Genomic DNA, 144,179 nt, shown 5'->3' on the forward strand with positions numbered 1-144,179 from the left:
AGATCGAGGCTCGTGTAAGAGCTTAAATGTGCGTGTAAGAAGTGCTAAATTTGAAACTTCTTTGGGATGACAAACAACTCTTCGAATGAAACAACTGGATGTATAGCTATTAAAATGTATGGACGACACACCGCTTGCCCCTAATGGACTATGTATGGAATCCGATTGGCGATTGCTATGTATTGACTCTGTATTGACTCCACTTGCTATGTGTAGACTATGTATGAACTCCACTTGCCATGTGTGGACTCCGCTTGCTATGTATGGACTATACATGGACTCCGCTTGCTATGTATTGACTCCACTTGTTATGTATTGACTATGTATGGACTCCGCTTGCTGTGTATTGACTCCACTTGCTATGTGTGGACTATGTGTGGACTCCACTTGCTATGTATGGACTCCGCTTGCTGTGTATGGACTCCGCTTGTTATGTATGGACAATGTATTGACTCCACTTGCTATGTATGGACTCTGTGTGGACTCTGTATGGACTTTGCTTGCTATGTAGCTATTGACTCCACTTGCTATGTATGGACTATGTGTGGTCTCCGCTTGCTATGTATGGTCTCCGCTTGCTATGTATGGACTCCGCTTGCTATGTATGGACTCCGCTTGCTATGTATGGACTCCGCTTGCTATGTATGGACTCCGCTTGCTATGTATGGACTCCACATGCTATGTATGGACTCCGCTTGCTATGTATGGACTCCACTTGTTATGTATTGACTATGTATGGACTCCGCTTGCTGTGTATTGACTCCACTTGCTATGTGTGGACTATGTGTGGACTCCACTTGCTATGTATGGACTCCGCTTGCTGTGTATGGACTCAGCTTGTTATGTATGGACAATGTATTGACTCCACTTGCTATGTATGGACTCTGTGTGGACTCTGTATGGACTTTGCTTGCTATGTAGCTATTGACTCCACTTGCTATGTATGGACTATGTGTGGTCTCCGCTTGCTATGTATGGTCTCCGCTTGCTATGTATGGACTCCGCTTGCTATGTATGGACTCCGCTTGCTATGTATGGACTCCGCTTGCTATGTATGGACTCCACATGCTATGTATGGACTCTACTTGCTATGTATGGACTATATATGGATTCCGCTTGCTATGTATGGACTCCGCTTGCTATGTATGGACTACGCTTGCTATGTATGGACTCCGCTTGCTATGTATGGACTCCGCTTGCTATGTATGGACTCCGCTTGCTATGTATGGACTCCGCTTGCTATGTATGGACTCCGCTTGCTATGTATGGACTCCGCTTGCTATGTATGGACTATGTGTGGACCCCGCTTGCTATGTATGGACTCCGCTTGCTATGTATGGACTATGTGTGGACTCCACTTGCTATTTTTGGACTCCGCTTGCTATGTATGGACTATGTGTGGACTCCGCTTGCTATGTGTGGACTCCGCTTGCTATGTATGGACTCCGCTTGCTATGTATGGACTATGTGTGGACTCCGCTTGCTATGTATGGACTCCGCTTGCTATGTATGGACTTCGCTTGCTATGTATTGACTCCACTTGCTATGTATGGACTATGTATGGACTCCGCTTGCTCTGTATGGACTCCGCTTGCTATGTATGGACTCTGCTTGCTATGTATGGACTCTGCTTGCTATGTATGGACTCTGCTTGCTATGTATGGACTATGTGTGGACTCCGCTTGCTATGTATGGACTCCGCTTGCTATGTATGGACTTCGCTTGCTATGTATTGACTCCACTTGCTATGTATGGACTATATATGGACTCTGCTTGCTATGTATGGACTATATATGGACTCCGCTTGCTATATATGGCCTATATATGGACTCCGCTTGCTATGTATGGACTATATATGGACTCCGCTTGCTATGTATTGACTACACTTGCTATGTATGGACTATATATGGACTCAGCTTGCAATGTATTGACTCCACTTGCTATGTATGGACTATGTATGGACTCCACTTGCTATGTATTGACTATGTGTGGACTCCGGGTGCTATGTATGGACTATGTGTGGGCTCCGCTTGCTATGTATGGACTATGTGTGGGCTCCGCTTGCTATGTATGGACTATGTGGACTATATGGACTATGGACCTTTCCCTCGCGGTCCCCATGTGCTGTCTTTGTCTTTCCCTCGTGGTCCCCCTGTACTGTCTTTGTCTTTCCCTCGCGGTCCCCATGTGCTGTCTTTGTCTTTCCCTCGCGGTCCCCATGTGCTGTCTTTGTCTTTCCCTCGCGGTCCCCATGTGCTGTCTTTGTCTTTCCCTCGCGGTCCCCATGTGCTGTCTTTGTCTTTCCCTCGCGGTCCCCATGTGCTGTTTTTGTCTTTCTCTCGCGGTCCCCATGTGCTGTCTTTGTCTTTCCCTCGTGGTCCCCATGTGCTGTCTTTGTCTTTCCCTCGTGGTCCCCCTGTACTGTCTTTCCCTCGCGGTCCCCATGTGCTGTCTTTGTCTTTCCCTCGCGGTCCCCATGTGCTGTCTTTGTCTTTACCTCGCGGTCCCCATGTGCTGTCTTTGTCTTTCCCTCGCGGTCCCCATGTGCTGTCTTTGTCTTTACCTCGCGGTCCCCATGTGCTGTCTTTGTCTTTCCCTCGCGGTCCCCATGTGCTGTCTTTGTCTTTCCCTCGCGCTCCCCATGTGCTGTCTTTGTCTTTCCCTCATGGTCCCCCTGTGCTGTCTTTGTCTTTCCCTCGCGGTCCCCATGTGCTGTCTTTGGTCTTTCCCTCGTGGTCCCCATGTGCTGTCTTTGTCTTTCCCTCGTGGTCCCCCTGTACTGTCTTTGTCTTTCCCTCGCGGTCCCCATGTGCTGTCTTTGTCTTTCCCTCGCAGTCCCCATGTGCTGTCTTTGTCTTTCCCTCGTGGTCCCCCTGTGCTGTCTTTGTCTTTCCCTCGCAGTCCCCATGTGCTGTCTTTGTCTTCCCCTCGCGGTCCCCATGTGCTGTCTTTGTCTTTCCCTCGCAGTCCCCATGTGCTGTCTTTGTCTTCCCCTCGCGGTCCCCATGTGCTGTCTTTGTCTTTCCCTCGCGGCCCCCATGTGCTGTCTTTGTCTTTCCCTCGTGGTCCCCATGTGCTGTCTTTGTCTTTCCCTCGCGGTCCCCATGTGCGGTCCCCATGTGCTGTCTTTGTCTTTCCCTCGCGGTCCCCATGTGCTGTCTTTGTCTTTCCCTCGCAGTCCCCATGTGCTGTCTTTGTCTTTCCCTCGTGGTCCCCATGTGCTGTCTTTGTCTTTCCGTCGCGGTCCCCATGTGCTGTCTTTGTCTTTCCCTCGCGGTCCCCATTTGCTGTCTTTGTCTTTCCCTCGTGGTCCCCCTGTGCTGTCTTTGTCTTTCCCTCGTGGTCCCCATGTGCTGTCTTTGTCTTTCCCTCGTGGTCCCCATGTGCTGTCTTTGTCTTTCCCTCGTGGTCCCCATGTGCTGTTTTTGTCTTTCCCTCGCGGTCCCCATGTGCTGTCTTTGTCTTTCCCTCGTGGTCCCCCTGTGCTGTCTTTCCCCTCGCGGTTGTCAGCTCTTTCACGAGCCTCGATTCAGTATATTAAAAAAGAAAAAAAAAAATGTGTGGGCTCCGCTTGCTATGTATGGACTATGTGTGGACTCCGCTTGCTATGTATGGACTCCGCTTGCTATGTATGGACTCCGCTTGCTATGTATGGACTCCGCTTGCTATGTATGGACTCCGCTTGCTATGTATGGACTCCGCTTGCTATGTATGGACTCCGCTTGCTATGTATGGACTCCGCTTGCTATGTATGGACTCCGCTTGCTATGTATTGATTATATATGGAATCTGCTTGCTATGTATGGACTATGTATGGACTCCGCTAGGTATGTGTGGACTATGTATGGACTCCACTTGCTTATCACAAGTATTTGGTAATTTTAGCTCATTTGTAAAAAGTTTGTGACATTGCATTTATTTTTCCACGACGTGTAATGTTTTACTCATTGCCCCGCACACGCAAAGTGAAGAGCGGGGTTAAACAATTGGTTTACATTTGTCTGTCTATCTGTCCACAAATGTCAGTTTATTCGAGGAACAACTTCATTTCAATTGAATGATATATTTTGAACACAAATCAAAACATGAATCAGAAAATGAACCTGCAGTTTAACAATCCTTTGGCTCAGAATTCGACCCAATCACGCATGCCCAAAGAGGAGTGAAATAATATTTTTTACTGTCCGTCAGTCAATCAAAATTTAAAATCATTCCAAACAGGAAAGTGTTTTTAAGGACGTTATAAAGGACACAAACAACAGGCACGAATAACTAATTCAACGTGTTAAAAGGTGGTGAAAAAGACGTGGCATCAACGGCGGTAAACTTCTGGATGTATTTTTTATACAACCTTTAAAATCTTTCTTTTATTTCAATTGAATTATATAATTGAACACGAGAACACGAATCGCCTGATTGGCATTTCAAAACTCTGCTGTTTGGCAGTACTTGGACAAAGTATTACAGTATTTTACATCATCTCAACCTGCCAAATTTGCTGCTCGCAGACATGTGATATTTTCTTTGTTCACAAGGTAATACCAAAAGCATCAGCTTTCAACCGTTTCTTGACACACAAACGAATAGCTCACGAATAGGGTTTAAATACAAGATAAACAAGTACTGTTTTTCCTGTATTCTCTTTCTATTTGACCGATTCATCTTGCATTACTTTATCTGCGTGCATGGTATAAGTGTCATCTGCTGCTGTCTGAATGAATCAACAAATGAATGAACATCGTCATGGACATGGTATTCAACGAGGAAATGGAGAATAAAATGGAGTGGCTCCACATTGAGATTCACAAATTTCGTCTTCAAGGAAAAGCACAACATTTTAGTGAGCAACCTGAACTCCCATCAAAACAAACAGGACTTGCATACTCAAGGACACACATTTACATGATGAACATTTTATGTACAAATCGAGGAGGTTGTGGCACTTTTGGACGATACAATCGATTGTTGCTGAATACATTGCGTTATTGAGAAATAAAGTGCAATAGTGATAGAAAAACAGAAATAAAACGATTCATACGTCACTGTAAACAACAGCTCATTGGAAATAAGAAAAAATACATTTCCCTTCAAACATCTCCACAATATACTTCAACTATTATTCTTGATATTTGACCAATTTCCACTTGTGGAGAGACCACTCACATTTCAAATACCAATTGCACTACTATGTCCGATCAAAAGAGAATATTTTGCTTTACATCTGATTGGGTGTGACGCATTCCATAAACGAGAACAGCACTCGTTAGAGAGCACACCTCCACCAGGTTAAACAGTTTATGTTTTCTATCCACCAATAGGTCGGATTTGGATTCAGACCTGAATCAATATCTAATCTGCTTGTTCTTGTCATTTACCCAACTCATTACTCCCGCCAGGGAGTAATGCATTCACTCGTTACTCCCGCCAGGGAGTAATGCATTCACTTGTGTCCGTGTGTGTGTGTTCGTGTGTGTGTGAACAAGATATCTGGAAAAGTTCTGAACGGATTTGGATGAAAGTTGGTGGGATGATTGCCCTTGGGATAAGGAAGAATTGATTAGTTTTTGGTGAAGCTCAGGATATTATTCCCGATCCAGGAATGTTTTGAAGGATTTTTTTACCATTGGAAGATAGGGCTCATTTTTTTTAAACATTATCTTCTATATATTCTATATTTAACATTGTGATATGAAAATAGTTTTCATATTTGTTGTAAATGTAGTTTAAACTCGTGGTTATGTGTTAGAGTGGTGTATTTTTTTTAGCAGCGTCGTCTTCAATGTTCATTTTTTTTTTCTAATAAAGACATATTCTGTCATTTTAAAACCACCACAGTGTGTATTAGGTTTCCCCGTTTCATAAAATGTATCGTTTGATACGTATAATGCTTTAAAACTGTTTTTTTTTTTTTTTTTTTTTACCTCAGAAGAGATATATTGAGGGAGCTGCGCTCCAACGCGAGTCGAAAGAAGTGACGCGACCAAAGACGGAATTCGTCCGAGTTGCTTTATTAAAACAAAACAGCTCAGGTATTCTGACAAAAGCCCGTTTATCGGGCAGCAATATATATACACATTTATGTCGGGAAGTTTGCCCGGCAAAAGCTATACCGGGCATGCCCGGGTGGCAAGGGCGAGCCTTGGAAAGGCGAGTCTGGACCTGCCCGGGCGTGTTTGGCTGCGGCCTGGCAAGTCGAGGCTGGGCGTGCCCGGGCGCTCTGGGCGAGCACTGGAAAGGCGAGAGCGGGCATGCCCGGACGCTCTGGGCGAGCCCTGGAAAGGCGATAGCGGGCTTGCCCGGACGCTCTGGGCGAGCCCTGGAAAGGCGAGAGCGGGCATGCCCGGGAAAGACGAGACCGGGCGTGCCCGGGAGGTTCGGGCGTGCCCGGGAACAGTGAGTCCGGGCATGCCCGGGAGAGGCGCGTCTGGCCGTGTTCTGGCCGGTGCAAGGCGATTGTGTGCATCCCGCGGTAACCGCTACAATATCAACATTTAGCTCAGCGAATGTCATTCGCGGTGTCAGTATTTGATGAACTTATAAAGACTTAGTTCCAGATTTGTCAATGGCTGAGGTATATTAACAAACGAATGAAACGGATTTGGCAAAATTCGAACTTTTTTTTCAAAGACCGCATATTCATCCAGGGTTGTGACAGGCTGAAGAAGAAGAAACCTTGCATGGGCTTCCCAGACCAAATAAATAATTCTGGTTCTGGCTCTGCGATTTTCAGGTTTATTACTCCCACCAGGGAGTAATGCATTCGATCGTGTCTGTCCGTATGTTCGTGTGTTTGTGAACAAGATATCTGGAAAAGTTCTGAACGGATTTGGATGAAAGTTGGTGGGATGATTGCCCTTGGGATAAGGAAGAATTGATTAGTTTTTGGTGAAGCTCAGGATATTATTCTGGATCCAGGAATTTTTTTAGGAAATTTTTTTGGGAAAGATTTTTCTGTTTTACTGCATTAAAGCTTTTATTCTTATTCTTAAATGATGTTTTTCTCCTCCAATTCCGAGATATATCAAAATAAATTCTCGGACAGTTATGGCCTACTTTCTTTTTCATTTATTGTTTTGGGGAGAGGGGATGTTTAACAAAACGTATTATTCCAACTAAACCCACGGCGGGAGTATGCGCTCTACTGAGTGGCGTTCTAGGTCAGCTAGTTTCCCCCCCCCCCCCATCCCATGCCTCCTCCCCCCAAACCCTCTCCCTCCCACAGATCTCCCGATGTCCCTGCTCTCCATCTTGTTCTCCACTCCCTTTATCACATGTTTTATGTTTTATCTGTCAGTTTGTGTTTTTGTGATCAATGTTAGCTCCTACACGAGCCTGTCTTGTGTACAAAAAAAAAAGAAAGTCATCCAGAACATTGAGATATCATGCTATACGTCGTGTTTGGCCCCATCACTCAATGTGGAAGAATCAGTTTTTAAAATGTTAAAATCTCGTATCCGGATCCATATTTGGATCTTCACCAAAATCGAATCCATTCGACATTGTCACATAAACTCTCCACAAGGTTTCATCTGAATCCATCCAGAATTTTGAGATATCATGCTATACTGTATATCAGTTTTAGCCCAATCTCTCCATGGTGAAGAATCACTTTAAAATTCTCAAATCCAGATCCAGAACTGGATCTTCACCAATAACCAATTATTTCATCCTTGTCACATACCCAACCTCTCCACCAAATTTCGTCCGAATCCATCCGCAACTTTTTTAGATATTTTGTTCACAAACAAACAGACAGGGGTGTTGAGAGGAATGTGGGGGTAAAGAGGATGAATGGGGTGGACAAGATGGATACAGAAGCAAACATCCAGGAAGGAAAAACTGGAAATTTGGAAGGTGGTCGGGTTGGAGGTTGTGTGAGGCTTTGGATGAGAAAAAAAAAATCATGGTTTTGGATGGGGGACGATCTGAGATGGTGGTGAACAGTTTCAGGAATAAGAGATTGAAGAAAATGTTGATACAACATGCACTACATTTTGTAGAGAGGATATTTCATGAGGTTGAAACGTTTCTTTCATACGACGCGGCCTATGCTCATCGACCTACTTTAGAAACACATCACCATCTGAATTCTCCAGCAGCTGAACCCACTCACTGTACATTAACTCAACGGCGAACAGCGCCCACATATTAGCCAAAGGCACAAAAACGTCATGGTAAATTAGAATCTGTCCGATTATTTCAAGACAACTTATGTTACATGACAATAATCCACAGCATGTGGGACAAAGTCGGTCAGTGTAGCATGGAATACACTGACAGACTTTGTCCCACACGACACCAACACAAGTTTCATAAACTTGCATTATACGTAGCACAGAAATTTCTAGAATGAAAAATAAAGAGTGAAAAACATCTCATTTTTCACAAAACTCCAGACAGACACACAAAGTCAAACGACAAATCACCTACACATCAATAAAGAGCAATCAGAGATTTCAGACCCTCACCAGGACGTGTTTGTGAGGTGTATTTTGAGGGGTGTTTTTGTACATTATTTCATTATTTTGTACAACCCCACTTTCCTCAGACACGCATGACACATTGCATCCTCTTTTTAAAACTGAATTCAGTATTGTATCTCAAATATATATGTATCGGCCTTTTGGGTTATTGGGGTCATTGGGGTCTTTTGGGTTTTACGTGTCCTCGGGGTCTTTTAGGTCCTTGCAGTCCTCTGCTTCTTCATGGTATTTAAGGATCTTCAGTGTATGTTGGCGTCTTGGAGGTCATAATTGTATTGAGGGGTCTTAAAGGTTCTTCAAAGGTCCATTGGGTCTCAGCAGTCCAAAGTGTCGAAAGGTACATTCCGATAGTACATAATTAATAGACGCTCGTAATTAATGGACAGGATGCCACTGACTTAAAACAGTACATAATTAATAGATGTATTGAAAACTCACATGCCTGGAGAAGATAATATAGTGGAGCTTCTTCTTGTTCAAATAATAACTTTTGGCTGCCAGACTGCAAGACCAATCATATTGAAATTTTAAACACGTGCTCTGCTTTACGGCTGCTATATTCATTTGAAGTTTCACATCGATCAATTAAGCGGTTCAAGAGATATAATTTTTAAAAGATTTTCATTCAATCCAATATGACCACCAAACCATGTGATGTATTAATTGTTCAATGACAGCATGGTATACGTAAGGCATGGGGAACATATGTGTGAAGTTTCCGTTCAATCTGTTCAGTCGTTCTGGAGGGGTGGCTTTTTAAAGATTTATTCAAAAAAAAAAAAATCATAGCTGCCAAACCATGTGACCTATGACGTCATGGTTGTGGAACTTTTTGTTCGTCATGGGTATGCGATCATGCATGTAATGTCTTGCTTCGATCTGTTTAGCCGTTTCGGAGAAAAGGGGTTTTTCGTGTTTTTTAAGGCTTTCGTGTTAAAACAAATATGGCGGCCTAACCACGCGACCGAAGATGCCATTTTTTGTTCTCTCCACCAATTTATCCCTAGATGTCGCTCAAGATATTTTCACCTTGATAGAATAAAGTTTTGTACTTGTCGAATTATGACGTCATAATTGAGGCACCTATAATATCATCATCAACATATTTTATTCCCCATGGAGAGTTCTTTACAATGAACCACGTCAATTTTTTCTATGCATCGCTTTCAGAGATAGAGGTGCAAGGTTTTTTGTTTTTTCCCCCAAGATGGTGCCCGTATCTGCAGTGTTAAGACTGCAATAATAATAGTGTGTAATAATAATAATAGTGTGTTAAGACTGGAATGGTAGTGCCTGCAGTGAACCTTGCAGGGGCTACGGTTCCAGGGGGGCGGGGGGGCTGTGTTATGTCGGTGGGTAGGGCATATATATATAGATTTAGGTAGATCTGAATCGGTATCATGCTCCGATTGTCGTGGGTAGCTAGAACCATCTCGATGTAAATAAGTAGAGGACCTGTCTAGCCCGTATGTCCGATTAAGTGTGTCTTCGTCCCCATTACGAGGAGTGGGGCATGATAAATAGTTCTAGGGAATAAGGATAAGACTCCATTGTGTGTGAAACCTCTGTGATCATACCTGTGTCCCATATGGCAATGCACTCTTATACAGATAGGCCTATTAGTGCACCACATTAATTAATTCCCCTCCACCACAATAAGACTGACCGGAAGAATAAACCCCAAGTGGCCGCGCAGTATGCCAACATGGCGATGGAACATCGTAAGAAGGCAGGCTGAGGCCACGCCCACCGCGTGATGGATGGACACCGAGGGTTTGGTGGGCAGGTCGCACGACTGGTAGGAGGGGACTCGTGAATTGGGGAGAGACCCGGGTGACGTCAGAGCACGCCGGACAAGAGGCTTGGAGCGGCAGACATTTTGTCAAATTTTAGGTCCGGACTTTGGTGGTGAACGTTTGTGTGGCAACATTTTCCATTCTCGTTCCTGGATCCATCCTGCCCGGACCTCCGTCTTGGCCCTTCTTCTCGCTGTGGCTTCTGCCATTCCCAGACCTTCCTTCTGCCCTTGCCTTTCGCTCTGTTTGGACTTTTCTTCCTTTGCCATCCACGAATTTGCCTGCTTGACGACGGACGTTGGAGCAACGTGGGAGCGCCATCGCCTCTCCTCCCTGGCGTCCACGTACGAGCGAGGCTTGGTGCTACAAGCAAATGGGACCTCGCGTGCAACTGACGAGCGGGCGAGCGAGGCGTGCCGCTGAGCAGACGAGACTGGGGCGAGCGGGTGGCTTGGGGCCTAGCAGCGCGCAAACGGGGGGGGGGGGGGGGGGCATCAAGGCCTTTCTTCCCGCTGACCGGAGCCGCGGTCGGACGACTGCGCTCGGAGCCGGACCATCCTTGACGACCGCAGACTACCGAGACAGATAAGACGCACCACATTCCACTCCACGACGAAACGTCATTTTATTATCCTTCCCCTCGTGTATTCGAAGTCTGTGTGTAAAAGCGCTCAATAGGGGGTTTAGTCTTTATCGTCGCGTTCCATTGTTCTTGGGTTCCGTAATAAATATTTCTTTCTTGTACATTTTACCTCCGTCTCGGGTTGAGTTATTAATTTGCAGGTGAAGACATCGTCGGACCGACAGGTAAGCGCGGCATTCTCCCCCAACCCCCTTCTCGTGTACGATCCGCCATCAATTGGGAAACACCTCGTTAAGCTCGATTTCATCCATGGCGTACTCGCGGTGTTAACTGAGTCAGCCACAGGACAATATTTTATTCCCCATGGAGAGTTCTTTACAATGAGCCATGTCAATTTTTTATATGCATCGCTTTCAGAGATAGACGTGCAAGGTTTTTTTTGTTTTTTCCCCCAAGATGGCGCCCATACCACGTGAACCATGGCGTCATAATCATCATTTAAAAATTCTACAGGAGGAGGTTCACCTGTGGTGAAAATTTCTTGTCAATTGGACCAACAGTAGCAGAGAAAAGCATAAGCCTACTTATTCTGTGCGTACAAACAAACAAACTCAAATGCAATACCCTCTCCTCTGGTGAGGACAAAGAACCCCACCAACGACAGGGGGCCCTCCCATAACAATCCTCACTAGCGACCAGGGGCCACTCACCGACAACAACTTCCATCGGTGCGTGACCAGGGGCCAATCTGCATGCAACAACCCTCACCAGTAACCGAGGTCAACCCATGCAACAACCCCCACCAGTGACCGAGGTCAACCCCTGCAACAACCCCCCCCTCCCCAACCCCCGCCACCCTTCCCGGTAATTGGGCCTCTCCATTCTCCCTATCCCCCCCCCACGCGAACTTCTGGTTAGTATGTGAAGTGTGAGTGTGATGGTATTGAGCAGTGTACTGGATTGTACTTGATGTGTACGACATGGTGGTTTTAAAGTGAACCTTTTTCTTATTCTGGAGGTGTTTTACTTTTTATGGAAACTGTCTGATGTCCTTCACTCTAATGCATAGAGATTGAGGAAGGAAGACAAAAACATTCTTCCAATTGGAATTTTCACCAATGCACAGGATCACTGGAACACATTCATTTAAATTGGAGAGTCGACTGTACAATGCAATGTAACATTTACATAAAGTGATAAATAACCAACTTAAACATTATTAGAATACAAAACAATCCTGGAGTAATGGGAGCAATGGACCAATCAGGAGTCAGGAGGTTACAAATCAATTAAATACCCACTCGATGCTTTTAATATATATTGTTTAAAATGTAAAACATGCACTTGCCGTACCGATGCCTCCCACATTATGGATCAGCTTCTGATCACCTCCTGATCACCCACTGATCACCTACTGATCACCTACTGATCACATGACCACTGTGGCTGACAGAGTAACCAATATGATTTGCCTCTTTCAATAAACCTGTGGTTCCACTGACGTCTGTTGTCAAGTTTAAATGGCTGCCCTGTTCAATTCCGGAATTCGGAATCGCTGGAGAATCACCAACCCTGACTTTGCCATAACCAAGAAAACTTGGTTCAGGAATCGTGAAACCTTCCTCGCCCACACCTCCCACAAGAAGCAGAGACGCAACTGTTTCTTCATTTGTCGTTCGCTCATTCACTTCGTCAGTACTGAATCTTCCCTCTACATCCTCTTCCTCGACATCATCGGCTAATTCGCCATGACCTTCCTCACCCATATCTTGCCCAAGCAAAAGTTCAGCAGCCACCGAGGTTCTATCATCCAATGTTGTTCCTCTTCCTGATGACATCGAGGAAGTCGCACTTGTTTTCTTGACTGGTGGATCTTGAACTTCACCGGTTAAGGATAACTTGCTGATTTTGCAGGTGTTGGAGATGACTGATAGTGGGAGAATAACTTCTTCATTCCAGCGAGTCTGGGGGGATGGGGGCGAGGGGGGAAGGGAATTTAGCAGTACAGTAAAAGTGATGATAATAATTAATAAATATCTTCAAAAAGACATCAGCAAAATAGCTGTGAACCATCATGATTAATCCTCGAACTTCGAGTTGCTAATATTCTAAAACCAATTCGAAATCAAAATTGAAGTGAAAAACATCTGAAAATGCAAAGTCCGTCCGCGTCCATTTGAATTCAGACGTCTTCTTCTTCCATATGCTCAAAATAACGAAAACAGTGAAAAAATTATTAAATGAAAATTGATGATTTTATGCAGCCTTGACCTTTGAACTTAAAAAAAAAAAATCAGCTATCTTTTCATTGGTGAACCAATTCAGACTCAATATGCAAAATTTTTGCATATCAGGTAAATGGGGTGAAAATTGGCGATTTTACGCAACCTTGACATTTGACCTTTTGGCCAAATTATTAATTTGCCTTCTCCATATTATCAAAATAAAGCTTTGGTAAAATTTGATGGCTAAACTCAAATGGTAAAAAAGTTACGACATGCACACACACACACACCACACACCACACACCACACACCACACACACACACACACACACACACACACACACACACACACACACACCTCCAGTTTAACGTCCAGTTTCATCTCCAATGTCAAGGTTTTGCATTTACTCGTTGCAGGAATATCACTGCAATGTTTACCTGCCATGATTATGGTTCCTTGTCTCTAAAATACGTGGCACTACGAATTCAAAAATGTGCGTAAAGAAAATAGCCGAGTACAGTACTGTAGAGTACCCAGGGTACTGTAGAGTACACAGGGTACTGTAGACGACGTGACAGACTTCTTATATGTCGCAGAAGAAAGATTCAGGCTCCGCCTAATCGAGTCACGAGTTGCTCCGCCCACAATTCGTTCACAGGTCCGGGTATATATTGCTACGGTTTTGAGATTTCCACTTATTGATCATTAAAGGCTAAAGGGTTGCCCCCCATAGTTAGTTCCACGAGCAACACGTAGGCCCACTTGTAGTATTAGTTATGTCATAGTATGTGTAAGTATAGGCCATTTCCCCTATTGATACCTGCGTTGTGTAAAGACATGAGTTTAGATCCCATTCATTTTGCGTTCACCCTCCAATTCCACCTCAATGGGCATAATTGATCCCGCGCCCCATTTGGCTGACCCACTCAGTTTATTACGCTTTGGCTGCCCACAGCATTTGCTGCCCTTTGCTCGCTCACTAGTCGAGTAACACGAGGTAGGCCTGAGAAGGAGGAGCGCGAGGTCGGGGTGGGGGCGGCGTCAAGATCGGAGCGTCAGAGGCGATGACGGTAAGAGCCACCAGCCAATCAGGGCTCTAACGGCATGGCATGAGAGGGCGTGGAGAGGCGCGTCTGGTAAGTTCGAGAAGGTTCGCAGGACATGCCTATATAAGTTGGTGCACAAAGCCCTTGAACAGGACTCGCGTGCACATGGCAGTGGCGATAGGACTTGTTGGGAGAGGACTTGGTCAAGACTTGAAGGACTGGTAGAAAAGGACTTAAGGGGGCGAGCGCATTGTGAGGACTTGGTCAAGACTTGAACGACTGGTGGAAGAGGACTCGTTGGGAGAGGGCTTAGTGAGAGGACTGATTGAGGAGAACTTGACTTGCATCACTCGCTTTGAGGCATTGAACTGTACTTCGCCATAGTATAACGTACGCGCCAGAGGGGAGGAAGAAGAGGCATTGGCGGTACGAGTACACGACTGCAGCCAGACGCACCGGTGGCGAATAGCGCCTACTTCGGCCACGTGAGAAAACATGGTCATAGCCGCCAGTGATTAACCGCCAGAGCCCACACCCTACCAAATCGCCCCGTAATAACCCTGTGCGTACAAGACGACACACGGAGAGCTCCTGCCTTCTCTTCTTACCATCTGCACGGGACGAGCCGGAGACCAGAGGGAGCTGCACGGGAGCCATTCCTGGACGTGGTGAACATCATCCTGCAGCTGCAAGCCCCGTGTGAGTGTGTGTGTGTGAGTGAGACGGGCCCGTTTGTCCTGGGTAGTAAGTAAGACTGTTTAAGGCTGCACTGTGTCCCCTTTTGCTGGAATCATTGTATAGTGTAAATAAACCTGTTATTCCTTTTTCCAATTCGACTGCTTTTGTGATTTATCCATTGACTAAGCGTGGCACGAATAAGATCGCTAGAACCGGGTTCAACATCTAAACGGCACGGATCGCGTGTACGCACCACTCGGCGTCTCAACACGCGTGGTTCGTGCGGAGCTTATTTCCTCATTTCGGGGCAGCGCGAGTAATTAGGTAATAGCAAACTTTAGTCCTAATACCCTATTTCGCGCTGTCCAGAAGGGACGTCATAGGTCCCGGGTCCCGCCAGACCAGTCAAAGAGAAGGGGACTAATCCCCCCCTTGGTAAGGGGAGAAGGCCGGCGGTATATCCGCAACAATATAATATATTTGTGAAAATGGCTTCTAGGGGTTTAGATGGCATTGCTTAGAAATATTTATTTCCACAGTTCATGTATTTGCACAATTGCTCCGCCCTTTATACGTGATTTGTACATTTTTTAGCGGAGCCCTCTGCTGGAATATTCTGCCTCTTCGATGCATACTTTCTGCACCTTTGTGTGTTGGCGCGCCCAGCTGGCCATTTGGGTTAATGTCGCAAGAAGTGATGCAACAGGATGTGACCTAAGAGGAAGTGATGGCTCTGAGCCTTCCATAACTTGTATGAGTAAATACCTCACAATCCTCATTGTGGCACCTTCAAAAGCATTACCTGTGAGTACAAGGGGGTCATTTGGCAGTTCATCTTGTTGTGTCAGTAAGAATTTTGCAAGTATAGTGATTGAAACATGTCATTGTGTTCTGAATTTACATTTAATGACCTGGTTAGCCTGGCCTGGTACCCAGTGTCACCAAGCAACAGTTGACACTATCATTAGGTTATGTGGCTTTTTCTTTCACATTGGCAAAGTTCCGAATTAGCATTTTGTTGTAATTGCTGTAATGGCATTGCTTGGGGCCTTGTTAGTAATTGTTCTGTATTTCATATCCTCTTCATTTTACTCCTTGTTCGTCAACTACATGCTTCTGTGGCTTCATTATAAACACTTGGAGCTTGGACACGATTCCCTGACTCCGATGTCGTTCATGAATGGAGTTTGGCTGGCTGTCAAATTACGTACAGTTACGTTCGGGCAGGACATCTCACGGAAGAAAGAATTCCTGCTCCACCTAACCAAGTCACGAGTTGCTCTGGCCATGATTGGTTCGTAGGTACGAGTGAACGTTCATATCTCGGACATTAAAAATAATTATGGGGGTTGGTTCGTAAGTCCGGTTATTATGTTATACAGTAATACCCCGGCCTACGTCATTAATGGCTTCCATAAGCCGTGACGTAACTCGGTTTTTGACGTAAACCGAGCGTAATGCCTTTTAGCTCTTTCACAAGCCTCGATCTTGCATACAAAAAAAAAAAAAAAAGCCTTAAAAATGCCTTAAAATGAAGACAAACACCGTAAAACTAGAGTAAATAACTCGCGAAAGTATATAACTATCGCTTAACCTTAAAGAACACTAAAAACACATTTTAGTCATATTTTTTAATGAGTAATGAACACAATTATAACCACCTTTAGAGGCCATTTTTCCCCGCAAAGCGGGGGTTGGCCTTTTTCGGGAACCGTGGTTGTTGTTGTTTTTTGGTCCCCTTTTTGAAGCGATGTTTTACGGCCGGATGCCCTTCCTGACGCCAACCCTTTTTGCTGCCTTTAACGACAAACAGGGAATTACCAGTGAACTGGTACTCAATTAGCCGACCTCGGAAGGATGACAGGCTGAGTCAACCCCCCTGGCGTTAATTCAGCGATCGACCGGGATTCGAACCCAGGATCCTAGGATCCTAAGCCGGCACCCTAGCCGCTAGCCCAACACCAGGGTTGTTACAAATTTAAGTAATGAACACAATTAATAAATGAATTTGTAAAGAATAATAAATCAAATTAATAAGATTATGTAATTCACCTTAAACATGGCGTCTCTTCTGAACACAAACACACATTTTAGCAGTCTTAGCCGGCGGCGCTTTTTCAGTGACGTATGCGAGAATACGTTCCCTATCATGAATGATGGTCGATACCGTCGACCGTGGCAGCCCTAAGGCATAGACCTTATCGCGAATCGGTAAATATCAACAGAGGGCGCTCCACCGCAAAGCATGATGGGATCGAAAAGGGGGCAAAGGTAAACATGAACCCAGAAGAGGAAGCGTCTGTCTACGATCGACGCTGTGTTTACGGAAAGGAAGATGGCTAATGTGAAAGAAATTCAGCGTTTTTTTGGCATTAAAATCCAGCGATTTAAAGAAATATTTGAGGGAAAGGGGGGTTCCCATTGGAGAAGAGAAACAACCTGCTTATGCAAGAACAGTTCCTGAATGTTGAAACCTCGATCGGCCATACAAATATCGCCGGGCTGGAACTTGTCTACAATGTTCGTCATCTTTACAATTTTTTTGTCCGACGTGTTTCCTCCTGTAGGATTGGAAATGTATGAAATTGTTCCGCTAGGTGTAATACCAACAAGGCACTTGAGAGTAGGTCTTGACTTATATTGGCTGTACACTTGCGAACAAAACTTGGGAGATGGTGCTTTGTCCTAATCCAAAGCGAAATACGAGGTCCTCCTCGCGAAGATTAAGCCGAAGCTTCATGAGTGTCATGAGTAGGTCATCCTCTAAAGATTGAGATCGCTTAACTCCGAGCTTTGTAGTATTGTTTATTTGCCAGGTCTTGTCTTCCATTGATAATTTCCCCTTATAATAATGAAGGTTCTGTGCATGAGGGGATACTTCTGCTAATAACCACTTAAACAGGTCATAACTAGGTAAACCTGTATAAAGTTTCACAAGTTCATCACAGTTTTCTATTTCCGAAACAGTAAGCTTCTTGTTACATACTGCAATGGCGGCTTTCAGGTTTGCGACGGTGTCCTTGGCTTGCAAATACTAGCTCATGAGCTGATCACAGTTCACAGTTCACAGTTAATTTGTCACAGTAAAAAAGTCCTAAAAGTAGTTTAAAGTGGTAAGGATCACATAGTGTGTCAATGTAAACAAGCAGTCTGTCAAAGTGACAGCGACCGCCGGCGGCGCTATTGCCCCTTTCCAATCCCATGACGCATTGCGGTTCCGATTCGCGATAAGGTCTATGCGCTATCACCGACACTTTTTCACCTTTTTCATACCTTTTAATCAGATTTAACTTATCCTCCATCGTAACCACATTACGCTTGGAATCACTAGCATTATCCTTCTGAGGACCCATGGCTAACACAGACACAGTAAAGGAATACTGTACGTCGCCTCTGTTTTGAATGAGAACCAGCAGCTGCGCGTACGTACAGTATACTGTACGTACATTTTAATATATTTTTAATGTGCTTTTTATTGTATTTTAAATTGTTTTTTTAGCTTCTTTTATTGTTAATTAATGTGCCGGTGCAGGGTAATTGTGTCATGCTACCGGTAACCGCTACACTATTTTTATTTATTTAAAATATATTTTTAAGGAATTTTTTTTTTCACATCCGTAGGAGTGACGTAAAGTCGCACATAATGACGTTCGCTGAACTGAAATTTACTCTAGAAGAGTGGCGTAAAGTCGAATTTGACGTAGGTCGAAATGGCGTAAAACGAGGTATGACTGTATACTGTTTTTGTGGAAATGGCTTCTCGGGGTTGAGATGGTATTGCTCAGAAATATTTATTTCTTTTGTTCATGTATATGAATGAATGAATGATCGTTGTAAGGACATTTTTCCCAGCTAGGGCAGGGATTAGCCTTGCAGGCCCCATGAAAATCATGGCTCCCTGTTTGAGGCAATGTTTTTATGGCCGTTTGCCCTTCCTGACGCCAACCCTTAGTCGCCTCTTACGATGTGCAGGCGCCAATTTGATTCATACACCTGCATGAAGAAGTAAATGTATTTTATTTGCCAGATGCAGGGCGCCCCTTTATATGAACTTTTCTAAAGCATTACTTGGTTCCTCCTCAGAACACAAGGGTAGTCCAGCATGCACACGAGATTTTTGGAATGCCCCTTATTTTGTATTGTTTGGCATTTTCTACAAGCTATGGAATGTCCCTTCTTTTCTATACTTTGCCACCTGGCAAATGCCCTCATACAATCCCCTTTGCACATCCCCTTTGCCACCTGGCACATCCCCTCATACAAAGGGGCCTTTTCTATGCCCTTGACATTTTTCACAAGATACATTTTAAATATGAACAAAATGCATTTGTTCAATGTACAAGACTTCATTCAAGATGATATAAAAGACTTGAGAAAAATAAGGGGAAAAAAATATTCAACCCAGACAGGATTTGAACCCACAATCCCCAGCTTGAGAGTCTGATGCTTTATCCATTAGGCCATTGAGCCAGCATCTTAGAATGTAAAAAATATATTTTAAAATGGTATAAAGTGTGTATATATGTATATTTATATATACAATATACCAGTAGAAGCCGAGAAACGAATTTTCAGTCCCCATGTTAAATTTGCATTCAGAGAAACCATCCCCAAAAAAGGAAGGGGTGCTTTGCGCCTCCTCCCATGATTTCCACACAATAAGCAATTTGATGTGGTGCAATATTCATAATGACGCTGAAATTCAGGTTTGAGAATAATTACGTTTGAAATACGAACAAAATGCATTTGCTCATTGTACAACATGTTTATTTTCTCATTATTCAAGACGATATAAAAGACTTGAAAAAGTAAGGGTCCTAAAACGGGTCCTAAAATCCTGCTCTGCGGCTCTATCTCGCCCTCGCTCTGTTCTTTTCGCCCTCTCTTTTGCTCAAGGTCATCTGCCAGCATCTTGGAAATCAGCAAACATTACCGCTTCACACAAAAAGGTGCAAAACAGATCCTTGCAACGACAGACCAATCAGCCTGCTCCAAATTATCAGCAAAGTCATGGAATCCATCATTGCTTCGGATATGAAATCCTTCCTCTTCTCCAATGGCTTGATCTCCGATCATCAATTTGGATTCAGACCAGGTCATTCTACTCTGGACATGTTGCTTGTGCTGTCTCAACAATGGATGGAGGTCCTCAATCCCAAACAGGAAATCAGAGCTGTCTCCCTTGACATATCACATGCCTTCGATACGGTCTGGCAACCAGCTCTGCTCACCAAACTCTCCTCCTATGGTAGCCATGGAAATCTCCACGCATGGCTTGCGGACTTCCTCTCTGGTCGTAGTCAACGTGTGGCCCTGAATGAATTTCTCTCATCTCCCCTTCCTGTTCTGGATGGAGTTCCCCAAGGCAGTGTTCTGGGCCCTGTGCTATTTCTGGTCTTCATCAATGATCTCTCCGACTCTCTTGAAAATCCTCTCTATCTCTTTGCTGATGACTCCACTCTCTGCCGCTCCATTCCTCATCCCTCAGATCGGCAGTCTGCAGCCTCCTCACTCTCTGCAGACCTGGACAAAATCACAGACTGGTCAAACAAGTGGAACATGTCTTTCAATCCTGACAAATCTCACACTCTTACTATGTCTCTCCGAAAGGACCGACGGGAAAACTCTCCCATCCACTTTCTCAACAATCCTCTCCAAGAAGTTCTGTCGCTGAAGCTTTTGGGTCTCACTATCTGCCATGATCTTTCCTGGGAAAACCACATTTCCAAGCTGGCCGCCAAAGCCAGTCGCCAACTGGGCATCCTCCATTGTGCGAAGTCCTTCCTTGGCACACCTGAGCTCCTCAACACATACAAGGCTTTCATCCGCAGCTCAATGGAATACTGTTCCCCCTCTGGGCCGGTGCTCCTGCCTCACACCTACCTCGGCTTCACGCTGTTGAAACCAAAGCTTTCAGAATCATTGGAATCTCCTGCGATGAAGCTAACTCAGAGGGCCTTTCACTCATTCACCGCAGGCAGGTTGGTGGTCTTTCTGTCTTCTACCGACTCCTCTCCCACCTTGCTCCCCCAGCTCTCTCTGTGCTCTGTCCCCCAAATATTCCTACAGGTCGCACAAGATCTGCCAGCAACCCTCATATGGTTAAACTGCCAAAATCTAGGCTCTCTGCTCACCTTCACTCTTTCATTCCCCTTTTCTCCCGCCTCTGGAACAAACTCCATCACTCCCTTCAATCCCACTCCTCCCTCCAGGTCTTTAAAACAGCTGTTCACCACCATCTCTTGTCTTCCCCCATCCAAAACCTTGATCTTTTCTACCCCCGCTAATTCACCCCAGATACACTTTTTTGAAATTTCAACTTCTTTCCTGGAAGTCCTTGCAGTGTCCATATGTTTTATACCTCTCCCACTTCCCCCAAGCCCTCTCCCTCCCACATTTATCTCGATGTCCCTGCTCTCAAATATTGTGTTTGTGTCCTTCCCCCTCTCTCCCCATCTTGTTATTTTTGTGTTTTATGTGTTGGTTTGACTTTTTGTGTGATTAATGTTGGCTCTTTCACGAGCCTCGATCTTGTATACAAAAAAAAATTAAAAAAAATAGGGGAAAAATATATTCAACCCAGATGGGATTCAAACCCACCTTCCCCAGCTTGGGAGTCTGATGCTCTATCCATTAGGCCATTGGGCTAGCATGTTAGTTTTGTGTCATAATATTTGGAAGAGTTATAAAGTGTGTATATTTTTATATATAATTTATTTATGCATATATTTTTATATATTTAATTAAAAAACAAAATCTATCGCACTTTGGTGGAATTTGTTTCGAAAGCCCTTAACTAGATCTATTGGCCGATGTATATTCCAAGTGTCAGCTAGTTTCAATGTATAGTTCTTGAGATATGAGCGCAACACATTTTGGGCGGACGGACGGACAGACACCAACTTGATTTTGAGGGTTTTCTAAATAAAACTCAAGAATGCATAAACGGACGTTGCTGAAATTTGGAACATATTACCTGGAGGTATAAAGCATTTACTTCTGAAATTTGCAGACGATTTCGTCCAGTAGAAACTGAGAAACGTATTTTCAGTCCCCATGTAAAAGCTGCATACAGAGAAACGATCCCTTATGTAAAGGGAGGGGTGCTTTGCGCCCCCCCTTGATATGGTGGCGGTCAACCACCACAGTGGAGTTTTAATTGTGAAATGTGTGACATAAATAATAATATTATTATTATTATTACCATCATTGCTACCGTTAATCTTGCACTCATGGAAACGGACGGGGAAACGGGCTACCTCCATTGAGGTGAAGAAAATCCCTCGACCTATTGTATATTACAGACTTGGCATTTAATATGGAATATTTTTTTTTTCTTGACTTGGGTTTACTTTCTTAACTCAGTATATCATTCTGGTGAGTTTCTTTTACACTTTGGTGATTTATTTGTTAAAAGAACCATGTCACTGATTGTCTGTCGCAGCAAGAAGTCAACAACAGGATTATATCACAGGTGGCGTGGCAAAATGTACGGACAGGTGCATTTGATGAATGGCTTCACAGTCGGGTACACAAGGGTTGTTGCGTTCTGTATTAGTGGAAAACAACTGCTGCACGTCTCCAAAAGTTATTGCCGCTTCCTCTGGAGATGGTCCGTCAACTCGACAATGCTGTTTGTCATGGAGTGGTGGCTTTACGAAATTACGGCATGAAAGAGCATGCTATTGCTCAGCAGTATGGCATCACTCAAGGTCAGGTGTCAATGATCCTGAAACGAAATGCTCAGAGGGGTGTACCTACTCCAATACCGAGGCCAGGACGTCCCCGCAGAACCACAAGGAGGGATGATCGCCAGCTGCACCGGTTAGTCCGCAATGGCCGTACCAATTCAGCTAATCGGCTTAGGGCTGAGTGGCAGCAACTGACAAATGTGCCTGTATCCAGAAGGCTAGTCAACCAACGACTGGTTCAAGCAGGCTATCGTGCCAGGCGTCCCCTGAGAAAGCCACGCCTGACCAGACAACACCGCCAGCGCCGATTGCAGTGGGCCAGAGAGCACCGTCAATGGCAGCCAGGACACTGGAATCACGTGATCTTCAGTGACGAGTCTAGATTTCTGGTCTATCGTCAAGATGGCCGCGTCCGAGTGCGCAGACAAGTGCATGAAGCCTACAACAAAGATTGTATAGTGCCAAGAGTCCAAGCTGGAGGTGGTGGGGTGACCATTTGGGCTGCTTTTCATGCAGGGGGCAAAACTGACCTGGTTGTTCTGAATGGAAACCTGAACCAGTTCAAGTACAGGGTCATTCTGGAAGAAACATTGCTTCCATTTGCTCGTGCAGCCTTTCGAGGAAACTTTGTCTTCCAAGATGACAATGCATGGCCTCATCGTGCTCGCATGATCCAACACTTTCTTGCTGACCGTGGTGTCGAGCATATGGAGTGGCCTGCCATGTCCCCGGATATGAATCCGATAGAGAACTTGTGGGCAGAATTAACGCGTCAAATCGACCACTTGGACCAGCAGCCGACCTCTGTGCGTGAATTGCAGCAGGCTATTGTCACTGCATGGCAAGCGATTCCTGTCCAAACCTTGGAAAATCTCGTGAACAGCATGCCTCAACGTGTACGTGCTCTCCTGAATGCTCGTGGGGGTTACATGAAGTACTGAACTGTAATTTTACTGTCCGTAATCCCAGTCGTAATTTAACTTTTGTTTTTGTTAAAACAATTTTTGGCTAATGTGCAAAATAAAGAGATACTTCTGGAAAACGTACAGAAGTTTAAAACAGTACTGTCCATGAATTGAGTTCGATATCAGTTTACATCACTTTCAAGGATCAATTTATTTGTTTCGAAATGTCAGATGTGGTTTTTGTTTCTTTTAAAGGTCACATTAACAAAATCCAAAATAATTTCAACATAATTCCAATGAACTTTTGGTTCTAAGACATCTTGAAAAGTAAGTTCACCCCCACAAAAAAAATATTCCATATTAAATGCCAAGTCTGTATGTAACACCTCTGTGTCTAGGGAATGTAACTGTCTAAAAATGATCACTTTATATGTCAATCCAAGCATTATGCCATACATGTTAAAGGTGATCTGGTTCTGAGAGATAAATACATAAAAATAGAGTTCCTTCCTATCTACAGCGAGTTATTATGACGTCATACCAAACAGTGTGGCAGGCTGTACTTTGGCTTCCAAACGAAGTTGGATATCAGATGGACACCAATCGCCAGCAGAAGAAACGAAGTTATCACAACAGTGGTACACAGTCCTGTCGGCAGGTTAGACGAGAGACACAAAGCAGTGAAAACTAGAACGACACTCTTCGACGTCACGACGTCGACCAAAATGCCTTCGCCCACATTATTACATCATTATAATACTTGTACCAAGTTTGATTAAAATCCATTCAGCTGTTCTCAAGTTGGCACATTTTTACCTGACATGACCTGACCTTTGACCTCTTGACCCCAAAATGTATCAGTTCATGTTTACATCATCATACATACCTGTACTAAGTCTTAATTTAAATCCCTTCAGCTGTTCACAAGTTATCACATTTTTACCTGACATCACAAGTTATCACATTTTTACCTGATATGACCTCAGGACACCAAAATCGAATCAGTTAATCTTTATATCATTATACACATCTGCACTAAGTTTGAATTAGATCACTTCAGCCATTCTCAAGTTATAGACCAAAAACAGACTTTGACCTTTAACCTTTGACCTCTTGTCCCCAAATTCTAATCATTTAATCTTTACATCATTATGCATACCTGCACTAAGTTTGAATTACATCACTTCAGCCATTCTCAAGTTATAGACATATTACAGACTTCGAACTTTGACCCCAAAATCGAATCAGTTCATCTTTACGTCTTTCTACACAAGTGTACAAAATTTGGTCAGAATCCCATCACTGGTTCACAAGTTATCACGGTAACAGTATTTTTTTACCTGACATGACCTCTGACCTTTGGCCTTTGATCTCGTGATCCCAAAATCTAATCAGTTCGTCTTTACATCATTATACATACCAGCACTAAGTTTTACCAACATCCCTACAGCCGTTCTTAAACTATCACAGTAACGAAAACCGATCATGGATGGATGGACGGACAGACGGACAACCTGAAAACATAATGTCTCCGGCGACTTCATCAACGGAGGCATAAAAAAGGACGGAATTACAATGAAATTGAGGCTGTGTATTGTGTAATGTTACACGATAATAATAAAAGTGTGTGTGTGTGTGTGTGTGTTATTAAAAATAACACTCGTTGCTCACCTCCTCTACCCACCCTCCCCCCTCCTCTCCCCCCCCCACCTCCTCCTCTCCCCCCCCCCCCACCTCCTCCTCTCCCCCCCCCCACCTCCTCCTCTCCCCCCCCCACCTCCTCCTCTCCCCCCCCCCCCACCTCCTCCTCTCCCCGCCCACCTCCTCCTCTCCCCCCCCCACCTCCTCCTCTCCCCGCCCACCTCCTCCTCTCCCCGCCCACCTCCTCCTCTCCCCCCCCCCACCTCCTCCTCTCCCCGCCCACCTCCTCCTCTCCCCGCCCACCTCCTCCTCTCCCCCCCCCACCTCCTCCTCTCCCCCCCCCACCTCCTCCTCTCCCCCCCCACCTCCTCCTCTCCCCCCCCACCTCCTCCTCTCCCCCCCCACCTCCTCCTCTCCCCCCACCCCTCCTCCTCTCCCCCCCACCTCCTCCTCTCCCCCACCCCTCCTCCTCTCCCCCCCACCTCCTCCTCTCCCCCCACCCCTCCTCCTCTCCCCCCCCACCTCCTCCTCTCCCCCCCACCTCCTCCTCTCCCCCCCCCCCACCTCCTCCTCTCCCCCCCCACCTGCTCCTCTCCCCCCCCCACCTCCTCCTCTCCCCCCCCACCTCCTCCTCTCCCCCCCACCTCCTCCTCTCCCCCCACCCCACCTCCTCCTCTCCCCCCACCCCTCCTCCTCTCCCCCCCCCACCTCCTCCTCTCCCCCCACCTCCTCCTCTCCCCCCCACCTCCTCCTCTCCCCCCACCCCTCCTCCTCTCCCCCCCCACCTCCTCCTCTCCCCCCCACCCCTCCTCCTCTCCCCCCCCACCTCCTCCTCTCCCCCTCCTCCTCTCCCCCTCCACCTCCTCCTCTCCCCCCCACCTCCTCCTCTCCCCCCTCCTCCTCCTCCTCTCCCCCCTCCTCCTCCTCTCCCCCCTCCTCCTCCTCTCCCCCCCTCCTCCTCTCCCCCCTCCTCCTCCTCCTCCTCCTCTCCTCTCCTCGCCCTCCTCCTCCTCCTCTCCCCTCTCCCCTTCCTCCCCCTCTCCCTCCCCCTCCTCCTCTCCCTCCCCCACCTCCTCTCCCTCCCCCAGCTCCTCTCCCTCCCCCCTCCTCCTCTCCCTCCCCCCCTCCTCCTCTCCCTCCCCCCACCTCCTCTCCCTCCCCCCCACCCCTGTTCCTCTCCCCCCTCCTCCTCTCCCCTCTCCCCCTCCTCCTCTCCCCCTCCTCCTCTCCCTCCCCCCTCCTCCTCTCCCTCCCCCCTCCTCCTCTCCCTCCCCCCACCCCCGCTCCTCTCTCCCCCCCCCTCCTCCCTCCCCCCACCCCCGTTCCTCTCCCCCCCCCCTCCTCACTCCCCCACCCCTGTTCCTCTCCCCCCCTCCTCCTCTCCCTCCCCCCCACCCCCGTTCCTCTCCCCCCCCTTCCCCGTTCCTCTCCCCCCCCTTCCCCGTTCCTCTCCCCCCCCCCCTTCCCTCCCCCCTCCCAATATTCCCAAAGTGATTTTGTGCTGCCCTGCAATCCCGGATACTTTTGCTAGTACGAAATATGTTACATTATTTAGCCTCAAATTCAGATCAATAACATCCTTTCAAGCCTCACGATGATGGCAAAGTTTTCATGTAGAATCAGCAAAACGTCTCTGGAAAAGGAACGACTCATTTCATTGCAGTAAATAAAGACATTATGAATATGGCAACATTTCTAACATGATCTATGGCATAAACTGGACAAGCAGGTGGCTGGATTTTCATAATCACAATTACGTTCAAAGAGGATGATGAGGAATGTCAACACTTCCAAAGCACAGATTCACTCACTCGGCACACACCTACAAACAACCTGAACCTCACAAGTAAAACTTTCAAATCAACTTGCAGGTTCATTAGAGTGAGCAGGACAATAGTTCATAGTTTTCCAGATTAAATACGACGTGACCTTTTTACCCTCGCCAGAGGAGAGGGAATTGCATTTGAGTTTGTTTGTTTGTTTGTTTGTTTGTCCGCACAGAATAATAAATATGATTACTCCCGCCAGGGAGTAATGCATTCGCTCGTGTCCGTCCGTGTGTGTGCGTGTGCATGTGTCTGTGTGTGTGTGTGCGTGTGTGTGTGTGTGTGCGCGCATGTGTGTCTGTGTGTGTGCGTGTGCGTGTGCATGTGTGTGTGTGTGTGTGTGTGTGTGTGTGTGTGTGTGTGTGTGCGCATGTGTTTGTGAACAAGATATCTGGAAAAGTTCCAAACGGATTTGGATGAAAGTTGGTGGGATGATTGCCCTTGGGATAAGGAAGAACTGATTCGTTTTTGGTGAAGCTCAGGAAATTATTCCGGATCCAGGAAAAAAAATTGGGAATTTTTTGGGGAATTTTTCTTTCTGTTTTCCTTTAAAAACTATTTTCTCTGCAATAATTGGACCGATTGAGAGCAAATTTTCACCATAGGAGGGACTCGGTCTGCATAATATTTTAATGGTAATTATGACGTCACAGGTCACGTGGTTCGGCCGCCATATTGTTTTGAGTGAAAAACACTAAAATCCAATGTTCTCCAAAACGCCTGAACAGATCGAGGCCAAACTTTGCAGGCAGAATCGCATACCCATGACGAAAAAAAAAAGCCAGCGAGCATGACGTCATGCATCACATGGTTTCAGAGTTATGACGTTTTTAAGCACAAACCTTTAAAACCTAGCTCCTCCCTTATTTGTGATCCAATCGAGGGGAAACTTCACAGATCTGTTCAGCATATCAGTCTACTAAAAGGTCCTTTTGGAATTTGCGATAGGCCACGTGGTTTGGCAGATATCGTTAATTAAACGCAAATAATAAAAACATTTATATCTCTTGAACCACTTCATTGATCGACGTGAAACTTCATAGTGTAGTGGAAGTCATGAAGAGAAACAAGTGTGCAAAATTTGAAGATGATTGGATGTACGGTCTGGAAGCTGGAAGTTGTTATTGCGTGAAGGAGAAGAGTCTTCGACTGTGGACGATTAATTATTTATCACATGTACAGACTTGCAGGCATCGTTTGACGCAATCTCCCGGGTTAATTTGAACCTCAAATAAAATTATAATTCCGGATTTGTCAATGGCTGAGGTATATTAACAAACGAATAAAACAGATTTGGCAAAATTCCAACTTTTTTTTTTTTAAAGATCGCATATTCACCCAGGGTTGTGAGAGGCTGAAGAAGAAGAAACCTCGCATGGGCTTCCCAGACCAAATAAATAATTCTGGCTCTGCGATTTTCAGGTTTATTACTCCCACCAGGGAGTAATGCATTCGATCGTGTCCGTCCGTGTGTGTGTGTGTTCGTGAACAAGATATCTGGAAAAGTTCTGAACGGATTTGGATAAAAGTTGGTGGGATGATTTCCCTTGGGATAAGGAAGAATTGATTAGTTTTTGGTGAAGCTTAGGATATTATTCCGGATCCAGGAATTTTTTTGGGGAATTTTTTTGGGGAATTTTTTTCCCTGTTTTACTGCATTAAAGCTTTTATTCTTATTCTTAAAAAATGATGTTTTTCTCCTCTAATTCCGAAATATATCAAAGTAAATTTCTGACAGTTCGGGCCTACTTTCTTTTTCATTTATTGTTTTGGGGAGAGGGGATGTTAAACAAAACGTATTATTCCAACTTGACCCATGGCGGGAGCATGCGCTCTACTGAGTGGCGTTCTAGTTTTCTCTGCAACTGTTGGTCCGATTGACAGGAAATTTTCACCATCGGTGCAACTCCACCTGTAGAATTTTTTAATGATAATTATGACGTCATAGGTCACGTGGTTCGGCCGCCATCATGAAAAAAACCGGAAAAAACTTTGCACCTCTATATCTCGTTAAGTGCTGAATAGAAAAAATTGAGACATGGCTCATTGTAAAGAACTCTCCATGGGGAATAAAATATGTTAATGATGATGTCATAGGTACCTCCATTATGACGTCCTAATTCGACAAGTACACAACTTGATCTGATCAAGATGACATTTCCTGAGCATAATCTAGAAATAAATTGGTTTAGGAAAAAAAATGATGACGTCATCGGTCACGTGGTCCGGTCGCCATATTTGTTTTACCACAAAAGCCTTAAAAACCACTGAAAATACACCCTGGCGAGGGTTTGCAATCTCTGATTCCTCTTTTTCTTGTTGTGTATACATTGTCGAGGCTCGTAGAAGTACAGTGAACGTATTAGGACATGGACAAAAACAGGATGCAAAACATGCATGGGGTGGACAAAATGGATACAGAAGGAAACTTCGAGGAGGGAAAACTGGAAAATTGGAAGGAGCTGGGATTTGTGTGAAGGGTAACGAGGGTAGAAAACATCATAGTTTAGCATTGTGGACAATCTGAGATACTGGTAACAGCTGTCTTGAAGATCTGGAGGAAAGAATGAGATTGAAGAGATTGTGGAGGTTGATTGCAGACAGGGGGAAAAAAAAAGAGGAACAAATGAGTGGAGGTGAGCAGTGATCCTGGATTTAGGTCGTTTCACCAGAAGGGGGATGATAGACCGTGCGAGCCCTGCGGAAACCTGGGAGGGGATAAAGCATGGAAATACAAAGCAGAGGGTGCAAGAACAGAAAGGGGGCGGGAAAATTGACAGACCAGCGACTTGCAGGGGTTGGCAAAGTGATAGGCCCAAAGACTCAGCTTCAGCACAGAAGATTCGAAAGATATTGTAAGCCTTGGTTTCTACAGCATGAAGCCGAGAACGATGTGAGGCAAGGAAGCCAGGCCAGAGCGGAGAGCAGTACTCCATGAAGCTGCGGATGAAGGCCTTGCAGGTGGATATGAATACAGGTGTGCCAAGAAAGGACTTTGTACGACTTATTTCCTGAAGTGCCATGACTTTACACGTTTATGAATAATCATCCATAAATGATGCTCCTTTGTTCCTCGCTTCTCCCATCCATGAAACCGCCTTCCAGAGGCCATTTTTTCCCACTCTTCCCTCCAGGGGCTTCAAAGCGGGCAGTGTGCACATCTACATCCTCTAATCCCCCATCCTGACCCATGATCTTCATTACCCATTAACCCTTTCTAACCCAACTCTATTACTGGCTGATTACTGTGTTTCCTCCCCTTCTCTATTCTTTTCTTGTTCATTTATCCTCTTGATGGTTGTGCCCAATTGTTGCCCCGATAACCCACCGTCAATTTAAACTTCCGCTTCCATGATTCTCTCTTATTGAGATAAAAAGGTAAGACTATCCACAGGACGGTCTGAAGTTTTGTTTCCTATAAGAATATGTTGACTAGGACCATCATTTTGATGAAGCACATCACGTGTCAAACACCCTCCAGGGATGAAGAGGCATTTCTCAGATGTCATCTGGGTTGTCAAGCACCCATAATGTCACGTCCCATTGGTTGACATCGACAGTCAAATGTTACACCTCACACCTCAGCAGAACACCACGTGACAAAAAATGAAGAATCACTCACCAAAGACCTTTCCTTAACAATAGCTATTGGTCTCTACATAGCACTACTTTTGCATGGAAAGATGTTCACGTCATTCCTCAGAATAGGAAAGGTGATCATATTGAACAAATCTGGAAAGAAAACAAATTGTTACACCTTGCTCTGCAATCTGGTGCCAATCCGATGTTCGTCATCAATAATTCATTCAAAATACAGCAAGATCATAGCATTTCATCTGGAACATCCTGTACACTAGAATCCGACTGTAGATCCTGGTTGGATGAAGTTATACTTGGCTTTAGAACAAGGAAACGTACCAACAATCCGGTGTCGAGGTAGGGATACTGGTTGGCAATAAGGTTTAGACCACCGTCCACATTTTTCATAAGAACGGGAATAAAGTCGGACCGAGAAGCAGTTGGATGACCCCTCTCCACCTTGTAAAAGTTGGAACCAAAACGAATCCTTTACGATGATCATGTCTTCCTGCAATGGCGGGAGAAATGGAAAAATTTAATGAAGGCAGATTCCTGGAAAAAATAACTGCACTGAATAAAAGCAACAAACCCAACTTTGTTAAGGTTACACACTGTTGTATATGATTGACAAACAAGTACCAATTAAAAGTTTTTAAAAATCCTTTTCATACTGGAACTGGACACAAAGTTGGTTGAAGGATCACAGCTTGTACCGTGCGTAGTCTGTAGAGGAGCCAGGTAATTTAGAGCAAAGGATCTTTTACAATGTTAAAATTAATTAATTAAATTTTAAATTTTTAGCTCTTCCACGAGCCTCGATCTTGTATATAAAGAACAAAAAAAAAAAAAAAAAGGAATCTGATGGCATCAAATGATAGTTTAAGAAGAGAAGGGCAAACCAGTAAAAAAAAAAGTAAAAAATTATATTAAATTTAAATGTAGCAACAACATTCCTATTCTGACAATCCAAAAATGTTCCGGCCGTGGTAAATGTCTGAACCAAGTCTTTTGGTAAGTGCTGGTTTGGTCTGATGTTAGTTGTACACATTTGTAGTTTTTTTTTTTTTTTTGTAGTAAACCAATTTGTACAAGTGAAAGTTGTAATTTGTTCCAGGTGCGGGCGATAACTCACCTGCCCTTCACAAAAGAGAGCGTGGGATCCAACGTCCACCAACTAATGCTAGCATGTGGAATACCGAGTTTAACGTCCATCGGAGCAACGCAGCGCTTTGTGATGCAACACCTTGTTTGCGGAGCACAGACGCGATAGTTTATCATCGGGTCAAGGTAGTGACACAGACTAGACAGCGAAAAGGTAAGTGCGCTTCTCCTGCACCGTCCTGTCGGTCAGTTTGTAGCTCGGTGGAAACCCCACAAAGAGCCATGAATATGAAACTACTGTAAGAAAACAAAAAATAACGTGGTGGTGGGGGGGGGACAGTTCTAGAAACTAGGATGACACTCATCGATGTCACGACGTCGACCGATACGCCTCGGCCCACATTATTATACATAGGCCTACCTGTATTAGGTTTTATTAAAATCCCTTCAGCTGTTCTGAAGCATCAGATTTTTACCTGACATGACCGTCCGTCCTGAAACTACTCCCTCAGTTTTAGGGCTTGCCCCACCCAACCTTCTGGAATGTTTTGGGGTCCCAGCAGATGTTGTAAAGTAGGGAGAGGGGTTTCATAAATTCCTCAATAAAATGATGATTTTGAAATTCGATCGTTACAGAGCTTCTCCCAAATCCAGAAGTGAACAGATTACGACGATTCACTGGTTTGATAACATGATAGTTTTAGATTATAGTTTGGCATAATACTGTATAATCAATTTGTGATTGGAATTATGCAGTTTGGAATGAAAATAGAGATAATGAGTTGAAATGAATGAGGAAACCACATGAGTGGTTCCACCGTGACATTTGTGGATTCTCCATTCGCGCATTCTCCATTCACGCATTCTCCATTCATGCATTCTCCATTCATGCATTCTCCATTCGTGCATTCTCCATTAACGGATTCTCCATTCGCGCATTCTCCATTAACGGATTCTCCATTCGCAGATTCTCCATTTGCGGATTCCCCATTCGTGCCTACTCCATTCACGGATTCTCCATTTGCGGATTCTCCATTCATGCATTCCCCATTCGCAGATTCTCCATTCGTGCATTCTCCATTCACGGATTCTCCATTCGTGCATTCTCCATTCGCAGATTCTCCATTCGCGGATTCTCCATTCATGCATTCTCCATTCGTGCATTCTCCATTCACAGATTCTCCATTCGCTGATTCCCCATTCGCAGATTCTCCATTCGCGGATTGTCCATTTGCGGATTCTCCATTCGTGCCTTCTCCATTCATGGATTCTCCATTTGCGGATTCTCCATTCGTGCATTCTCCATTCGCGGATTCTCCATTCGTGGATTCTCCATTCGTGGATTCTCCATTCGTGGATTCTCCATTCGTGGATTCTCCATTCGTGGATTCTCCATTTGCGGATTCTCCATTTGCGGTTTCTCCATTCGTGCATTCTCCATTCGCAGATTCTCCATTCATGCATTCTCCATTCGCGGATTCTCCATTCATGGATTCTCCATTCGTGGATTCTCCATTCGTGCCTTCTCCATTCGTGGATTCTCCATTTGCGGATTCTCCATTTGCGGATTCTCCATTCGTGCATTCTCCATTCGCAGATTCTCCATTCATGCATTCTCCATTCGCGGATTCTCCATTCGTGGATTCTCCATTCGTGCCTTCTCCATTCGCGGATTCTCCATTCGTGCATTCTCCATTCGTGCATTCTCCATTCGCAGATTCTCCATTCATGCATTCTCCATTCGCGGATTCTCCATTCATGCATTCTCCATTCGTGGATTCTCCATTCGTGCATTCTCCATTCATGCATTCTCCATTCATGCATTCTCCATTTGCGGATTCTCCATTGACTGTGTAACAACCATTCAGACTGGGTACATCTTTTGTCCAAGTCATTCACGAACCTGCTGTCCATGCCTGATGTTAGACTGTGAACGTGGCACAGGAATGTGGAATTTAGTGGTTCATGGTTTGCCATTCCCCTGCCTCCCCACCCCCACAAGTCATTGACGAACCTGCTGTCCATGTCTGCTGGAATCTAGTGTACATGTCTGTATAGATAACGTTTTGTGGATTTTGTCGGGCACACGTACCAGAAGTAAAAATTATTATAACCACAAACTATTCAGTCAATTCCATCCAACGTTATTTGAAAAGTCACTAATGACGTTTAACACCAGACAAGGAATCACAACCCTAACAGACTAATGGACCAAAGCCGCCTCGAATAGCTAGGCCTCTTGCTAGGGCACAATGATCTTTGGCTAATAAAGGTGCTCAAATGAGTCTTTACGCATGAATGATGCATCCCATTTCCTGTTCAGTTTTTCCAGCAAAATTGGATGTAGACACTTGTACCGACAATACACACATGGGCGGAGGCTAGGATTTGCTGATCCGCACACCACCCGGAAGTAAAAACATTACAATCAACCAAATTAATCAATCCATTCCATCCAATGATAATGGCATAATTAACGTTATTACAAAATAATATCAGTAATAATGGCATTAACAATAATTATTATAAGGATAATATAATGACCGAGTCTGAAGCATCACAGGCTAAGCGAGTGTGAAAATGCATGACAAAGGTGAAAATAACTGAATACAAATGAAACTTAACTGCGGACATGCCCACGGACAACCCACCCCACACCAGCCACTCTTTTAGAGAGCGGAGGTTTCTGGTACTACAAATGGCAGAATCTCCATGAGCCTTTCTTTTGTAAATAAACAGAGAAACAAGGATGGAAACAACAAAGAGTGAAGCAAAACAGAAAGAAACTGGAACATGGAGCAAATTTAGGGTCACAGGTGAAAGTGCAATCTCACCTCCTGAACAAAAACAAGTCATTTTCCACGCCGACACAAAGGTATCGTGTACAAAGTAAAAATAAAACGAAGCAACGACTAATAATGTGGCAGGTAGATGATTTGAGTAGAATTCCGTAAATCGAGGGATCTACCTGCAGCATCATCAAGTACATCATGACACAAGGAGTTCCGGGCAAAACACAAACTTACAGGTGTGTTACATGGATCATCTTCGGTGTTACCACTTTGTCTCACAAGGTAACTCATATCACTGTAATGATATCCGACGCGCGTTCCATTTGGGTCTCGAGGCTGGCGAAATGTCACCAAATCATTCAAGATTGTGATATTGGGAGGACCCAAAATGGCTAAAGGGAAGAATATGTCAAAAAGAGCAATGTTAAATTCTCCGTTACCTTACAAACAATAAAACTCTGGTAATGTACAAATAAACTAGATATCAATATATTCATTTGAGCAGGATAACCAAAATGATTCAGAAGCTGTAACTTGGTTTCTTACTGTCTTCATTTGGTCTGAAATTCCATGTCTTGGTCCCAGAAATGCACGCTTCCACGACCTCAACGCGGATTGCGTATGTCAAAATTGAATCGCTCATGTGACGTGTGAGGTCACAGTGGGTTTTTGAAACGTCCTCACAACCTGGAACTAACTGCCACTGGTCACAAACATTGCTGAAAGAGAGAATTGGAAAACAAAGTGTTAATATATCCTCGAAAACATTGTATGATGACGCAGCACGAGGTGGAACGATAAAACATCAGGAACATTTTCATTACAAATTTGTCCAATAAGAACAGCATGTTCATATATATATACATATATATATATATATATATATATATATATATATATATATATATATATATATATATATATATATATATATATATATATACACACACACACATATATCTACTATATAAGAGAGATGTCTGTGTCGCCATTTTTCTCAGAGATGGCTGAAGGGATCTTCGTCAAACTTTCAGAGGTTCATCAGTGAATGCCTGGGAGTGTTTTAGGCCAAAAAAAAATGAAAAAAGTTCGTTTTTTGGAGATAAAAAAAAAGAATTAAAAAAATAAAATAAAAATCGCTCGATAGTGCCTAAGCCTTTTAAAATTAATAACACATTCGCATACAAGTACACATTCGTTATATACGAAGTTATATACAAGTACACATTCGCATAAATAAATACAAAACAATCACCAGACATTTGAATACAAATAAATCAAACAATTCCGGAAGTGTACGAAGTTGGTAGTACGGCTTTTTCTTCTTCCTGATCAGCATCACTTAACTCAGAAACGAGAACCCCCACACCCTCCCCTCCCCTGCCTTCTGCTCCCGGCAACGCCAGGTACTTCTGCTCCTCGCTTCTCCTGTTCCTACATTATAAAACTTAGATAATCCTACATTATAAAACAGGAGTGTCCGTCCGTCCGTCCTCAATCTACTCCCTCAGTTTTGGGGCTAGTTCTGCCAAACTTTCTGTGGAATGTTTTGGGGTTCTAACGGATGTTGCAAGGTAGGTAGGAGGTTTCATAAATTCCTCAATAAAATTATGATTTTGGAATAGACTCGATACAGACCTGCTCCCGAATCCGGAAATGAACAGATGACGACAATGGGCTGGTTGGATAATATCTATACAATTGTGGTTTAACACAGTATTTTGTTATCGTATTAATGTTTGATTGGAATGATGCTGTTGGGAATGAAAATAGAGATATTGAGCTTAAATATGAACTCGAACTGCCGCTTTATAACTGCTGGCAGTGATGACCGGTTTCCTCCGCCTTCTCGCTTTCGACTAATCAAAATACTGTAAATATATATAATAGAAATATAATATAATAGAAATACTTTCGAAATAAATCGAATGCTAATTTTACTGTGAACTTCATACAACATACAACATACAACATACAACACACACATACGTGGGGGTTCTCCATATAAAATGCGTTTGTGTCATATTTTCGTCTGAAATAGTCTGAATTTTGCCAAATTTGTTTTGGTTGAGTGTGAGTATACCCCCCTAGCGACTGCCAAATCTGAAATCAGAATTTAATTTGAGGTTGAAATGAGCCCATGAGGTCGCTCCATGCACAGCCTGCACTTAGTGTACAGTGTTAATTCATTAATTCCCCACTCTCGATCTATGGTAACTCGACCATATTTTATCCGATTTTCACCAGGTTTGCGGCAGTCGAGTATTCAACTACCTTAGCGACTACTAAATCCGAAAGCCGAATTTGATTCCGAGTTGAAATGAGCCCGTACAGGCCGCCTGCACGAATTGCACCAAGTGAAAATTAAGGCACGGCCCTCAGCAAAGGCGCAGTTTCTTTATTTGACGATAACTTAAAAACTACAAATCCCACAAACTTCCAACTTACCTTATTCTTATCCTCGTGTTCTTACCTCTCGAAATCACCAAGGGTATGTGAAGTTGCGAGGCAGGAAACCAATCAGTTACATGGCCTGAGAAAAAAAGGGTTGCGTTTCTTCTTCTTTCAACAATAACGACTTCTCGCTTCCAGACCGTACAACCAATCATGTTGAAATTTTTAACACGTATTACCCTTGATGAGAGCTACATTAGATTAAAATTTAAAGTCGATCAATGCAGCGGTTCAAGAGATAGAAGCTTTTTAAGATTTGCGTTCAATTATTTATTGCGGCCAAACCATGTGACTTATCGAAACTACCCAAATAACGTTTTAACTTCCCCACATGGGGAACATTTGTGTGGAGTTTCCACTCGATATCTTCAAAAATTAGTGAGGAGATAAGATTTAAAATTTATGCTTAAAAACGTCATCCGGACACTTTTTGTTCGTCGTGGGCATGCGATTCTGCATGCAAAATTTGGGCTCGATCTGTTCAGCCGTTGGAGAAAAAGGGGTTTTAGTGTTTTTTCATGAAAAACAATATGGCGGCCGAACCATGTGACGTATGACGTCGAATTTTTTTGCATTCTGACTTTTTCACGAAGGTCATGTTAAAAAAAAAATCATATTCGTGGCATCAAAGGGTCTATTTGTCGAATTCTAACTTCATAACGTTAGCACTTTTAATATCCTTAATAAACATGTTTTTTGGTCCCATTGCTGAATTCTTTAGAATGAGCCATGACTCAATTTTTTCGATTGAGCCGTTTTGAAGATATAGAGGGGCAAAGTTGAAGGTGGTTTCCAAAATGGCGCCCATACCACGTGACCTATGACGTCATAATTATCAGTAAAAAAATTCTACATGTTTAGCCAATCACTTGGTGAAAACTTAGTGTCAACCAGACCAACGGTTGCTGAGAACATTGATTTTAAAGTTTTCGAAAGTGAACGATTGGCAGAAGAAAAGAAAAACAAAATGCAGAGGAAACCTAATGAGGAAATGATACCATTTAAACCTGTCAGGTGCCAATGTCTGTCTTTTGATTAAATCCGTCAGCAAAGCGACAGGTACTTTTGCTCGCCAATACTATGACAAATATCCCGTTACAGTTGATGTAAAAACGTATTGCAGAATGAAGATCAAGTCTTGCTTGTGAAGGCAATAGTGTCTATCTACTTCAGTATACAGGTAGAAGAGTGGATGGAATCAACAAGGTGTTGTTAGATGTATGATCACAGCCAGGGCAAGCAAGGGGAAGCTGATGTTTCAGGTGTTAACCCTTCGTTGGAGCAAAAGAGGTTTAACATCCGAAATGTCAGCTTCTCCTTGCTTATAACAATGATTAGCATTCCTCAATCAACCCCCTATTTATTTCGTCCATCAATATGAAAACTTGAGACATGTACCACCTTGCAAATACTGTACTTTTCATTTCCCTTAGATAAAAACACAAAACCCAACAGCACCATGAAATCAAAGATTCTCAAAAAATGTTTTGACAAAATATACTGTCCTAGGGATTTCCGATGGATTAAAATCCTCCAAGGAAACGGATTGCCGAACGAGCTTACACTCCGAGGCGTTCAGTCAAAAATGAAAGTGTTCTTTACACGCAAGGGAAAGGAGAATGGCGAACTTACCTTCACGGGTCCCACCAGATGTCTTCAAACCTGCGATAATTAATTCAATACCGGCTTTATTGAAGAAATGCCAGTAACAAAGAATGCACGATAAAATAAGATTCCGAAATGAGACGTCCCCACACAGACCCGTATACAGACAAAGGGAAAAATAAAGGTGAAAATAAATGTGTGTGTGTTTTTAGGTACTTAGCTCTGAGCGTCTCCTGAACCCCCTCGGGAATCGTCAAACCCCCCCGCGTCCTTGGCGGGAACAGCACAGGCCACCGTGCACAGTTCGCTCGTGGGAAACGCAGGCCTTGGTCCGCAGTTCGCTCCTCCTCACGATCGTCGAAACCTCCAATGTCCCTAGCGCAAGAGCACTATGAACTGTGACTGCACGGCACCAATGTTCCAACGCAAGAGGGGGGAAAATGTCGGAACACGACCTTCGTTGACTGTCCCACCACAAGAGAGCTTATCGGCGACCGTTCACCTCCAGATCCAGAAACAAAGAGAAAGCCAAGAGAGAAAATGTCGGGGAGAGCGTTCTTTTGTACTCAAGGCTCTGACGTCATCCGCCGCCACCCGTGCCTGCTCCTATCAGCCAGTCCCTCTCTTCGTTGCTTGACAAATCTCACAAATCACTGCTCTCCGGGGCGTGGCCTCCCAGACCTGCCTGCTTGATGTTATCACCCATCGGTGGTATCATCGTTGGTGCTCAAAGTCCTGTTTCCGGTTACCTTTTATTTAGTGTCTTGTAATGCACTATTGCCTGGCTTTGTGTGTGTGCCGCATTGTCATAAGGAACAGAGGAAAAATAACAGAGGCCATTTACATACAGGGGATTTACCATTAATCCCTAACTAATTAACATAACCCCACCCTTCTAATGGGGACACATACGCGCTTACACGACATCCGGTCTAAACAAATTTCCAACTTGTGATGCATGGGGTTTCTTCTTCTTCATCACGACATAGGGAGCATGGTAATCTATACACTTCTACCTGGACTAAGGTAATCATTGCCTACCCCCCACAAACATAACAATACTTTTCATAACTATTTTAAAGCATTACCCTGGAACAATATTGACAGCTTGTATCGGACAATCCAATTGGCTAATCAAAGACAAACTGGACCGTATTATAACACATTATGCCACAAACAACAATGGGTTGTGATCTACAAAACAGGAGATAGAAAAAAAAAAAGAGAGAAAAGGGAGAGCTAGAGAGGAGCAGGAAGCAGACGAGGTACACAAGATGTTCAACAAACTTCAGCAGCAGAAAAAGATGTTCAAACGGTGGAAAAATAATGGAGAATGAGAAAAGTTTACAATTAGACCAGGTTCAACATCACTACCATTAAAGCTGCAGCGTTAGACGGTTTTGGAAACATAAAGAAGAACATTTATCAGTGTTATATGATATGAGTACATATACACGTGTTCCATGTATTACTTACCACATTTAAACCAGATTCACATTTCACAGCAAATTTGCCAAGCGTGCATAATCGTTCGTTTACCTTTACAATATTAATTTTGATTTGTTCGAGACCTTGGAATACAATATCTGTGTCTCGATGGGTACAACAGGATGGCGCAGACTTGTCTTTGAGCTGTCTATTCTGGATTTGAATTCTGACTATAAATTGTCTGACCAGTGCAGGTAGGGTATTGCATCACGAAGGTATGCTCTCTCTTGGATGGACGCTAAGCAGTGCATCACATTTACCAACACTGATCATTGGTGGACGTTAAAGATCCCACGATGCCTCTTGCAAGGAGTCAGCGAGTTGTGTCCGCATCCAGAAAAAAAAAAAATACAAATTTCTTCCACCTTCCATCGAACGTCAGACCTGGCTGGCCTGGTCACAAAGCATTGGGAAAAAAAGTTCCCTGGCCAAAACTGGAACCATTACAGTAGTTGTATGTTGGTTCTCCGTGTCTATGGTGGTCGTCACACTTGCAAATATGGTTGTTATTTGACAAAGATGATGGATCCAGGGGAATATCCTAGTAATTGTGTAATAATGGATCAAACATTCAATATCCAAGCCATATCAGAATGACCTTTGAACCTTGAGACTTTATAGTCATCCTGGAATCTGAGAACTCGTGTTTAGATAATCCACAAATTAAGAAAGAGAAAGCAACAACAAATCCAAAAGAAAGGTATTAAGGTATCCGGTGTTAACGAGCAAAAGTGATGTTGGGACTCCCATAATGCAATGGGTGCTGCCTCAAATGCCGAAGTTAAATGTTAAATGCCGTGAAAGCTTCAGTCAATCCCCAAATTATGATATTGCACACCATCGGAAGATCATAAGGTGCTGTGGCAATTCTGCTCAAATAAGGGAAACATACGAGGCAAAGCAGTGAACTCAGAGGAGAGCTCAGCTTAAAGCTGTGAAAACCAAGGCCTTCCTTCAACATTATTGGAATCTCCCAATCTCCCATGATGAAGCTGAATCTATGAGCCGAACACTTTCCACAGCCAGACAGGTCAGTGGGCTCTGTCTTCTAACCTTTGTTCCATGCTTGCCTCCCCACCCCCCACCTTTCTGATCTTGCACCCTGTGCTCATTCCATGCTTGCCCCCCCACCCCCCCCCCCTGCATGTTTCAGTCCACCATCAACTCTTTTATGGTGGAATTCCCAAAATAAGCTTGATTTTCTAGTATCCTCTGAACCCCCCCCCCCCCCCCCCCCCCCGCCAAACCTACTCCCTCCAAGTTTGCAGTTCTCCTTCCATAGGGTTTGCATATGTATCCATCTTGCCCATGCCTTGTGTCTTTCCCTCGCCCTCATTATTCCCAACATCCCTTAGTTGTCCAAGTCTCCCTCTATTTTGTCCTTCAACTCCCGCTGTTCCTCTTGTTCTATTGCGTACTGATCGGTTCAGTGTTCTAGCTCAAAGAGGCTTCACTTTGTATACAAATATACTCAGAGGCAAAAGTTATTGTGACATGGAATTTTTTCATTGGTAATCTTGTGAATGAATTTTGGGATTTGAACCAGAGAAAGAGTGTGTTAAAATGGTCGAAGAAACGCAACCAAGCAGTTGTTGTTCGAATTGCATGAAATTTGCAAGAAGCATGACATATTCGAGAAAAATGGCCAGCAATGTTCACTTCAAAAGGCCAGACAACCAGACGCTTATCATTTCCACTCAATGCAGTCTTAAGAAGTGCAGAAGTCAGAAAAACACCTCTATTCATCGTTTTGGAATAAGTTCGACATGCCACGCCTCGGGGAAAATGACAGATGGAGAGCTATAGGTATGCTTCAGTCTGGTACCTCGCAGCGTGATGTTGCTCGTCGATTCAACGTCCATAGAAACACCATTTGGCACAGCTTCACCGAGCTGACGGTAGGACACGTGTCTACAGGTGCACAGGTGAACGTTACATCAGGCCATGTGTTCTGGAAGGGGATCGTTTTGGAGGTGGGGGCGTTATGATCTGGGGTGGGATAACAGCTGCAGCAAGAACGCCAATGATTCTGATTGAGGGGAACTTGAATGCTGTGAGGTACCGAGACGAGATTTTGCAAATGGCCGCTTTACCGTTTTTGCAACAGAACGGCCCTAGAGTGACGTTTCAACACGATAATGCCAGACCACACGTTGCTCGAGTTGTACAGCAGTATCTTAATCAGAACAATGTTAATGTGTTACCCTGGCCTGCAAGATCCCCTGATTTGTCACCCATTGAACACGTCTGGGATGAAATGGAGCGACGTTTATGACGTCATCCGAATCCTCCAAAAACGCTGCAGGAACTCCACCAAATCCTTCCTCGGATATGGAATGATCTTCCCAAGGACTTTCATCGACGTTTAGTGGCCTCAATGAGGCGAAGGTGCCAGGCCTGCATCAATGCACAAGGTGGACACACTCGCTACTGACTGTGTGAACTTGCTTGTGAACCCCCTCTTGTGTTGTGGCTCATTTGCATATGCCAGGTGCACTGTTCTTATGGACTGTTGATCGTTACCATACCTTGAAACATTTGTCTTTCCATGTAATAACATTTCATTCGCGGCAGTAAAAGTTTAACACTGATTCTGTTTGTTGTTTGTGTGTCACAATAACTTTTGCCTTTGAGTATATATATTATTGGGAAAAATTCCAGGGGCATAGAAAAGGTTCCTTTATATGAGGGTATATGCCATGTGGCAAAGTATAGAAAAGAAGGGACATTCCAGAGCTTGGAAAAAATACCAAACAATAAAGTGTGTGTGTGTATGTATAATTATATACATATACAGTCACGTGAAAAAGTAAGTACACCCCATGTAAAGTTTTGACTTTTTCAACATATTTCAACATACAGCTATTTGATCTTCATTTCAACAATATTGAAAGATAAAGGTGATATAATATAACAAATATCAGGGAACATTTACATTTTGTAGTCTTTTTGTAGAACACCAGAGCGCTGGTGTTAGGCTAGCAGCTAGGGTGCCGGCTTAGGATCCAAGGATCCTGGGTTCGAATCCCGGTCGATCACTGAATTAACGCCAGGGGGGTTGACTCAGCCTGTCATCCTTCCGAGGTCGGCTAATTGAGTACCAGTTCACTGGTAATTCCCTGTTTGTCGTTAAAGGCGGCAAAACGGGCTGGCGGCAGGAAGGGCATCCGGCCGTAAAACATTGCTTCAAAAAGGGGACCGAAAAACAACAACAACCACGGTTCCCGAAAAAGGCCAACCCCCGCTTTGCGGGGTAAAATGGCCTCTAAAGGTGGTTATTTTTTTATTCTTATTTACATTTTGTAGTCCATTGTATAATTTAAATAAACATAAATGCAAATTTCGCATGTGGAAAAAGTAAGTACACCCCAACATTTATCACTACTTCAAATACCTAAAATTAGAATCAGGTGCACCAGCTCAGGTGCAAATGATTAGAACATCATTAGAGAGGATCTTGGAGGAACCTGTCTTATTTAAACCTCAGACATTTAGTTTGGTTTGCTCTTTGTTGTTGGTGTGCTGCGTCACCATGCCTTGATCAAAAGAGCTCTCTGAGGTCTTCAGAAAGAAGGTTATAGATGCCTACGAGTCTGGGAAGGGATTTAAAAAGATCTCCAAACAATTTGAAATCAATCATTCGACTGTCCGGAAGATCATCTACAAGTGGAGAAGATTCCAAACAACTGCCAACATATTCAGGCCAGGCCACCCCAGGAAGTTCAGCCTGAGAGCAGACCGCAATGTGCTGAAAGAAGTCTCTAAGAACCCCAGAATGTCATCACAGGACCTACAGGTAGCTCTTGCCACTGTTGATGTCAAAGTGCACGAGTCTACCAAAAGAAAGAAGCTGCACAAATTTGATCGACATGGGAGGTGTGCCAGGAGGAAACCTTTGCTGTCCAGGAAGAACACCCGGGCAAGACTAAAGTTTGCCAATGAACACCTTGGCAAAGACCAGCACTTCTGGAACAATGTGCTCTGGACAGATGAGTCAAAGGTAGGGCTATTTGGCCACAGTACCAGAAGACATGTTTGGCGAAAACCAAAGACAGCATTTGACCACAAGAACCTGATACCAACTGTAAAGCATGGTGGTGGAAATATTATGGTTTGGGGCAGCTTTGCTGCATCAGGGCCTGGGCAGCTCACCATCATAGAATCCACTATGAATTGTTCATTGTACCAGAGGGTGCTTGAGGATAATGTGAGGCCATCCGTCGGAAAGTTGAAGCTCAACCGAAGGTGGACCTTTCAACATGACAATGACCCTAAACATACCAGTAAATCCACCAAGGAATGGCTGAAAAGAAAGAAATGGAGGGTTCTGGAATGGCCAAGTCAAAGCCCGGATCTAAATCCCATCGAGATGTTGTGGGGGGATTTGAAATGAGCTGTGCATGCAAGAAACCCCTCAAACATCGCACAGCTGAAAGAATTCTGCATGGAGGAGTGGGGCAAAAATTTCTCCCAGTCGATGTCAGAGACTGGTAGACAGTTATAAGAAACGCCTACTTGAGGTTGTTTCTGCCAAAGGGGGAAATACCACCGATTAGAGCCAAGGGTGTACTTACTTTTTCCACATGCGAAATTTGCATTTATGTTTATTTAAATTATACAATGGACTACAAAATGTAAATGTTCCCTGATATTTGTTATATTATATCACCTTTATCTATCAATATTGTTGAAATGAAGATCAAATAGCTGTATGTTGAAATATGTTGAAAAAGTCAAAACTTTACATGGGGTGTACTTACTTTTTCACATGACTGTATATATGAAATATACCAGGGGAAGCTGAGAAACGAATTTTCAGTCCCTGTGTTAAAGTTGCATCCAGAGAAACGATCCCATTTCAAGGGGGGGGGACGCTTTGCGCCCCTCCCTTTGATTATTCAAGACGATATAAAAGACTTCCAAAAGTAAGAAGAAAAAAAATTATTCCACCCAGATGGGACTCAAACCTGCACTCCCGAGGTTGGAAGTCTGATGCCTTATCCATTAGGCCATTAACGTAGCACATTAGATTTGGGTAATAACATTTTCTGGAGTTATAAAGTGTGTATATATATATATATATATATATATATATATATATATATATATATATATATATATATATATATATATATATATTATAGGAAAAATAAATATATTAAAAATATTTACATATATATATATATATATATATATATATATATATATACACATGTATATAAATATTTTTTATATATTTATTTATATGTATATATATATATATATTTAATTTAAAGGGCAAAAACTTTGGCACTTAGGTGGAATTTGTTTCAAAAGCCCTGAACTAGACCTATTGGCCGATGTATATTCCAAGTTTCAGCTTGTTTCAATGTATAGTCCTTGATATATGAGCACCAACACATTTTGGGCAGACGGACGGACAGACACCAACGTGAATTTGAGGGGTTTCTTAATAAAACTCAAGAATGTGGAAACGGACGTTGCTGAAATTTGAAACATCAATGTACAAAGCATTTACTTCTGAAATTTGCAGCCGATTTCGTCCAGTAGAAAAGGAGAAACGTATTTTCAATTTCAATGTTAAAGCTCCATACAGAGAAACGATCCCTTATATAAAGCGAGGGGGGATTTGTGCCTCCATTGATATAAAATAAATCTTCACTGCACTCCGACAGGGCAATTGCATTACTTTTTTTTTTCTTTCCTTAAATACAGACTTGGTATTTAATATGGATTTTTTTTTTTCTTCTTGACTTGGGTTTACTTTCTGAACTCAGTATATCAATCTGGTGAGTTTCTTTTACCCTTCGGTGATGTCTTTGTTGAAAGAACCATGTCACTGATCGTCTTTCGCAGCAAGAAGTCAATAACAGGATTATATCACAGGTGGCGTGACAAAATGTAAGGACAGGTACATTTGACGATTGACTTCACAATCGGCTATATAAGGGTTGTTGCGTTCTGTATTAGTGGAAAACAACTGCTGCACATCTACAAAAGTTATTGTCGCTTCCCCTGGAGATGGTCCGTCAACTCGACAATGCTGTTTGTCATGGAGTGGTGGCTTTACGAAATTCCGGCATGAAACAGCATGCTATTGCTCGGCAGTATGGCATCACTCAAGGTCAGGTGTCAAAGATCCTGAAACGAAATGCTCAGAGGGGTGTCCCTACTCCAATACCGAGGCCAGGAAGTCCACGCAGAACCACAAGGAGAGATGATCGCCAGCTGCACCGGTTAGTCTGCAATGGCCGTACCAAGTCAGCTAATCGGCTTAGGGCTGAGTGGCAGCAACTGACAAATGTGCCTGTATCCAGAAGGCTAGTCAACCAACGACTGGTTCAAGCAGGCTATCGTGCCAGGCGTCCCCTGAGAAAGCCACGCCTGACCAGACAACACAGCCAGCGCCGATTGCAGTGGGCCAGAGAGCACCGTCAATGGCAGCCAGGACACTGGAATCACGTGACCTTCAGTGACGAGTCTAGATTTCTGGTCTATCGTCAAGATGGCCGCGTCCGAGTGCGCAGACAAGTGCATGAAGCCCACAACGAAGATTGTATAGTGCCAAGAGTCCAAGCTGGAGGTGGTGGGGTGACCGTTTGGGCTGCTTTTCATGCAGGGTGCAAAACTGACCTGGTTGTTCTGAATGGAAACCTGAACCAGTTCAAGCACAGGGCCATTCTGGAAGAAACATTGCTTCCATTTGTTCGTGCAGCCTTTCGAGGAAACTTTGTCTTCCAAGATGACAATGCACGGCCTCATCGTGCTCGCATGATCCAACACTTTCTTGCTGACCGTGGTGTAGAGGATATGGAGTGGCCTGCCATGTCCCCGGATATGATTCCGATAGAGAACTTGTGGGCAGAATTAACGCGTCAAATCGACAACTTGGACCAGCAGCTGACCTCTGTGCGTGAATTGCAGCAGGCTATTGTCACTGCATGGCAAGCGATTCCTGTCCAAACCTTGGCAAATCTCGTGAACAGCATGCCTCGACGTGTACGTGCTCTCCTGAATGCTCGTGGGGGTTACACGAAGTACTGAACTGTAATTTTACTGTCCGTAATCCCAGTCATAATTTAGCTTTTGTTGAAATATTGTTTGGCTAATGTGCAAAATAAAGAGATACTTCTGGAAAACGCACAGAAGTTTTTTTTTTGTTTTTTTTGTTTTTTTTTTTGTTTTTTTTTTGTATACAATATCGAGGCTCGTGAAAGAGCGAACATTAATCACACAGAAAGACAAACCGACACATAAAACATATAACATAGGGAGCGGTAGACAAGATGGGGAGAGAGGGGGAAGGACACAAACACAACATTTGAGAGCAGGGACCGAGAGACATGGAGACATCGAGAGATCTGAGAGAGGGCGAGGGCTTTGGGGGGGGGGGGGGGCGTGGGAAGGGGGCAGTGGGAGAGGTATAAAACATATGGACACTGCCAGGACTTCCAGGAAAGAAGTTGGAATTTCAAACAAGGTGGATCTGGGGTGAATTAGCGGGGGTAGAAAAGATCAAGGTTTTGGATGGGGGAAGATAAGAGATGGTGGTGAACAGCTGTTTTAAAGACCTGGAGGGAGGAGTGGGATTGAAGGGAGTGAGGGAGTTTGTTCCAGAGGCGGGAGAAAAGAGGAATGAAAGAGTGAAGGTGAGCGGAGAGCCGAGATTTCGGCAGTTTAACCATCAGAGGGTTGCTGGCAGATCTTGTGCGACCTGTAGGAATATTTGGGGGACAGAGCACAGAGAGAGCTGGGGGTGCAAGGCCGGAGAGGAGTCGGTAGAAGACAGAAAGACCACCTACCTGCCTGCGGTGAGTGAGTGAAAGGCCCTCAGAGATAGCTTCATCGCGGGAGATTCCAATAATTCTGAAAGCTTTGGTTTCAACAGCGTGAAGCCGAGCTAGGTGTGAGGCAGGAGCACCGGCCCATAGGGGAGAACAGTATTCCATTGAGCTGCGGATGAAAGCCTTGTATGTGGTGAGGAGCTCAGGTGTGCCGAGGAAGGACTTCGCACGACGGAGGATGCCCAGTCGGCGACTGGCTTTGGAGGCCAGCTTGGAAATGTGGTTTTCCCAAGAAAGATCATGGCAGATAGTGAGACCCAAAATCTTGAGCGACAGAACTTCTTGGAGAGGATTGTTGAGAAAGTAGATGGGAGGGTTGTCCAGTCGATCTTTTCGGAGAGACATAGTAAGAGTGTGAGATTTGTCAGGATTGAAAGACATGTTCCACTTGTTTGACCAGTCTGATTTTGTCGAGGTCTTCAGAGAGTGAGGAGGCAGCAGACTGCCGATCTGAGGGAAGAGGAATGGAGCGGCAGAGAGTGGAGTCATCAGCAAAGAGATAGAGAGGATTTTCGAGAGAGTCAGAGAGATCATTGATGAAGACCAGAAAAAGCACGGGGCCCAGAACACTGCCTTGGGGAACTCCAGCCTGAACAGGAAGAGGAGATGAGAGAAACCCATTCAGGGCCACACGTTGACGACGACTAGAGAGGAAGTCCGCCAGCCATGCGTGGAGATTTCCATGGATACCAAAGGAGGAGAGTTTGGTGAGCAGAGCGGGGTGCCAGACCGTGTCGAAGGCACGTGATATGTCGAGGGAGACAGCTCTAATTTCCTGTTTGGCATTGAGGACCTCCATCCATTGTTGAGACAGCAGAAGCAGCATGTCCAGAGTAGAGTGACCTGGTCTAAAACCAAATTGATGATCAGAGATCAAGCCATTGGAGAAGAGGAAAGATTTCATATCAGAAGCAGTGATGGATTCCATGACTTTGCTGATAATTGGGAGAAGGCTGATTGGTCTGTAGTTGCTAGGATCTGTTTTTGCACCTTTTTTGTGCAAAGCGGTGATGTTGGCTGATTTCCAAGCAGATGGCAGTTGACCTTGAGCAAAAGAGAGGGTGAAGAGAACAGAGAGAGGGTGAGATAGAGCAGCAGAGCAGGATTTTAGGACCCGTGGGCTGATGCCGTCGGGTCCAGTTGCAGAATCAGAGTCGAGGGTTGACAGAAACTTTTCCACCTTGTCAGGAGGAAAGGACACGGAGTCCAGGAGCAGCAGGGTACGACTGGGTATGGTGGGTACAGAGAGGGATGGGTTTGGGACACAAGATTTAGAGGCAAACACAGAGTTGAGGCATTCAGCTTTTTCACGTGCGGAGTCAGCTGTGTAGCCGTTTGAGGTAAGGGAGGGGATGGAGGGGGAACAAACACCAGAAACGGATTTGACCAGACGCCACCAGGATTTGGAAGAGGGAGACAGATAAGAGAGTTCGGTCTTGAGAACGGAGAGATATTGTTTCCTGGCTCTCCTGAGGGTGGACACACACTTGTTTCGGGCTTTGTGAAAGGAAATGAGATTTCCTTCCGTTGGATTTGCTTTCCAGGAGACGAAGGCAAGTTGTTTCTGGGCAACAGCCTCACCACAAGATTCCGTGTACCATGGACGGGAGGAAGGGTATGACAACTGAAGACGAGATGGGATAAATCTGTGCATGAGAGAGAGCAATTTACTTTGGAAGAATTCCCAGGATGAGTTGATGTCAGAGGTGGTAGAGATGGGAGACCAGTCCAGATGATTGATGGCTGCTTGAAGACCGTGCCAGTTGGCCTGAGTGAAATGCCAGACTCGTTGACGCTGAGCAGGCTCCCTGAGGATGGTCAGAGAGATGTCCACTTTAACAAGGACATGATCAGATGATCCGATCGGAGCAGAAGAAGAGCAGCAGACATTTTCAGGGAAGTTAGTCATAACCAAGTCCAGAAGAGAAGATGTTCCGTTGACTGAGATCCGGGTCGGGAAATTGACAGATTGTGTCAGTCCCAGTGAGTCGCAGAAGTCCTTTGCTGAGGAGCCATGGCTGGTGAGAGAGGTACCCACACCCAGCCAACTGGCATGATGACAGTTGAAATCACCACATATGAGGAAGAGAGAGTTGGGATGAGTAGATAGAAGTTGGTCCATATCATCAGACAGCGAGATGTAGATGGAGTCATCACTGTTTGGTGGACGGTACAACACACATATGAACAAGAGGTGGGAGCGAAGGGGAAGCCGTAGCCAGAGGTATTCCTGGGGGTGAGGTGGAGAGAGTGCAGTGCAGGGCGAGTGAGGAAGAGAGTTTTTGATAAAGATAGCAACCCCGCCTCCAGGACGAGGCTCAGGTCTATCATACCGGAGGAGGGAGTAGCCCGGGAGCGATACTATGGAATCAGAGACATCATAAAGGAGGAAAGTTTCTGTTAAGCAGATCACGTCTGGTTTGACAGAAGCAACCTGTATGGAGAGATCAGTTAAGTTTGAACGAAGGCCCCGGATGTTTGAGGTCCATACTGTTAATGAAGAGGAAGGGGGAGCATCAGATACAGAACAGGGGGGAGGAGGGGTAGGGTAAGATGTGGAAGAGGTGGAAGAGGTAGGGAGAGCTGTTGAAGGTGTGTCAGAGATTTCAGAATAGCTCGGAGAAAGGGAAGGATGGGGCGGACAAAAGGTTTGATGGTGATTGGGTGAGCCACAATGAGGTGTTATTTGAGGAGGGGGAAGAGCGAGGCAGAAGGTTGGGGGAGATGGAGGTGAGAGTTTGAAGGGGGAAGAAGCGGGGAGGACGCTTTGAGGAGGGGGAGTGAGCGGGGGGAAATTGAGAAGCAATGAGGGTGGGGAGATTTGAAGGGGAGGGGTGAGGGTGGAGTTTGGGAGGGAAGGGACAAGGGGAGGGATTTGAAAGGGATGGGATATGGGGGAGATTTGGAGGGGAGGGGTGAGGCAGGAGTCTAGGAGGGGAGGGGCGAGGGGGCGTCTTGGCGGGGAGGGGTGAGGGAGTAGTTTAGGAGGGAGGGGGCAAGGGGGGAGATTTGAAAGGGATGGGTGATGGGGAAGATTTGGAGGGGAGGGGTGATGGGGAAGATTTGGAGGGGAGGGGTTATGGGGAAGATTTGGAGGGGAGGGGTGAGATTGGATTTTTGAAAGTATACGATTTATGGGAAACGAACATTTATTGCAAAATGAGTTTCTTGTGACCTTCGAGTTAAAAATACGTTTAAGGACGCTGGATGGAGGATGGAGTGCAGGAGAGTTTAGGGAATGTAGAACAAAGGCACTATAGGAGATGGATATTTTTTTTGGGATGAATTGATTTGGTGAGCAAGTCGAAAGCAGCCTTTTAAAGAAGAAGAAGAAAAAGGTGTTATAAAATATGACGGAATACATAACTTGAGGGGAAAGTGTAAACATTGAAGGTTAATGAGTGAAAACTATCTGGGGAAATGGGGGAGAAACACGTGGTCGAAGAACGAACGAACGAATAAGAATGAATAAACGAATGAGAACAGAGAAGGAAATGTTTTTGTTTTGTTTTTTGAGTTGAGATTTACACAAGGAAGTAGGCTATGGGTGAAAAGACTGGGAATACAGAGAACGAAAGTTATTGGATCACAAACGACGGACCACTGAGAGAAAAACAAAGCCTCAAGGTTGTACAGTGCACACTGTACAAGGCCTTGCTCGCGACACGGCAAACAGACGATCAATTTATGAAAGATAAACACCGAGAAACAACCAAAGTTGCACACAATAACTTCACACACCGAAATATAAATACAGTTTCGACAAAATACAATTGTGAACAGACTTAACTTCGAAAAACGTGGAGACCGTGTGGAGCTTCGAAAATCCCTGCCGCCGTCTCCAAGATCTCGCGAGATCTCAAAGTTTAACACAGTACTGTCCGTGAATTGTGTTCGATATCAGTTTACATCACTTTCAAGGATCAATTTATTTGCTTCGAAATCCCCCCCCCCCCCTTCCCACGCCTCCTGCCCCCAAGCCCTCTCCCTCCCACACATCTCACTGCTCTTAAATGTTGTGTGCTCTCAAGTATTTGTGTGCTTCCCATTCTCTTGTCTTCCGCTCCCTCTTTTTGTGTATTTTGTTTGTCTGGTTGATTTGTTTGTGAAGTGGATGTCAGCTTTTTCACGAGCCTCGATTCAGTATACAAAAAAAAAAAAAAAAAAAAAAAAAAAAGTCAAATGTGGTTTTTGTTTCTTTTAAAGGTCACATTAACAAAATCTAGAATAATTTCAACATAATTCCAATGAACTTTTGGTTCTAAGTCATCTTGAAAAGTAAGTTCACCCCCACAAAAAAAAATATTCCATATTAAATGCCAAGTCTGTATTTTCAGAGTGTCAATTACAATGTCAATTCTTGCAAAATGTACAATGGGATCTTTCGTCAAATTTCAGTAAAGTCAGCAAATATAGATATCATCTTCGAAAGAGAGAAGGCTTCACGTGCTGCAGTGCTGCCCACTGGCATGGTACAACATACATGTATAGAAAGAGATTAAAGTACTGTTTTATAATATTGAGTCTGATAAAAAATATGTAAAAAACAAAACAAAACAACAACAAGTAAACAACCAAACAAATGTCCCGGGGCTGCCATTCATTCACAGATGTGAAATACTAGAAGGCACTCGGTAGAGGGCATACCTCCTCCAGGCTGAACTGTTTACGTTTTGTATCCCACTGATTGGCCGGATCTGGATTCGGACCTGAACCAAAAGCTAATCCACTTGTTCTTGTCACAACCAACTCATTCACCAGGTTTTGTCATCCACAACTTTTTGTTCTTTCAATTTTGAAGAATCACTTAAAAATGAAAAAATTGTCATATCTGGATTCGGATCTTCACCAAAATTGAATCACTTCGTCCTCGTCACACACACAACCTCTCCACCAAGTTTCGACCAAATCCTTCCATAACTCTTTTAGTACAGCGGATAACAACAACAATTGTGCATTTTATGAGAAAAACATGAAATTTCTAACATAGTTAGTGCATACCAGAAGGTTTATTTTCAGATGTGGAGGGAAGTCAAATTTGACCTCTGAGGACCGTGAGAGGTCAAATCCAAAATGGCCACCAGTCCACCAGGTCTAATGTTCAAACGCGCTTAATTTTGGAACCAAACAGCGTATAAAAACATTATAGGTGTCATTTCCAACTAAATTGGGGATGCCCATTCATTTGGTGATACTTTTGAGATCGCCAGATCTGAATATAAACCTTAGATGTAAAATGTCTGACTCTCCCAGTCTTTCACCGGGTGTGATACTGTATCTGCATTCGCTGGCAGAGGAAAGAAGACTGCCTGGGAAACTTGGAAGTCTTTCCCAGAGGTGAATGATGCTTTCAATGAACTCCTAGGCATGCCAAGTGAGGCCAGTGAAGGCTCAAAGTTACTGCTAGAGCGATTTGTGGTGCTGATGTACGACCGAACCAGTGAGAGCACGGAAGTGAATGATGCCAGGAAACAGCTCTTCACACAGAAGAGTAGAACTCCAGAGAACATTCCTCCAACCCAGGCAGCACATCAAGCGCACTTGCTACCAGGCCAACTGTTGGAACCAGGCATTGGTCATGGATCCAGAGATGCCAGACCCACCTGACTGGGGCTGGACAAAGGAGACAACTGGGTGGCAGCCTCTTTGGACCACTCACCCTGAAGCATCAAAGTCGTGCCATGAATTGATCCACTGTGGCTGCAAGAAAGGGTGCACTGGACACTGCAAGTGTGCCAAAGCTGCATTCAAGTGCACTGCACTGTGCTTCTGTTCTGGAGACTGTTAGATTTTGATCATTACCAATTTTCATCATTGCACTTGATTTAATGTAAGATTTTGTGGACATACTTGGTTAACTACAGTTATTTTTTCAGAGGTTATTGCATCATTCCTTGTAGTGTAAACACTTTTTTTCATCATTTCTGGTCTTTGGGTGTTCTGTACCTATCCCTGTACCTGAAAAAATAAAGTTTTAAAAGTTCAAATGAACTTTTTCCAACAGCAGTTCCAACTGCAGTATCATAAAAATAGATATTTAACATAATTTGACCTTGACCTTGACCTAAATGCATGTCCTTGAGTTCTGGCGATCTGAAAAGTATCACCAAATGAATGGGCATCCCCAATTTAGTTGGAAATGACACCTAAAATGTTTTCTACACTGTTTGGTTCCAAAATTAAGCGCGTTTGAACATTAGACCCGGTGGACTGGCGGCCATTTTGGATTTGACCTCTCACGGTCCTCAGAGGTCAAATTTGACCCCTCCACATCTGAAAATAAACCTTATGGTATATACTAACTATGCTAGAAATGTCATGCTTTTCTCATAAAATGCACAATTGTTATAATATGACAGCTTATCCGCCGTACTATTTGAAATATCATGTTATGTATTGTTTTTGCCAGATCGCACTCCATAATGAAGAATCACTTTAAAATTCTCGGAATCGGATCCGGATCTTCACCAAAATCGAATGAATTCTTCTTTGGCACAATCCCTCCACCAGATTAAATCCAAAATCCATCAATAACTTGTTGAGATATCCTGTACACAAACAAACTGACAGGGTTGAAAACATTACCTCCATTCATTGCAGATGGTGGAAGTAAATATGGCAGCGGCGGAGGGTGAGGTGGGGATTGGGGGTTGGGGGGGGGGGTGTTCACGTGCACAGAGATCCAGATCCCTCTTCGCCTGGATCCAGTCCTGAACCTCTCTGCAAATTTCGTCCAAATCCGTACACAACTTTTTGAGACATCTTGTTCACAAATAGACAGACAGACAGACAGACAGGGGTGAAAACATAACCTCCAGGTACCTTCGGTGGTGGAGGTAAGGAGCTAAACTCAATATAGAATGTCAACTCTTCAATACTGACCAGTTTCATGTATAAAAACCACAATCCTGATAGTCGGTTGTTGCTTGACATGACTAGGTCGTCCCTCAACACCTCATCCACCTGTATCAGTCTATTTCCCCAAGCAAAATAAAAATGAAATCCTCAAGAACAAAAGAGCAAATAATCATGTACAAAGGAAGCCATTTGTGATGTTTTGGACATTTCTCGCAGTCTCAATGGACCGTTGTTTTTAAGACAACAACTATCACAAAACTGCCATTCATACAAACTAGCAACGGTACCTGCCCTATGGGCGGGGCTTCAATTGGGAGGCCCAAATAAAAAGGCAAAATATCAGAAATTTAAGGCTTTTTTTATTTTAAATGATTTATATAAACATCCGTTAAATCATATCACACGCAAATCATTAAAATCTAAACAGTATTTGTAGAATTTCAATAAAAGCCACATCACTGTTCATATCGGTAAATATTATTCCATCGTGTTTGGAAAAACTGGAAAATTGGAAAATTTGGAAAAAACAATATAGCCTATTTTACTCCAGGGGGTCCCAGGATTACCCACCCTAAATTTCGTTGCGATCGGTTCAGCCGTTTTTGCGGTACCTGGGAAGAGACTGACGGACATTTGGTGAATTATAGTAAGAAGCCACATCACTGTTCATATCGGTAAATATTATTTTTTCGTGTTTAGAAAAACTGGAAAAAGGGGGAAAAAAATGGAAAAACCATACAGCCTATTTTACTCCAGGAGATCCCAGGATTACCCACCCAAAATTTCGTTGCGATCGGTTCAGCCGTTTTTGCGGTACCTGGGAACAGACAGACGGACAGAAGGACAGACGGACAGACATTTGGTGAATTATAGTAAGATGTTGTTGCTAATGACCTCACCATTTGATAGAAACATGAAACTTCACTTTTGAAACAGCCACAGGTGGAGGCAACCACTTCAAATTGTGGTTAAAGTTGAATGACCAAACAGTCAGATTCCATTGCTTCATCTCTGTAAAGACAGGTATGGTGAGGTTACCTTGGTTTTAAAATACTGGATCTAACAATAGTTGTCAAATTGCATAAACAATCACAGATCAAACAAGAAGACGTCATGCGGGGCACAATACTTGCAAAATCCACCCCCCCCCCCCCCAAAAAGTTTTCCATTGATACAGCAAATTGTCCATTTCATCAAGATTAAAATTGACAATCTTGATCAAAGCTCGGGTCAACAGGAAGAAAAGTGACGATTTTTCAGATGAAAAATGATGATTTTGGAAGGTTGACCTTGAGTTGACCTTTTGACCTCAAAAATAGTTAGTTTCCCTATTTAGTGACTCAATGTGCAAATGCTGTTCAATTTTCAAGTCAATCGGATGAAAATTGAGGATATTAAAAATTTGGCCTATGTTGACCTTTTGGCCTATGTTGACCTCAAAAATAGATGGTGGTTGAATTCAGTGACCATATATATAAATCCTCTTAGAAGTTCAAGTCAATCAAATGTAAATTGGTGATTTTAGAAATTTGGCCTATGTTGACCTTTTGGCCTATGTTGAACTTTTGGCCTGTGTTGAACTTTTGGCCTGTGTTGACCTAAAATATAATTTGTGGTTGAATTCAGTGACCAGATATGCAAGTCCTCTTCAAATTTCAAGTCAATCGGATGAAAATTGAGGATTTTAGAAATTTGGCCTATGTTGACCATTTGGCCTATGTTGACCTCAAAAATACTTGGTGGTTGAATTTATTGACCAGATATGCAAGTCCTCTTCAAATTTCAAGTCAATCGGATGAAAATTGAAGATTTTAGAAATTTAGCAAAGTTGGTGACCTTTGGCCTATGTTGTTATTTTGACCTATTGACCTATTGACTCCAAAAACAATAGGCCTCTTTATTTTGAGCAACTCTACCATTTGGTGAAGTTTCGTGAAGATCAGTTGAAAATTGTGACCTGTAGGCCGGTGACAAACAGACAAATAGACAGATAGACAGACAGAACTACAAACACAACCGACCAATATACTTGAAAAATCTTCGATTTTGCAAGTAATAAACCTCAAATGTAGTTTCTCCTGTTGTTCAAACGAGTGTCGACTCATTCAATTGAAAACAAAAGAACTGGAACAGTAGTCAGTTGAGAGCATACCTTTGCCAGGTGTAACATTTTACGTTTTGTATCCCACCGATAGGCCAGATCTGGATTCGGACCTGAACCAAAATCTAATAAATTCGTACTTTGTTACACACACAACATATCCACAAAATTTCCTACAAATCCGTCCACAACCTTTTGAGATATCGGGTTCACAAACAGACAAACAGACCGCCAGGTGTGAAAACATAACTTCCGCCCACCTTAGGTGGCGGAGGTAACAAGCTTTGATGTGTCGAAATGAAACAAAATGCTAGAAAAGCGCAAACTATGGAATACAAAAGGGAGTTTGAAAAGGTGCATACGCTTCTCACTACAACTACCACCACTACCATCACAACAGGCTCAATTATTCCCACCATCTTCTGGCATCAGCTATGAAACGTTTTTGGCTTGGATCTTTCTTGGCGGGGGTTGGGCTCTCGTCCTGAAAGGGGATTGATGACATGGGGGAAGTTTCCCCCACCGATGGCTCTAAGCGGCCTCGTGAGGGCCACTCCCGAAGTGGAAACCATTTGGTAGGGGCGTCAGCCATGTGGAAGGACATGGTTCTGTTGGAGGGCGTGGTTCTGATGGAGGGCGTGGTTCTGATGGAGGGCTTGGTTCTGTTGGAGGGCTTGGTTCTGTTGGAGGGCGTGGTTCTGTTGGAGGGCGTGGTTCTGTTGGATGGCGTGGTTCTGATGGAGAGCGTGGTTCTGTTGGAGGGCGTGGTTCTGTTGGAGGGCGTGGTTCTGATGGAGGGCGTGGTTCTGTTGGATGGCGTGGTTCTGATGGAGGGCTTGGTTCTGTTGGAGGGCGTGGTTCTGTTGGAGGGCGTGGTTCTGTTGGATGGCGTGGTTCTGATGGAGAGCGTGGTTCTGTTGGAGGGCGTGGTTCTGTTGGAGGGCGTGGTTGATGGAGGGCGTGGTTCTGTTGGAGGGCGTGGTTCTGTTGGAGGGCGTGGTTCTGTTGGAGGGTGTGGTTCTGTTGGAGGGTGTGGGTCTGATGGAGGGTGTGGTTCTGATGGAGGATGTGGTTCTGTTGGAGGTGAGGATCATTGAGGTGATATAAGCAAAGCTGGTGACAAATCCACGAACACCGATCATTAGTGTATTGGATGCTTATTTCTATGGGTGATGTTCGGGTTGGAGACTGCAGGGGAGGAATGGGGAGGTGTTTACTGTTGCAGCTGCTTTGAGGTGGCTTGCTCAAGAGCTTTGGTTAACATATTTACGTGATTTGTCAGAGAGTGGGGGATCAGATGAAGAAAGTTGAGTGTGTTTGCTCGGTATCTTTATGATAGGTTCTGGTTTACACATTGGTGAGGGTGTGGGTGGCATGCGGAAGGGAAGGGGGGGGGGGCGGTGTTTGGGAGGTGGGGGTACCACGAGTGGTGTGGATGATGTGGGTGATGATGGAGTGGTGTGGATGATGTGGATGGTGATGGGAGTGCTGAGTGTGCTACTGGCGTTGGATGTGCAGATGGGGAAGGTGACAGTCTGGGTGTTATGGGTACAGGGGAGAGTGTGGATGAAGGTGAAGTGGTGGGCTGTGCGCATGGGGTGCTATGGTTGGGGAGGGCGGCTCAAACGGGGGTGATGGCATCGGGGTTGCGGTTGGTATGGTCTTTATTGTGAATGCCACATGGAGTGGGGTTAACCCGGCTTACAAGGGTCATCTCCTCAGGAAGCGCTTCGGTCATTTTTAGCTCATCTATGACAGTCGACATGAGCTGTTAAAGCCAAACCGATGTCCTCCGGTCAATCAGGTAGTCAGTGGGCCCAGTGACATCTTTTCATTTTTCCCCTCCATCAGAGGCGGCTCAACGGATCGTTTCGAAACTCGGCACGATGACTCATGACCGCGATGCACAAAAACGAATGCAGCCCTTTAAAAAACAAAAACATTCCATCCAGGTGGTCAGATAATTAGCGAATCAACTCAAAATGTGAACGATGTTTATTTGTCCTTCGCATATCGTGAGTTTGGGAATTCAATAAAAAACAAAACAAAATGTTTTGTTGTTTAATTGAAATCTCTCAATTTAATTTGATCTTGATCAAATGTACAGCAGAACTCAATATGTCGGTATGGGAAGGGGGAAAAAATGGCTGCCCCATCAAACGTTTGAGGTTCACAGGGGTCATACCAGTTATTGAAAAGAGAATTCCAAATTCACCTTTCGATGTATCAGATGCACTGATGCCTGGTGTTGGTTTAGCGGTTAGGGTGCCGGCTTGGGATCATAGGATCCTCGGTTCTGAATCCCAATCGATCGCTGAATTAACGCCAGGGGGGTTGACTCAGCCTGTCATCCTTCCGAGGTCGGCAAATTGAGTACCAGTTCACTGGTAATTCCCTGTGCGTCGCAAGAGGCGGCTAACAGGGTTGGCGGCAGGAAGGGCATCCGGCCGTAAAACATTGCTTCAAAAAGGGGACTATGGTGCCCGAAAAAGGCCAACCCCTGCTGTGCGGGAAAAATGGCCTCTAAAGGTGGTTGTTGATGTATCAGATGTACTATTGTTACCGCGTACCATTGTTCTGCACTCCATTGTTCGAGTTGGGTTCTGCACTCCATTGTTCAAGTTGGCCATTGCCTCCTCCTTATGTAAATAGATGGGATCATGTGACCATTTATAGGGCCTCTCTCTCAACGATACTCCACACATCCACCAAACCATTCGCATTTCCACCCTTTCCAGCCTTCATTGCTGCTCTACGTTCATTACCCATGTCTCGCTCCCATAAATCATAACACTTCTCACACATGCAGCATACACCTTTCCCTTCAGCTTCAACGACACTCCCCTCCTCGTTAGCACGCCACTCAGTTCCCGAAACTTCTTCCATGCACATCTCACTCGAGCAACCGTTGCCGAGTCTGAACCACCTTCTCCATTCAGCATGTCTCCTAGGTAACAACATGTTTTCACACCTTCCAGCTTCATGCCGTCTTCAAGATCCAACTCAACATTTCCTCCATCTACAGCTCCCTCTGTGCACACCTTACACTTGAATGTAGCTGCCACACTGGTTAATGACCCTCTCAGACCACTACATTTTTGATGAACCCACTCAGCGCACATTGAACATTGAATGGAGTTTGCTCCGACACCCTTCCTGCACACAGCACACGGCCACTTCCCATTTCTTTCCACCCCACCACATGCTTTACCACTTGCCATCACCTTTGTTTTTCCGATATTCACCTTCAGACCTTTCGTCTCCATACATTCCTTCCACTTGTTCATCTTCTCCTTCAGTCCATCCATACTTTCTGCAATCAACACCAGATCATCTGCATACAACAACTCCCACGGTAAACCCTCCTTTACATTCCGAGCCAGCACCTCCATCACAGCTACAAATAGTAGTGGACTCAGTACCGACCCCTGATGCACTCCCACCTTCACCTCAAACTCACCACTGTTCCCGTCCTTCGTCCTTACAGCTGTGCGCGCTCTTTTGTACATTGCGATCACTACTCTGATCAACCATTCCTCCACTCCTAACTTCCTCAATGCCCATGTCACTACTTCACGTGGAACCCTATCGAATGCTTTCTCCAGATCAATAACCCCAAGAAACAACTTCTTCCTCTTCTCCATGTACTTCTCCTGCAACTGCCTCACAATAAAGAGCGCGTCTGTCGTTCCTCTTCATGGCATAAATTCAAACTGCATTTTGTTAATCTTCACTTCCTTCCTTATCCTCTTCTCCAACACCCTTTCCAATACCTTCATTCCATGCTCCAATAACTTTATCGCTCGATACGAGCCACCGTCCAGAGGGTCACCTTTCCCCTTGTATAGAAGGACGAGGGTAGTCAGTTCCAAATCCACTGGAATGCGGCCTTCTTTCACCACCAGATTACAGATCTCTGTCATTCTCTTCACACCCCAACTTCCTGCTGCCTTCAACATATCTCCCACAACTCCCGTCAGCCCTCCCGCTTTTCTACTCTTCATTGCTTTTATCGCTTCCTCAACTTCCTTCTTGGTTATCTTCTCTGCCGGTCCTAAAACTGGGTTACTCTCTATGTTGCCATCCCATTCATTCTCTGTATTCAACAGCATTTCCATATATCTCTTCCATCTTCCTTTAATTCCATCTGGGTTCACAACGATTTGTCCCACTTCATCCTTCAAGCAACTCACCCCCATCACATCACACCTCTTTCGCTATCTGCTTTGCAATCCTGAATACCGCTCTCTGACCCTCTTCCGAATCCAAGCGTTCTCCGAACATTTTCCCACATGTCTCCTGCACCTTTGCTACCTCTTTCTTTGCAGCCTTCCTGGCTGCCTTATAACTTTCATGCTCTGCTGTTTCTGCTCCCGTCCCCTTCGCCTTCTGCCACTCCTTGAACTTCTTCCTCTTCTCGTCAATCTTCTTTCCAACTTCATCATCCCACCACCATGTTTCCGAGTGCCTCGGTGGTCCTTTTGTCCATCCACATACCTCACCAACGGCTCCCAACAGACTAGCTTTCATTGACATCCAACCACTTTCAAGCTCAACCACATCATCCTCGACCCTACTCAGCCTCTCTTTTAATGCCTCCCTTACCGTCACCTCTTAAAACCTCCACACCTTCATTCTCGGTTGGTACTTCACCCACCGAGCTCTCCTCGCACCTTTCACCCTTATGTCGCAGACAACCAAGTGGTGCTGTGAAACAGCCTCCTCCCCCGGGATCACCTTTGTGTCCCAGAGGTGCCCCCTATCTCGCCTACGCACCAGCAGGTAGTCTAAATTGAAGCAGGAAGTAAATTGAGAAAATTTAAATTGAGGAAAACAAAAGAGAATGTAGGATGACAGAAGGAAAGGAGGTGGGCAGAGATTGGGAGAACATCGGAATATGGGAATGAAATAAAGGGAAGGAGCAGAGGAAGGACAAAAGGTAAATAAAATTTTTGCCAAGTTGGCATACAAAATAAATAAATAAATAGATGACTCAAAAAGTGACGGACAACATGGCAGCAGAATGTTTAACGGAGACAGAATGGATGGGAAATTAAGGGAACTAGGGAAGGGACCTGCATGAGATATGTTGTTGATTGGGGTGGAGGTCTGAGCGTTCCTTCTCTTCAGACCTTGATAAAACCATAAGATGGTCAAACACTTGGAACATGTCTGTCAATCCTGATAAATCACACTCTCACGATCTCTCCCTAAAAGGACCGTCTCACAAACCCTCCTGTCCACTTCATTTGCAATCCTCTTGAGGAAGTTCAGTCATTCATACCCTTTGGGTTTCAACATCAGCCGTGATCTTTCATGGGCAAATCACATTTCAAAGTCGACCTCCAAAGCCAGGAATCCTCCGTCATACAAAGTTCTTCCTTGGCACACCTGAACTCCCATCCACCTACAATTGAGGCTTTCATCCTCAGCTTGATGGAGTACTGCTCTCCCCTGTGGCCTGGCTCCCCTGCCTCACATCTTGCTTGTTCAGCTTGACACCATGGAAACCAAGACATTCAAGATTACTGGAATCTCTCACAATGAAGCAGTGCCAATGGGCCTATCACTTCATCTCAGACGAGTCGGTGGTCTCTGGCCTCCACCACCTTCTTTCTGGTCTTGCACCCTCTGCTTTTTCCATGCTTTATTCACCCTCTCCCTCCCATGTTTCTGTCGGGCTTACGAGGTCCACCATCAATCCCCTTGTGGTGAAACTACATAAATCCTGGATCACTCATCACCTCCACTCATATGTACCTATTTTTTTCCCCACCTGTGAACCCAAATTCGACATCCTCTTTAATCTCATTCTTCTTTCATTCCCATTCTTTTAATCTCATTCTTCCATTAATCCCACCCCACTCCAATCTCTCTTCCTTCCAAATTTTCAGTTTTCCCTCCTGAGAGTTTCCTTCGGTATCCATCTTGTGCACCCCTTGCATTATCTCCTGCCCCCCATTCCTCCCCACTCCCATTCTTTGTCCACCCTTCCCTGTTTTGGCTTTCGGCTCTGCTGCTTGTGGCCCCCCCCACCCCCCCTCTCTTTCTGCTGTTCCTTTTGTCCTGTTATGTCCTGATCTGTTCAGTGTACAAGTACTACCTCTTCTACAAGCCTCTACTAAGTAGACAAAAAAAGATGGGTCACCTATGATGGGCCACTTTATAACTACGGGCAGATATGACCGGGTTCCAATCGGCCCCGCTTTGATACAACCCTGCTTTGATCTGACATGTGACCCATGACGTCCCCTTTATAAAACTGAATTCAGAATTGGATTTGAAATACTGTATCTCAACAAAAATATGAGGGATCCTCATGGTCTTTTGGGGCCTCGGGATCTTTAAGGGTCTTCAAGGGTCTCAACAGTCTAAAAGGTCGAAAGGTACATTCCAATAGTATGTAATTAATAGACAGGATGCCATTGAGTTCAAGCAGTACGTAATTAACAGTCACAAGGCTGAAGATAATATTGTAGTTTCTTCCTCAAACAATAAAAAATGGCTGCCAGACCATGTGACCGATCACAGTTGACATTTGAAACATATATTCCCCTTGACAAATAAAATCATTCTTGTATAGTTTGACTCCAATAGCTTTGGCTGTTTCAGAGAAATAATATTGAAGGAGCTGGGGCTCCCACGTCGATCGGAAGAATGGACGCGACAAAAAGCTAGAATTCATCCGAGTTGCTTTAATGAAATCAAACACTCAGGCACACTGAAGTCCCGTTTATCGGGCAGCAATATATATACCAATTATCCCGGAGCGTTTGCCCAGGCCCGGCGCCAGGGGGCGTGGCCCAGCGTCCTGGCTGCGGCCTGGCAAGTTGAGGGCGAGCCTGCCCGGGCGTCCCGACCGAGGCCTGGCAAGTTGAGCGCGGGCCTGCCCGGGCGTCCTGGACGAGCCCGGCATGGTGATCGCTCCGCGTCCTTGATAGGTGCAAGGCGATTGTGAAAACCCAGCGGTAGCCGCTACACACGTCCCCCCAGAATCGACTTGCACCGGCAGGGTCAATTTGAGGGGGGTCCTGATGACCCGGCCAAAGCGACCCCTGGCGGGTCGTGGGAGGGGGTCCGGTGAGGTGGTGGGCGGTCGAGTGGGGGGCACCGTGGACGGGGGGCGGCCTCGCCGCGGCGGAAGGGCCACCCGTGGTGGGTGGTCGACGTCCACGTGCGCCGGCTTGAGGCGGTCCACCGCAATCCGGTCCGACCTGCCGCCGATGTCGATGACGAACGACTTGTCGTCCCGTCGCAGCACCCGGAAGGGCCCGTCGTACGGCGGCTGGAGTGGCCACCGATGTGCGTCGTGACGCACAAAAACATACTCCGCTGTGCGGAGTGCTGGGGGGACGTAGGACTGGGGGTCACCGTGGCGGGATGTTGGCACGGGGGCAAACCGTCGGGCGGCCTCCTGGAGGTCCGAGCGCTGGTGAGCTGCGGACCAGGGACTGGTAGCGTCGGGCACGAATTCGCCCGGGACGCGTAGCGCCTGGCCATAGACAAGCTCGGCGGTGGATGCCTGGAGGTCCTCCTTGGGGGCCGTGCGAAGGCCCAAAAGGACCCACGGCAGCCGGTCGGCCCAACCGCCGTCTTGAAGGCCGGCCATGAGCGCGGCCTTCATGGAGCGGTGGAATCGCTCGCACAACCCGTTTGCTTGGGGGTGGTAGGCCGTAGTACGGTGGAGCTTGACCCCCAGGTTGCGGGCGACCGCGCCCCACAGCTCGGAGGTGAACTGTGGTCCGCGGTCTGACGAGATGTCCGCCGGTGCGCCGAAGCGGGCGACCCAGGTGGCGATGAAAGCCTGCGCCACGTCGGCGGTGGTGGTGGAGACGAGGGGAACGGCCTCCGGCCACCTGGTGGTCCTGTCCACCATGGTGAGCAGGTGTGTGAACCCCCGTGACGGGGGGAGGGGGCCCACCAGATCCACGTTGACGTGGTCGAAACGTCGTTTGGGCACGGTGAAAGGTGCCAGCGGGGCCTGGGTGTGTCGGTGGACCTTGGCCCGTTGGCAGGCCGTGCAGGTGCTGGTCCAATCGCGGACGTCCCGACGAAGGCCGTGCCAGACGAAACGCGCCGACACCAGCTTCTGGGAAGCTTTCCGGCCCGGGTGGGAAAGGCCGTGGAGGGAGGCGAAGATGCGGCGTTGCCAGGTGACGGGCACGATGGGGCGAGGCTGGCCTTGGGAGACGTCGCAGAGCAGGACAGTGTCCGCGCAGGGGATGTCGGCCAGGCGGAGGCCCGTGTCCGCCGCCCGGAGGGCTTGCACCGTGGTGTCGGTGGTTTGGTCCGCCGCCATAAGCGCAAAATCCACGCCAGGTGGACCGCGTTCGCGCTGGCCCGGGAAAGACAGTCGGCCACGGCGTTGTTTTTGCCGGCGACGTGCCGGATGTCCGTGGTAAACTCCGACACGGCGGAGAGGTGGCGCTGTTGGCGGGCCGACCATGGCTCCGTGACCTTGGCCATGGCGTAAACCAATGGCTTGTGGTCGACGAACGCCGTGAAAGGTCGGCCCTCCAGGAGGTGGCGGAAATGGCGGACGGCCAGGTGTAGACCGAGGAGCTCCCGGTCAAACGTGCTGTATTTGAGCTCGTTCGGCCGGAGCTGCCGGCTGAAAAAAGCGAGTGGCTGCCAAACCCCGTTCACCCATTGCTCATGTACGGCGCCCACCGCGTAGTCGGAGGCATCCGTGGTGAGGGCGATGGGAGCGTTGAGCTCCGGGTGAGCGAGCAGTGTTGCGTCGGCGAGGGCCCGCTTTGAGGGTTGGAAGGCCGCATCCATTGCTGCGGACCAGGCGATGTCGTGCTTGGCCGGCTTGCCCCGGAGGGCTTCGTAGAGGGGCCGCATGAGTTGAGCAGCGCGGGGCACGAAGCGGTGATAAAAATTCACCATTCCCAGGAATTCCTGCAGGGCCTTTATGGTGCGGGGACGCGGGAACGTGGTGATGGCCTCGACCTTGGTTGGCAGCGGCACGGCCCCGTTCTTGGTGATGTGGTGGCCCAAAAAATCAACGGCCGTCGTGCCGAAGTGGCATTTGGCCGGGTTGACGATGAGGCCGTGCTCGCTGAGGCGCCCGAACAGTGTTCGGAGGTGGAGGAGGTGCTCGGCCCGGGACGTGCTGGCGACGAGGATGTCGTCCAGGTAAACGAAAAGGAACGGCAGGTCACGCAGCACGCCGTCCATCAAGCGCTGGAACGCCTGAGCCGCGTTCTTGAGACCAAACGGCATCCGCAAGAATTCGAATAAGCCGAACGGCGTGATGACTGCCGTTTTAGGGACGTCGGCCGCCCTGACAGGTACCTGGTGATATCCCCGTATGAGATCAATTTTCGAAAAAATGACCCGTCCCGCCAGACGGGCGGAGAAGTCTTGGATATGCGGGATCAGGTACCTGTCGGGGGTGGTAGCGTCATTGAGACGGCGGTAGTCGCCACACGGGCGCCATCCACCCCCCGGCTTTGGCACGATGTGCAGTGGCGAGGCCCACGCGCTATCGGAGCGCCGCACGATGCCGAGGTGCTCCAACGCGTCGAATTCGGCCTTCGCTACGGCGAGCTTGGCTGGGTCGAGGCGGCGGGCCCTGGCGTAGACCGGCGGGCCCGTGGTTGGTATGTGGTGCTCGATCCCATGCCGTACTGCGACGGCCGAAAACGTCGGCCGCGTGAGGGCCGGGAACTCCGTGAGCAGGCGAGCAAACTCGTTCGCCGCCGGGACGGTGCATGCCAGCTCGGTCGGCGCGGAGCTGCTCAATGTGCATACCAGGGAGCTGAAGGTTTCAGCGTTGATTAAACGACGCCGTTGGACGTCCACCAGCAGTCCGTGTGCGCAGAGGAAGTCGGCGCCTAGCAGAGCCATGGGCACGTTGGCGGTTACAAACGTCCAAGCAAAGCGTTGGCCGCCGAAGCAGAGGGTGACGTTGCGCGGGCCGAAGGTGCGGATAGTCGATCCGTTGGCCGCAACCAAGGAGGGGCCGCAAACCGCGGATTGCCTGTCCTGGTCGGAGGCGGGTATGACGCTCAGTTGGGCGCCGGTGTCGCACAGGAAGCGCCGTCCGGACGCTTTATCCGTGATGAACAGTAAGTTGCCCGTGTGGCCGGCGCTCATGGCTGGTAATGAACGCCGGCCCGGCCGTTTCCCGGCCTGCCGAAGGTGCACGGGGGTCGGCATGTCCGGGCCTTCTTTCCGAACCTGGCATGATAGTAACACCACGCTTGGTCAGGTGGAGGCCTCGGTCGTCGTGCTGGAGGTGGTCGGCTCGGTAGAGCGGCCGCCAATTGCGTCGGCAGTTCGGCCGTCGACCGTGCCGGGTGCTCGGGCGCCATGGGTGTTGCGTCGGACGGCGGTGGGTCCCATGTCGCCGCTGCGATGCGCTGTCCTGCGGCGGAGATCTTGTCGGCTTCTCTGGCAAGGGCCCGGGGATCTGTGATCGTCGTGCTTGCCAGGGCGAGGCGTACCGGGTTAGGCAGCTGACGGAGGAACAGCTCCCGGAACAGGAATGCCGGAGAGTGCTCGCCGAGCAGTGAAAGCATGTAGTCCATTCGCTCGGAAGGGCGCGTGTCGCCGAACTCAGGCAGTTCGAGCAGGCGCCGTGCGCGTTCCGCCGACGGGAGGGCGAAAGCATCGAGGAGCAGCTTCTTAATCGCGCCGTATTTGTCAGCGGCTGGCGGGCTTTCGAGGAGGCTCAGGGCGCGGGCCGCGGTAGCCGACCCGAGCGCAGCTACCACATGGTGGAAGCGGGTGTCGTCGGCCGTGACGCCTCGCAGGGCGAACAGGGACTCCGCCTGCGCGAACCAAACCGCCGCGTGAGCCTCCCAGAAGGTAGGCAGTTTAAGGGCGACTGCCGTGTCCATGTCGATAGGTCACCAATGAAGGAGCTGGGGCTCCCACGTCGATCGGAAGAATGGACGCGACAAAAAGCTAGAATTCATCCGAGTTGCTTTAATGAAATCAAACACTCAGGCACACTGAAGTCCCGTTTATCGGGCAGCAATATATATACCAATTATCCCGGAGCGTTTGCCCAGGCCCGGCGCCAGGGGGCGTGGCCCAGCGTCCTGGCTGCGGCCTGGCAAGTTGAGGGCGAGCCTGCCCGGGCATGCCCGGGCGTCCCGACCGAGGCCTGGCAAGTTGAGCGCGGGCCTGCCCGGGCGTCCTGGACGAGCCCGGCATGGTGATCGCTCCGCGTCCTTGATAGGTGCAAGGCGATTGTGAAAACCCAGCGGCAGCCGCTACAATATTTTCTTTATTTTCCTTTGATCCAACATGGCTGCCAGACCATGTGACCGATGATTTATTTGTGAGCACCCTGACATCCCGAAGGTTTGGGGAATGTGTGTGAAGTTTCCAGTCGACCTGTCCAGCCATTCTGGGAGAGTTGATATTTTAAAGGTTTTGTCTTCTGAAATGTCTTTTTTTAAATCTTACATTTTAACAATAAAATTGAAAATGAAATACAGGAATATCAAATTTACATACAGGTATTCAACCACCTGAGTCAATACTTCGTAAAAGCGTGTTTGGCAGCGATTACACCTTTGAGTCTTCTTGGGTACGGTATGTCTGCATCAGCTTCGCACATCCGAATTTGGGGAGTTTCTCCCATTCTTCCTTGAAGATTTTTTTTTTTTTGTATACAGAATCGAGGCTCGTGTAAGAGCTAACACATTGAACATGAAAACATGCACAGACACATACAACATGCAATGAAGGGAGTGGGAGACAAGAGGGGAGAGAGGGAAGCACACAAGCACAACAACAGTGGAGAACAAGGACGTCGGTAGATCTGTGGAAGGGGAAGGGCTGGGGGAGGAGGGAGGGGTACACGGTATAAAGCAAATGAACACTACTAGGAATTTCAGAAAAGAAGTTGGGGATTTAAAGAGGCGGATTTGGGGTGTTTTAACGGGGGTAGAAATGATCAAGGTTTTGGATGGGGGAAGATATGAGATGGTGGTGAACAGCTGTATTAAAGACCTGGAGGGAGGAGTGGGATTGAAGAGAGTGTGGGAATTTGTTCCAGAGGCGGGAGAAAAGAGGAATGAAAGAGTGAAGGTGAGCAGAGAGTGTCGATTTTGGCAGTTTCACCATAAGAGGGTTGCCGGCAGATCTTGTGCGACCTGCAGGAATATTTGGGGGACAGAGCCCAGAGAGAGCTGGGGGAGCAAGGCCGGAGAGGAGTCGGTAGAAGACGGAAAGACCACCAACCTGTGGTGAGAGAGAAAGGCCCTCAGAATCAGCTTCATCCAGAATCCAGAATAGATTTGCTCAAGCTCTGTCAAGTTGGATTTCGATAAACAGCAATCTTCGAGTCTTCCACAGATTCTCAATGGGATTCAAGAGTCTGGGCTTTGGCTGGCCACTCGAGGACATTCATGTTCTTGTTCTGAAGACATTCCAGTGTTGCTTTGGCTGTGTAACTGGGGTCGTTGTCCTGTTGGAATGTAAATCTTTGCCGCAGTACAAGGTCTGGTGCACTCTGAGGCAGGTTCTCCTCAAGGATTTGCCTGTATGTGGCTCCATTCATTCTTCTCTCTATGTTTACAAGTCTCCCAGTCCCTGCAGCTGAAAAGCATCCCCATAGCATGATGCTGCCACCACCATGCTTCACGGTAGGGATGGTGTTATGCCCGTGATGAGCTTTGCTCAGTTTTCCCCAGATGAAGCACTTTGCATTCAGGCAAAAGGTCAATTTTCATCTCTTCAGACCACAGAATCTCTGTCTCCACCCCCGAAGGTGGCTGGAGGCATTACGTTTTCGGGTTGTCCATCCGTCCGTGCTAAACCTCGTTATTCTTAGCAACCACATGTCTGACTGAGAAGAAACTTTCAGGGTAGAGCAACACCCATGTAAAATGTTATAGCAAAAGCGATGTCACAAGTCACGTAGTATGGCAGCCATCTTGGATGAAATGCAAATAGTAAATATATTTCTCGGAAACTACTGAATGGAAAAATTTGAAACTTGGCACATTGTCAAGTACTCCGATTGGGGGGGGGGGGGGGGGGGAGGGGGAGGGATATAATAATGATGACTGGTGAAGTGGTATACCAGCCATAAATGTTTTAATCGAATGGCTTATCCCAAAAATCTGAAAGTGCATGCACATGATCTATGACCCATTTGGCTTGAAATATAAAATTTACGACATAATAGGTCACCTGGTTTGGCAGCCAAATTGGGTTTAACCTAAAACCTTAAAAAGGAAAAACATCCCACCAAACCACCAATGCGATTGACTCGAAACTTTGTGTGTTATCGACTAAGCATGGCGATTAAAAGTTGATTACGAAAACGTCATCGGTCACATGGTGTGGCAGCCATATTGGATTGAAGGACAATATTAAATAATTATATCCCAGAACCCTATTGAGGCGAAACCTTACAAATGTCATCTAACTCCATTGCTGCATTTATTTAGAAAATGATGACATCGTAGGTCACGTGGTTTTGGCCATCTTGGATAGAAAAAACAAACCTTATCTGATAAACACGCAACTTCACAAACATGACCCCCCACCCATACATATACAGAGTGTACAGTTTGATGCCATATGTCACGTGGCAGCCATATTAGCTTGAAAGCCGATACCAGCATTTCAAAAAAAAAAAAAAAAATCTCCAAAACCGCTTCACCGATCGATGTGAAACCTATCATGTCTGCTAAAAATGTGATACTTGAAAACAGCTGAAGGGATTTAAATCAAACGTGTTTATTGTAGGACAGTCAACGAAGACAACTACCCGTTGTCACAGGAAGAGACGAAGCGGAGGCATATTGGCGACGCAGTCGCATTGCTCTAGTTTCCCTCATGCTCTAAGTCCTTCACGTGCCTTTTTGCAAACTCCAGGCGTGCTGTCTGTGCCTTTTTCTCAGGACTGGTTTCCATCAGGCCATTCTCCTATAAAGCCGAGATTTGTGAAGTGCTGCAGATACTGTTGTCCTTCTGGTATGTTCTCCCATTTCAACCAAGTAACGCTGTAGTTCTGTCAGAGTGGTCATTGCGTTATTGGTCACCTCACTGACCAAGGTCCATCTTGCCTGGTTGCTCAGTTTGGTTGGATGGTCAGCTCTAGGAAGTGTCTGGGTAGTTTCATATCTTTCCATTTCCTAAAAAGAAAGAGCAATCAGAGATTGCAGACCCTCACCAGGACGTGTTTATGGTGGGTTTTAAGGCTTTTGTGTTAAAAGAAATACAGCAGCCAAACCACGTGACTGATGACATTTTCTTTCTCCACCAATTTATCCCTAGATGCTCATATAATTTCATCTTCATCGGATGATGTTTTGTACTTGTCGAATTATGATGTCATAATAGAGGCACCTATGACATCATCAACATATTTTATTCCCCATGGAGAGTTCTTTACAATGAGCCATGTCTCCATTTTTTCTATTCAGCGCTTTCGTTGATATTGAGGTGCAAGTTTTTTCGGTTTTCCCAAGATGGCGCCCATACCACGTGACATATGACGTCATAATTATCATTTAAAAATTATACAGGTGGCGCTGCACCTATGGTGAAAATTTCCTGTCAATCGGACCAACAGTTGCAGAGAAAATCATATTGTCACGTCGTCGGCGATTAAGATTACCGGCGACAGATAGCCGAAACAGTCGTACTCCCGAGGCGCCAGCCAGAAACAGCAGTGATTGCGCACGTGGGATTGAAGGATGCGAGGCATTTACTTTAACGGAACACGTGGGTTTATACCGAAACCACAAAACATGCAAACACAAGTAAATTCAACAAATATGAATTTAATGAAAATAATCCAAAGAACAAAATGAATGCTGAGGTAAACTAATTTCCAACTGAGGTAACTCCACATACGGCCTCAAAAACAGACAAGGGAAATGATAAAATAAAATCCCTTTTTGTAGTGCAGTTAGCTTTAGTCTCAAGTGGCCCTTTTTGAAGCGAGTGTTGGTGATGAGGCTCAGGGCCTCCCACTCAATGAGCACCCAAGATGGTGCCTAAGTCACCAAGGGTCATGAGGAAAGTTGTCAAGATGGTTCTCTTTCGTGTCCCTCTGCCGTCTGGGGAAGCACAACGCGGACCCCAGCCCACCACGAGCCCAGCAGTCACCAAAACCTCCTCAACCGCAGCCAACGCAGCCAAGAGCTCCTTGCTCTGAAAGAATGTGCACCAACTCAACCAGCTGAGATCTACAAGATGGCATGCCTTCTTGTTCGTGCAAAAAACAGCAGAGAGAGATAGATGTGCTCTTCTTCATCTTCGAGAGCCGTCCCTGAACACCCCGTCCACAACCTCTGGGCCAATCATGTCCCTCAAGGGTGCGGCCTGTTTCCTTATTAGGTCCTTTGGGCAGGGCTTAGTCCGATCTGTTCTGCCTGGGTTCTGTCGGCAGTTGTTGTTGTTTAATGGAGGGTTCTCATGGCCGGCCTTGTCAGCAATATCATGAACTGGGGAAAATTAGCCTTAATCCCTACACTAATTAGCAGAACTTCACCCATCGTGTGAAGACACAATCTTAAGCTAGTTTCACAACTTAAGTACATCAAGATTTCTCCTACGCGTCCAGTCCATGCTACAAATTATACAATCCTACCTTCCCTATGGGATCCTTTTATCTACCCCCATAAAAGTAACAATATTTATTCTATGCGGACAAATAGGGAGACAGACAAATGGACTGAAATGCAATACCCTCTTCTCTGGCAAGGGTAATGATGGAGCTCACTGTGCTCGTGGGAACTTTGAACACTCCAGAAATTGTTTTATACCCTTCCCCAGATGTATGTCTCCTCACATTTATATCCAAATCATGTCCAATCAATTGAATTGGCCACAGGTAGACTCCAGTCAAGTTGTAGAGACATCTCAAGGATAAAAACCACCTTTAGAGGCCATTTTTCCCCGCAAGCGGGGGTTGGCCTTTTTTCGGGAACCGTGGTTGTTGTTGTTTTTTCGGTCCCCTTTTTGAAGCAATGTTTTACGGCCGGATGCCCTTCCTGACGCCAACCCTTTTTGCCGCCTTTAACGACAAACAGGGAATTACCAGTGAACTGGTCCTCAATTAGCCGACCTCGGAAGGATGACAGGCTGAGTCAACCCCCCTGGCGTTACTTCAGCGATCGACCGGGATTCGAACCCAGGATCCTAGGATCCTAAGCTGACACCCTAGCCGCTAGCCCAACACCAGACATCTCAAGGATGATCAAAGGAAATTGGATGCACCTGAGCTCAATTTGGATTGCCATAGCAAAGGGGTTGAATACTGTCGCGCGGATCCCTCCGGTTAACACCTAAAACCGCGGATGGACCAAAACAGACTTACTTGAGGTGACGACCAAACACGGATTTTGCTTATGTAGCACAGGAAGAAGAAGGGAAGTGGAAGCTGTGGTAAAAGCGCTTACCTTCAGCGAACCGACGGCAGCTTCAATCCTGCAGGGAAATTAATGAACTCGACACCGACTTAGAATGTACAAAAATAATGATTTATTAACGAACCCGATAACAAGGAACGCGACGGTAATAAAATAATGGGCCTATATTGGGATCCCACACACCAGAATCAACAACAGGACACAGGGATAAAAAAAAAAAACCCCACCTTTAGAGGCCATTTTCCCCCGCAAAGCGGGGGTTGGCCTTTTTCGGGGACCGTGGTTGTTGTTGTTTTTTGGTCCCCTTTTTGAAGCAATGTTTTACGGCCGGATGCCCTTCCTGCCGCCAAACCTTTTTGTTGCCTTTTTACGACAAACAGGGAATTACCAGTGAACTGGTACTCAATTTGCCGACCTCGGAAGGATGACAGGCTGAGTCAACCCCCCTGGCGTTAATTCAGCGATCGACCGGGATTCGAACCCAGGATCCTAGGATCCTAAGCTGGCTGCCTAGCCGCTAAGCCAACACAGGGATGAATGAACAAAATAAATCGTCGTGTAATTGTGAATGTGGGATGCAGTCTTATCTGTCCGTTGTCTTGCAGTGTATCGTCCAATGGTGCTCCAAACTCCGGTGCGGAGAAAACCTCCGTCCGCCTCGCACGCTTCGCGAGGCCTGAGCCAACGCCCTCTCCGTTCGCACACGAGGTCCCGCCCGTTCACAGCACCGAGCCTCGCTCCAAGCACCACGAGCGAACCGTCAGCCCGATGAAGAGAAGCGCATGGACCAACAGATGTCGTACAGCGCCAAGAGACCAGCAAAGAAGAAAGGCAAAAGGGGAGAGAGGGCCAAAGGAGAGCATTTGCAACTGCACGCTATGAAAACACAAGAGAGCTGCTGAAAATGTTGTGCAGCGCGCCCTTTTATGGCCTGGCCTGTGACGTCGGTCTCGGCGCCCCCCCCCCCCCCCCCATTGGCCGAGTCCCTCCCGCTGGTGGTATTGCTAGTCCCCCTCCCTGCCCAGTCAACAGTCCTCCTGCGCGTGGCTCCCGGCCTTGCCACGAGGCTGGTTGCGAGGCCAGCTGGAGGTGTAGCCGGCGGCAGCCCCCGAGCGGTGCCCCGATCTGATTTTCTGCCTGTCTTCTTCCAAAGTCGTTGTAAGGGAAGGGGATTTAATTACTGTGTGCGCAAAAGGGCCTATCTAAGTGTTTACAGGTGTGCGTTGCCATAAGGGACAAAGGTTTGATTACCAGATGTGACACACAAGGGCTGTTATCTTTAATCCCTACAACTACCTAGCACACAAACATCCTGGTATGTTCACAGGTATACTCCTTAACAGACAAACCGGACTAAACCCACAGAACTTATTACAGGGCAGATTCCTTATCACGACAGATGAAGCGTGTTACCAATTCAGATCTACCTGACTAGATATTGCTCTACCCCACCGACATAACAATACTTATTCACTCAAGACATTTCAGCTTTTCATTTGTAATTATTCTGTTAAAATTTCTAAAAAAAAAAAATTACACTGACGTTATATGGTATTTATGAATCCATTTTATGTATTTTAAATTAACGCTGCAACACAACAAAATGTAAAAAAAGTCAAAGGGTGTGAATACTTTCTGAAGGCAATATATATATATATATATATATATATATATATATATATATATATATATATATATATATATACATATATATATATATATATATATATATATATATATATATATATATATATATACATCTATCTATATATATAATTATATATATATATATATATTGTTGTGGATATGAGAACGGTTTGTTTTTTTATTGTTGTTGTAAAAGGTTGTTGAAAATATCGCCCCTCCTCCCTCCGTTTGTGGTTGTATAAAGGTCAAAGGTCCATACTTTATCGTCCATGCTTTATTGTTTGTTTATAGTTAGTTTTGGTTTGAATTTCCTGTAACTCGTAATTAATTAATCCTGTTCTGCGCCTCGTGTGCGGCCTTGTACCCCTGTCGGTGTTTGTTAACTTAAGTCCCCTACATCGTGTTTTGCTTGGCTCTCAGTTTTTCCCTTCGACACCGAACGTAATACTCTCTGTCTAACGTTTTAAATCCCCACCCCACCCCACCCCACCACCCCCCCCCCCCAAAAAAAAAAACAAAAAAAAAAAACACTTATTTTTCCTTTCTCCACGTGTGCCGTTGTCTCATCCTGTACTTTCTGTCCAGGTGTATCGCGGTGCTTTTCGCCCCGCCCCCATTATCTCCTTGCCATCCACCTTTTGCCCTGTTCACGTGACTCGTGGTGGTCCCTCTCGGCCCTCCCCCCGTTGGTATTTTGTGCATATAAGATTGTTCACGGTTCTGTTTAAATATTATTTTAAATATGTTTACCCTTTCCCCTTCAGTGGTTTATTCAGTGGTATATTACAACACGCTGTTTTTCTTCCTATTTAAAAGGCTTTTCTCAATTTCCTCTCCAACTCATTCCACGTCAAAAAAATGAAATTCAATATCTTATACGTCTCCCTCACTACATGGTCTAAATTCACATTCATTCCATCCCTCCTCCATCGTTCTGAATCGGATTGCTAACTTGAAAATCACAACAAACCCAATTTGTTATCAATGTTCGTCTTTCATTAATCATCCACTTTCTAAACTCCCCTCTTGCCCCTCCCCTCCAAATCCCCCCCCCTTGCACCTACACTCCTAAACTACCCCCTTTCCCCTCCACTCTTAAACTCCCCCCTTGCCCCTCCACTCCTGAACTCCCCCCTTGCCCCTCCCCTCCAAATCCCCCCCCTTGCCCCTCCACTCCTGAACTCCCCCCTTGCCCTTCCCCTCATAAACTCCTCCCTTGCCCCTCCCCTCCAAATCCCCCCCCCTTGCCCCTCCACTCCTGAACTCCCCCCTTGCCCTTCCACTCCTGAACTCACCCCTTGCCCTTCCCCTCCTAAACTCCCCCCTCACTCCTCCCCTTCAAAACTCCCCCCCAACCCCTCCCATTCAAATCTCCCCCCATACCATTCCTCTCAAATTCTCCCTCCTCCCCCCTCCTCAAAGTTGCCTCCTCCCCACCTCGTCTCCCTTCTATCTCATGCCTCCACCCCCCCCAACCTTCTACTGTCCCATGCCCCCCCTCAAACAACCCCTCACTCTGCCTCATCCCTTCACCACCAAACCTTTCATCCTCCTCATCCTTCCCTTTTTTGGAACTCTTCTGTAATCTCTGACACACTATCAACTGCTCTCCCTACCTCCCCCTCTCATCCTTCATCTTACCCTACTCCTCCCCTCCCCTGTCCTGTACCCGATGCTCCCCCTCTCTCTTCTTTAACGGTATGGACCTCAAACATCCGGGGCCTTCGCTCAAACCTGACTGATCTCTCCATACAGGTTGCTTCTGACAATCCAGACTTGATCTGCTTAACAGAGACTTTCCTCCTTCAAGATGTCTCTGATTCCTCAATATCTCTTCCTGGTTACTCCCTCTTCCGGTATGATAGACCTGAGCCTCGTCCTGGTGGTGGGGTGGCTATCTTTATCAAAAGCTCTCTTCCTCATTCTCCTTGCACTGCCCTCTCTCCTCCTCACCCCCAGGAGTACCTCTGGCTACGGGTTCCTCTCCGCTCCCACCTTTTGTTCATATGTGTTCTGTACCGTCCCCCAAACAGTGATGACTCAATTTACATTTCACTCTCTGACAACATGGACCAACTTCTATCCACTCATCCCAACTATCTCTTCCTCATATGTGGTGACTTCAACTGTCATCATGCCACCTGGTTGGGTGTGGGTTCCTCTCTCACCAGTCATGGAACCTCAGCAAAGGACTTCTGTGACTCACTGGGATTGACACAATCTGTCAATTTCCCGACCCGGATCTCAGCCAATGGAGTTTCTTCTCTTCTAGATTTGGTTATGACAAACTTCCCTGCTAATGTCTGCTGCTCTTCTTCTGCTCCAATCGGTTCTTCTGATCATGTGCTTGTCAAAGTGGACATCTCTCTCGCCATTCTCAGAGAGCCTCCTCAGCGTCGAAGAGTCTGGCATTTCACTCAGGCCGACTGGGACGGGCTTCAAGCAGCCATCAATCGTCTGGATTGGTCTCCCATCTCCACTGCCTCTGACATCAATTCTTCCTGGGAATTCTTCCAAAGCAAACTGATCTCTCTCATGCACAGATTTATCCCATCTCGTCTTCAGTTGTCTTACCCTTCCTCCCGTCCATGGTACACCGAATCTTGTGGTGAGGCAGTTGCCCTGAAACAACTTGCCTTTGCCTCTTGGAAGGCTAATCCAACTGAAGGCAATCTCAGTTCCTTCCACCAAGCTCGGAACAAGTGTGTGTCTACCCTCAGGAGTGCCAGGAAGCACCATCTCTCCTCACTCAAGAACGAACTCTCAAACCTGTCTCCTTCCTCCAAATCCTGGTGGCGTCTGGTCAAATCCGTTTCTGGTGTTTGTTCCCCCTCCATCCCCTCCCTTACCTCAAATGGCCACACAGTTGACATCGCACGTGACAAAGCCGAATGCCTCAACTCTGTGTTTGCCTCAAAAACTTTAGTCCCAAACCCATCTCTCTCTGTTCCCACCTTTCCCAGTCGAACCCAACTGCTCCTGGACTCTGTGTCCTTCTCTCCTGACAAGGTGGAGGAGTTTTTGTCTAACCTCGACTCTGATTCTGCAACTGGACCAGACGGCATCAGCCCACAGGTCCTAAAATCCTGCTCTGCCGCTCTATCTCACCCTCTCTCTGTTCTTTTCACCCTATCTTTTGCTCAAGGTCATCTGCCAGCATCCTGGAAATCAGCAAACATTACCGCTTTACACAAAAAAGGTGCAAAAACAGATCCTTTTAACTACAGACCAATCAGCCTGCTCCCAATTATCAGCAAAGTCATGGAATCCATCATTGCTTCGGATATGAAATCTTTCCTCTTCTCCAATGGCTTGATCTCTGATCATCAATTTGGATTCAGACCAGGTCACTCTACTCTGGACATGCTGCTTCTCCTGTCTCAACAATGGATGGAGGTCCTCAATGCCAAACAGGAAATCAGAGCTGTCTCCCTCGACATATCACGTGCCTTCGATACGGTCTGGCACCCAGCTCTGCTCACCAAACTCTACTCCTATGGTATCCATGGAAATCTCCATGCATGGTTTGCGGACTTCCTCTCTGGTCGTAGTCAACGTGTGGCCCTGAATGGATTTCTCTCATCTCCCCTTCCTGTTCAGGCTGGAGTTCCCCAAGGCAGTGTGCTGGGCCCTGTGCTTTTTCTGGTCTTTATCAATGATCTCTCCGACTCTCTGGAAAATCCTCTCTATCTCTTTGCTGATGACTCCACTCTCTGCCGCTCCATTCCTCTTCCCTCAGATCGGCAGTCTGCAGCCTCCTCACTCTCTGAAGACCTGGACAAAATCACAGACTGGTCAAACAAGTGGAACATGTCTTTCAATCCTGACAAATCTCACACTCTTACGATGTCTCTCCGAAAAGATCGACTGGACAACCCTCCCATCTACTTTCTCAACAATCCTCTCCAAGAAGTTCTGTCGCTGAAGCTTTTGGGTCTCACTATCTGCCATGATCTTTCTTGGGAAAACCACATTTCCAAGCTGGCCTGCAAAGCCAGTCGCCGACTGGGCATCCTCCGTCGTGCGAAGTCCTTCCTTGGCACACCTGAGCTCCTCACCACGTACAAGGCTTTCATCCGCAGCTCAATGGAATACTGCTCTCCCCTCTGGGCTGGTGCTCCTGCCTCACACCTAGCTCGTCTTCACGCTGTTGAAAGCAAAGCATTCAGAATCATTGGAATCTCCCGTGATGAAGCTAACTCCAAGGGCCTCTCACTCACTCACCGCAGGCAGGTTGGTGGTCTTTCCGTCTTCTACCGACTCCTCTCCGGCCTTGCTCCCCCAGCTCTCTCTGTGCTCTGTCCCCCAAATATTCCTACAGGTCGCACAAGATCTGCCAGCAAGCCTCTGATGGTTAAACTGCCGAAATCTCGGCTCTCTGCTCACCTTCACTCCTTCATTCCTCTTTTCTCCCGCCTCTGGAACAAACTCCCACACTCCCTTCAATCCCACTCCTCCCTCCAGGTCTTTAAAACAGCTGTTCACCACCATCTCTTATCTTCCCCCATCCAAAACCTTGATCTTTTCTACCCCCACTAATTCACCCCAGATCCACCTTGTTTGTAATTCCAACTTCTTTCCTGGTAGTCCTGGCAGTGTCCATATGTTTTATGCCTCTCCCACCCCCTTTCCCATGCCTCCCCCCCAAAGCCCTCTCCCTCCCACAGATCTCTCGATGTCTCCATGTCTCTCGGTTCCTGCTCTAAAATGTTGTGTTTGTGTCCTTCCCCCTCTCTCCCCATCTTGTCTACCGCTCCCGATGTTATTTGTTCTATGTGTCGGTTTGTCAGTTATGTGTTGGTTTGTCGGTTTGTCTTTCTGTGTGATAAATGTTCGCTCTTTCAGAAGCCTCGATCTTGTATACAAAAAAAAGAAAAGGAAAAAAAAGGGCGTTCCCGTAGTTAGTTCCATAAAGCATACATGAAGGACACCCTAATATCCCTGTTCAGTAGCTTATTTCCTTATTATGTGTATTAGGGTAAGGCCTTGTCTTCCATTAAGATGACACTCCATTGCACCAAGTGAAATAAGATAGATTCCCCTTCATTCCCCATTCCCACTCCCAAAGCCTCAATTGCCAGCTACATCCCCTCCAAGCCTCCATTGCCAACTGCACTGGGCAGTTTGCCAGGTTTGCTACAGCTGTGGTTGTTGATTTCGCCCCAAAACCACCATTGAACATGTGCTCGGGTCGGGGAAGAAAGGCGTGTCTCCACCTTGTCATAGAGGGGAGGAGTGAGTCAGCCCCACTCAACCAACCATGAACCAGGGGTTGGACTTGGAGAGGGTGTGGGGAGAAACATCAAGGAGGTTCGCGAAGGTTCAGGGGCGTGGCATATATAACCCGCAGAAGACGCCCCCACCTCAGATGAGTCCTGGAAAAAGCACGCGACGTCCACACAGCAGCAGCCACAGCAGCAACAACAGCAGCAGCCACAGCAGCAACAACAGCAGCTTCAGCCACAGCAGCGTGGGGCCTTGACGGCAGTTCTTGAGCAGGGCCGCGAAGGAACGGCGGCTGTTAAACGAGCTGATCGATAAAGGGCGGCGGCTGCTAATCCCCGACCCGACCGTGCTGCGGGTCCAGCTGAACCTTCCTCCCCCTCCCTCCAGCCATCCACCTCCTGCGATTCCTATCATCATTCCCCACGTGAGTCTGTCCTTGTTTGTTCTGTCCCTGGGTTAATTAAGACTGAAGGTAAGCTAGCGTTGCACTGTGTCTCTAATATCTTCTGTAAATTATTTTCTTATCTTTCCTTCTTCCTTGGTTACTTTTGGTTGTAAATAGTAAATAAATTATATTCGTATTCCCTATTTTTGTCTTCTTCTTCTTCTTCCCATCCGTGTCGCTTTTGTCTTTTCCATATTGAATATCTGTGGCGCGATCCGGCCAACGTTCGGGAATCGGGTTAGTCGGGGTAACTGTTCGGCCGCGGTGCCATCCGCTCGGCAAATCAACATCCTTATCCGCGGTCCGTAACAATTGGTGTCAGGAGTGGGATTCGAACCCACGCCTCCAAGGGAGTGAGATACGAGGCCCGAACCAAATTTTAAAAAAAATCTAGAAAAGATTTGGTCAAAATTTGGAGCGGCCAAGATTTAGTTTTTTAAATCATAAATTTGAAAGTCGCGCCATGGCTGGTCAAGGCGACGGGATGCCGGTGGGGGAGCTAGAAGAGGGGTTAGGGGTAACCCAGGATCAGAGGGAGGAAATGGAGGAGAACAATGAGGAGGTGGTTGAGGAGGTTTCAGGCGCGCAAAATGGCGCCCTCACGCACGTGGTTGGAGGGCCCCAAAATGGCGGCGCCGCGGAGGGTGAGCCCGCGGTGGCGGCTGGGGACGCTGGGCAAACCGGGTTTGACCTCAGATTATTCTTGACCCAACTGAATGCAAAAATGGATAGGATGGGGGACCAAATGGGGGCAATGAGGGACGAAGCGAGGGGTACCAGTGCCCAAATTGGGAAGATAGACAATAATTTTAAGGGGTTGGACAGTAAATTTGAGGTGTTAGACAACGGGATAAAAGGGGTGAAAAATGGGTTAACAGGGGTGGAAAATAGAATGGCTGCCAAGGAGAATCAGATAGAGGGGGTGAAAAATGGGTTAAGGGGGTTAGAAAACACAATGGGCGACAAATTGCGGGAAGTAGGGGAGCAATCCGCCCGGGAAATCAAACGGATGGGGAACCAGATAGAGGAGGTGAAAATCGGGTGAGAAGGTAAATTGGATGCTCAGAGGGATGAATTGGGACAGATGAGGGTGGCATCTACAAAAGAGATGGAGGAGATGGAGGAGATGAAGGAGGAGATACGACGAGGTGTAAGCGAGGAGGTCTCGGGGATACGCGAGGAGGTTAAGCGAGGAGGTCTCGGGGGTACGCGAGGAGGTAAAGCGAGGTGAGAAGCGTATGGAGAAAGAGGTGAGGAATAATACGGCTAGGTTACAGGGGGGAATAGAGGGTCTGACGTGGGGAGTAGAACAGCTGACAGTGGGGCAAAAGGAACTCGTGGACCAAGTGGAAAAGAACACTGCAATAATCGGGGGGTAAAAACGGACCCAGACAAAATTAAAGCGGTGGAGAAGTGGCCCGCACCACGTACCATCAAAGAGGTGCGGGGATTTTTGGGACTCTGCTCCTACTACCGGCGTTTTGTGGCGAAATTTGCGGAGTTGGCCCGTCCCCTCCACCGGCTTACGGAGAAGGGGACGCGATTTAATTGGACACGGGAGTGCCACGAGGCCTTCCAAAAATTGAAGGGGTGTCTAACATCCGCACCCCTTCTAGCTTACCCCACTAGTGACGGGACATTTACCCTGGACACGGATGCGAGCCAGGAAGGATTGGGCGCAGTTTTGTCTCAGACACAGGAGGGCGTGGATAGAGTGATTGGTTATTATAGTTGGGCCTTAAGTAGGCCCGAGCGAAATTATTGTGTTACTCGCAAAGAGTTATTGGCTATGCTGGCTGCCATGAACCATTTCCACCCGTACCCGTACGGACGGAAATTTTCAGTTCGAACTGACCATTCCTCCTTGCAATGGCTCCTTCGGTTCAAGGAACCGGAGGGCCAAATTGCAAGGTGGTTGGAAAAGTTGCAGCAGTACGATTTTGATGTGACCCATAGGGCCGGGAAGGCCCATGGTAATGCAGACGCACTCTCTCGGCGTCGTTGTCTGGGAGAAAACTGCAAATTTTGTGCGAGACACGAGGAGAGGGAGCAATTGGGCGATTCTGCCCCGATTCTCGTCGTCCGGGCAACCCGGGTGAGAGGGCCAATTTTGCCACTAACCGCGGACGAGGAATTTGGAGAGTTGGCTTGGAGCACGGCCCAGCAGGAGGATCCTGTTCTGGGGCCGGTTTTCCAATGGGTCAAATTGGGGCAAAGACCAAAGTGGGAAGAGGTCACCTCCCTCGGGGCGCAAACAAAGGCGTATTGGGCTCAGTGGCAGACCCTGGAATTGAAAGGCAACATCTTATATCGCAAGTGGGTGGAGGCTCCCTCTGATAGAACTTCCTGGCTGGTGATAGTCCCTGACAAATTTAAGAACGTCATATTGCAACAGGTGCATGGTACCCGCTCTGGCGGCCATTTGGGCAGGACAAAGACAACATCTCGGGTCCGCCGGAGGTTCTATTGGGTGAATATGGGGCGCGACATACAGGACTGGTGTCGGAGATGCGATGCCTGTTCTGCCAAAAAGGGACCAGTACGGAGGATGAGGGCCCCCCTTCAATTACACCAGGTGGGGGCCCCCCTTGAGCGGGTGGCTATGGATATACTAGGACCGCTGCCCCGCACCCGCCAGGGTAATAAGTATATCCTCGTTGTAATGGACTATTTCACCAAGTGGCCGGAGGCCTATGCCCTCCCCAACCAAGAAGCCGGGGTGGTAGCACAGGCCTTCGTGGAAGGATTTGTATGTCGGCACGGGATTCCCCAGGAGCTGCACACCGATCAGGGACGAAATTTTGAGAGCCAATTATTAAAAGATGTGTGCAGACTCCTGTCAATTCGGAAAACCAGAACCACGCCCTTGCGGCCACAATCTGACGGGATGGTGGAAAGGTTCAATCGAACATTGATCCAACAACTGGCATTGTTCACCACCACCCGTCAGGATGACTGGGACGAACATCTCCCATACTTGTTAATGGCCTACCGAACCAGCCAGCACGGGGCCACCACATGCAGTCCAGTGTTGCTTATGTATGGGCGGGAGTTACGGGCTCCCGCCGACTTGCTATGCGGTCCCGTGCCAGACACCATGGATACACCGCCGAGGGAGGGTTACGCACGTCACTTGGAGGAAGGCATGGAGCGGGTCCATGCCTTCGCCCGCCGCCAGCTCCATCTGGCGGGGGCCAAGATGAAGCGCAGGTACGACGACCGGAGCCAGGGGAGTCAATACGCTCCGGGGATGAAGATTTGGTTCTTTAATCCCCGGAGGCGGAAGGGCAGGTGCCCAAAACTCACCCCCCCCCCCCCCCCTGGCAAGGCCCGGGAGTCGTCCTGTCGCAAGCCTGTGACGTGGTCGTTAAGATCAAAATGGGGCCACGGGCCCTCCCTCGGATCGTCCATGCCGACCGGATAAGACCTTCTGCCGGCGAGCAGGCGCCCTCATGGATCGCCTCGGCTCCAGATGCCGAGGCAGGACCCAGTACCTCTTGCGACGGTGGCTCGTAGCATCAGAGGACTGGGGGGGGGGGGGGGGGGGGAGTGGAAGATGCCCAATGTGGTGGGATGGCAACTCTGCCATCTCTCACAGCGGGGGCAAAGGAGCACTAGTCTTATGGGGTTGGCAGTGAAAACTAGCCCAGGAGGGTTAGGATAATGATAGGGATCTAGAGAAGATGACAATAGGTAATGTTAAGATTAGGTAGTGACAATGATACCTGTAGTGGGGACGCAGGTAGATTAGTTTGGATGATAATGACGTGGTATGTGCTTAGTTTAAAGGGAAGACGGGGAGCACTAAGTTAGCAGGGCAACAGGTAGATTAGATGATGCCGTGTGTATGGTTAAAAGGTGTGATTGCACAGGTGTGCAACTGGACAGGTGGATGGAGCAGTGTATGAGGGAGTGATGGTGATGTGTGTTGTGTTGACCAAATGGTCCAGGAAGGAAGGAGGGTGCAGGTGGCACCAGGTGTGATTGCACAGGTGTGCAACGACAGGTGTATGGAGAATGGTTGTATGGAATAAATGGTATGGAGTATTGGAATGGATGGTCATGGAGTGAGTATGGTGGAAACTATGGAGTGGAGTGGATGGTGTGAAGGTGTGAATGGGGGAAGGATGGACCCCCATCACGAATACCCGGGGAGGGTAGTGTAAATGTTAGGTAGAGGGTATAGGTAAATTATGGTTGGATATTGGAATCTGTGGTGCGGGTGAAAGAATGGTATTTGGATGGGTGCATTAGTGTTGTGGAAATGGCTGGGCGTGTAGCCTGTTAGTGTGTGTAGTTGGTTTGGGCACTCCACCACTGTGAGGTTGTCGGCCAGGTGAGGCCGCAGGTGGGCTCTGGGAGCCGGTAGAGTTGTTGTGGATGGGGCCCGAGGATCCGGAGGACGGACCCGGGTAGCCCAGTGCCAGAGGGCACCGAGGGGTGACAGAGCCAGGAGGGGCCTTCCCCAATTAGATAGGTTAGGGTGAGGAGCTAGGTAAGCTCGGGTGGCAACTGCAGTGGTGGAGGTGTGCAGGTGGGTAGACCTGCTGGGAGAGCTACACGACCCAGCCCGGAAATTGTGCAAGGGCACCGGGAGATGAATCGGGGGAGTGAGACCCCACATTGAAAAGCACCACAGTTTGGTCAATGGGAATTGGTTTTTTAAAACCACATAGAGTAAGATTGTCAATGGTTTGGCAGGGAAAGACCCCGGGTAGTGTAAAGTGTGTTAGTCATTTAGAGGATAGTTAGGATTAAGAATCTGCTCGCACCATCTACATCTACTCACCTGGGATGACGTACCTCCACACCATGCCATGTTTTGTTGTTTTTATGATGCAAATGTTTGGATTGTGAGATGCATCATGACGTGGGTGTGACATTGTGCTTTGTTGTTCCATCTCTTCCTCCTTATGAGGATTGATGATGAATTGGGTGATGGCAAATTTTGGTTAGAGGGATTGTGGAGACGAATTGGGTATAAGGGAAATATGGGGAAGACGTGACATTAGCAACGAATTTGTAAATGTGTAGATTTTTGTAAATATGGGGTAAGGGCAAGGGTAGTGTAGGTGACAGGGGGGGTGACGTACGGTAGGGACGAGCTTTCTCACTTCGCTCTCCGTACGCACTTCACCTTGCATTGCCTTGTTTGATGTGTACCCTTGAGACCTTACCCCTCGCTCATCTGTCTTCCACCCTTTGTCTTCCACATGAGGACCTGTGCGCCACTGGGCGCCGAGGGGAGCGTGCGTGAGTCCGCCATTGTGCGCCCGGAACTCCCAGAACCAGCATCGATGCACCACATTATGGACCACATGTCTGTGGCTGAGCACCACTTATGGACCCCATGGGTTGGGGCATGGCCCCTCTGCTGGAACCGGCCATGAAGGCCCGAAATCTTGCTGGCGGACCTTGATCACAGGGCACCGATGCCCCACAGGTGAACCACACTAGTCGGCCCTGTGGGCCATAAATAAAGAAAATAAAAATGGACACGTTGGGTGCATTTTAATCGTGCAAATAGGCCGCCAGCAAAGAAGATGACAACATCAGGAAAATAGTAATAGCCAGCAGAGGGAGCCGAAGAGCAAGAGACCACCAGCGGGGTTAGGGGTTGTTGGTTTATTTTTATTGATGACCAGTGATGACTGTGCACCGATTGGTGCTTGAGGGTGTGTTGGTGCGTTTTGGGTGCTTTCATGGTGCATTGATGCAGAGCAGACTGTCTCCCCCCCAGAAAGAACAATCACAGGTCCTGGGTTGCGTTTTGTAAATAAAGTAACGTCATTGTAAATAATGCTCCCCACCGTCAATGTATAGTTTGAAGACCATTCCGCAATTCGGTTAGCTGTGGGCGTGAGTCTGTTAGGTAGGGTGCAATGGAGCAGCCGGACATATTTATTTATGTTTTTAAACTGTCGCACTCAGGGTCAGGTTAAATGTAGAGGGAACTACACCTACGTGCCACACTAAAAGTTAAAGTTGTAGGCCCGGGACGTGCCTAAGAGGAGGAGGGTGCAGTGTTGTGGATATGAGAATGGTTTGTTTTTTTATTGTTGTTGTAAAAGGTTGTTGAAAATATCGCCCCTCCTCCTTCCGTTTGTGGTTGTATAAAGGTCAAAGGGCGTTCCCATAGTTAGTTCCATAAAGCAGACATGAAGGACACCGTAATATCCCTGTTCAGTAGCTTATTTCCTTATTATGTGTATTAGGGTAAGGCCATGTCTTCCATTAAGATAACACTCCATTGCACCAAGTGAAATAAGATAGATTCCCCTTCATTCCCCATTCCCACTCCCAAAGCCTCAATTGCCAGCTACATCCCCTCCAAGCCTCCATTGCCAACTGCACTGGGCAGTTTGCCAGGTTTGCTACAGCTGTGGTTGTTGATTTCGCCCCAAAACCACCATTGAACATGTGTTCGGGTCGGGGAAGAAAGGCGTGTCTCCACCTCGTCATAGAGGGGAGGAGTGAGTCAGCCCCACTCAACCAACCACGAACCAGGGGTTGGACTTGGAGGGTGTGGAGAGAAACATCAAGGAGGTTCGCGAAGGTTCAGGGGCGTGGCATATATAACCCGCAGAAGACACCCCCACCTCAGATGAGTCCTGGAAAAAGCACGCGACGTCCACACAGCAGCAGCAGCAGCAGCAGCAGCAACAACAACAGCAGCAACAACAGCAGCAGCCACAGCAGCGTGGGGCCTTGATGGCAGTTCTTGAGCAGGGCCGCGAAGGAACGGCGGCTGTTAAACGAGCTGATCAATAAAGGGCGGCGGCTGCTAATCCCCGACCCGACCGTGCTGCGGGTCCAGCTGAACCTTCCTCCCCCTCCAGCCATCCACCTCCTGCGATTCCTATCATTATTCCCCGCGTGAGTCTGTCCTTGTTTGTTCTGTCCCTGGGTTAATTAAGACTGTAGGTAAGCTAGCGTTGCACTGTGTCTCTAATATCTTCTGTAAATTATTTTCTTATCTTTCCTTCTTCCTTGGTTACTTTTGGTTGTAAATAGTAAATAAATTATATTTGTATTCCCTATTTTTGTCTTCTTCTTCTTCTTCCCATCCGTGTCGCTTTTGTCTTTTCCATATTGAATATCTGTGGCGCGATCCGGCCAACGTTCGGGAATCGGGTTAGTCGGGGTAACTGTTCGGCCGGGGTGCCATCCGCTCGGCAAATCAACATCCTTATCCGAGGTCCGTAACAATATATATATATATATACATATATACATACATATATACATACATATATATATACATATATACATACATATATACATACATATATACATACATATATACATATATACATATATATATACATATATACATACATATATACATACATATATACATATATACATATATATATACATATATACATATATATACATATAGTATACATATATATACATATATACATATATACATATATACATATATTTACATATATACATATATATACATATATACATATATACATATATATATATATATATACATATATATATATATATATATACATATATATATATATATATATACATATATACATATATATATATATATATACATATATATATATATATATATATATACATATATATATACATATATACATATATATATATATATATATATACATATATATATACATATATACATATATATATATATATATATATATATATATATATATATATATATATACATATACATATATATATAATACATATATACATATACATATATATATATATATATATATATATATACATATATATATACATATACATATATATATATATACATATACATATATATATATACACACATGTATACAGTCACGTGAAAAAGTAAGTACACCCAATGTAAAGTTTTGACTTTCAACATATTTCAACATAGCTATTTGATCTTCATTTCAAAAATATTGATAGATAAAGGTGATATAATATAACAAATGTCATGAAACATTTACATTTTGTAGTCCATTGTATAATTTAAATAAACATAATGCAAATTTCGCATGTGGAATAAGTATGTACACCCTTGGCTCCAATAGGAGTTATTGCCCCCTTTGCAGAAATAACCTCAAGTAGGCGTTTCTTATAACTGTCTACCAGTCTCTGACATCAACTGGGATACATTTTTGCCCACTCCTCCATGCAGAATTATTTCAGCTGTGTGATATTTGAGGGGTTTCTTGCATGCACATCTCGTTTCAAATCCCCCACAACATCTCGATGGGATTTAGACCCGGGCTTTGACTTGGCCATTCCAGAACCCTCCATTTCTTTCTTTTCAGCCATTCCTTGGTGGATTTACTGGTATGTTTAGGGTCATTGTCATGTTGCAAGGTCCACCTCCGGTTGAGCTTCAACTTTCCGACAGATGGCCTCACATTATCCTCAAGCACCCTCTGGTACAATGAAGAATTCACAGTGGATTCTATGATGGTGAGCTGCCCAGGCCCTGATGCAGCAAAGCTGCCCCAAACCATAATATTTCCATCACCATGCTTTACAGTTGGTATCAGATTATTGTGGTCAAATGCTGTCTTTGGTTTTCGCCAAACATGTCTTCTGGTACTGTAGCCAAATAGCTCTACCTTTGAATCATCTTTCCAGAGCACATTGTTCCAGAAGTGCTGGTCTTTGCCAAGGTGTTCATTGGCAAACTTTAGTCTTGCCCTGATGTTCTTTGTGGACAGCAAAGGTTTCCTCCAGGCACACCTCCCATGTAGATCAAATTTGTGCAGCCTCTTTCTAATGGTAGACTCGTGCACTTTGACATCAACAGTGGCAAGAGCTACCTGTTGGTCACGTGATGACATTCTGGGGTTCTTAGAGACTTCTTTCACCATCTTGCGGTCTGCTCTCGGGCTGAACTTGCTGGGGCGGCCTGGCCTGAACAAGTTGGCAGTTGTTTGGAATATTCTCCACTTGTAGATGATCTTCCAGACAGTCGAATTATTGATTTCAAATTGTTTGGAGATCTTTTTAAATCCCTTCCCAGATTCGTCGGCATCTATAACCTTCTTTCTGAAGGCCTCAGAGCTCTTTTGATCTAGACATGGTGACGCCGCACACTTCAACAACAAAGAGCAAACCAAACTAAATGTGAGGTTTAAATAAGACAGGTTCCTCCAAGATCCTCTCTAACGATGTTCTATTCATTTGCACCTGAGCTGGTGCACCTGATTCTAATTTTAGGTATTTGAAGGAATGATAAATGTAGGGGTGTACTTACTTTTTCCACATGCGAAATTTGCATTTATGTTTATTTAAATGATACAATGGACTACAATATGTAAATGTTTCATGATATTTGTTATATTATATCACCTTTATCTCTCAATATTGTTGAAATGAAGATCAAATAGCTGTATGTTGAAATTTGTTGAAAAAGTCAAAACTTTACATGGGGTGTTCTTACTTTTTTACGTGACTGTATATGTGTGTGTACAAGAGTGGCCACAAAGTCCCTTTGCATAATAGTGTGTTCTCTGTTACATGTTTGTTTTATTTGTTTTCCAGGTATGGCTTCAGCATGACGGACACCAGTGAGTACACGATAGAAGAGAGACTGATTACTTGTGTTTGGGTTCACGACCGCCCAAAGGTGTTTGGGTGGACAAGATTTTCGCAGAGGTTCGATAAGCCAGCTCCTACGCGCGACATGGTGAGGGCATGGAAGAAGAAGGCTTTTTCAAAAGGGAGTGTCCTTGATTTGACTTGATTTAGAGCAAGGCTCTTCTGTAGCGATTTCCCACCATTAAATGAAGATGAAGCGTACTTCTTTCGGATGAGTGTGCTATTTACCTCAGCAATCGATCCAGGAATGTTTATTTTTGGTGCAAAGAAAATCCTCATTTTTATGAGGAAATTTAACAGCATCCTCCTCATGTGATTTGGGCAGAAATGTCAGATCACTTGATAGGGCCATATTTTTTCGATACAATTGTCAATCACACTGCTTATTTGAACTTGCTTCAGACGTGGTTTGTTCAACTGTGTTTGTTTGTTTTTTTTGTTGTTTTTTTTGTACAGAGTCGAGGCTCATGAAAGAGCTAACACTTATCAAACAAACAAATCAAACAAACAAGCAAACAAAGTATATAAAAAGGGGAGCGGTCGACAAGATGGGGAGAGAAGGGGAGGAAGCACACAAACAACATTTGAGAGCAGGGACATCGGGAGATGTTTTTGGAGGGAGAGGGCCTGGGGGGAGGCAGGATAGGTATAAAACGCAAGGACACCAAGGACTTCCAGGAAAGAAGTCAAAAGTCACCTCAAAAAAGTGGATTTGGGGTGAAATTAGCGGGGGTAGAAAAGATCAAGGTTTTGGATTGGGGAAGATAAGAGATGGTGGTGAACAGCCGTTTTAAAGACCTGGAGGGAGGAGTGGGATTGAAGAGAGTGAGGGAGTTTGTTCCAGAGGCGGGAGAAAAGAGGAATGAAGGAATGAAGGAGTGAAGGTGAGCAGAGAGTCTTGATTTTGGCAGTTTAACCATAAGAGGGTTGCAGGCAGATCTTGTGCGAGCTGCAGGAATATTTGGGGGACAGAGCCCAGAGAGAGCTGGGGGAGCAAGGCCGGAGACGAGTCGGTAGAAGACGGAAAGACCACCAACCTGCCTGCGGTGGTTAAGTGAAAGGCCCTCGGAGATAGCGTCATCGCGGGAGATTCCAATGATTTTGAACGCTTTGGTTTCAACAGCGTGAAGACGAGCTAGGTGTGAGGCAGGAGCACCAGCCCAGAGGGGAGAGCAGTACTCCATTGAGCTGCGGATGAAAGCCTTGTATGTGGTGAGGAGCTCAGGTGTGCCAAGGAAGGACATCGCATGACGGAGGATGCCCAGTCGGCGACTGGCTTTGGAGGCCAGCTTGGAAATGTGGTTTTCCCAGGAAAGATCATGGCAGATAGTGAGACCCAAAAGCTTGAGTGACAGAACTTCTTGGAGAGGATTATTCAGAAAGTAGATGGGAGGGTTGTCCAGTCAGTCTTTTCGGAGAGACATCGTAAGAGTGTGAGATTTGTCAGGATTGAAAGACATGTTCCACTTGTTTGCCCAGTCTGATTTTGTTCAGGTCTGCAGTGTGAGGAGGCTGAAGACTGCCGATCTGAGGGATGAGGAATGGAGCGGCATAGAGTGGAGTCAGCAGCAAAGAGATAGAGAGGATTTTCAAGAGAGTCAGAGAGATCATTGATGAAGACCAGAAAAGGCACAGGGCCCAGAACACTGCCTTGGGGAACTCCAGCCTGAACAGGAAGAGGAGATGAGAGAAACCCATTCAGGGCCACACGTTGACGACGACTAGAGAGGAAGTCCGCCAGCCATGCGTGGAGATTTCCATGGATACTAATGGAGGAGTGTTTGGTGAGCAGAACGGGGTGCCAGACCGTATCGAAGGCACGTGATATGTCGAGGGAGACAGCTCTAATTTCCTGTTTGGCATTGAGGACCTCCATCCATTGTTGAGACAGCAGAAGCAGCATGTCCAGAGTAGAGTAACCTGGTCTGAAACCAAATTGATGATCAGAGATCAAGCCATTGGAGAAGAGGAAAGATTTCATTTCCGAAGCAATGATGGATTCCATGACTTTGCTGATAATTGGGAGAAGGCTGATTGGTCCTGTAGTTGCTAGGATCTGTTTTTGCACCTTTTTTGTGCAAAGCGGTGATGTTGGCTGATTTCCAAGCAGACGGCAGTTGACCTTGAGCAAAAGAGAGGGTGAAGAGAACAGAGAGAGGGAGTGAAAGAGCGGAAGAACAGGATTTTATGACCCGTGGGCTGATGCCGTCAGGTCCAGTTGCAGAATCAGAGTCGAGGGTTGACAGAAACTTTTCCACCTTGTCAGGAGGAAAGGACACAGAGTCCAGGAGCAGCTGGGTAAGACTGGGTATGGTGGGTACAGAGAGGGATTGGTTTGGGACACAAGATTTAGAGGCAAACACGGAGTTGAGGCATTCAGCTTTTTCACGTGCGGAGTCAGCTGTGTAGCCGTTTGAGGTAAGGGAGGGGATGGAGGGGGAACAAACACCAGAAACAGATTTGACCAGACGCCACCAGGATTTGGAAGAGGGAGACAGATAAGAGAGGTCGGTCTTGAGAACGGAGAGATATTGTTTCCTGGCTCTCCTGAGGGTGGACACACACTTGTTTCGGGCTTTGTGAAAGGAAATGAGATTTCCTTCCGTTGGCTTTTGCTTTCCAGGAGACGAAGGCAAATTGTTTCTGGGCAACAGCCTCACCACAAGATTCCGTGTACCATGGACGGGAGGAAGGGTATGACAACTGAAGACGAGATGGGATAAATCTGTGCATGAGAGAGAGCAATTTACTGTGGAAGAATTCCCAGGATGAGTTGATGTCAGAGGTGGTAGAGATTGGAGACCAGTCCAGATGATTGATGGCTGCTTGAAGACCGTGCCAGTTGGCCTGAGTGAAATGCCAGACTCGTCGATGCTGAGCAGGCTCCCTGAGAATGGTCAGAGAGATGTCGACTTTAACAAGGACATGATCAGATGATCCGATTGGAGCAGAAAAAGAGCAGCAGCCATTTTCAGGGAAGTTAGACATAACCAAGTCCAGAAGAGAAGATGCTCCGTTGACTGAGATCCGGGTCGGGAAATTGACAGATTGTGTCAGTCCCAGTGAGTCGCAGAAGTCCTTTGCTGAGAAGCCATGGCTGGTGAGAGAGGTACCCACCCCCAGCCAACTGGCATGGTGACAATTGAAATCACCACATATGAGGAAGAGAGAGTTGGGATGAGTAGATAGAAGTTGGTCCATATTATCAGACAGCGAGATGTAGATGGAGTCATCACTGTTTGGTGGACGGTACAACACCCATATGAACAAGAGGTGGGAGCGAAGGGGATGAATATGTACATGCGTGAGAAGTTTCGAGGCAACAGCTGTCCTGCAACAAGATGGTGCACCAGAACATTATGCTCTCACAGTTAGAGAATATCTTGATGACAAATTCAGTGGACGATGGATTGGACGTGGATCTGAGATAGTGTGGCCTCCTCAAGGTCCGGACTTAACAACACGTGACAACTCACTTTGGGGCATTGTGAAAGAGGAAATTTCCCTTCTCCACCTAACAACAGTTGAAGACCTCAAAACAGCGGTCAGGGGCTGCTTTTATGACCTCCAGCCCTCAACATGAAAGAAAATGTCCAGAAGAACATGGAGAAAAACTCAAATTGGCGGAGAATGGAGGGGGCATACAGATAAAGTCTAACTAAATTCTAACTGCATGCACAGGGACTTTGTGGCCATTCTGCGTGTGTGTGTATATATATATATATATATGTGTGTGTGTGTGTGTGTGTGTGTGTGTGTGTGTGTGTGTGAGTATGTACATGTGTGTGTATGTACATGTGTGTGTGTGTGTGTGCATATGTACATGTGTGTATGTACATGTGTGTATGTACATGTGTGTGTGTGTGTGTACATGTGTGTGTGTATGTACATGTGTGTGTGTATGTACATGTGTGTGTGTATGTACATGTGTGTGTGTATGTACATGTGTGTGTGTGTGTGTAAATGTGTGTGTATGTACGTGTGTGTGTGTGTGTGTGTGTGTGTGTGTGTGTGTGTGCATATGTACATGTGTGTGTGTATGTACATATGTGTGTGTATGTACGTGTGTGTGTATGTACGTGTGTGTGTATGTACGTGTATGTGTATGTACGTGTATGTACGTGTATGTGTATGTACGTGTATGTACGTGTATGTGTATGTATGTATGTATGTATGTATGTGTATGTATGTATGTGTATATGTATGTATCTGTGTATGTGTGTGTGTATGTATCTATGTATGTGTGTGTATGTATCCATGTATGTGTATGTGTGTGTATGTATCTGTGTATATATGTGTGTATGTGCATGTATATGTGTGTATATGTGTGTGTATATGTATGTATGTGTATGTATATGTGTATGTATGTACATGTGTGTGCATGTATGTGTTTGTGTGTATGTATCTGTGTATATGTGTGTGTATGTACATGTGTGTGTGTATGTACATGTGTGTGTATGTATATGTGTGTGTATGTATATGTGTGTATGTATTGTTACGTGCTCCTCCCCGACCCCCTGGTCATGGTGTACCTCCGAGCCCCGAGAGGAGTCACGGCAGAAAAATGTGTTATTCTGTGTGTCAAAGATCAACAGAGAAGCCACCCCAATTGTTACTCACAAACAAATATTGTATTAAGATCACACAAGAATAACAGTACAACAACAATTGTATTCAAAAGTACAATCAATATGTCCTATGATGGTACCATCAGTCTCGTAATATATAACTCGCTGTGCTCCAAGTGAGTGAAACACGAACATTCCCCAATGTCTCTTATTCCCGGCTTCAAGATGAAGTTGATTCGCTCCAGCGATCGCCAGAACGATGTCCAATCGAGACCAGAATCCCATGCGGATGGCAAGAACCAAGTCACCACCGAAGCTGTACAAAGGCGCCCTCAGGGCGCCTGGGAAATCCAAAGGCGCCGTACAGGCGACAGAGATCACACCCTCGGGTATGGACGAAGTAACCTTCAAAAAGCCACGTCACACACGCCCCACCCAGATCAACGTCTGCATGCGGTGAAAATGGTCGGAAAGAGACGAAACCGCGAGCGAAGCACAAGTCCTGCACGAGTCAAAATGGCCGACGACTCGGTCTCGTGGCGCACGGCACGGCGATGATTCTCTCCTGAATCGATCGCAAAACCTGACACGCAGGTTAATCTGTCACAGCGCTAACCACTCTGTCGTAGGAATCCCTTCCCTGGGAAACCCGAAAGTTCGCTAGTGACTGTTGTTCGCCAACGTTCGCTCCAGACCGCAAATAGCTCGGCTCCTTCTTGTCCGACTCTCTTGCTCCGCCCTTTCTTTCTCTTCGTCCTCCGGTTCCCGATCCGGTTTCCTGTTTCTTTTAACATTAACTTTTTTACATTTTGAAAACAGCTCATGGACAATAAACCTTTTGAAAGCAATAATAGTATATGGAATCAGAAATATTTACAGTGGATGCAAACCACAACGGAAGTGACGAATCCATAACAGTATGTGTGTATGTATATATGTGTGTATGTGTGTGTGTGTATGTATGTATATGTGTGTGTATGTATGTATGTATGTATGGTTTTGTGTCTCTCCCCCCCCCCCCCCCCACCCCCCCCCCCCCCAGCGCTCTCCCTTCGAACAGATCTCCCGATGTCCCTGTTCTCTGCTGTTGTGCTTGTGTGCTTCCCTCTCTCTCTCCCCATCTTGTCTCCCCCTCCCCTTATTGTTTTATGTGTCCGTTTATGTTTTTATGTTTTTGTGTTTTATATGCTAATATGTCTTTAATGTGCTAGCTCTTAAACGAGCCTCGATCTTGTATACAAGAAAAATAAAAATAATAATTTGTGTGCGTGCACATCTGAAAAAAACATTAAAAAAAAAAAAACAGGGCTGGGGCAAGGCCGATCTCCACCAAATTTTGCATACTCGTTTGTCGTGCCCAGATTCAGGGGCACTACCAACGCAATCATGCACGCAACCCCCGTCCCCTCTGAGTCAGAGGGAGATTACTTGTGTTTTTGGCCTGCACATGCCACAGGACAAGTGGTTTAATGACCCTTGCTGCAGACTTGGGTTATCAGGTATTGCAAAAAATATATATATAATTCCCAACCTCTGCCACACTCCAGGCTGCTCCCAAAGAGAACTAGGTACTTCCAGTTAATGAAATAGGTAAATAAACCGCAATGCTGATAATAATACTCCACCATTAAACTTTATATTCATGGATCAAATTTGTAAACCTGCCAAGGGTAAAGATGTCAATTAGCCCAAGGGAGGTAGGGTGGAGAAATACCAGGTAAATCAGCACACAAAATGTAATCAAACCCGTTTGTGGTTGCAAAATGGTTTCTCATTATGAAAAAATAATAATAATAAAAAAACAACAAAATGGTTGACGACCAATTGTCTCTGAAGAAGGTGTGCTTCAAATAAAGTGCCCTTGGAGGTGCAGACCGATTGGTGTATTGAAAAACTGCATGGGGGAGAAGGGGAGAGAGGGAAAGGGATGGAGAGGGAGAAATGGGGGGGGAGGGGAGTGAAAGATGGGGGGGGTAGGGGGGGAATGAGAAAGATAGGATGGACAGGGGAGGAGGGGTCGAGTGGTGGGGGGGGGGGGGGGTGAACTCACCCACATTCTTTATCGTCCCATTACAGGCCTCCTCTCCTTTGCCAACAGCCAACCGTGTTACCATAGTTAGGATGAGGACGATGTATTTCATCATGTCGAACATTTCATCATGTCGAATAAACTATGATCCAAGGTGAGAAAGTAGAACAGGATAATATTTTGGAATTTAAAGAATATCAAAACAGCATCATAAAATATCAGGGTGGATTTTTTTGTTTTTGTTTACATCGTCGAGGCTCATGGAAGAGCGAGTACAAGTACACTGAATGGATCAGGATGTAACATGACAAGCAACAGCAGAGAGAGGGAGGGGGGGGAGGGGGGGCGGGTGTGGAAGTGATTATACACAGTAAATTACAATACAGGTGAGTGTGCCGTCATACACAGTATGTGACCGTATAATACAGGTGAGTGCGTCGTACACAGTAGCAGACAGTATAATCAATACAGGTGAGTGTGCCGTCATACACAGTAGGTGACCGTATAATACAGGTGAGTGCGTCGTACACAGTAGCAGACAGTATAATCAATACAGGTGAGTGTGCCGTCATACACAGGAAGTGACAGTACAATACAGGTGAGTGTGACTTCGTACACTGTAGCCGAGAGCACCACACAGATGAGTTCCGCAGCAGTCTTGACCCAGTGAGATGTTCAATTTCGAATGACGTCATTAGTTTCCGCCAATTAGACCTGAACGGACGGAGAAAAGAGAACCAAACAAACGGCCGTGAAAGGCAAGGTAAATGTGTAAAGGTAATACAGTAGCGTACTTTATATATAGATGATTATTATCATTAGATCGAGACGTTCCTGTATAAATAAACTCGCTGAAAGGTACCGGTATTATCAAATATAAACATTATTTAACAAACATTATTATAGTTTCACAAAGTAACAAATAAAGGTACAAGTTGAAGAAACATTAAAACACCTTCACAAACTTACCTCACAGCATACCGGAATTCGTGCCGTCACGCAAATTTATTCATACCTGTGATGATCTTCTTCTTCTTCTGGTACACTTCAAATAAACGTCACTTCCATGTAAATACCTTCACGTTTTCTTCTTTTAACGTCTCAAAGAACAAAATTGTTCATTCATGGAGATTTTAATATGAAATAGAAATCAGCAAAACGACATTTAAACGTTACTAATATAAACTTACCTGTCCACACCTTTATTTATTTTTTCATTAAAATGTGGACAGACCTTTTTTTGAATACCTTGAAGGAGCTGTGGCTCCCACGTCGATCGAAAGAATGGACGCGACAAAAAGCTTGAATTCATCTGAGCTGCTTTATTAGAATCAAACACTCAGGCACTCTGGGAAAAACGTTTTACGGTCGGCAATATATATCTATTCCGCCAGGGGGTTTGCCCAGGCCTGGCGCCAGGGGGCGTGGCCCCGCGGGCCGGCTGCGGCCTGGCAAGCCGAGGGCGAGCCTGCCCGGGCGTCCCGACCGAGGCCTGGCAAGTCGAGCGCGGGCCTGCCCGGGCGTCCTGGACGAGCCCGGCCTGGTGATCGCTCCGCGTCCTTGATAGGTGCAAGGCGATTGTGTAACCCCAGCGGCAGCCGCTACACACGTCCCCCCAGAATCGACTTGCACCGACAGGGTCAACTTGAGGGGGGTCCTGATGACCCGGCCGAAGCGACCCCTGGTGGGTCGTGGGAGGGGGTCCGGTGAGGTGGTGGGCGGTCGAGTGGGGGGCACCGTGGACGGGGGGCGGCCTCGCCGCGGCGGGAGGGCCACCCGTGGTGGGTGGTCGACGTCCACGTGCGCCGGCTTGAGGCGGTCCACTGCAATCCGGTCCGACCTGCCGCCGATGTCGATGACGAACGACTTGTCGTCCCGTCGCAGCACCCGGAAGGGCCCGTCGTACGGCGGCTGGAGTGGCCGCCGATGTGCGTCGTGACGCACAAAAACATACTCCGCGGTGCGGAGTGCTGGGGGGACGTAGGACTGGGGGTCACCGTGGTGGGATGTCGGCACGGGGGCAAACCGTCGGGCGGCCTCCTGGAGGTCCGAGCGCTGGCGAGCTGCGGACCAGGGGCTGGTAGCGTCGGGCACGAATTCGCCCGGGACGCGTAGCACCTGGCCATAGACCAGCTCGGCGGTGGATGCCTGGAGGTCCTCCTTGGGGGCCGTGCGAAGGCCCAAAAGGACCCACGGCAGCCGGTCGGCCCAACCGCCGTCTTGAAGGCCGGCCATGAGCGCGGCCTTCATGGAGCGGTGGAATCGCTCGCACAACCCGTTTGCTTGGGGGTGGTAGGCCGTAGTACGGTGGAGCTTGACCCCCAGGTTGCGGGCGACCGCGCCCCACAGCTCGGAGGTGAACTGTGGTCCGCGGTCTGACGAGATGTCCGCCGGTGCGCCGAAGCGGGCGACCCAGGTGGCGATGAAGGCCTGCGCCACGTCGGCGGTGGTGGTGGAGACGAGGGGAACGGCCTCCGGCCACCTGGTGGTCCTGTCCACCATGGTGAGCAGGTGTGTGAACCCTCGTGATGGGGGAAGGGGGCCCACCAGATCCACGTTGACGTGGTCGAAACGTCGTTCGGGCACGGTGAAAGGTGCCAGCGGGGCCTGGGTGTGTCGGTGGACCTTGGCCCGTTGGCAGGCGGTGCAGGCGCTGGTCCAATCGCGGACGTCCCGACGAAGGCCGTGCCAGACGAAACGCGCCGACACCAGCTTCTGGGAAGCTTTCCGGCCCGGGTGGGAAAGGCCGTGGAGGGAGGCGAAGATGCGGCGTTGCCAGGTGACGGGCACGATGGGGCGAGGCCGGCCTTGGGAGACGTCGCAGAGCAGGACAGTGTCCGCGCAGGGGATGTCGGCCAGGCGGAGGCCCGTGTCCGCCGCCCGGAGGGCTTGCACCGTGGTGTCGGTGGTTTGGTCCGCCGCCATGAGCGCAAAATCCACGCCCAGGTGGACCGCGTTCGCGCTGGCCCGGGAAAGACAGTCGGCCACGGCGTTGTTTTTGCCGGCGACGTGCCGGATGTCCGTGGTAAACTCCGACACGGCGGAGAGGTGGCGCTGTTGGCGGGCCGACCATGGCTCCGTGACCTTGGCCATGGCGTAAACCAACGGCTTGTGGTCGACGAACGCCGTGAAAGGTCGGCCCTCCAGGAGGTGGCGGAAATGGCGGACGGCCAGGTGTAGACCGAGGAGCTCCCGGTCAAACGTGCTGTATTTGAGCTCGTTCGGCCGGAGCTGCCGGCTGAAAAAAGCGAGTGGCTGCCAAACCCCGTTCACCCATTGCTCATGTACGGCGCCCACCGCGTAGTCGGAGGCATCCGTGGTGAGGGCGATGGGAGCGTTGAGCACCGGGTGAGCGAGCAGTGTTGCGTCGGCGAGGGCCCGCTTTGAGCTTTGGAAGGCCGCATCCATTGCTGCGGACCAGGCGATGTCGTGCTTGGCCGGCTTGCCCCGGAGGGCTTCGTAGAGGGGCCGCATGAGTTGAGCAGCGCGGGGCACGAAGCGGTGATAAAAATTCACCATTCCCAGGAATTCCTGCAGGGCCTTTATGGTGCGGGGACGCGGGAAAGTGGTGATGGCCTCGACCTTGGTTGGCAGCGGCACAGCCCCGTTCTTGGTGATGTGGTGGCCCAAAAAATCAACGGCCGTCGTGCCGAAGTGGCATTTGGCCGGGTTGACGATGAGGCCGTGCTCGCTGAGGCGCCCGAACAGTGTTCGGAGGTGGAGGAGGTGCTCGGCCCGGGACGTGCTGGCGACGAGGATGTCGTCCAGGTAAACGAAAAGGAACGGCAGGTCACGCAGCACGCCGTCCATCAAGCGCTGGAACGCCTGAGCCGCGTTCTTGAGACCAAACGGCATCCGCAAGAACTCGAATAAGCCGAACGGCGTGATGACTGCCGTTTTAGGGACGTCGGCCGCCCTGACAGGTACCTGGTGATATCCCCGTATGAGATCAATTTTTGAAAAAATGACCCGTCCCGCCAGACGGGCGGAGAAGTCTTGGATATGCGGGATCGGGTACCTGTCGGGTGTTGTAGCGTCATTAAGACGGCGGTAGTCGCCACACGGGCGCCATCCACCCCCCGGCTTTGGCACGATGTGCAGTGGCGAGGCCCACGCGCTATCGGAGCGCCGCACGATGCCGAGGTGCTCCAACGCGTCGAATTCGGCCTTCGCAACGGCAAGCTTGGCTGGGTCGAGGCGGCGGGCCCTGGCGTAGACCGGCGGGCCCGTGGTTGGTATGTGGTGCTCGATCCCATGCCGTACTGCGACGGCCGAAAACGTCGGCCGCGTGAGGGCCGGGAACTCCGCGAGCAGGCGAGCAAACTCGTTCGCCGCCGGGACGGTGCATGCCAGCTCGGTCGGCGCGGAGCTGCTCAATGTGCATACCAGGGAGCTGAAGGTTTCAGCGTTGATTAAACGACGCCGTTGGACGTCCACCAGCAGTCCGTGTGCGCAGAGGAAGTCGGCGCCGAGCAGAGCCATGGGCACGTTGGCGGTTACAAACGTCCAAGCGAAGCGTTGGCCGCCGAAGCAGAGGGTGACGTTGCGCGGGCCGAAGGTGCGGATAGTCGATCCGTTGGCCGCAACCAAGGAGGGGCCGCAAACCGCGGATTGCCTGTCCTGGTCAGAGGCGGGCATGACGCTCACTTGGGCGCCGGTGTCGCACAGGAAGCGCCGTCCGGACGCTTTATCCGTGATGAACAGTAAGTTGCCCGTGTGACTGTGGCCGGCGTTCATGGCAGGTAATGAACGCCGGCCTGGCCGTTTCCCGACCCGCCGAAGGTGCACGGGGGTCGGCATGTCCGGGCCTTCTGTCCGAACCTGGCATGATAGGAACACCACGCTTGGTCGGGTGGAGGCTTCGGACGTCGTGCTGAACGTGGTCGGCTCGGTATAGCGGCCGCCAATTGCGTCGGCAGTTCGGCCGTCGAACGCGCCGGGTGCTCGGGCGCCATGGATGGTGCATCAGGCGGCGGCGGGTCCCATGTCGCCGCTGCGATGCGCTGTCCCGCGGCGGAGATTTTGTCGGCTTCTCTGGCAAGGGCCCGGGGATCTGTGATCGTCGTGCTTGCCAGGGCGAGGCGTACCGGGTTAGGCAGCTGACGGAGGAACAGCTCCCGGAACAGGAATGCCGGAGAGTGCTCGCCGAGCAGCGAAAGCATGTAGTCCATTCGCTCGGAAGGGCGCGTGTCGCCGAGCTCCGGCAAATCGAGCAGGCGCCGTGCGCGTTCCGCCGCTGGGAGGGCGAAAGCATCGAGGAGAAGCTTCTTAATCGCGCCGTATTTGTCCGCGGCTGGCGGTCTCTCGAGGAGGCTCAGGGCGCGGGCTGCGGTGGCTGAACCGAGCGCAGCGACCACGTGGTGGAAGCGGGTGTCGTCCGCCGTGATGCCTCGCAGGGCGAACAGGGACTCCGCTTGTGCGAACCAAACCGCCGCGTGAGCCTCCCAGAAGGTAGGCAGTTTAAGGGCGACTGCCATGTCCATGTCGATAGGTCACCAATGAAGGAGCTGTGGCTCCCACGTCGATCGAAAGAATGGACGCGACAAAAAGCTTGAATTCATCTGAGCTGCTTTATTAGAATCAAACACTCAGGCACTCTGGGAAAAACGTTTTACGGTCGGCAATATATATCTATTCCGCCAGGGGGTTTGCCCAGGCCTGGCGCCAGGGGGCGTGGCCCCGCGGGCCGGCTGCGGCCTGGCAAGCCGAGGGCGAGCCTGCCCGGGCGTCCCGACCGAGGCCTGGCAAGTCGAGCGCGGGCCTGCCCGGGCGTCCTGGACGAGCCCGGCCTGGTGATCGCTCCGCGTCCTTGATAGGTGCAAGGCGATTGTGTAACCCCAGCGGCAGCCGCTACAACCTGATTGAGGCTCATGAAAGGGAACAAAATAGATTAGAGAGGGGGGGGGGGGCGATAACACCAACATCAGAGTAGAAGTGAGAGTGAGATCAAGGTGCTGGGGGGGGGGGGGGGGGACAATGGGAAGGGCAACGGGTGTAGAAGCACAAGGGGAATAGAGGGGTGGGGCTCACTGGGAGGACAGGTGAGAGGCACAAGGGAATGTATAGGGGGTGGGGCACACTGGGAGGACAGGAGGTGGGGGGCACAAGGGGAGTGGCAGGGGTGGGGGTACGAGGAGACGCGGGGGGGGGGGGGGTGAACGAGGGTGTTGAAAAATCTGCACATAAGTCGGACAACAAGGGGAAAGAGGAAAACAAGAATGAAACAGAAAATGAACAAACGAAGAAGTTAGGGACAGGTGAGGGAGAGGTGAAAAAAAAAGTCATAATAAGCCAGACAAAGGGAGTGATTGGAAGGTGTACACGCTATAAAGAAAACGAACACAACTAGGAATTTCAGGTAAGAAGTTGGAGATTGAAAGAGGTGGATCTGGGGTGAATTAGCGGGGGTAGAAAAGATCAAGGTTTTGGATGGGGGAAGATAAGAGATGGCGGTGAACATCTGTTTTAAAGACCTGGAGGGTGGAGTGGGATTGAAGAGAGTGAGGGAGTTTGTTCCAGAGGCGGGAGAAAAGAGGAATGAAGGTGAGCAGAGAGTCTTGATTTTGGAAGTTTAACCGTAAGAAGGTTGCAGGCAGATCTTGTGCGACCTGTAGGAATATTTGGGGGACAGAGCACAGAGAGAGCTGGGGGGGGGGGGGGGGCAAGGCCAGAGAGGAGTCGGTAGAAGACGGAAAGACCACCAACCTGCCTGCGGTGAGCGAGTGAAAGGCCCTTGGAGTTAGCTTCATCGTGGGGGATTCCAATGATTCTGAACGCTTTGGTTTCAACAGCATGAAGACGAGCTAGGTGTGAGGCAGTAGCACCAGCCCAGAGGGGGGAACAGTATTCCATTGAGCTGCAGATGAAAGCCTTGTACGTGGTGAGGAGCTCAGGTGTGCCAAGGAAGGACTTCGCACGACGGAGGATGCCCAGTCGGCGACTGGCTTTGGAGGCCAGATTTGAAATGTGGTTTTCCCAGGAAAGATCTTGGCAGACAGTGAGACCCAAAAGCTTGAGTGACAGAACTTCTTGGAGAGGATTATTCAGAAAGTGGATGGGAGGGTTGTCCAGTCGGTCTTTTCAGAGAGACATCGTAAGAGTGTGAGATTTGTCAGGATTGAAAGACATGTTCCACTTGTTTGCCCAGTCTGATTTTGTCCAGGTCTGCAGAGAGTGAGGAGGCTGCAGACTGCCGATCTGAGGGATGAGGAATGGAGCGACAGAGAGTAGAGTCATCAGCAAAGAGATAGAGAGGATTTTCAAGAGAGTCAGAGAGATCATTGATGAAGACCAGAAAAAGCACAGGGCCCAGAACACTGCCTTGGGGAACTCCAGCCTGAACAGGAAGAGGAGATGAGAGAAACCCATTCAGGGCCACACGTTGACCGACTAGACAGGAAGTCCGCCAGCCATGCGTGGAGATTTCCATGGATACCAAAGGAGGAGAGTTTGGTGAGCAGAGCGGGGTGCCAGACCGTATCGAAGGCACGTGATATGTCGAGGGAGACAGCTCTAATTTCCTGTTTGGCATTGAGGACCTCCATCCATTGTTGAGAAAGCAGAAGCAGCATGTCCAGAGTAGAGTGACCAGGTCTGAAACCAAATTGATGATCAGAGATCAAGCCATTGGAGAAGAGGAAATATTTCATATCCGAAGCAATGATGGATTCCATGACTTTGCTGATAATTGGGAGAAGGCTGATTGGTCTGTAGTTGCTAGGATCTGTTTTTGCACCTTTTTTGTGCAAAGCGATGATGTTGGCTGATTTCCAAGCAGATGGCAGATGACCTTGAGCAAAAGAGAGGGTGAAGAGAACAGAGAGAGGGAGTGAAAGAGCGGAAGAACAGGATTTTAGGACCCGTGGGCTGATGCCATCAGGTCCATGCCGAGACTGATCACTTGTGTTTTTGAAAATCAAGTATGAACCATCTTCTGGTGTCTTGGTAGCACCTACACTATTTCACGTAGGGTTTCCGCTATCGTGATAGATGGGCAAGATCATGAACTGACCCTGCTCCGCATGTAGTATCTTTGCCACTCTTGCCGTGAGCCATCGTAGATCTTGAACAAGGCTGTCGTCCAGTTGTAGTTGACCTGCCTCCTCACATGAGTGGGCAGCGAGTGTTCATGCGATGGTGGTCGACCAGCAATATGTGAACCAGAGATGACAGGTGTATCCATAGCGATGTTAGGACCATGGTGTTGGAGTTGTCTGTGGCCATGCTAGGAACAAGCAGCGGAGTCATGGTGTGGAGAAAGAAGCAAGGACATCCACTTAAAACTCCATGCTGGTTCCCTGGCAGTCGAGGAAGCAATGACATCAAGTCACAGCGTCCGGTAGGAGTTGCAGGTATCATGTTGTCATCCAACAATTGCTGACTTGGTGGATGTTCCAGGCACTGAACAGGAGCAGATGATAGCCTTTCTCCAATGCATCACAATGTGATCCAGGCAAATGTTCACATGAATTTCCTTGGTGAAGGTGAACAAACCTTTCCAATTTTTCCAGAGGAAGGTGCCTTTGCCATGCATCAAATGGAGGTGTATGCCAAAGTTAACCTCATATTTAGCCAAAGTTTCTGTTCGGAACTTTTACCAAAGCAGTTATCACTCCATTTCTTAGCTGTGAAATTCAGCCATATCTGAATCTGCTTTCAACACACTCTGGACCAGGTAGAGTACACCTTAACATGAAGTTACCATGCTTTAACTGATTGTGGGAGCTGTGCTCGCACGATAAAATCGGACAAAATGGACGACGCCAGGAATTAGGTCTCTCTGAGCTATTTATTCCCAGCTCACTCAAACGAACTCCAAAGCACTGAATCAGCCCATTGAACGGGCGGCAATATATATCAGAAACTCAACACACAAAAGCCATGCCTCTCAGGCGGGGCGTGGTATGCAAATAGATAAGCCACGCCTCTCAACGGGGCGTGGTATGCAAGGCAAGCGTTCGCCCGGTAAAGGCAAGTCTCAACACGCCCGGGCGAGTCCGGACACGTGACCGCTCGCCGGTTGCGTCATCGGCCGGTGCAGGGTAATTATGTCATGCTACCGGTAACCGCTACATGATCATGTTTATCTTATAAGAGCTTCATAGTCAACAGTTAACTGTTTTCACCGAAACATTCAAGAGATTATATTTATTCATATATTTCACACGGATATAATATCTAAAATCAGACATGTATTTCACTACAAACTAGTAAGCGCATTTAAAACTTGCTTTCAGGGTAACATTTAAAAAAGAAAAGAAAACTATCTTGTCTTTGTAATACAAATCAGAGGAAATTGATTGCTATTTTAACTCCTATATCACCAATTTTTCTTTTATATTATCATTATCAAAAAAAACCTCATAATATGTAAATATGGTTAAAATCAAACAAGGATACCTAGTCAAGTGTTTCCACAAGAGTTATTTCCCTGCTTTACGGTCGGGTTAGTAATTAGGTATTTGGGACTAAATTGACCAATCACCCTACCTAATACCGACCGGAAGGAGCGTATAACTTCCAGGACTCGGGTCGGCCAGGGCCTCTGAAAATTAGGGCCTCTTGCTGGAACATTTCATTGTCCTTGAACAGTTTGAGTCCAGTGCCTTTGCCGATCCCAAAGACCCTTGATGTCGTGTCACATCCCAGGTATGCATGGATGAAGAGAATGTTTTCACAGACAGTATCATCCAGAGCCTCTCTGACTTTGCCAATGTCCAAGTATTGTCTTGGATTCAATGAACCCTTTTTCGGCTCCGACATTAAGTAGAGAGTGTGCGCAGTATTCTTGCAAAAATAGTAGCACAGTAGTATCAACAAGTCAGTGTCTTCGCCAACAAGAACAGTGTTGGATTTTGAAGAGCTACAAACTGCAGTTGTTGCTATGAGTAGGTCCGCATCCCCACTCGCATGAAGCACTTCACAATGAGATTCTCCCAGTTTCTTACCAAGAATGTCTATGAATTGTTGCTTGTTCTCCTTGTTCCGAAGAAACTCTTCCTTCTTGACAGAAAGCGTCATGGTTTGAGAAAAAGATGCCTTCACTGATGGTCACTCACCCCTTTTCTGATGGGCACAGTCTTTTGTTGAGGGACCTTCACGATAGCCATCAAACACGACGATAGCATGCCCGTAATGCCTACTAACATATTTCAGGTAGCGGTCAAGAATATCCTTGTACTGTTCACCTGACTGCCACGGTATGCGCTGCAATAGGGCACCGCCATCGAGTACGTATTGTATATCGGACGGTTGTGCAGTATCGGCAGGTGCCAAGGATTTGATTGCTGAGGCTAACGCTGGCTTATTGGCGGACAGCAAGGCATATTTGGTCTCGAACAAAGATGGAGGATATGTGCATAACTCACAAAGGAGTGCTTTGGATAAGTCTCCTACTTCAGTGCGATCACCAGTCTCTGGAAGAGTAACTGAGGGTCGATATTGATGTCTCCGTCTGGTGTCTTCATTGCAGACTCTGAGTCCATAGTTATGGCTTGACCCTTCTTCTTGAAGCTGTATTCAAGCACACGTTTACCACTCATCTGGCCCAAGAGCCTTTCTCCCACAGTTTTCGCCTCATCAACATTCACCGTTGTCTGGGCAACTATACCAGTGAAAATGTTGTGAAGAGTATCGTCGTCTTGAAAGGGATCCCTCTCATGAAGAAACTCAAGCATTTTCTGGGTATCAGCTACATCATTCTTCTGTCTAGACTTTGATAGATCCTTGTACTGTTCACTTGTCACATACATCACATCAGTGAGGTGTTGGAGGGCGTTGTTCACCTCTGCAAAGAAAGGACTAGCCATGACCCAGACTGAGCGTTGTGTCTCTGTCATCCCTCGTCCCCTGGTCAGACCACCTGATGTCTTCAGACTTCTCATAAGTACTTGTTCGATGACTAAATCTGTAGACAGACCAGCCCAGTATCTGTCGCTCCGTCGGACAACTTGGAATCCTTGGAGAAATTTCTGATGTACTTCTGGATGGTCCTTTGGTAACTCGGTCATCAGTTGCAGATACAGTATATGTGCAGGCACTTTGTGTAGTGTCTGTGTCCGGAAGCTGCAAGATATGGAAGCATGGTGCGCAGGATATGCAAGTGAAGCATCCAATCCCCTGTTCTTTCAGATTTCAGAAAAAACCGGATAATGTCCACCATTTCCATGTATTGTAACCACAGTCTCGCTGTCCGTTGATGCCTTATTGTATCAATCACCTGATTGATTTTGTCTCCAATGACCTCCATCACCTTCGATGACTCGATGTCTGACACTGCTTGGTCACCCGACATCAGACCGCCAAACAAGTCGCCTGCATCATTGAGCTCTGCTGGAACTGTACGCTCACTGTCTCCATCACTTGGGAGGTTCATCTGAAATACCTTCGAAGCAAGTTTTGCATTGAGTGCTGCATCAACGAGTAGATGTCCACGTATAGCTCTAGACACGGCTTTGCCACTCATCATGTGGGTTGTAGTGTTGCTGGCATATGCAACTTCCAGAAGCTCTTTGAGTCCAGTACCAGACATCAGGTGGCCAATACACCCAAGAAAACTCATGAGTGTATGGAATCCTCCTAGTCTTAGAACAATCTAGTGAAGTTTGCTGTCCGCTGGCTCGCTCTTGACTATGGTGAGAGCTTTCCACCAAAGTGGCTGATCAAATGTCAGTATCGGGGTTACACCATATCTCTGCGCATGTTCACAAACGAAATGCAGTGTGGAGTTGATGCAGTCCAAATCACTTGGACTGAGATCAATCATGGGCAGAAACATTATTGATGCCTCACCCGGATGTTCTCCCTTGTGTACCATCTGCATCATTCCTGTCCAAGAGGGCCGAGGTGATCGAACAGTAAGCAAAACCTTCCAGAGGAGGTCAACATTTGAGCTGATTTGTCTCAAGTCGGTACAGGCTGGAAGCTTCTCGTAGAGAAAGGACTGCATTCCTCCACATGCTGATGTGAAAGGTCATATATTGATTCGCCCCACTTGTGCGATGTCCTCTGCCGAGACAGCTCTACGGGCAATCTGAAGTGTCCGGACTGTTTTCGGCGTCACACTCGCAATAATGCCCATACCATGGAATGTGTTTCTCCTATTTAATGTGCAGATGTCATGGTCAACATTGTCCACCACATATTGGATGAAATGTCCAGGGGTAAAACCAGGGATGTCTGTTCCACACGTGACTGCTGCGCTGCGCTCATACGTTTGCACCTCCGTGTATGAACAACTATACCCATGTGCAAAGAGCGTGTCTATGAGAAATCGAGAACCAAAATGGAAGTGCATTTGGATTCCAAGACCCACCAACAGTGGAGCTTGAAGGATCCTAGGCCTCGCGGCTTGCATGATCGCCTGTCCCAGTGAGCAGATTTTTAAGTCTTTTCCTTTCCCCACAAACAGCATTTCGAGCAAGAGCTTTAGTGACTCAAGTAGGAACTTGGTTGCAGCATTGACAGTGGACATATGGAGAGTAGTCGGGTAAATGTCCTTATTTTGAGATACCTCTTTTATGTCACTTCTAATGAGATCAGCAGCTGTCTTGATCAGGCGCAACTTTTCTGTTTCAGGGTCCCTTTCCTTTTGCTGACGATAGAAGTCATGAAGAATCGACGATGCCACACCCCTAAATGTCACAACATTTGATTTTCCATTAATGTCTGCAATTATGATCTTATCACCAAAGTGATTGAAAAGGTTATCCTTCATGTATGAAAAACCATATGCATCACAGCCAGTGTCTACTAGGAAGTCCTCCATTTTCCCAATTAAATCACTAATTGTGGTTAGTTCCTCATCATTTTCCTCAAGGTACTTTGCCACCTTCAGGAACGCTTCATGCCTGATCTGGTCCTTGGGTCGACCAAGCTTCTGCTTTTTTGATGAAGACGCCTCTTCCGATTGGAATTTGAGTGGTATCTGTTTCTTTGTATGAAAGTTAACACTGCACACCTTATGGTATACCGCATCTGCTGCATGTAGATTGCCAACAAATGCCATTCTGCTCCTCACAGTACCCGACCAGTTGTCAGATCGATTTTCACAGTCAGCAGACACATGATTTTGGAAGTCGAATGTCTTAACCTGGATCAACATATGGTCCTTTTTCCTCCCCTGGTACTTGTCAGGATTACCACAGAAAAGACACTTTGAGTTCTGTAGTCAAACGCTGAATCCATTGAACGAAGGCACCTCCCTTTGTCTGCTTCAGACGAAACACGTTTTCGCTTCAGAGAAAGTTCAATGTCTCTCACATTGCAGAACACCCTACGACAATCTGTATGAACTGCCTGTCCTGGATGGACTTGGACTTCTTCACCACGCTCACGTCCAGCTTCTTCGATCCTCGTACAACCTTTATCCGTCAGTGTACTGGTTGGATCACTGGAGAAGGGTTTCTTACAGAAGACACAGTCGATATCACCCATGTTGCTGAAAAGAGAGGGAACTTAGGATTACATTTTATTCACTGTGTTGTCCTACTATAAATGTATAGGTTCATATCAATACAAAATTTGAACATGTTTATTATAAAATTAAATGTTAAAAAACTGCTTTTAAAAATAAAAATAAAACCTTAAACAATCATAAATTAAATATAATACGACTTACATTCACAATGACCACAGCGTTTAACTGTCCTCAGCACACTGATCAAATCTCTCACTGCAAGCGTCACTCCACCTCTCGTTCACGACTCTCGTTCAATCTGAAAATAAAGTATGATCCACTCATTATAATTGAGTATAATTTTATGTATTTGTTCAGAGGATCGACAGGTTTCAGAAAAATATCATTTTTTTTCTCTTGCAATTAGTGGTGGGTTAGGGGTAAAGGTTCACTAGAATGACTGGACTATAGCGACGAATATGTAAATTGTGTAAATACGGGTAAGGGCAAGGGTAGGGTAGGTGACATGGGGGGTGACGTACGCTAGGGACGAGCTTTCTCGGCTTGCTCTCCCGCGCCCCTCATCTTGCATTGCCTTGTATGATGTGTACCCTTGTGCCCTTGCCTCTGCTAATCTGCTTTGTCTTCCTTCCCCACTCATGGACCATGTTCTTTTGTGCCCGAGGGGAGTGTGCAGGTGCCGTGGATTGTGCGCCCGCACCCTTGCTGCCTCCTGCCTGCACTGATGCACCATATGGACCACACGTTCTGTTGCCTGGCACCACTTATGGACCACACGTTCTGTGGCCTGGCATCTCTGCTGGGACCGACCATTGTTGCCAGCGGTATCTGGCTTGCGGACCACTGTTTTAAGTGGCATCGATGCCATGCAGGTGGACCACCTGAGTTGGCCCTGCTGGCCATATAAATAATAAAAAGCGGACGCGGTGTGTGCCCTTTTTATTCGTAAAAACATCAAGCAAGATACATCGGCCCAGCAGAGCAAGGGCAAGAAGACATCAGTCATAACTTTGAAATGGTTGTTTTGTGCTTTTGGTGCATTTTTTAAATTATGGTGAATTTTGTTGGTGCATATGGGTATGGTGTGTCGGTGCAGTGCATGGCAATGGCATTTCCTCTTTTCAAACCATCTTCTCTTTTCCCACAAAAGACAGGTCCTGGGTTGCAGTAGCGTAAATAATTAGTAGAGTCTTGTAAATAATGCTCCCCACCGGTTTAAATGTTTAGTTTGAAAATAATTCCGTAATTCGGTTAATTGTGGGCGTGAGTCAGTTAGGTAGGATGCAACGCAGCAGGTGGGACATATCTAGTGTTAAAACTGTCGCACTCAGGGTGAGTTTAAAAGTAGAGGGTAACCACACCTAAGTGTCACATTAATTTAAAAGATAGTCCTTTTGTTTCAGCTCGGGACGAGCCTGGAAAAAGGGTGAGTGCAGTGTTGCGGTTTTAAAACCCACACTCGTGTAAATATCCCATCATTAAAAGGTTAAAGGTTGCACCCCCTCGTTAAGCCACAAGAAACACGTAGGTCACCATAGAACTTCAGTTATTTCGTTAGTATGTGTTTTAGATAAGGCCTATTGGAAACAGATAAGGAAACAACTATTGTTTCCAATAGTTGAATCTGCGTTGTGTCGATCAAATAAGTGTAGGGCCCCATTCTGTTCATTTTTGCCAACCTCTCTCTCCAAGCGATGCCATTATGCGCTCTCCAGTCTGCCCATGGCCCCTCCCAATTTGTTACACGCCTTTGCTAGCAGCGTTCCCTGCCTTAGCGCTCTCTCAACGCCGCCGTAAGCCATGCGGTGAAGCCCTAGAAAGGAGGTGGAGCGCCAAGAAGACGGTGTGGCCACGTCATCCAGCCGTCAAAGGCAGAGCCGGTAAGCCCTCACCAGCCAACCAGGGCTGAGGTAGGATCAGCGACAGGCGTGGCTTTTTGGCTCGTGGAGTGATCGCTGGGCGCGTTATATAAGCGCGAACGCAAAGCCCTTTCACAAGACTGCGTGAGAGAGCTCGCCTACAAAGGACTTAGAGAACTCACCCGCTGGCGCTGTCAAGCGAACTACTTGGAGGACTTGGCGGAGGCACGCTTGTTTGAGAGATACGGCAGCGCTTGTTAAGGACTCACTCGCTGGCGCTGATTAAGAGGACTTTGTAGAGGGGGCGTTTAGCACGAATGTGCAAATATTACATACGCAGGACCCCAGCTTCCCCCCGCTATATAAAACTGTCCGGACGCGTTCCAATATACGCGGAGCTGCCTGCCGGGTTTCGCCCTCTGGACCGGAGCCTGGACTGGAGCCGACCGGAGCCTGGACCCCATCGACGGACCTTCCACCCTACCAGCTGCAATCCCCGTGTGAGTGTGTACGTTTGTCTGGGGTATTAGAATAAGTCTGTTTTAAGACTGCCCTGTGTGCTGCTTCTTCCTCTTCCTATCCTGTACATCCCTTTCGTTTCCTCTTCTTCTTGTAAATTGTAATAAACCCATCTTTGTTCTTCCTACTTTCTTGGTTTCCTCTTGTTCGATCGCATCCGTCCTTTCTATCATTGGGTAAACGTGGCACGATTGAAACCACTAGAATCGGGTTTAGTCCGTGTTAACGGCCCGGATCACGGCTCTCTATCCGTTCGGCATTTCCATCAATAGCCGTGGTTCGGGCGGGAGTTATTTCCCTGCTTTACGGTCGGGTTAGTAATTAGGTATTTGGGACTAAATTGACCAATTACCCTACCTAATACCGACCGGAGGAGCGTATAACTTCCAGGACTCAGGTCGCCCAGATAACAAGACAAGGGGATTAACCCCCCCTTGATAAGGGGAGCGCCGACGTCCGAGATCCGTAACAATATGATTCTGTATTTTGATTTTCTGGTCTACTCTGGGATATAAAACGTAAACTGTTCATCTGGCTGAGGTATGCTCTCCACTGAGTGACGTTCGAGTTTCCTGATTGTGGCTTTCTTTCACCATCATTGACACTTTCATTTTGCAATTTATCATTTATTTTCCCTTCAACGTCTGATCTCTGGGAACATAAAACAATTTCATAACATTATTTTTGGCAATAAGTGTGCAGATGACGAAAATTGACACTGGATTGTTGGCAGTAAGCATAAACTTCTGGGATCATGCGAGGCAGCACTTTGTAGCCTATACACTGCCCAAACAAAGGGAGGGTTTTCCATGGAACCCTGTTCCACGGGTCCCTGCTAGTTTCAACAAAAGTAGAAACGATTATACAATCCACGTGGTTTCGTTTGGTTTGCTGTCGCTGGTAATCAATTATCCTTAAGATGTTCCTGGTAAGATGGATCCAACATGGCGGATCGTAAGTGTAGTGACGTCATATGCTGATTCTCGGGGGAGGGGTATTTGTACGGGGTGGTTGTGGAGGTCAAATGGAAATAACACCTTCTATTAAAAGAATTATGAATTGTTTATGTTTCTTTAATTCAAGAAATAATAGCCGGCGAAGCCAGTGTTGTCAATGAACGCGTACGTATTATGTTGAAAACCTGATTATGCCTTGGCTCGAGAATTCCGAAGCGCAGTGGAGGCCGCCATCTTGCGGATGCGGAAGTATACATAACAAATTTAAAACGTTCATTTGGAGTTTCTTTCACCCGTCATTGTTTGATTCACATTCTTATGCACCTCCAATGTATTATTAAAATACGTTAAGACCAACATCGGCCCGCACGGGCCTGGTTATCTTCAACGAAACGCGTCACCAAACACCGGACCCAATGAGAGTCGAGCATTTGAAAAAATATTTCTAAAATGAAATCACTCAATGGTGGCCGCCATCGACCGGATGCGGAAGTTTGCATGAAACAATTGCGAAAACGTTCAATAGGAGTTTGTTTCACCCGTCGTCCTTTGATTCACAATCTAATGAACCTCTAATTAGTAATTAAAATACGTTAAGACCAACCTCGTTATCTTCAACGAAAATCGTCATCAAACACCAGAACCAATGAGATTCGAGCATTTGAAAAAATATTTTTTTAAAGCTTATTACGCGTTTCGGAGGGTGAAAACGGCGTAAAATATTCTAAAATTGACGAAGAATTATTTTTTAGAAATCTCGTGGCCGTCGGGGATAGTTTTTCACGGCCAGAAATACGGTATAAGCGGTTTACATATTTAGTTTAGAAATACGGATAGTTTTTCACGGTCGGAAATATCCAAAGTTGAGACGGAATTCACCGAATTAATCACTGCAAGCTAACTTCTTTTGGTGGAGGAAGCCGCAGTGCCCGGAGAGAACCAGCCCTGACAGCGACTGAAGTTAGAAGACTACACACATACTGTGAAAACGTATGTTAAGCCCAGTTAAAATTTCTTAAAATAGGCCTTAAGCTAGCACATCGTATAGTTACTTCCTTAAGCTTCTTGTGACATTTATTGTATGCAGGTATTGGGGAGGACTGTCTGCTCTTCTCTTTTACCAAGTCTTACCAGGTACGGTACCTACTACACCTACCTACTACCAACTACCTACCTACCTACTACCAACTACCTAACCTACTGATGCCATGGTGATGGGTAAAATAGTGGCGAGAGGCTTTGGCTTCGCCGGCTCATTGCGGCTTTGCAGTCGGTACTAGTAGCCGGTGAAGCCGGTGTTGTCAATAAACGAGTACGTATTATGTTGAAAACCTGATTATGCCTTGGCTCGAGAATCCGAAGCGCAGTGGGCGCAGCCATCTTGTGTGGGCGGAAGTATGCATAACAAATTTAAAACGTTCATTAGGAGTTTCTTTCACCCGTCGTCGTTTGATTCACAATCTTATGCACCTCCGATGTATTAATAAAATAATTTAAGACCAACATCGGCCCGCACGGGCCTGGTTATCTTCAACAAAACGCGTCACCAAACACCGGACCCAATGAGAGTCGAGCATTTGCAAAAATATTTCTAAAATGAAAGCGCTCAATGATGGGCGCCATCGACCGGATGCGGAAGTTTGCATAAAACAATTGCGAAAAAGTTCACTAGGAGTTTGTTTCACCCGTCGTTCTTTGATTCATAATCTAATGAAACCTCTCATTAGTAATTAAAATACGTTAAGACCAACCTCGTTATCTTCAACGAAAATCGTCATCAAGCACCAGAACCAATGAGATTCGAGCATTTGAAAAAATATTATTACACGTTTCGGACGGTGAAAACGGCGTCAAATATTCTAAAATTGACAAAGAATTATTTTTTAGAAATCTCGCGGCCGTACGGGATAGTTTTTCACGGCCAGAAATATGGTATAAGCGGTTTACATAATATTTAGTTTAGAAATACGGATAGTTTTTCACGGCCGGAAATATCCGAAGTTGAGATGGAATTCACCGAATTAATCACTGCAAGCTAACGTCTTCTGGTGGACGGAGCTGCCGTGCCCGGAGAGTCAGGAACCAGCCCTGGCGCCTGACAGCGACTGAAGTTAGAAGACTACACACCTACTGTGAAAACGTATGTTAAGCCCAGTTAAAAATAGGCCTTAAGCTAGCACATCGTATAGTTACTTCCTTAAGCTTCTTGTGACATTTATTGTATTGTATGCAGGTATTGCCATTGGGGAGGACTGTCTGCTCTTCTCTTTTACCAAGTCTTACCAGGTACGGTACCTACTACACCTACCTACTACCAACTACCTACCTACCTACTACCAACTACCTAACCTACTGATGCCATGGTGATGGGTAGAATAGTGGCAAGAGGTATGCAGGTATTGGGGATGACTGTCTGCTCTTCTCTTTTACCAAGTCTTACCATGTACGGTACCTACTACACCTACCTACTACCAACTACCTACCTACCTACTACCAACTACCTAACCGACTGATGCCATGGTGATGGGTAAAATAGTGGCAAGAGGTATGCAGGTATTGGGGAGGACGGTCTGCTGTTCTCTTTTACCAAGTCTTACCAGGTACGGTACCTACTACACCTACCTACTACCATCTACCTACCTACCTACTACCAACTACCTACCTACCTACTACCAACTACCTAACCTACTGATGCCATGGTGATGGGTAAAATAGTGGCAAGAGGTTTTGGCTTTGCCGGCTCATTGCGGCTTTGCAGTCGGTACTAGTAGCCGGTGAAGCCGGTGTTGTCAATGAACGCGTACGTATTATGTTGAAAAGCCAGATTTTGCTGGATCCCTTGAGAATTTCGAAGCTTTGACGCACCAAATCGCTCAATGGAGGCCGCCATCTTGCGGATGCGGAAGTATGCATAAGAAATTGAAAAAAGTTCAATAGGAGTTTGTTTCACCCGTCTTTGTTTGATTCACAATCTTATGCACCTCTAATTTGTAATTAAAATACTTGAAGACCAACCTCGGCCCGCAAGGGCCTGGTTATCTTCAACGGAAATCGTCACCAAACACCGGAACCAATGAGATTCGAGCATTTGAAAGAGTATTTTTAAAAAGCTTATTACCGTTTCGGAGGCTGAAAACGGCGTCAAATATTCTAAAATTGACGAATAATATTTTTTTTAGAAATCTCGCGTCCGTAGGGGAAAGTTTTTCACGGCCGGAAATATCCGAAGTTGAGACGAAATTCACCGAATTAATCAAGAAGTAAATTTTCTAAATCTTAATCTCATCCAGAATGCAAATGGTGTCATTTTGAACTAGGTACGGTACCTACTACACCTACCTACTACCAACTACCTAACCTGCTGATGCCATACCATAGTGATGGGTAAAATAGTGGCAAGAGGCTTTGGCCTCGCCGGCTCATTGCGGCTTTGCAGTCGGGTACTAGTATTTTAAAATATTAATAATATTTTATTAATTCAAGAAAGGAATTTTAAAATTCACATTACGATCATCATGGTTGATATCGAAATAGTCTCCAGACCCTTCCGGTGTCCCAAGCCCCCCTGAAAGAAACTTCCCCAAAATAAATATATAACGATTGATTTATTTTTAAAATTAATAAATGATGAAGAAGAAGACTTAAAATCGACCAATCTGATCGTGTTTGAACGCCTCGTCATTTTCTCGGAAGGCTGACGTCACAAATGTATCACGTAGTAACCATGAACCAACAACATTAAAGCAATCATTTCGATGTCGATATCTCGTGGACAGTGGACGTCTTTTCGTCAGCTGGCGAATTTTTTCATCGAAATTTTCTCGACCCCTCCCCCTCCCCCTCCCCCTCCTCCTCCGTACGTTTTCATTCCCCAAGATGCAGCTTTTTAAGAAGACGTCGCAACGAAGGTATCTCCGGGTTTTCACAGCATTGAGTAAATTTTCTCTGTTCATGTCGAGTATCGTGTGCTAATCAATGTACGGAATCGCCTCAGGAAATCGACGTCAGCACCTCATTCGTGTAGTTTATCATTTATTTATGACTCGCTGAAGGCACTCGGCGTTGTCCGGGTTCTTTTTGAATAAATTTAATCTTCTGTCGGCTCCATCGGTCTGACGCGGGCCCAGTATGAGTATCAGTTGGTGCTCAACGATTCCTTGTTCTTTCTTCTGTCGGGCCCCGCGAAACAGAATTTTGCAAGCGTGTGTTGCAATCGGTCAGATATTCCTATTAAGTGCATAAGTCGTACTTGAAGAGAATTTCGAAAGAAGAAGAAGATTTTTTGCGACATGGGCCCAGCCCGGCTGAGGCGGCCTTGACCGGCCTCGCCACCTGGCCTACAACCTTCCCGGGGCCCGTCAAGATTGCGGGGAGTAAGGTGTTCTTTGAACTCGTTTACTTATGGTCACTTGCCGGTGGGAGGAAGGAGTGGTGCGTGATTGCGGAGGCCGTACAACAGCATTATCAGGGAATGAGGTGTGTCAGCTGATGGATGAACAAACATCGAGAGCACATTTATTTGGCCACCTGCTCATCTCGACCAGAATCATGGGGGTTTTTTTTGGTTTTTTTCACCTTTTCCTGATATTTTATTTTACGTGATGCTTAGTTAGTGCAGGGGCATTGTGGTGTCAGTTGTTGAAATGGAGAATATATATATATATATATATATATATATATATATATATATATATATATATATATATATATAGCCCCCTCTTGGCCTTAGCCCCCTCCTCTTCTTGGCCCCCTCCTCTTCATCCTGTACCTGCCCCCCCCCCCCTTGGTCACTTAATCCGCCGCCATGGTCTCCAATTCCACTGCTTCGCCGATGACATCCAGCTTTTCATCTCCACCAAGTCCATCTCCACCGCCACCCACTCTATCCTGACAAACCATCACTGAAATAAAATCCTGGCTTCAAATCAACTTCCTCAAACTTAACTGTGATAAATCTGAAATAATCATCATTGGCCCAAAAACGCTCACAAAATCCACCCATACCTTTGCCCTCAACATCGACGGTTTCCCAGTATCCACCTCCCCTCACATCCGGAATCTTGGCATCATCTTTGACCAAACCCTTTCCTTCGACAAATACACTAAACAGATCACAAAGACAGCCTTCTTTCATCTGAAAAACATTGCCCGTCTCCGTCCATCCCTCTCCTCCACGGCTGCAGAAACCCTCATCCACGCCTTCATCACCTCCCGTCTGGACTACTACAACAGCCTCCTCTATGGTTCACCCTCAATAATCACCAATAAACTCCAATACATTCAGAACTCCGCTGCCCGTCGACTCACCCATTCCCGGACCCGTGACCACATCACCCCCGTCCTTTATAAGCTTCACTGGCTCCCCATCCCCCAGAGAATCCAGTACAAAATCCTCCTCTTGACCTACAAAGCCCTCCATAACCTGGCCCCATCCTACCTGACTGACCTCCTCTCCAGACACACTCCCGTCCGCAACCTCTGCTCTGCTGGTACCAACCTCCTGACGCCCCCCCCCACCCCCCCCATCCAGACCAAATTCAGATCCTGGGGGGACAGGGCCATCTCCATCACTGCTCCCACCCTCTGGAACTCACTACCTCACACCATCAGAGACTCCTCCTCCTCACTCACCACATTCAAAACATCACTCAAGACCCACCTGTTCAACACTGCATTCAACATTTAACCCACAGCATTTAACTCCTGACTATCTCTTCTTCTTCTCCTTCCTTTTGCTTTGATTATTTACCTATTGATTTTTGTCTTTTTGCACTTGTTTTTTGTACTCTGTCAAAGCGTCTTTGGGCTTCTTGAAAAGCGCTATATAAAATAAATGTATTATTATATATATATATATATATATATATTTATATATATGTATTTATGTGTATATATATATATATATATATATATATATATATATATATATATCGGGTTCACCACATTTTAACTCATTTGTCGATTCAAGGGTTCTGTTCTTTTTCAGGGAACAAAATATGAACAAGTGTACTTGTTCAAATGAGGACGGTGTGAACCATCCTATACCGTCGATTCCAACGAAACCCAATCTTTGGAAACGTCTGAAGTAAATAATTTTATTTTCCTCCTCTTGACTTTTTAAACGTATTTTTGACTATATCGACCATAACAAATGTACAAGAAGCTAACATTTCAATCTTTTTCAACCTAGGCAAAAGTTTACCACACAAAAGAAGAACAAGTGTTGTAGTGACATTGCACATGACGTGTGAGTATGAGAAAATATCCCTTTGGAATGTCCTGACATGAAACGTGCGTGCAATGTAAATGGTATTCCTTTAAGGAAATTCAAGCTCTCCCTGTCGTATCTCGATCTTCCTAGCGTATTTCAAGCTCTCCCTGTCGTATTCACACATTTATTACCATTATTACATGCTGGCCGAATGCACCCGGCGTTGCCCGGGTTCTTTTGAATGAATTTACTGCCATAATTCAGCTTTTACTCGCGGCCATGGAAGATTGACGACGATAATTCAACTCGGCTTTTAATTGCGAAATGGACCCAGCCCGGCCGAGGCGGCCTCGACCAGCCTCCACCAGCCTCGCCACCTAGCCTATAACCTTCCCGGGGCCCGTCCCGACATTTTTGGTTCTTTTTGAGTGAATTTACTACTATAATTCAGCTTTTACTTGCGGCCGTAGAAGATTGACTACTATAATTCAGCTCAGCTTTTAATTGCGAAATGGGCCCAGCCCAGGCGAGGCGGCCTCAACCGGCCTCGCCACCTAGCCTATAACCTTCCCAGGGCCTGTTCCTACATTTTTTATTTCAGAGGTTTCCTCCCATCTTTCACCGTTCAGGAGATTGGCGCGTGCAGACAAACAAACAAACAAACAAAAACTTTCTTTTTTTATATATAGATTAGTGGCATCATTACCATTATTACCATTTATTATTATTTATTACCGTTATTACATATTTATTTATTTGAATTCATTAATTTATTGATTATTCACCGGTTTAGCACATTTGAACTCGGTTGTGGATGAAGAGATCTGTTCTTTTGCAGGGAACCAAAGATTAACAAGTCTTTACCATCCAAGACGAAGAAAATCGGTTTGTTGAAGCGTCTGAAGTAAATAATTTTGTTTTCCTCCTCTTGACTTTTTAAACTTGTTTTTGACTATGTCGACCACAACAAATGTACAAGAAGCTAACATTCCAATCTTTTTCAACCTAGGCAAAAGTTTACCACACATAAGAAGAGCAAGTGTTGTGGTCACATTGCACATGACGTGTGAGTATGAGAAAATATCCATTTGGAATGTCCTGATATGAAACGTGCGCGCAATGGAAATGGTACTCCTTTAAGGAAATTCAAGCTCTCCCTGTTGTATCTCAATCACATCTTGCTCTTAAAATATTTTCAGCACCATTGTTTGGAGGTTTCAGAGCTGATGGATTCCACCGAGTTGTTTAAACTGAGTTGGCATGTCTCTTGTGAAGAGTTGACAAATTATTGCCGGTACCCTGAACAAATGACAAATTCCTGCCACTCAACAAAACGGTTGGTCAACCGATTCGTGAAAATCTTGAACCACACCTGTTCCCACTGCTGCAACTGTTTCCAACAGCCAGACTCCAAAATAAGGGAGAGGTATCTGACGAAGAAGAGAAAGTTAAAGGTGATACGAATGTCTATCGAGAAGTGCAAATGACAAGCGTCAGGAGGTACCTGATCTGAAGAGAGGAATGTGAATTATTATTATTATTATTATTATTTTGGATACAAGATCGAGGCTTATGTCAGAGCTAACATTCATCACAAAGAAACATAAACGGACACAAAAAAATATAATAAAGGAAGCGGGAGACAAGATGGGGTTGGAGAGGGAAGCACACAAGTACAACAGTGGAGAACACGGGCATTGGGAGATCTGTGGGAGGGAGAGGGCAGAGGAAGGGGGGGGGGGGTGGGAGAGGTATGAAACAAATGTACACTGGTGGTGAACAGCTGTTTTAGAGACCTGGAGGGAGGAGTGGGACTGAAGGGAGTGGGGGAGTTTGTTCCAGAGGTGGGAGAAAAGAGGAATGAAAAGGTGAAGGTGAGCAGAGAGCCCAGATTTTGGGAGTTTAACCATAAGAGGGTTGCTGGCAGATCTTGTGCGACCTGTAGGAATATTTGGGGGACAGAGCACAGAGAGAGCTGGGGGGGGGGGGGGCAAGGCCGGAGAGGAGTCTGCAGAAGACAAAAAGACCACCAACCTGCCTGCGGTGAGTGAGTGAAAGGCCCTCGGAGTTAGCTTCATCGTGGGAGATTCCAATGATTCTGAAAGGTTTGGTTTCAACAGCGTGAAGCTGAGCTAGGTGTGAGGCAGGAACACCGGCCCAGAGGGGGGAAGAGTATTCCATTGAGCTGCGGATGAAAGCCTTGTATGTGGTGAGGAGCTCAGGTGTGCCAAGGAAGGACTTCGCACAACGGAGGATGCCCAGTCAGTGACTGGCTTTGGAGGCCAGCTTGGAAATGTGGTTTTCCCAAGAAAGATCATGGCAGATAGTGAGACCCAAAAGCTTGAGCGACAGAACTTCTTGGAGAGGATAGTTGAGAATGCAGATGAGAGGGTTTTCCAGTCGGTCTTTTCGGAGAGACATAGTAAGAGTGTGGGATTTGTCAGGATTGAAAGACATGTTCCACTTGTTTGACCACCCTGTGATTTTGTCCAGGTCTGCAGAGAGTGAAGAGGCTGCAGACTGCCGATCTGGGGTATGAAGAATGGAGCGGCAGAGAGTGGCGTCGTCAGCAAAGAGATAGAGAGGATTTTCCAGAGAGTCGGAGAGATCATTGAAAAAGACCACAAAAAGCACAAGGCCCAGAACACTACCTTGGGGAACTCCAGCCTGAACACGAAGGAGAGATGAGAGAAATCCATTCAGGGCCACACGTTGACTACGACCAGAGAGGAAGTCAGCAAGCCATGCGTAGAGATTTCCATGGATACCATAGGAGGAGAGTTTGGTGAGCAGAGCTGGGTGCCAGACCGTATTGAAGGCACGTGATATGTCAAGGGAGACAGCTCTGATTTCCTGTTTGGCATTGAGGACTTCCATCCATTGTTGAGACAGCAGAAGCAGCATGTCCAGAGTAGAATGACCTGGTCTGAATCCAAATTGATGATCTGAGATCAAGCGATTGGAGAAGAGGAAGGATTTGATATCCAAAGTAATGATGGATTCCATGACTTTCCTGATAATTTGGAGCAGGCTGATTGGTCTGCAGTTGCAAGGATCTGTTTTTGCACCTTTTTGTGTAAAGCGGTAATGTTTGCTGATTTCCATGATGCTGGCAAATGACCTTGGGCAAAAGAGAGGGTGAAACTAACAGAGAGAGGGTGAGATAGAGGTGGCTGAGCAGGATTTTAGGACTCGTGGGCTGATGCCGTCTGGTCCAGTTGCAGAATCAGAGTCGAGGTTTGACAAACTTCTCCACCATGTCAGGAGAGAAGGACACAGAGTCCAGGAGCAGCTGGGTTTGACTGGGTAAGGTGGGAACAGAGAGAGATGGGTTGGGGACACAATATTTTGAGGCAAACACAGAGTTTAGGCATTTGGCTTTGTCACGTGCTGTGTCAACTGTGTACCCATTTGAGGTAAGTGAGGGGATGGAGGGGGAACATACACCAGAGATGGATTTGAGCAGATGCCACCAGGATTTGGAGGAAGGAGACAGGTTTGAGAGTTAATTCTTGAGTGTGGAGAGATAGTGCTTCCTGACACTCCTGAGGGTAGACACACACTTGTTCTGAGCTTGGTGGAAGGAACTGAGATTGCCTTCAGTTGGATTAGCCTTCCAAGAGGCAAAGGCAAGTTGTTTCAGGGCAACTTCCTCACCATGAGATTCAGTGTACTATGGACGGGAGGAAGGGTAAGACAACTGAAGACGAGATGGGATAAATCTGTGCATGAGAGAGAGCAGTTTGCTTTGGAAGAATTCCCAGGAAGAATTGATGTCAGAGGCAGTTGAGATGGGAGACCAGTCCAGATGATTGATGGCTGCTTGAAGACCGTGCCAGTCGGCCTGAGTGAAAAGCCAGACTCGTCGACGCTGAGGAGGCTCTCTGAGAATGGCCAGAGAGATATCCACTTTGACAAACACATGATCAGAAGAACCGATTGGAGCAGAAGAAGAGCAGCAGACATTTGCAGGGAAGTTTGTCATTACCAAGTCGGGAAGAGAAGAAACTCCATTGATTGAGATCCGGGTCGGGAAATTGACAGATTGTGTCAGTCCCAATGACTCACAGAAGTCCTTTGCTGAGGTGCCATGGCTGGTTAGAGAGGAACCCACACCCAGCCATCTGGCATGATGACAGTTGAAGTTGCCACATATGAGGGAGAGAGTTGGGATGAGTGGATAGAAGTTGGTTTCAGGTTGTCAGACAGCGAAATGTAAATGGAGTCATCATAGTCCGTGGGCTGAGTAGGGTTTACATGCACCCCCCCCCCCCCCCACAACTTAACTTCCCGGGTATGTCCATGTACCCCCCACCCTAGGTTAAGAAAAACCATGTTAACAGAAAAAAAACTCATTCCCTCATAGTTTCACCTCTGGTGACCTCATTAGTGACCTCATTTGCATATAACACATATCATTGTAAAGAGTGTCCCAGGACAAACATTTTGAGGGGTCATATGCAACCATAGGATGACTAGGTAAAAAGTTATGGCCATTTGAATTTCGCCTACCCCTAATGTTCGTAAATCACTGACACAGGGGGGGGGGGTAACATCAAAATATGCGTGGGAGGTACCTTGGGAATGAGTTTTTTTTCTGTTAACATGGTTTTTCCTAACCCCTAGGGTGGGGGGTACATGGACATACCCGGGACGTTAACTTGTGGGGGGGGGGGGGGGGGGTGCATGTAAAGCCTACTCAGCCCACGGACTATCACTGTTTGGAGGACGGTACAGAACACATATGAACAAAAGGTGGGAGTGGAGAGGAAGCCGTAGCCAGAGGTACTCCTGGGGGTGAGGTGGAGAGAGGGCAGTGCAAGGAGAGTGAGGAAAGGAGTTTTTGATAAAGATAGCAATTCCACCACCAGGACGAGTCTCAGGTCTAACATACCGGAGGAGGGAGTAACCAGGAAGAGATATTAAGGAATCGGAGACATCTTGAAGGAGGAAAGTTTCTGTTGAGCAGATCAAGTCTGGATTGTCAGACGCAACCCATGTAGGAGAGATCAGTCGGGTTTGAGCGAAGGCCCCGGATGTTTGAGCTCCATACTGTTAATGAAAAGAGAGGGGGAGCATCGGGTGCAGGACAGGGGAGGGGAGGGGCAGGGTCAGATGAAAGATGAGAGGGGAGGCAGGGAGAGCAGTTGATAGTGTGTCATAGATGACAGAAGAGTTACAAGAAAGGGAAGGATGAGGAGGATGAAAGGTTTGATGGTGATGGGATGAGGCACAGTGATGGGTTGTTTGAGGGGGGGAGGGGGGGGGGCAGAGGAAAGTAGAAGGTTGGGGGAGGTGGAGGTATGAGATAGAAGGGAGACGAAGTGGGGCGGAGGTGGCTTTGAGGAGGAGGAGGGGGAGGGGGGAGAATTGGAGAGGGATGGTAGGGGAGGAAATTTGAAGGGGAGGGGTTCGGGGGGTAGTTTAGGAGGGGTGGGGCAAGGGGGGAGATTTGGAGGGGAGGGGCGAGGGGGGAGTTTACAAAGTGAATGATTAATGAAAGACGAACATTTATAACAAATTTGGTTTATTGTGATTTTCAAGTCAGAGATCCGTTTGAGAACGATAGAGGAGGTGTGGAATGAAGGTGAGTTTAGAACATGTAGTGAGGAAGAATTGTAAGAGATTGAATTTTTTTTTTTGAAGTGGAATGAGTTAGATGAAATTGAAAAAAGCCTTTTAAATAAGAAGAAAAACAGCGTGTTTTGTGTTATACCACTGAATAAAACGCTGCAGGTGAAAGTTTAAACATATTTAAATAATATTTAAACAGAACTGTGAAGAACAATTTATATTCACAAAATACCAACGGGGAGAGGGCCGAGAGTCACAACCACGAGTCACGTGAACAGGGCAAAAGGTTGAAGGCAAGGAGATAATGGAGATTTACTTTGATGTAAAACATAATTCCCTTTATCATATAATGCAGTAAGTAATTTTTCTGTTGGTTTCCTTCAGTAAGAAATGATTGATAACTGCAAAGCCATTATTTTCTTGGACTTTTATATCAGCGGCATCGGGTCGGTCTTTGTTTGTTGTGTTCTTCTGGATATTTTAAATCGACTTCAAAATAATATCCAACTTTAGCTTTATCCAATTATTTTTGAGAAGATATAACGATGTCTTGTAAAACATTTTTGATAATTATTTTATTTTACCCATTTAAGCTTTCCATAAGGTAAAGCTTGAGACATAGCCCATCCATACAAATTGTTGGCATCATAATACATCAAGCAAGAACTATGTTGTTTAGCGGCATCATCGTTGGGAAGATATTTGTTGTTTGCTTTGGCGTATCTCTTTGAACATACTTGAGATATTCCTCCTCTTTTAGCCTTCTCTGTCATCAAAAGCACATCTGTATCAGCGATTAATTCCAAAACCTGTTTCGTCATTTTTAACATGGCACTCCAAGCCAATCCTTGGGCTGTGTAATAATGAGTGGGGTCGACACCACATGAATGTTCATTGACATACGGTTCTAAAAGTCTCAAATACATCAGCTAATAAAAACATCAGTTTGAAGATCCAAATCGGATATTCCCCAATGTTCTTTCTCGTAAACTTCTTCCAAACATTTTGTGCTTGAGTAGAATCTTTATCAGTTACATAACTTTTATTGAACTCGTTGTATAAATTATCTTTGGAGGGAAGTTGTGTTTCTTTAAACCTCTCAAATGAATCCACACAATCAAAAGGATATATCCCCTTTTGTGATGGGAGTTCAATCTCTTCTTGAATTAAAAAATGTGATTTAAGATTTGGAAAATTTTAAATATTTGACACCAAGTCAGATAATAGACTTGACATAAATTTGAATGTGTCAAGAAATCTGATGTGAGTTCTGGGAGATGTTTGAATTTTCAAACCTGGGAGATGTTTCATGTTTGAAATGTTTTGAATTTTCAAACCTGACTGATCTCTCCATACAGGTTGCTTCTGACAATCCAGACTTGATCTGCTTAACAGAGACTTTCCTCCTTTAAGATGTCTGATTCCTTAATATCTCTTCCTGGTTACTCCCTCCTCCGGTATGATAGACCTGAGCCTCGTCCTGGTGGTGGGGTGGCTATCTTTATCAAAAACTCTCTTCCTCACTCTCCTTGCCCTGCCCTCTCTCCTCCTCACCCCCAGGAGTACCTCTGGCTACGGCTTCCTCTCCGCTCCCACCTTTTGTTCATATGTGTTCTGTACCGTCCCCCAAACAGTGATGACTCCATTTACATTTCACTGTCTGACAACATGGACCAACTTCTATCCACTCATCCCAACTCTCTCTTCCTCATATGTGATGACTTCAACTGTCATCATGCCACCTGGTTGGGTGTGGGTTCCTCTCTCACCAGTCATGGCACCTCAGCAAAGGACTTCTGTGACTCACTGGGATTGACACAATCTGTCAATTTCCCGACCCGGATCTCAGCCAAAGGAGTATCTTCTCTTCTAGACTTGGTTATGACCAACTTCCCTGCTAATGTCTGCTGCTCTTCTTCTGCTCCAATCGGTTCTTCTGATCATGTGCTTGTCAAAGTGGACATCTCTCTGGCCATTCTCAGAGAGCCTCCTCAGCGTCGACGAGTCTGTCATTTCACTCAGGCCGACTGGGACGGTCTTCAAGCAGCCATCAATCGTCTGGATTGGTCTCCCATCTCCACTGCCTCTGACATCAATTCTTCCTGGGAATTCTTCCAAAGCAAACTGATCTCTCTCATGCACAGATTTATCCCATCTCGTCTTCAGTTGTCTTACCCTTCCTCCCGTCCATGGTACACTGAATCTTGTGGTGAGGCAGTTGCCCTGAAACAACTTGCCTTTGCCTCTTGGAAGGCTAATCCAACTGAAGGCAATCTCAGTTCCTTCCACCAAGCTCAGAACAAGTGTGTGTCTACCCTCAGGAGTGCCAGGAAGCACTATCTCTCCTCACTTAAGAATGAACTCTCAAACCTGGCTCCTTCCTCCAAATCCTGGTGGCGTCTGGTCAAATCCGTTTCTGGTGTTTGTGCCCCCTCCATCCCCTCCCTTACCTCAAATGGCCACACAGTTGACATCGCACGTGACAAAGCCGAATGCCTCAACTCTGTGTTTGCCTCAAAATCTTTAGTCCCAAACCCATCTCTCTCTGTTCCCACCTTTCCCAGTCGAACCCAACTGCTCCTGGACTCTGTGTCCTTCTCTCCTGACAAGGTGGAGGAGTTTTTGTCTAACCTCAACTGATTCTGCAACTGGACCAGGCGGCATCAGCCCACGGGTCCTAAAATCCTGCTCTGCCGCTCTATCTCACCCTCTCTCTGTTCTTTTCACCCTCTTTTGCTCAAGGTCATCTGCCAGCATACTGGAAATCAGCAAACATTACCGCTTTACACAAAAAAGGTGCAAAAACAGATCCTTGCAACTACAGACCAATCAGCCTGCTCCCAATTATCGGCAAAGTCATGGAATCCATCATTACTTCGGATATGAAATCTTTTCTCTTCTCCAATGGCTTGATCTCTGATCATCAATTTGGTTTCAGACCAGGTCACTCTACTCTGGACATGCTGCTTCTGCTGTCTCAACAATGGATGGAGGTCGTCAATGCCAAACAGGAAATCGGAGCTGTCTCCCTTGACATATCACGTGCCTTCAATACGGTCTGGCACCCAGCTCTGCTCACCAAACTCTCCTCCTATGGTATCCATGGAAATCTCCACGCATGGCTTGCGGACTTCCTCTCTAGTCGTAGTCAACGTGTGGCCCTGAATGGGTTTCTCTCATCTCCTCTTCCTGTTCAGGCTGGAGTTCCCCAAGGCAGTGTGCTGGGCCCTGTGCTTTTTCTGGTCTTTATCAATGATCTCTCCGACTCTCTGGGAAATCCTCTCTATCTCTTTGCTGATGACTCCACTCTCTGCCACTCCATGCATCTTCCCTCAGATCGGCAGTCTGCAGCATCCTCACTCTCTGAAGACCTGGACAAAATCAGACTGGTCAAACAAGTGGAACATGTCTTTCAATCCTGACAAATCTCACACTCTTGCTATGTCTCTCCGAAACGATCGACTGGACAACCCTCCCATCTACTTTCTCAACAACCCTCTCTAAGAAGTTCTGTCGCTCAAGCTTTTCGGTCTCACGATCTGCCATGATCTTTCTTGGGAAAACCACATTTCCAAGCTGGCCTCCAAAGCCAGTCGCCGACTGGGCATCCTCCGTCGTGCGAAGTCCTTCCTAGGCACACCTGAGCTCCTCACCACATACAAGGCTTTCATCCCCAGCTCAATGGAATACTGCTGTCCCCTATGGACTGGTGCTCCTGCCTCACACCTAGCTCGGCTTCACGCTGTTGAAACCAAAGCTTTCAGAATCATTGGAATCTCCCGCGATGAAGCTATCTCCGAGGGCCTTTCACTCACTCACCGCAGGCAGGTAGGTGGTCTTTCTGTCTTCTTCTGACTCCTCTCCGGCCTTGCTCCCCCAGCTCTCTGTGTGTGCTCTGTCCCTCAAATATTCCTACAGGTCGCACAAGATCTGCCAGCAACCCTCTGATGGTTAAACTGCAGAAATATCGGCTCTCTGCTCACCTTCACTCTTTCATTCCTCTTTTCTCCCGCCTCTGGAACAAACTCCCACACTCCCTTCAATCCCACTCCTCCCTCCAGGTCTTTAAAACAGCTGTTCACCACCATCTCCTATCTTCCCCCATCCAAAACCTTGATCTTTTCTACCCCCACTAATTCACCCCAGATCCGCCTTTTTTTTTTCTTTTCTTTTTTTCTTTTTTTTTTTGTATACAAGATCGAGGCTCGTGAAAGAGCGAACATTAATCACACAAAAAGTCAAACCGACACACAAAACAAAAAACAAGGGAGCGGCAGACAAGATGGGAAGAGAGGGGGAAGGACACAAACGCAACATTTGAGAGCAGGGACATCGGGAGGACTTGGGGAGGGGGGAGGGGAGGGGAGGTGGGAGAAGTATAAAACATATGAATACTGCAAGGTCTCTGGGAAGATCTGTAAAAGCATATTCCTGAACGGTATAGACCTCGTAGATCCTGTGTATAGGACTTATAGTTCAATCTGATACTACCTATAACTTCCTATAACAACCTATAACTTCAAAGGACTTGCAATATCATGTATTATGTAATACAGTTATATCACAAATATAAAGACAATGGTTTTCAATTACGTTTGTTTGTTGCTTTTCTATAATCCTGAGCACTATTTTGAGGCCTTTATTGGATTCCTTGACCCAGAAAACATAGGACTAGCATATTTAATTAAGTCTCTAGGTTGACTAGAAGCCGAGATCGTGCAAAATATGTATTTTATGGTGGCCATTTTCAAAATCCAAAATGGCGGCCATGCAGGTGTCTGTGCAAATGCCAACATTGATTTTCAGATTCTCCATGCTCTGAAGATTCCAAAAATGTACAGGTTTGCTAATCCCAAAATTTTGAAAGAAATTCTATTTGTTAACATGGTGAACCTGACTATCTTCATCAATGTCCTGAGTGTCATTTTCGCAAAGGTGTCTACGCAAATGTAAACATTAATTTTTGGATTCCTCATGCTCTGAATATTCCAAAAATGTATAGTTTTGCTAATCTACCAAAATTTTGAACGAAATTATATTTGTTAACATAGTGAACCTGACTACAAGTTAGAAAGTCCAACAGCACATTTGCCATGAAAATATCTGTCGAACAAACCAGGAGTGGCAATCGACCTACGGTGAGAGAGTGGTTGAAGAGTTGAACCCATCTCCACACCAACCAGGTTCACTATGCGATTCTGGGGCCTATCAAGTAAAGATAAGTGGCAAGCTGGTGCTCCAGCCAAAATGTGACAACAGTACTCCATGAGGGGACGTGTAGTTGCCTTATACAGGTACAAAATGGCCTCAGGAGGTAAATACCTCTGCGCTCGATAAAGACAACCAACTCGTTTGGAAGCACTCTTAGCAATTCCAGAAATGTACTTGTCCCAACGGAGGTTAGAAGACATGTCCAGACCAAGGAGCGGAAGCTCTGATGATTATGTTAAGGTTGAAGATCCCATGTGCACAGAAGGGAAAGACCTGTTTCTAGAACGAGATATGGACAACAGTTTAATTTTCTTTGCATTGAAGGTTACCAGCCGCAGCCAGTCGTGCCTCCACTTCAACACATTCTCCAAATCATTGTCCAGAGAAACTCCAACCTCATTACGAGTGGCATTGAGTGAATAAGCAGATGTACAGTAGAGTGAGGAATCATCGGCACACATGGCTAGCTGAGATAGAACATTATCAGGAAGATCATTGATATAAACAAGGAACAATGTGGGACCAAGGACAGAACCATGTGGAACACCAGAATTGATGGAGCAAGTAGGAGAAGATTGACCCTCAAGTACCAACTTCATCTTTCGATTTGGAAGGAAAGTTGAGATAATATAATGCATCACTCCAGATACACCATATGACAAGCTTGTGGAGCAGGCCCCTGTGCCAGACAAGATAAATCTTCTTTAGTATAATGCACATGGCTGTGGAAAGCCTCATTTGCAGGCAGGTTTAACGTACATCCGAAGGATGGCACACACATTGACGAATCATCCTGTATGTGAATTACCAGGATGTCTGTATATTGCTGAGAGGGGGAGGGGGGGGGGGGGGGGGAGAAGCGGGGGAAGGGGTACACGGTACAAAACAAATTGACACTACAATGAATTTCAGGAATGAAGTCGGGGATTGACGTTTGAAAGATGTGGATTTGGGGTGTATTAACGGGGGTAGAAAAGATCAAGGTTTTGGATGGGGGAAGATAATAGATGGTGGTGAACGGCTGTTTTAAAGACCTGGAGGGAGGAGTAGGAATGAAGAGAGTGAGGGAGTTTGTTTCAGAGGTGGGAAAAAAGAGGAATGAAAGAGTGAAGGTGAGTAGAGATATCAGGTATGAAGATACTTGGTAGGGGAGCGCAGTGCAGTGTTGTTGTTTGCTGTCTGAATGCAGAAAACACAAAGAACCGATGCAGTCTGATTTTCACCTGCCTGACTGCATTTTTATTCTGACGTTTCTTATTTGTGACATTTATTTAACGATGGCTTTTCAAAATCTTTACTTTCTGTAGGAAAGCTGAACCTCTCGCAAATGTATCTGTTGATGAAGAGCTGCCAACTGGTGAGTTTTGAGAAGCAAACTTCACAAAATAAATTATCTCATTTGCAAGTGCAAGAAGAGACACCTGAAAATGTTTTGTTGTTGTTTTCTTTCTTTTTAAATTTGCTGGTGGTGGCTGCTTGTTCTGCACGACAGTGACACAAACAACTTCCTCTCAGCACAGTAACCTTTCCCGTGAATACAACAACAACAGGCATTTTAAGGCCATTTTCCCTGCAAGAGCAGGGGTTAGCCTTGCGGTCCCCATGACAATCTTCCCCATTTTGCCCTATTTTCTGCATCTCCCCTTGTTAACCCCCTTGCCCACATTTCTTCTTCGACCATCTGTAGCCAAGTCTTTCTCGGTCTTCCCCGTCCTCTACTTCCTTCTACATTCATTTCCATCACTCTTCTCAACCAGTCACTTTCATCCTTCCTCAACACATCACCAAACCATCTCAACCTGTTTCTCTTCACAGCATCCATCACAGGCTCTATTCCCATCATCTTTCGCAATTCATCATTTGTCTTCCTCTCTCTCAACGACACTCCACACATCCACCGAACCATTCGCATTTCCACCATTTCCAGCCTTCGTTGCTGCTCCACGTTCATTACCCATGACTCGCTCCCATAAATCATAACACTTCTCACACATGCAGCATAAACCATTCCCTTCAGCTTCAACGACATTCCAATCCTCGTCAGCACGCCACTCGGTTCCCGAAACTTCTTCCATGCACATCTCACTCCAGCAACCGTTGCCGAGTCTGATCCACCATCTCCAATCAGCATGTCTCCAAGGTAACAAAATGTTTTCACACCTTCCAGCTTCACGCCGTCTCCAAGATCCAACTCAACATTTCCTCCATCTGCAGCTCCCTCTGTGCACACCTTACACTTGAATGTAGCTGCCACACTGGTTAATGACCCTCTCAAACCATGACATTTTTGATGAACCCACTCAGCGCACATTGTACATTGAATGGAGTTCACTCCGACACCCTTCCTGCACACAGCACACGGCCACTTCCCAGTTCTTTCCACCTCACCACATGCTTTACCACTTGCCATCACCTTCGTTTTTCCGATATTCACCTTCAGACCTTTAGTCTCCATACATTCCTTCCACTTCTTCATCTTCTCCTTCAGTCCATCCATACTTTCTGCAATCAACACCAGATCATCTGCATACAACAACTCCCATGGTAAACCCTCCTTTATGTTCCGAGCCAGCACCTCCATCACAGCTACAAATAGTAGTGGACTTAGTACCGACCCCTGATGCACTCCTACCTCCACCTCAAACTCACCACTGTTCCCATCCTTTGTCCTCACAGCTGTGCGTGCTCTTTTGTACATTGCCATCACTACTCTGATCAACCATTCCTCCACTCCTAACTTCCTCAATGCCCATGTCACTACTTCACGTGGAACCCTATCGAATGCTTTCTCCAGATCAACAAACGCAAGAAACAACCTCCTCCTCTTCTCCACATACTTCTCCTGCAACTGCCTCACAATAAAAAGCGTGTCTGTCATTCCTCTTCCTGGCATAAATCCAAACTGCATTTCGTCAATCTTCACTTTATTCCTTATCCGCCTCTCCAACACCCTTTCCAATACCTTCATTCCATGCTCCAATAACTTTATCGCTCGATACGAGCCACAGTCCAGAGGGTCACCTTTCCCCTTGTATCAAGGGACGAGGGTACTCGGTTCCCAATCCACTTGAATGCGGCCTTCTTTCACCACCAGATTACAGATCTCTGTCATTCTCTTCACACCCCAACTTCCTGCTGCCTTCAACATATCTCCCACAACTCCCGTCGGCCCTGCCGCTTTTCAACTCTTCATTGCTTTTATCGCTTCCTCAACTTCCTTCTCGGTTATCTTCTCTGCCGATCCTAAAACTGGGTTACTCTCTATGTTGCCATCCCATTCATTCTCTGCATTCAACAGTATTTCCATATATCTCTTCCATCTTCCTTTAATTGTCCCCCTTCGCACCGCGGAGCGAAAGGGGGACTATGGTTTTCTCCTGCGTCCGTGCGTGCGTGTGTAAGCGAAGGACCGAATTCTAATTTGGTGTGTGGGTGCAACCCACGTCAAAATCCAAGATGGCTGCCACCATGTATGTCTGACGCTATGTATGTCTGAACATTGTGAGCGGAATATCTTGAACAATAAGCGAAGTACCAACTTCTAATCTGGTGTGTGGGTGTATCCAGGCATAAGGAAGAAAGCTATTGAAAATTGGGTCGCCACGACAAAATGCAAGATGGCCGCCACTATATATATATATATATGTCTGAACCTTGTGAGCGAAATATCTTGAAAAATAAACGAACTACTAACTTCTAATCTGGTGTGTGGGTGTATCGACGCATAAGGGAGAACGCTATTGAAAATTGGGTCGCCACGTCAAAATCCAAGATGGCCGACTTGCGTCTTCCACTTTGTCAACTCATCACATCAACGATGGGGGACCGAGGCGTAACGCTTGTTCCATCTGGGTCCACAATGATTTGTCCCACTTCATCCTTCAAGCAACTCACCCCCATCACATTACACCTCTTTCGCTATCTGCTTTGCAATCCTGAATACTGCTCTCTGACCCTCTTCCAAATCCAAGCATTCTCTGAACATTTTCCGACATGTCTCCTGCGCCTTTGCTACCTCTTTCTTTGCAGCCTTCTTGGCTGCCTTATAAGTTTCATGCTCTGCCTTTTCTGCCCCCATACCCTTCACCCTCTTCTCGTCAATCTTCTTTCCAACTTCATCGTCCCACCACCATGTTTCCGAGTGCCTCGGTGGTCCTTTTGTCCATCCAGATACCTCACCAACGGCTCCCAACAGACTATCTTTCATTGACATCCAACCACTTGCAAGCTCAACCACATCATCCTCTACCATACTCAGCCTCTCTTTTAATGCCTCCTTCTCACTGTCACCTCTTTCAACCTCCACACATTCCTTCTCGGTTGGTAATTCACCCGCCGAGCTCTCCTCGCACCTTTCACCCTTATGTCGCAGACAACCAAGTGGTGCTGTGAAACAGCCTCCTCCCCCGGGATCGCCTTTGTGTCCCGGAGGTGCCCCCTTTCTCACCTACGCACCTGCAGGAGTGCAGGTAGTCAACGGTTGACGTCGACCCACCTGACGTGGATGTAACAAGCTTATTATCCTCCTTCTGGAACTGAGTATTACAAATCAACAAATCAGCTCCATCAGCAAACTCAAAAATCCTTTCACCTTCTCCATTTCTCACACCATATCCGTAACCCCCGTGAACTCCCTCAAAACCGTCCATACTCCTTCCCACATGTCCATTTAGGTCTCCTCCTCGCACAACAACTTCCTCATCTTTCATGTTTTCCATCAGCTTCTCTATTGCACACCAGAACTTGTCCTTCTCTTCATCGCTCCGACCAACCTGCGGAGCATATCCTGAGATGACGTTCACCAAGAGCCTTCCAATCATCATTTTCACCATCATCAACCTTTCACTCACTCTAGTCACACTCACCACACTGTCCACAAACTCCTCAGAAAACAGGACACCAACACCATGCACGCCTTCTGGGCACCCTTGTCCCACAAACTTGTATTTCTGTCCCTGCCTACCCTTCACCATTCTCACACCACTTCCCTTCCATCTCGTCTCCTGCACACAACATATGTCCACTCTTCTGACCAATACTTCCACAACTTCTCCTGATCTCCCTGTCATTGTCCCTACATTCCATGTCCCAAACCTCAGAAACCGATCTCCACGTGGGGCATCAGATGTTTCGTCATAAATGGAGTGATTTCCACCCTTGCTTCGATCGGGTTCCCCACCTTGAGTTTTGACGAGAGGGAGTGGGGTCCCCCACGGGGTACTTCGGGCTGTACCCTGCCCATATGTAGTTGTAATTGTCATGGTTCTCTTTTTGAGGCAATGTTTTAATGGCCGGATGCCCTTCCTGACGCCAACCCTTTTAGTCGGCTCTTACGACACGCAGGGATACGGTGTACCTATTCTAAACCGGGGTACACACCGGTACACACCTGTGAATGCTCCAAACTTTTTGTTTTGATCCTCCAGTAATGCCATGGCAGTGTTTTAGCAGCTTCACTTGGTCACAGGTGCAAACATCTCTGTGTCTATCATGAAGAGTTGGCAAGTCAATGCCGGCACCTTGAGCAAATTACGAATTCCTGCCTTTATCCACTACAATCATGTCGGGCCTAGCCAACCAGTTCCTGAAAGACTTGGGCCAATTCTGCATGTTCTGAGCCCTTGATCTCTTACGAGGGGATATTGTATGTGAACACCTGGCTGGCAAAGATGATGAAGACGAATTGATGTCCCATTTCTTCAATGCACACACAACTGAACTTGGTGATATTCTGTCCATTGATCTTTTTCTGTCACAATATCTGTTTTATGTTCATTTTTCCTCTTCTTTCCAGAATCTTCTCTCCCTCATGGTGAAGATGATGAGAGTTCTTTCAGTATCAGTATTGAGGATGAAGAGTACGATGTGGGGCAGGTTGTGGTAAGCAAGATATTCAATTACCTATTTACAGTAATAGCTCGGTTTGCGTCGGGGATGTGTTCCTGCAAAGTGCGATCATCAAAACGACGTAAATCAAAACAAATTTTGTGCCTCCGCCGACGAAGTCTGTCCGAATGACCATCCGTTCGTGCATCCGGCAGTGATAGGATGAACAGATGAAAGTTCACAGGTCATGTCAGGTAAAAATGTGATAACTTGAGAACAGCTGATGTGATTTAAATCAAACTTGGTACAGGTATTATAATGATGTAACCATGAACTGATTACATTTTGGGGTCAAGAGGGCAAAGGTCAGAGGGTCCCGTTAAGTAAAATATCTGTCACTGTTCTAACTTGTGAATTGGTGGTGGGATTTTGCCCAAACTTGGTATCAGTATATATTATGGTGCAAAGATGAACTGATTATATTTTTGGCATCAAATGTGAGAATTGAGGTGCTTTGGTGATTTTGGTGAGGTCAGAGGTCATGTCAGGTAAAATGTGATACCTGAGATCATCCGATTGGATTTAACTCAACCTTGGTTCAAGCATGTCTCATGATGTAATAATATGGGCGGAGGCATATCAGTCGATGTCAAGACGTCGAAGAATGTCGTTCTAGTTCTCATTACCATTAATAGGATAAGCGTGCGATGTGTTCCTAACGTTGCACCTTCACACATCGTATTTCACTTTTTACCGGTGATATTTCTTTGTTTTTGATTTAAGATCCGAAAAACGACACGTTTTTCCATCTTGGAAGGGCTGAAGGGGAAGGGTTTCCATCTTGGAAAAACCGAAAAACATTGCACCTTTATATCTGAAAGCGCTGCATAGAAAAGATTGCGACATGGCTCGTTGTAAAAACTGTCCATGGCTAATAACATATGTTTATGATTATGTCAGATGTGCCTCCATTATGACGTCATAATTTGACAAGTACAAAACTTCATCCAATCAACATGAAATTTATTGAACATCATCTTGGGATAAGTTCATGGAGGGAAAAAAAATGACGTCATCGGTCACGTGGTCCGGCTGTAATGTTTGTTTTGACACAAAAGCCTTAAAACCACTAAAATACGTTCTCGCGATGGTCTGCAATCTCTGATTGCTCTTTCTTGTTTCTATTTTATTTCAGAAGCACTGTTTTGAAGCTCTGTTTGTGCCTTTGTTTTCAGTTCGGGAAGTGGGAGATTATCTCCAGAATTGGAGAAGGAAGAGCTGGATTCGTTTACAAAGCAAAGAATGTCAACTCTTCAAAAGAGGTACAAGCTTGTGATAAACTTCCTGTGTCTTCGTTTCACTTTCTGGGAAATGGAACAGCTCATGGGAGAGCGAGATACAACACAGAACAGAGAACGGTGGAAAATACAGACAGCAGGGTAGAGGGACATGATGGAGTGACACATGGAAGAACGATGGGAGAAAAGGATCGGAAAATTCTGCATCTGAATGTATCTATTTCTGATGAGATGAACGATGCTTTTTCTTTTGATTTGAATGCCCCACATCACCTGTTAAAGATTACATCATAGATGTGATTATAATATGTAATCTGTGACAGGTGATGGATGTGTCATAAATCTCACCAAAAATAATTCGTGAAAACCACTTGAGACAATGTCGAGGGGGCTTTTTCATTCCGACCATTGCTTTTTCTTTTCTTTTTTTCCCCCAATTAACACTTTGATGCCCCTCACTGCCCAGAATTCCCTTCTGCTCAGACCTGGACACTCCACTCTGGACATGCTGCTTCTGCTTTCTCAACAATGGATGGAGGTCCTCAATGCCAAACAGGAAATTAGAGCAGTCTCCATTGACATATCACGTGCCTTCGATACGGTCTGGCACCCCGCTCTGCTCACCAAACTCTCCTCTTTTGGTATCCATGGAAATCTCCACGCATGGCTGGCGGACTTCCTCTCTAATCGTAGTCAACGTGTGGCCCTGAATGGGTTTCTCTCATCTCCTCTTCCTGTTCAGGCTGGAGTTCCCCAAGGCAGTGTTCTGGGCCCTGTGCTTTTTCTGGTCTTCATCAATGATCTCTCTGACTCTCTTGAAAATCCTCTCTATCTCTTTGCTGACGACTCTACTCTCTGTCGCTCCATTCTTCATCCCTCAGATCGGCAGTCTGCAGCCTCCTCACTCTCTGCAGACCTTGACAAAATCACAGACTGGGCAAACAAGTGGAACATGTCTTTCAATCCTGACAAATCTCACACTTACGATGTCTCGCCGAAAAGACCGACTGGACAACCCTCCCATCCACTTTCTGAATAATCCTCTCCAAGAAGTTCTGTCACTCAAGCTTTTGGGTCTCACTATCTGCCATGATCTTTCCTGGAAAAACCACATTTCAAATCTGGCCTCCAAAGCCAGTCGCCGACTGGGCATCCTCCGTCGTGCGAAGTCCTTCCTTGGCACACCTGAGCTCCTCACCACATACAAGGCTTTCATCCGCAGCTCAATGGAATACTGCTCTCCCCTCTGGGCTGGTGCTCCTGCCTCACACCTAGCTCGCCTTCACGCTGTTGAAACCAAAGCATTCAGAATCATTGGGATCTCCCATGATGAAGCTAACTCCAAGGGCCTCTCACTCACTCACCGCAGGCAGGTTGGTGGTCTTTCCGTCTTCTACCGACTCCTCTCTGGCCTTGCCCCCCCAGCTCTCTCTCGGCTCTGTCCCGCAAATATTCCTACAGGTCGCACAAGATCTGCCTGCAACCCTCTTTTAGTTAAACTGCCAAAATCAAGACTCTCTGCTCACCTTCACTCCTTCATTCCTCTTTTCTCCTGCCTCTGGAACAAACTCCCTCACTCTCTTCAATCCCACTTCACCCTCCAAGTCTTTAAAACAGCTGCTCACCACCATCTCTTATCTTCCCCCATCCAAAACCTTGATCTTTTCTACCCCCGCTAATTTCACCCCAATTCCACTTTTTGAAATACCAACTTTTGTCCTGGAAGTCCTTGGTGTCCTTGTGCTTTATACTTCTCCCTCCCCCCCCCCCCCCCCCCTTCCCACGCCTCCTCCCCCGGGCCCTCTCCCTTCCACACATCTCCCTGCTTTCGGATGTTGTGTGTGTGTGTGTGTGTGTGTGTGTGTGTGTGTGTGTGTGTGTGTGTGTGTGTGTGTGTGTGTGTGTGTGTGTGTGTGTGTGTGTGTGTGTGTGTGTGTGTGTGTGTGTGTGTGTGTGCTTCCCCTTTTCTCCCCATCTTGTCTTCCGCTCCCTCTTTTTGTGTATTTTGTTTGTCTGGTCGATTTGTTTGTGAAGTTAATGTTAGCTCTTTCACGAGCCTCGATTCAGTATACGAAAAAAAAAATTTTTTTTTTTTCCTTGTACCTCAATGTTTTGTCCTTCTACCAATTCCGACCACATGACTAGATTCGCTTGTGGTGTTGATGTAATTGTTTACCGATTCTCCTTTTTATCCCCCGTCTTTGTGAACTTGTTCCTTTCTGTCATTTGTCTCCGGCGTTGACTTCAGAATCAACAGATGTAATAATTGTTTATCACGACACAACAATATCATATGTTTTACTCATTTTCCCACATTGCAACTGAGATGTTCAAATACGATCTCTTGTCGCCTCTTTCAGGTTGCTTTGAAGAAGGCAAAATCCTTTTATGCTACATACGAAGTAAGTTTGTGTTCACATGGATATCGTGGTGTTTTTAACTGTTGAAATAACAACACAGTTTAACTTACCCCTGAACTGTCCTGGTAGAACCTTTATCTGTGATACATCTTTGTCTCTTGACCCCTGAGGCTGTGCGTCTCTGTGTTTGAGTTACAATCTTGTGGTTATTGTGATGGTGTGACTTAACCTTAATCCACCTTCTTCTTTTTTTATTCACTTGTTTTTTTTTCTTTTGCAGTTCTGCTGTGAAATTTCTATGTTGAAGGAGCTCAACCACCCAAACATAAGTAAGTATGGATATCACTGAAACTTAATGATGTTTGAGTGTAATAGAATACAATAATAGAATAATATGAATGCTCAGAATGGAATATACCTCTTTATATCAACTTCATTGACTTCAAGAAGGAATTTGATGGTGTTCATGGAGCAAGCCTGTGGAAGATACTAAGATCTTCTATGAACACTTTGAATGTAGTGTCATCATGAACAACTCATGAGAGTGGTTCCCGGTAGAATCTGGACTTCGCCAAGGTTGTATTACATCACCTATCCTCTTTCTGATTACTTTCGACTGGATCATGAGGAACACCATATCAGATAGACCTGGAGGCATCCATTTGACCCTTTCCACACAACTTGAAGATCTGGACTTTGCTGACTATTTAGCTGTTTTGTCATCAAAGAACACGCATTTGCAAGGAAAAACTGACAGGCTAGCAAGCTTTGCCAGAAGGACAGGTCTTAATATTAATACCACCAAGACCAAGGTGATGAACATCAACACCATACCTACTGCATCAATTACTGTAAATGGAGAAGCCCAAGAGACTGCAGATGAGTTAACACACCTTGGCAGTCTAATCAGCAAAGACAATGGAGCCCAGAAAGACATCAAGGCAAGACTCCGCAAAGCGTGTAATGCATTCGGTCAACTCCATTATATCTGGAAGCAAAGCAGTACAGCCTAAAGCCGAAGATAAGACTTGATAACAGCAATGCCAAGTATGTTTTGTATAGCTCTGAGTGCTAATTAAGGGGGCATTATACCATTGAAGGCAAAAAAATTTTTTTTTTAACAAATATACAAATGCATCAATTAAAATGTTTGTTTCCTAGTGTTGTATATATGTACCAAGTTTGAACGTAAATGGACTTGTCATAGAGAAGATATAAGCTCCCCATTACACTGAACACAGTAAAAACAACACTGAATCACAGTAATGCACTTTTTGATAAACTGTCTTGATTGAAAATATGCAAAACTATATATGTACATGTTGCTTGATATATGAACATTACATTGGTATACATTACATAGCATTATATTATGCATGGTTACCATGGTAACCAGATGCATACAAATGATGAATTACCACTTTACAGCTTATATCTTCTCTATGACAAGTCCATTTACGTTCAAACTTGGTACATATATACAATACTAGGAAACAAACATTTTAATTGATGCATTTGTATATTTGTAAAAAAAATTTTTTTTTTGCCTTCAATGGTATAATGCCCCCTCCCCTTAAGTCAGATATGGGCAAGGTGGAATCTTTCCACAATGTATACCTCAGGAAAATCTGCCGCATGTTCTGGTGAAATAAGATATCCAACAAAGACTTGCATGAAAAATCCGGTTACCACAGCATTGCCCTTGATATTCAGTGTCGCCACCTCCAATGGCTTGGCAACGTGCTTTGAACGTCCCCTGTCCGAATCCCCAATGTTGCTTTCGGATGGACAGCACCAGGAATGAGGGAACTAGCCAGGCCAAAAACAACTTGGCGTAGGACTATGGTAATTGATCTGGAGGAGTTGGGTCTGTCATGGTGTGAGGCACAGAATGTAGCTCAGTATCAAGATAAATGACGAAAGCTTGTGGCAGCCTTATGTCCCATTGGGACGAAGAGGATAAGTACGTAAGTAATAATAACATAATCTATATTATAAAACGGGAGTGTCTGTCCGTTCGTCCCCAAACTACTCCCTCAATTTTGGGACGAGCCCCGCCAAATCTCCTGTGGAACGTTTTGGGGTCCCAGCGGATGTTCTAAGTAAGGTTAGTAGGAGGTTTCAAAAATTCCTCGGTAACATTATGATATTGAAATTAAATTGATATGAACCTGTCGCGAATCTGGAAACCCGATGTTGTGGCTTACCAATATGGCGGACCGCTATCTTGGTCAGCACACTGCACCTCGCTGTGTTCTTGAGCCGCCATTTTGTTTTGGTCTGCTCAAACGTGCCTTGCCTTGGAAACATGATCGATTTATCATCACATAATTGAAGCATACCATAGAAATCTCAATTCTGATATTAGGATTGTATGCTGTAAACTAAATAATTTCCGAATCTGCAGTGAAATCTGAAAAATTTTACCATATCTTCGATTTTATAACTAAGTGTACATATGCATTTATTTTACGGAGGCTATGGTTCTCATTTTGGGGTTATTTTTTAATTCAGGTTTTTATTTTTAATTCAGGTTTTATTTAACTTAATTGTTTTTAACTTAATTCTGACTTCCATGGGAATTGCTTGGAGACGCGTTTTTTGAATGAAACGTTTTTAACAAAGAACACTTTTTTAGTAGTTGGGACTGCTGTTAGTCAATTCTGATGTTCGAATTTTGGAAGATCGGTTCGGATTACGAGTTTGTGGAGTTTATCGCATTGTGGTTTTTAACTGTGTGCGGAAATTAAATAAAGGGGTGGAGTGAGGTTGGGGGGGGGGGGGGGCGGCAGGGGAAGGACCAGTTGCATCTGAAAATGCAAAGCCCACCCTCGTCCGTTTGTATTCAGTCTTCTTCTTCCCTCTCTTCTTCTCCTTCTCTTTTTTTCTCTTCTTCTTCATTTGTTTTAACCAAAATGTGTGTGTGTGTGTGTGTGTGTGTGTGTGTGTGTGTGTGTGTGTGTGTGTGTGTGTGTGTGTGTGTGTGTGTGTGTGTGTGTGTTTGTGTTGAAGCCACTCTGGAATGGGTCACCAATAGACTTCAGACTGGAATAGAGAAATTTATTCAGAGTATTGTGTACATGGAGTGATATGCATGAATGAATGAGTGGATTCATTCATTCATTCATTGTGTACATGTCGTGATAAGCATCTACGTAAATAAATAATATATATCCAACCCTGGCAGATATCTGAAGAGATCGTTGTGAAGCCGTCACATTTATAATACTAGGGCATGCCCGTACTATATCTATATCTAAAATTATATCCCCCCCTCTATTTACATGAAATGTTTTGGTCCATTCGCAACGCCAAAGCGAACGGCGAACGCTTTACATGAAATGGTTTGGTCCATGAAATGTTTTGGTCCATTCGCAACGCCAAAGCGAACGGCGAACGGCTTGCGAGTACAGTGACAATCCCCCCCCCCCCCTCTATTTACATGAAACATGACATGAAATTTGTCCGTTTAATTAGTTTTAAAACATAGTTTAACGCCAACATATGGCATGCACGTACCCGTACTATCCGTAATGGCGCACGCTCTCACAGGAGCTCCGGAAGGTCGTATATCGCAGCTTTCGTAAGGCCGGAAGTGAAGTCCTCACTGTCCGGAAGTTCGCATGTCGCAGTTACGATTATTCGCCATTTAGTGTTAATTCAATTAGCGCCAACGTATTTTGGCTTTTTGAAATTTAATCGCAAGGAATCAAGCAATTCAATTTAAAAAATGAAAAGGAAAAGCATTAATAGGCTACGCAACAACGGGTTCTGTGATTGGCTGCCGGAATTCGCAATGAAAAGGAAAAGCATTAATAGGCTACGCAACAACGGGTTCTGTGATTGGCTGCCGGAAGTGTAGTCTTTACGATTATTCGCCATCTATAAACATGCGTGCAAACAACAACAACAAAAAAAAACTTTGAAACCACGTGGCAGTAAAGACCACAGAACCCCCCCCCCCCTCTATTTACATGAATGGTTTGGTCCATTCGCAACGACCACAGAACCCCCCCCTCTATTTACATGCAATGGTTTGGTCCAAAGCGAACGGCTTGCAGTGTTTGGTAAAGAAATCGCCATAGCTCGGTAACTACTTCTCCGATTAATATGAAACCTTGAAAAGGCACATCCTCGGGTCCCCAGCAATATACCTGGCAAGTTTAAAGTATATCGGACCGGTAGTTGTCGAGAAACAGCGGTCACAGACAAACATACACACATACAAACACACATACACACATACAAACACACATACACACAGAGATTAATGGAATTATAGATAGATGCTGGCAAAATCCACTCACAGGATAGGGATGCAGTTCAGCCCACCTTCTCACCAAAGTTGCACACAAGCATGCCAAAAAAGATAACATGAACCAGGTGG

The 144,179-nt window shown here is 46.3% G+C and overlaps 2 protein-coding genes across 2 annotated transcripts in view; one reads left to right on the forward strand and one right to left on the reverse strand.

The window, feature by feature from the left end:
• Positions 1–3,990: 3,990 nt before the first annotated feature.
• LOC137421199 (uncharacterized) lies at positions 3,991–97,583 on the reverse strand. The gene is made up of 10 exons (XM_068106997.2): positions 97,531–97,583; positions 97,178–97,275; positions 96,583–96,703; positions 55,496–55,607; positions 34,894–35,066; positions 34,582–34,739; positions 30,794–30,962; positions 23,950–24,056; positions 11,771–12,826; positions 3,991–11,492 (listed from the first exon to the last, which is right to left on the reverse strand). The coding sequence occupies exons 3-9, from the start codon at positions 96,683–96,685 to the stop codon at positions 12,281–12,283; spliced, it is 1,368 nt and encodes a 455-aa protein (XP_067963098.1). The 5' UTR covers positions 96,686–96,703; positions 97,178–97,275; positions 97,531–97,583; the 3' UTR covers positions 3,991–11,492; positions 11,771–12,280.
• Positions 97,584–117,067: 19,484 nt separating this feature from the next.
• The window catches only part of LOC137422271 (uncharacterized), a 157,930-nt gene continuing 130,818 nt past the window's right edge, over positions 117,068–144,179 (forward strand). Inside the window, exons 1-10 of the mRNA XM_078772642.1 lie at positions 117,068–117,220; positions 119,299–119,397; positions 119,503–119,559; positions 120,362–120,427; positions 120,533–120,589; positions 131,616–131,665; positions 136,103–136,188; positions 137,370–137,456; positions 139,793–139,834; positions 140,073–140,121. Of these exons, the coding sequence (XP_078628768.1) occupies positions 117,189–117,220; positions 119,299–119,397; positions 119,503–119,559; positions 120,362–120,427; positions 120,533–120,589; positions 131,616–131,665; positions 136,103–136,188; positions 137,370–137,456; positions 139,793–139,834; positions 140,073–140,121 (625 nt within the window). The 5' untranslated portion in view covers positions 117,068–117,188. The remainder of the gene's footprint in view (positions 117,221–119,298; positions 119,398–119,502; positions 119,560–120,361; positions 120,428–120,532; positions 120,590–131,615; positions 131,666–136,102; positions 136,189–137,369; positions 137,457–139,792; positions 139,835–140,072; positions 140,122–144,179) is intronic.

This window comes from Myxine glutinosa, chromosome 2 (genome assembly GCF_964187855.1).
Source record: "Myxine glutinosa chromosome 2, kmMyxGlut1.1, whole genome shotgun sequence".
In the NCBI taxonomy this organism is placed as follows: domain Eukaryota; kingdom Metazoa; phylum Chordata; class Myxini; order Myxiniformes; family Myxinidae; genus Myxine; species Myxine glutinosa.

Coding starts and splice junctions, on each gene's coding strand:
- LOC137421199 (XM_068106997.2), bottom strand. CDS start 96,685: ATGTTCGACATGATGAAATACATCGTCCTCATCCTAACTATGGTAACA. Junction 55,608..96,582: donor TGGGACGATAAAGAATGTGG/GTGAGTTCACCC, acceptor CTGTCTTTACAG/AGATGAAGCAATGGAATCTG. Junction 12,827..23,949: donor ACAGCCTGCCACACTGTTTG/GTATGACGTCAT, acceptor CCATCCCCCCAG/ACTCGCTGGAATGAAGAAGT.